The 121,896-nt window shown below is 39.6% G+C and overlaps 5 protein-coding genes, 1 long non-coding RNA gene and 3 other non-coding genes across 13 annotated transcripts; 1 reads left to right on the top strand and 8 right to left on the bottom strand.

Annotated features, from left to right (window-relative positions):
• Positions 1-36,324: 36,324 nt before the first annotated feature.
• nkx6.1 (NK6 homeobox 1) lies at positions 36,325-39,555 on the bottom strand. The gene is made up of 3 exons (XM_044144479.1): positions 38,449-39,555; positions 38,065-38,237; positions 36,325-37,551 (listed from the first exon to the last, which is right to left on the bottom strand). The coding sequence occupies exons 1-3, from the start codon at positions 39,011-39,013 to the stop codon at positions 37,306-37,308; spliced, it is 984 nt and encodes a 327-aa protein (XP_044000414.1). The 5' UTR covers positions 39,014-39,555; the 3' UTR covers positions 36,325-37,305.
• Positions 39,556-44,141: 4,586 nt separating this feature from the next.
• On the bottom strand, positions 44,142-49,021 carry rpl17 (ribosomal protein L17). Its single transcript, XM_044143890.1, has 7 exons — positions 48,945-49,021; positions 48,471-48,520; positions 48,252-48,292; positions 47,232-47,366; positions 46,961-47,059; positions 44,940-45,131; positions 44,142-44,219 (listed from the first exon to the last, which is right to left on the bottom strand). Exons 2-7 carry the CDS (start codon positions 48,508-48,510, stop codon positions 44,172-44,174), a joined length of 555 nt encoding a protein of 184 aa, XP_043999825.1. The 5' UTR covers positions 48,511-48,520; positions 48,945-49,021; the 3' UTR covers positions 44,142-44,171.
• Positions 44,285-44,352, bottom strand: LOC122819775. Its single transcript, XR_006368665.1, has one exon. It is a non-coding gene; the product is annotated as a small nucleolar RNA SNORD58 (small nucleolar RNA).
• LOC122819774 lies at positions 47,127-47,193 on the bottom strand. The gene has a single exon (XR_006368664.1). It is a non-coding gene; the product is annotated as a small nucleolar RNA SNORD58 (small nucleolar RNA).
• Positions 48,360-48,425, bottom strand: LOC122819777. Its single transcript, XR_006368667.1, has one exon. It is a non-coding gene; the product is annotated as a small nucleolar RNA SNORD58 (small nucleolar RNA).
• A 1,969-nt stretch (positions 49,022-50,990) lies between the features above and the next one.
• mfhas1 (multifunctional ROCO family signaling regulator 1) lies at positions 50,991-75,216 on the bottom strand. Its single transcript, XM_044144821.1, has 3 exons — positions 72,257-75,216; positions 53,720-54,015; positions 50,991-53,103 (listed from the first exon to the last, which is right to left on the bottom strand). The coding sequence occupies exons 1-2, from the start codon at positions 75,213-75,215 to the stop codon at positions 53,891-53,893; spliced, it is 3,084 nt and encodes a 1,027-aa protein (XP_044000756.1). The 5' UTR covers position 75,216; the 3' UTR covers positions 50,991-53,103; positions 53,720-53,890.
• A 1,537-nt stretch (positions 75,217-76,753) lies between these two features.
• nrg1 (neuregulin 1) lies at positions 76,754-99,331 on the bottom strand. 3 transcript variants are annotated; one of them, XR_006373296.1, is made up of 9 exons: positions 97,949-99,331; positions 96,911-97,866; positions 91,965-92,103; positions 85,888-85,955; positions 83,571-83,673; positions 82,338-82,491; positions 82,141-82,256; positions 77,756-78,829; positions 76,754-77,490 (listed from the first exon to the last, which is right to left on the bottom strand). XR_006373296.1 is itself a non-coding variant. In XM_044144230.1 (8 exons), exons 2-8 carry the CDS (start codon positions 97,602-97,604, stop codon positions 78,232-78,234), a joined length of 1,863 nt encoding a protein of 620 aa, XP_044000165.1. In that variant the 5' UTR covers positions 97,605-97,866; positions 97,949-99,331; the 3' UTR covers positions 76,754-78,231. The 3 variants fall into 3 exon arrangements, 2 of the variants coding, with proteins under 2 accessions (XP_044000165.1, XP_044000164.1); XM_044144230.1 differs by lacking the exon at positions 85,888-85,955 and adding an exon at positions 85,121-85,179 and having other exon boundaries at positions 76,754-78,829; XM_044144229.1 differs by having other exon boundaries at positions 76,754-78,829.
• Positions 99,332-104,276: 4,945 nt separating this feature from the next.
• slc38a9 (solute carrier family 38 member 9) lies at positions 104,277-119,661 on the bottom strand. 3 transcript variants are annotated; one of them, XM_044144231.1, is made up of 15 exons: positions 119,553-119,661; positions 116,794-116,933; positions 115,444-115,573; positions 115,096-115,214; positions 114,945-115,008; positions 114,727-114,820; positions 113,311-113,481; positions 112,569-112,628; positions 110,876-111,082; positions 109,745-109,852; positions 109,186-109,292; positions 108,337-108,450; positions 106,364-106,512; positions 105,686-105,775; positions 104,277-104,661 (listed from the first exon to the last, which is right to left on the bottom strand). In XM_044144231.1, the coding sequence occupies exons 2-15, from the start codon at positions 116,889-116,891 to the stop codon at positions 104,496-104,498; spliced, it is 1,677 nt and encodes a 558-aa protein (XP_044000166.1). In that variant the 5' UTR covers positions 116,892-116,933; positions 119,553-119,661; the 3' UTR covers positions 104,277-104,495. The 3 variants fall into 3 exon arrangements, with proteins under 3 accessions (XP_044000166.1, XP_044000167.1, XP_044000168.1); XM_044144232.1 differs by having other exon boundaries at positions 119,406-119,581; XM_044144233.1 differs by lacking the exon at positions 119,553-119,661 and adding an exon at positions 119,245-119,264.
• On the top strand, positions 115,661-116,844 carry LOC122846955. The gene is made up of 3 exons (XR_006373297.1): positions 115,661-115,881; positions 116,386-116,479; positions 116,776-116,844. It is a non-coding gene; the product is annotated as an uncharacterized LOC122846955 (long non-coding RNA).
• Positions 119,662-121,896: the final 2,235 nt, after the last annotated feature.

Here is a 121,896-nt window from a genome sequence, read left to right on the forward strand (position 1 = left end):
AGCACAGCTGCATACATTACAAAGATTAGTAAATTTAAATGTCTGAGTGGATCATGATGCAGTGTGGCTTCAGTTCTCCACCTCACCCTCTGGTCAAATTTAATTTAATGATGTTTTGTTTACCTCTTGCTTTCTGTGATTTTGAATAATTTACCTTTCTTATTGGTTTCTGTAACTTGTTGGAACTTTTTACATGTTCTGTTCCCAGAGGAAGATTAATTGTGGCACACCTCCTCCTACCTCAATTTCCCATCAGTATAAGTTTCTCTGAAAACAATTTCCTAGTATAAATGTGAAAATGCGTAAGGTTTTTAAAAGGCTTTTCACAGAATGTGTAGGATGTTGTGGAGTTGTTATTAGATGGGAGAAGTCTAATTTGGTCTTGGCTGCTCTTGGACAAGCTGCCACCTCTGGAAACATCAAATCTGTTTTCAATCTGGAGAAAGATGACAAGACATTCCTTAGCTGCAGGTAAGTTGCACTGCTTTTAAATTTTTTAAGACAATCCCACTTCAAAAATCCTGAAGAATCCCTTTAAAGTCACAGCGAGGTGCAGCAATGGCAGCTGTTGAAAGAAAAATTCCTTCATGCTCCTGAATGTAAACTGAATAGTTTTCCAACTAGATTGTGTTAGTTAGAGTTAGAGCTGGCTGCATGTCGTTTTGGTTCTTCACTGATCCACTAAAATGTTAAGTTGGCATTTCAAGGTCTAAATCTACCAACTACATAGGAATGTACAATACTTGACAAATACAACACAAATTTTAGGCAAATCTAGAAAAAATACAAATCGAATTTTTACAAACCCATAAAAGTTTGAAGAATTTTCAGTTAACCTTCTAAAACAAAGAGTAAAATAAAATGAGACCTTTTGATACATCATGAGAAACAATAAAAAGCACTTTCCTACTCTCATTTTGCAGTTTATGCATCTTTTATTCCACTCTTTCATCCTCTTTCTTAGCTTGTCACACTTGTGATACGAGGAAGAGATGAAGAAGACACAAGGAGAGAGGAGTCCAGGCAACAGGAATTTAATCAAACTGAGACTCTGTGACTTTGAATGGAATTCTGTTGGTTCCTCTGACCTCCGGCTGCATCTTTATTACTGCAATGAGAAAGTAACGCGTGTTTTTGTTCCTTTTCTGTTCTCCTCTTTAAGCTGCCAGGCTTTCTCACCTCATCTCTTCCTCCTCCTAGTGTCCAACTCGTCTCCCTCCACAGTTCTGCTGTGACCTGCCATAATTAAATATGTACTTCATTAATGTAAATTGGGTAGCTTTTAATACCCTTGTTGAAATTCTGAAGAAAGTGCAGTGGCCTCGCGAAATGCTCCAGCATCATTGCAAATTAGATTAGGGACCAAGAAAGGCAGTAAAATTAGAATGATAATGGTTGATATGGCTGCCTGACAGGCATGACTATTCAAGGATCAATGGGATGTTGAATGCTGTGGTGCAGCCCACTTCTCAAAGGCCGGGGGACAAACGTCAGCCTACAGATGTGCCTTGTGGAAGCACATGAAATTAGTTTAATTTGGTAAATGGCAGGGATTTAGAAGCTTTTAGCTTGACTGTAACAAGACAAGAATACATTGAAATGTTTTGCTCTTGTTTTATTAGCATAAAACCGGGTTGGGCCGATTTGCATTCCCAACAAGTCAGTTTTTTTTCTCCATCACATGCTTTTTCCCCTCTATTAGATTGCATTTGCATTCACTGCTTAGATCGAACAAGGTTTTTTAACCTAATCTAATCCTTTTAAAGGGGAGGCGGTGGCTTGATTTCATTCCAACTAATCTAATCACAGACACCAATTACCGGGCAATTTTGATTAAAGTCCAATAAGTCTAATAAAGATTAGAATATTCCTAATCCTGATAAGACCTGCCGTCTCAGATCCTGTCAGCTTTGGGTAAAATTATCATCACTGACAAGTTCAGAAGTCAAAATATGCAAATGTTTTGATTGCACATTTAGAGTAATAGCATGAGTGCAAGGCTAATGATCAAGCAGCTAAAGCAGATTATGGTGTTTAATTCAGCTTCTGACCATCTGACTTCATTGACTCAGTGGTTCTGTGGGTGGACAGTCAGGCCAGAGTGTGTCCTCTGTGAGGAGACATGAGAAATCATTAAGCAAAACCTTTACTAGCCTTAACTGTGCATTTGTATATTTCCAGTATGTCAAATATGTATACAGTTCAAAACAATACTAATAAATTATCACTGTTATCTCTGCTAACTGTAATTGCTGTTTCCTGAGAGCATTTCATATTTATTTGTACTGGAATTCTGCTCCTACATTTATGAACATGAAATCCTCATGAGACCTTCAGTCAGCAGGTAAAGAAACAAACACACATCAGGCACTGTTTTAATAATAATAATAATAATAATAATAATAATAATAATAATAATAATAATAATAATAATAATAATAATAATAATAATAATAATAATAATAATAATAATAATAAAAAGAAAAACTGAACAATTAAATTGTTTTCAATAACACAACTAATATTATCCTGGTTTAAACTTGAAAAAAATGTCAATAGACAAAGAGAGTTAAGGAAAGGTGAGCTTTATTATCCCCATTGGTGGTTCAATCTGTTCCTAGCTGAGCCCCCTTTTTTTCTTCTGCTTCACATTTTTATTCATTGTTCTTATTAGCTGATGTAATCAGTAACCACTGCCCTCATGTTTTCCTCTCCATCCCTCTAACTTCACCTTTTGCCTTTATGACTTTTGTGCTCAAAATCCCTTTTTTGTTGTTGTTTCTGATCTTCTGATGAATTATGGGATTTTTGTTTTAATTTAGCATGTAATAATTATTTTCCTGAAATGAATTAAATTCCACAAAGTGTGATCCTCTCTTACAAAGTGTTATCAAAAGTAGTTAGTTTCAAAAAGAAATTCACGAGGCTTCAAGCAAATTCATACAAGTGTAATTAAAGACCCTGTGTTGGAAGGAGAATCTTTCCTGTTTCTAATGGTTGTCCTTGGGTGGAGTAGTGACCCTCTCTCAGATGTAACCGTGGCTACCACAGATATGACGTTCACCTGATGCTTCTGTTCTTTAACCTGCCAGGAGGGGCAGAGGTTCATGGCAAAGTGGCAAATGGCAGCACCATAATTAATCAGCTTCCACTGTAATTAAAGTGTCCATCAACAAGCTTGGAAGGACGATGACCCCCCTCTCCTCCCTCCTTGGCCCCAGAGCTGCAGGAAATCAACCTGCAGGAATAATGAGTTCACTTTTAACTGTGCTTCAGGAAGATCAAAACAGCACAGTAGAAGCTGAGGACACCAGATGGATTTTCACATCTGGAGTGACACAAAACTATTTTTCTACATCATGACTCGCATTTTTGCTTTCACCTAATCAAAAAATCAGCCAGCATAAACCAACAAGGTGCTAAAACTAATATGCAATTAAAGTGCAAGTCAAAACACATCATAAGCACAAACATACTGTTTGGAGGCCATCGGAATACCAAATGAGCTCTTACATGTCTTCATTTGGTCTTTGTTTTAGATTTAGGCAGCATGGCTCAGTATTTGAACAGTCAAATCAAACCGGTGGGCTTCTTGTTCCCTTGGCTACAAAATTAGCATAACAGCAGCAAACAGAGAACAATTTGAAAATTGTCATTTCAAAGTAGAGTTACAAGATTGAGTTCATGTAGGCCTATGACTAAAAACAATAAAGCTGTTTCTGAATTGCAACAGTGATACTTAATCTTTTTGGAAACACTAAACAGTAACAGTCTCTGAGGTTGTGTCTTACCAAAAAACAGAAGAATTAGAGGCCAACTGATATTATCGACCTGTTGATAATTCAGCCAATTTTTACCTTCTTATCAGGATTGGTCTTAATCAAAACTACCAGTGTGTATGGTAAGAATTACCACTGTTTCTGTTTAAACCTATTTATATTTTCTTGTCAAATATTCAATGTTACTTTTAGAAGAAAAACTTGCATAATGTTCAGCTTCATAACGAAGCCTTCGTGCAGTTATAGTTTCCGATTTGAATCTTGTGACAGAACTAAATTATTATATAACCTTTGTGATAATTAGGTTTGTTATTTATGACCAAGTGTTTATTCCAGTGGGAGTTCCTGTCTTTAAAAGCATGAGGCGCAGTCATGATCAGTCATAATCAGTCATGATCAGTCATGATCAGTCATGATCAGTCATAATCAGTCATAATCAGTCATGATCAGTCATAATCAGTCATAATCAGTCATAATCAGTCATGATCAGTCATAATCAGTCATAATCAGTCATGATCAGTCATGATCAGTCATAATCAGTCATAATCAGTCATGATCAGTCATGATCATTCATGATCAGTCATAATCAGTCATGATCAGTCATGATCAGTCATGATCAGTCATGATCAGTCATGATCAGTCATGATCAGTCATAATCAGTCATAATCAGTCATGATCAGTCATAATCAGTCATAATCAGTCATGATCAGTCATAATCAGTCATAATCAGTCATGATCAGTCATGATCAGTCATAATCAGTCATAATCAGTCATAATCAGTCATGATCAGTCATAATCAGTCATAATCAGTCATGATCAGTCATGATCAGTCATAATCAGTCATAATCAGTCATGATCAGTCATGATCATTCATGATCAGTCATAATCAGTCATGATCAGTCATGATCAGTCATGATCAGTCATGATCAGTCATGATCAGTCATGATCAATCATGATCAGTCATGATCAGTCATGATCAGTCATGATCAGTCATGATCAGTCATGATCAGTCATGATCAGTCATGATCAGTCATAATCAGTCATAATCAGTCATGATCAGTCATGATCAGTCATGATCAGTCATGATCAGTCATAATCAGTCATAATCAGTCATGATCAGTCATAATCAGTCATGATCAGTCATAATCAGTCATGATCAGTCATGATCAGTCATAATCAGTCATAATCAGTCATAATCAGTCATAATCAGTCATGATCAGTCATGATCAGTCATGATCAGTCATGATCAGTCATAATCAGTCATAATCAGTCATGATCAGTCATAATCAGTCATGATCAGTCATAATCAGTCATGATCAGTCATGATCAGTCATAATCAGTCATGATCAGTCATGATCAGTCATGATCAGTCATGATCAGTTATGATCCAACCTGCTCACTCACTCCTCCTGCTTGAAGGGACAAATTACTAAGTTTATCCAACTCAAGACATTATGATCATCCAACTCATTTAAGTTTTTTTCAACTGAATTCATTAAGTGTGTTTAAAATGATGAATTTAAGTAATTCTTACTCAGAGCATTTAGTTTGCTTCAAATAAAGAAGCAAAGTTATAAAGGATCTTTTTGGGCTCAGACAGCGTTTTTTATTTGAGAGTAGTTAGACTGGAACGTGACAGAGAGGGAAAACATGTAGCTAAAGTCATCAGGCTGGAATCAAACCTGTGACAGGCAAGTCAAGGACTCAGGTCTCCTTATAGGAGTTGTGCTCTACCGCTGCTCCACCCTAGTTAGTACAGGATCTGTCCCTGGTGAAGCTTGCATCATGACGCATACAAATGTGGCATTGAACTTCCTTGTTTCAAATACACTTTGGAGAATGCACCCTAAGAAGTGTTCTCTAATTATTAAGAAAATATTTTTGGCTAAAAGTACTATTCAGTCTGGCTGAAGAAAGAGACTCAGATGTGGATGATCATTGGCCAAGTGAAACTGTCTTGAGGATGTTTAAAAAGCAAGAAAACCCATATGAGGTTAACACTAAAGACCATGCCTGAAGCATAAATACAATTTTTTTATTTCATTTAGTTAACCATTTGTGAATGGATCGTAGACAGCTGGTCCAGAAAAATAGCAGCAATAGACACTTGCTGGATCACAAATCGTCTCTCCTTTGTTCTTTTTTTTTTTTTTTTCAGATGGACACTGTTATTCTACACCAACCCCGTTCAGTAGTCTGTAACCTTGAGCAAATCTCTTTCTCATAGCTTAATGCTGGACATGCCCAGCTAGTAGCCTCTTAATGCAGCCATTCCTCAGTGAGGATGCTCAGCCTCCCACCACCTAGGATCAATGCTAAAAACTGGGATTAGTCATCCTAAATCATGCAGCTGTGGTCGAAGGAAGCTCCCCAAAAAATCATTAAACAATCATGTATTCCCATTGATTTATTCTAAATACCTGAGGAGAGAGCAGATTAAAGCAAGGGAAGAGGCAGCTAATGCAGATGAAGGAGCTGAAGCAATCGAGGGGTGGGGGGTCCGGAGGGACCGATTCTGTCTTAATCAGAAGGAAACAATACTGTTGCAATTACAAGCCTAAGCAGGTCTATTAAGGCTTCTTCACTTGACACATTTATGCATTTCAGATACTGCAGGACACATTAAATGGAGTTAACTCAAGAGCTAGTCCCTTTCCACTGTAAGCAGCAGAATTACTAGAAGCTACCAGCTCTTCCTATTGTTGTCAGCCTCACTACGGATCCAGGAAAGGTTTGCAACAACCACTGCTGCAACTCAGACAGGTTAATAAGTTCTGTTAGACTTCCACTACCTTCATGTTTCTAATCATGGCTGTACAACTAATATAATTTTGGTTTTATCAAAAAGCAATTTGACCACCCTTTCATTTTTTAAACTACTCATTTTGCTTTAAACAGTTTTGGTTGGTAAGCAGATGGTAGGGAAGTTTATGAATAAATGTTTTCATTTGCAGTTCAAGCTTAAAATAAAAATTGTGTGTCAGAGTTTCACTTCATCCTGTTGATTGTAGGTATTTTGAATTTTGTGGTTTACATGTGGTATGTGAGTGTAAGGTCTGACCCAATGAAGGATCTCTGATGAGAACGTGGTGCAGCTGCTGCTGCCTGCATACCTGAAGCTTCTCCTTGGCTCCCAGGTCAAAACTCTATGTGGGTTTCCTGCCTCCCTGGATGTTCTCACTAAACCTCAACACTTCACTCTTGAATTCATTTTATTTCACAGTCGTCCAGCAAAGATCCACAGCATCTCTGGCTGCTCACTCCTTCAGCTTCACCTCACAGAAACCATCCAGCCTCACACATCAAATGTGTCCGGGCAGACTTAGCTTTCTCTGCCCAGGAACAACCTCTTACTTGAATCATTCTTCTAAGTAGGAGGGTGTCGAATGGGTTAGTTGATTTTGTGCTGTGTTGACTGTCATCAACCTGTTTGATCTGTGAGTATCTCAGTCTATGTAACTCACTGTGGATCAAAATGAAATCTGGATCCATCTTTTATAGAACTTTACTGTTTAAAGCTAAAACTTACCAGCTATGTCTGCATTTACAGTACATCCCAAACATCCCAGCCCATAAATTGAGGTTTAAGGTTTCCAGTGTCATATTTTTCTCTGCTTTTGGCTTCCTAAATAATTGTATTAATTTGTGTTCATATCATGGTGAAATAATTGGATAATTGGAAGTTATACTTCCTGGAAGCTTTACATGACCTGAAACAATGCTGATTGTGAATCTTTAAAGAGTCTGTTGGGAAGCAGGAGACGTAACTTTGTTAGACTTTCTTTGTGTTTTGCTGAACAGTGACCGCTGAACATGCTTTGGCTGAAAACAATATATTCTTTCCCAGAAGACATAACAATGACATGTCCTTCATTTGCATGATTGATGTGATTGTTAGTGCATTTAAAAATTAAATGAGCTAATTACTCCATGAACACATTTAGATCTGATAATGTAACTTCAATCTTTCACTTTAGGAATGGAAACCCATGTCCCTGTGTGGAAAACAAAACATTTAGCTCATAATTTTATAACTTATTAAGAGTTTCCGTAGATCCCCTAAAGATATTCATGACACGAGCAATACCAATGTAATGTGATTAGTTTATTTAACGCAGCTACTGCTTCAAAAAATATAGATCTATTCAGAGACATGAACCGAAGGGAAGATTACACATTAAGAAGTAAAAATTGGAAAGATTTAAATAAGTGGAACAATTTGTTTCTCATGAGACTTTAAAGCTGTGTAACTTATTCACAGGCAAAAAATATTAATCAGAGTAGGCACATCTGTTTAATACCTCACAGAAAAAGCGGAGACACATATCTCAAGCTCGACGTCTCTACAAAGCTTTTCCATCTGAGCTTTACTCGAATTCTGCAGCAGAAATAATGAGTGCAGAAAGAGACACAAGACTGAGAGGATCCACAGAGATTAAACAAACTCAGAAGTTCAGAACTGTGGAAGACTACAGTAGTTCAATCCGAGAGCCTTTCTACAGCGGAGCAACAAGTCATTGCAACTCCTGGTCCTGTTTGATCAGCTGACTCATCTGTTCTGTTGAACAAAGCTACCACAGCTAGTGAGGATCCTCAGTCTGGGCACACAAGACTGCTAAGACCTCACATAACAAATGATTAAATCTGTTCTGGTTTGATGTCTGTCTGTCCTCTGCCCTGACACGCCCACCTCCTCTGCTGCTATCAGTGCAATTTCACTCACTTGTCATCTTTAGTACTTAACCCTCTCAAACCTTCCTGTTTCTGCCAGATTATTGACGCTTCCTGCTTGCAGATGTCCAGTATTTTCCTCTCCTTGTTCTCCACGGTTTTGTCCCTGAGCCTCTGATTCCAGGACATCAATTGTTTCTGTGCCCCAGTCTCCAGGTTTAGTCCAACCCTTATAAACTCTGATTCATGTTAGAAGTGTTTAATAGTGAGTATACACTCTGTCCTGGTGTTGATAATGACTTACTCCTGAATGGCCTCATCAGAAAATCACTTTTTGATGACATTTTGCTGAAGTAAATGATAGCATGTGAGGTTGTGTGTGAAACAAATCTTTCCCTGCATCTGTTTTAATAGTATCTTGATGTAACACAGGAGCACATTGACTGAGCTTGAAGCTGCTCAATATTTTTTTTAACACGAACCCAGAAAATAAAAGGCCGTTTAAAGGCTGTTCTGCCACAACAAGCTGCATCTGCATCCAATGCAGGATTGACTGCTCTGCCAGCTTTAGTATGTGACTAATCAATGAGGGTAGGGGTTGGGATGTAATGATTAACTCTATTTGGTGGTTCCTTAGCCTGGCTGTAGGCTGACTAAAGATCCATACTTATGCATTAGTCACCAGTGCATACATTAATATGTGAAAGTGGTTTGTCTGCAGGCATCCTGGGGAGAGAAGAGCTGCCTGAGTCACTTTTGATTAATCAGGTTAAGACCTCTGAAACAACTCATACAGTTTTTAGCCAAGCTTGTGCTTCTGCCTTGTAAAACATACAGAAATTTAGATATCCAAACTAGAGGTAAGTAATGGTCCACAGTAAATGATGTTTGTTTGGACATTGCATCATTTTAAATAGAAGTGCGTTAAAACAAAATAAAGGTTATGACTAAATAACAAAATATAGCTGTGGTTTCCAGAAATGAAACACAAAAATTACAGCAAACATGTAATTTTTAACAGAACATGTAACAGAACATGTTTCTGTAAAGTTTAGCATATTTTACAGTGTAGTTTTTTTCTTTTTGTTTTTTTTTTTTTGTAAAAGTGACACTTAAAGTCAGTAAATTTAGCAAAAATCCTTCTGATAAACTGGCATGGCTACGCTGTCAGGGTTCTGGTTTATTAGACATACAATCCCAATAAATATTTCTAAAATATTGGCACCACACATGATTTCACTTTTGACTATACGTTTCTGTAGATATGATAAAAACAAGCAAAAGTGTTTAATCTTTCACTATTACTCATTTAAAAAGTGCAGTTTTGAACTTTCAAAGCTGAAAATCTTGATATGCCTAAAGAGTATTTAACACTTACTCCTACTGGAACACAAGGAGGAATTCTTTGTTCAGAAATGATTAGTTATGACCCTAATATTGTTTGTCTTTAATTTCTCTTCTGGGACTCTTAAGGTCAAGAATCCACCTAAAACATGGAAGTCTTTTCATTTTTCTTTTTGTTTTTTGAAGTGAACTGTTTTGTGCGTGTTTTTTGTATCCAGGTTATTTTCAGTCTTCTAGGTTTTTTACAATTTGGCTTTAACTTTTTGAAAACATAATCAGGTAATGATGAAAATATGATATCTGTAGTGTATAGTTTTGTTTTCAGGCATTAGCTGAACACATTAAACTGGTTGTGCATGTTCAAAATAAAACATTCAATTATTCATTTCAAAAACTATTTTAAGTAGAAGATAAATTCTCATTTAAATCTGTAATGCTTTGCAAGTGGAAACTATGAATGTACTGTGACAAAAATGAAATATTCTCCTTGAAGTTGTAGATCAGATGATTGTTGTGTGTTTGATGATGGTGTTTAACTGTACGATGGCATCCCAGTGTCTGTCTGCCGTCAGATGTGGAGCATTAATGTGTCTCGTGTGACAGAGCTCAGCAGCGACAGAGCAGCAGACACGTCAGGCAGCAAACTGCAGGACAACAAAACACAGCTGACCCTGCTCAGATTGGATTTACCGCAAGGCTGGATCCAGCCACTACTAGACATGATGGATTATTGTAATGGCCACCTCCACGGCCTCTTTGTCATCTTTAAATGGCAATATATCTCAGGCGGAAGGAGGGGATTTAGAAATGGGAAGCTGAGGAGGCAAATGATGTGTTTGAGGTGTAAATAAAAATGGGCTGACGGAGCTGCAGGTGCCTCCGCTGCTCACAACCAACATGTTATCACTATTGATTGTCCTTCATAATGGGTAGCAATGAGCAGCTATTAAAACGTATCAAGCCAAATAAGACTGGAGGATCCAGGATTTGGCACTCAAGATCCAGCTTGGCACACACATACATACATACACACCCACACACCCACGCACACACACACATGCATTTAATGACTAACAAAAGTCATGGTTTTTTTTTTTTTTGGTGCTAAGATGTCTCTAAGTTTCTAAACCTGTGTGAGCAAATCAAATCCAATTCACTGTGATGTGAAATAAAGTTTAGCAACACAGTTTAGGAGCCACGTTTCACTGCTGAGAGCTGAGGGGTGTGAGCGATGTGAGCGTCAGTACATCAGGCCCTAACAGTTAGAATTCAACCAGTTATTTGTGAGGACTCAAGTTCTTCCACAATGTACGGATGGATGGATGTAGTATCAAGTGGTCATGTTAACAGGTGGTGCATCAGAAAACATCGTTATGATAAAGAGGAAATATTAACAAGGGAGCCGGCAGGGTAATAAATGACCATGGTGAGATAAAGGTGGTGAGAAACTCTGCAGTTGTTGCAGCTGGACAACATTAACACTCAGCGTTCCCCTGTAGAGTCTCACAAGTTTTCAGCTGCTTTATCTGCAACCTCTTCACACCAGCTAGTGATTAAGTGTTCGGCTCTTTAAACTAAAAAGCCCAATCATTCCACTCTTATCATCAACAACTCTGTGAGGGAAGGTGAGTTCCCACGAAACAACTTGTTCAAATCTAGAAGGACTGGAGTTTTTGTGTCCAGATATGTTTGTCATTCAGCAAAAAGTTTGTTGACTACAAACTTGAGTTTGTAAAAAGAACAAAAAAACCCTCTTGAAACAGTATCTTCATCTGCCATCACTTCCAAACCTCAACAATCAGTGTGATCACAGCATGGCTACAAAGAGCAGAGAGACGCAGTTACATGCCTTTTATTATCCTCTGGGGAAAAAATTAAATTAATGGGAAAAAAAAAAACAAGAAAATATCATGTTAATAATCAAATTACTAAGTAAATTAGAAGTTATAAATTAAATACATCTAATTAATAATAAAAACCCCAAATGAACCACAGAGTCCAGCTGAATCTGAACCAACGCAGCTCCAGGGAGAGAGAGGAAGCTCTGTCAGAAAGAGAAGAGATGAGACTTTGGTCCCTTCAGGTTTGCATCAAACAATCTTCTGTTTCACCTTAACTCAGGCCCTGGGGCTGGAATCAGCTGTTTCTATCTATGAATCTTTTTTCTACGCAGTGACTGTGTCAGAATGGCCCTTAGCGGCTGGATTAAGTAGGAGTCTTGAGGCAGAGAAATGGTGCAGACCCACTGGGTCACCAACATTTAACACACAGACAACCCTGCTTACAATGACCTAGAGTCTCAACAGCAACAAGTCACACTGCGGCCAACATTCAGCCTTTAATAGTCCCTGGCTTCTCCAATTAACAAACCCACCAAGAAACAAAATACATACAAACAAACTAACAAAAATAACAAAATCTTCAGAATAATATACATTAGCAAATATTATTCATTTTTAAGCACCTCTAAAAAGACATTTCTATAAATATAAATGTAACATTAAATTTCTAAAGTGCATAGTCTTATTGCTCCCCCTTCCATCTGCATTGGTCTCTTCCGGAACCTTTAAAAGGTGTTCAGGACCTGAACACCCTGCAGAGGGAGAGACAGAGGTAAGCCACAGCTACACAAAGCCTTCAAACATTTCAGTGCATTTCTAACAGTCACAATACTGATATTATCCATTTGTTTGTTTTATTTTAACAGGACACCATCAGTTCCAGCTGAGATGACGCTGCACAAAACCACACAATCAATAAAATACTTCAATTTGTTTGTACCTCTTTCATTTATCATTTAACACACATTTTAAGTGTTTCCAGCTAAATAATGAAGACATTCATTACAGACTGTGTAAATATGAAGTAATAATCTGAGATGACCTGTTCATAAGTAGCTTTATGGTTGGACATGACCCAATCACAGCCACAGCACAGGTATTTTATCACCTACAGGTTTGGTTCATCAGGGATTTATTCAGTCTGGAAAAGTTTGGAATTTGATTTCAATGTTTTCCAGGTTTGGAAGAGTGTGGAAAGAGAAAATAAGTCTGGAAAAATATTCACTTTCCCAGATTATATTCCATTGTCTAAAAGCTTCAATATTCTTTCCATTCTTCCTTCCTTTCTTCCTTCCTGGTGTCCTAACTTGAATTCAACATTCCTTGTTTCCTCTTTTATGTCCCTCCTTCCTTTTCTGTGTCCTGACTTATTTCACTCACTGCCTTCTTATTTCCTTCCTTTCTTTCTGTGATCCACCTCTCTGCTTTGTGTCCTATTAAAACAATTGCTTCTGACCTTCTTTCCTTTCCTTTTCCCTTCTTCCCTTCCTTCTTTGCACATTTTCATCCTTTTGTCCACCTTCCTTTCACTATTTTTGTCCTCCATACTAATCTTTTTTCATTTCTTCTGTCTTTGCTACAGTCCTAGCTCCCCTTGTTTTTTCTCTTTCTTTTCCACATCGATCACTCAATCCTGCCTGTCTTTCTTCTTTCCTTCCTTCAGTTAATTCTTGCCTGCTGTAAAAGAAAAATGTCCTAAACTTCACATCAGATGTTTGTTTATTCCATGTTATAAATTGACACAGAGCGCTGAAATCCAGCTACAGGCAGATGTTTGGAAGACTCATGATAATCAATTTTGGTTTATTCTAACAGGTTTTACAGGTTGTTGAGAACAGAAGCTAGCTTGTACTTTAACATGAGGGGAGCTCCTGTGAAAAACTGAAGAGTTTTCTTGACTGGATGACAGAGAAAAGGAGTGAGCAGGACAGGTTCATCTATTTGGAGACAGACACAGCTCCCACGCTGGAGCAAACAGTCCATAACAGAATGTAAATGAAGTAGCCTGTGCCAACAAACCAGTACTTTCTCTCTATCATGAATAAATATTGGTGGTTCTCAGTGTTCGGGCCTGGCTGCTTGTTCTCCCACAAAGCCGTCACATTCCTCTCCTCCTGTTGCTACACCGCGTCTTCATCATCCTCACAGTGGACACATGGAGGGAGGGGCCGGACGACGAGTCATCAAAGAGTCTGCTGGACGTTAAACACAAAGTCATTAACCTGCGACCCAAACTGCTGGGAGGGTGAAAGGGGCGGGGGTTCAGCTTCAACATGTCATGAGGAGATGGACCCATCAGAGCAGAATCACATCACTGTGATACTGAAGCTGGCTGAGAACATTCATACATTGGAGGAAGGAAGGAAGGAAGGAAGGAAGGAAGGAAGGAAGGAAGGAAGGAAGGAAGGAAGGAAGGAAGGAAGGAAGGAAGGAAGGAAGGAAGGAAGGAAGGAAGGAAGGAAGAAAAGAATCCTGCAGATCTCTCAGAAACCTAAAAATTTCTGATGAGATTCTTTTGTGTGTTTGTCAGAATTTAGCTTTGTTGCTACGATGCAACAGCCATTACTGACCTAAAACCACAAAGATTGGAGCATATTGTGATTTTGACAGAAAACACGGCTGCGTGTGTGAGAGGCACATTTGTACACAGCTGGCAGCTTGAGGCTGAGCGTGCTGATGTGAAGGCAGGAGGCGCAGCGGGCAGCAGCATGTGAAGAGTTGATTTGAGCGCTGTCTCTGGTGACAGACTGCTGTCTCCTCGGCAGCCAGCTTTAAATGGTTTCTCTGTCAGGCAGAATGGAGGGGATAAACTGCACTCTCCAATCCCCAGACCCATTTAGAGAGCAGATGAAAAGGCAGGAGGACAGCCTCTACATGTTCCTGCACTTTTATTCAGCGCCAGCCGGCTGATAAACAAAACAGCAAATATCCAGTGCATTTTTTGACAGCCACTTTTCGCCTGCCACTCCACATAAAGCGCAGCGTTTTCCCCCGCTGTCGCTGTCAGTCCAGCTCAGGCGGCTGATCGCTGCAGCATGTCTCCTCTCACTCTAATCTTCATCTGACAACACATTAATCCACATCAGCAGCTCAAAACTATTATGGCATTATGGGAACTGTAGTCATTACTAAGAACATGATTAAACATTTCATGTCTATTGACTCAGGCCTGTGTGATTTATGCATTTGTTTAGTCAATAGTGTAGCTGAAATGATGTCATTAATTATGAATGGAGATTCTTTCTCCTGCTCAACTTGCTGCTGCGGTTCACATCCTGACAGATGGAAGAGCAGGAATCATCAGCGTTTAGGGAACAATCCATCTCCAGCTCCATCTTTAGACTCTTTATCTCCTCTTCATGTTTCTACTTCTTTCTCTTTCTTTTTCCTACTTAAATAACTTTTCATCTTCTTTAGTTTTTGTTCCTCCCGAAGAAAACAACTTTTTCAGCTTCTCCGTCTCCATCAGCCATCAAAGCCATGTCTTTTCTTACGCCTTATCATCATAAGGCATGTTTTGATTTTGACCAGAAATGACTCATTTTTAAAGTGACCAAATTGCCTTCAACCAACGCAATTTTATTTGTGTTTCACATTTTCAGCAGTGAGACAATTCAAAGTGCTTTGTATGATTAATTAGAAAACAAAACCACAAACAAGCAAACAACATGACATTGCAGCGACAAAGTAAGCATTGATAGACAGACTGAACTTTTTGTGTTAGGATTTGTGTGTGTTGTGTGTGTTGTGTGTGTTGTGTGTGTTGTGTGTCTTCTCTGAACAGAGGCTCTGTAGAAGGATGTAATCCTCTGGAGGCAGCAACCACACCTGGCAACAATTTGGCCTTTTGTTGCTGTGGCATCTTAAGGAGCACCACCAATCAGATCCTGATTATTGCCATCTCAGGTTGAGTTAAACCACTGAAGCCTCTCCAGCTTGTCTTTGAGTCAGGTCTAATGATGGTAATGGTTTCCATAGCACACCAGTTCTCCAGTCTGGCTCCCTTTTGAGTCGCCTTAGCGCTCTAACCTCCTCCTCATCCTCGGCTCCTTTTCCCCCTGCCTGTCATCCCATGTTTCTGTTCAGAAGAAAAGACGTGATCCTCATCGGCTCACAAAACGCCTGCCTCCAGTAGTATAAGCAGTAACTTTTACTGGACTGACATAAGCATCTTTTTTGCTGTGACTACATTCAGAGTTCTGAGTCATTGCTCCCGACTGAAATGTCCTGGGATGTGAGTCTCAGCAAGAACAGAAACAAGAGAAGCAAAGGGACGAGTGGAAGAGGAACCGTACAGCAGCAGCAAGGATTCATCTCTGACTGTCAGCGGACAGAACGAATGAAGCCCTCGGGACGCAGGCTTACACCCTGTGTGTGCTGTCCTTCACAGGACTGATAGATGGAAGTGTGACATTAAAATGGTAATGACTCAGGGGAGACCTGACAAGAGAATGCTGGGTGACCTTTGGCCTTTGATAGACCACAGCGTTACTGAGGAGCTGACAGAGACGATGGAGGAAGAACTGCCCAGTGTTTTCCTGCAGGTCAAATATCATCCTGATTTAGAGGCAGAATACCTAAAAGTGTAAAAACAAAAATCCCAACCTGTCTTTTCACGTATGTCAAAGTTAAAATATAATTTTGACACTTAAAACACACTTATTTGATTTTTCTATTTCACACTGAAAAACAGCTGTATAATATGTCATTAATATATGTTTGTAACTGAAGCTAAGCCGCTACCTTAGACCCCAGATATAATAGGAAAAACATAAGAGGGTTTTCCTTTGTAGCTGGCAGCAAGAAGGTCTTGGGTTTAAATCCTGTGCATGTCTGGGTTCTCTCCAGGTTTTCCAGCTTCACTGATAAAACTACCTATTGCAAAACTGCTAAAATATAATAGCTTTGTCTGCATTCGACAACAAAGCTATTATATCTTCCCACATTGGTGTAATTTTGGACTAAAAAAGTGAAAATTGAGATAGTTTGACTAACACAATAACATTTAATTTAATATTATTTACTCTTATCTTGATGTTCTATTTCTGTGACTCTCTAAACTCTAATAGGCCCCAATAGTAACTATGGGTGGCCAGACCTGCAGACGGGTCTGAGTCTGACTCATTTGCATAACTGAAATCAGTTTTCACCTTATTGGTTGTTTTTGCAGCTTTATTTTGATTAAGTTGCCAAATTATCTTGATCATTATTGATTTGAAAATGCAATAAAAGATGAGGATGAATATTTTTCATAGCCTCTGTATTTATTGCAATTAGTCATCACCTGCAGAATAAAGAAGCTGAGCATAATGACGGTTGATTTGTTGATTTGGTGATATGTGGAAAGGTTCTGAAGGAGTTCCTGTTCAGAGGGCAGTAACTGGATCCCAGTCTGGTGACGAGGAGGAAGAAGAGGAGGAGGAGGAAAACCTGAGTGTGATGTTGATATTTTACAAACAAATGGAGGTTTTCATAATGTGAGAGATGGCTGGTTCCACTCACTGCCTCCCCCTCATGCCTGACTTGGGATATTAATGCGCTCCAGTAACTGTTAATTTCACTTTAGAAAGGTGATTTATGGGCAGACGGAGAGCAGAGGCAGAATCTAATTGAGATCAGAATGGCTGTTTCTCACACTGTGGCGCCTGCACCTTTCAGATGGGGCGCCATGATTAATGCATAATGAGCAAATAATCCATGAAATTAATAATAAAAAACACAATTCTTCTGCTCGTCATGGTGAGGAGAATAAACATAAATAAAAATCAGAGTGTTTTGGTCTGTTTTTCTCCCCCAGTGCGTTTCTCTTGTCTGCACACTTGACAGCAGAACCACATGCAGCACAATCAATGGAGAGGAGCAGCATAATCAATCTGAGATTGGACTGTGTGTCTGTGTTCAGGCTTCATAAAACAATAAGGAGCGGGGAGGAGGACAGTTTTGCACCATTAATGTCTTCATCAGTTTCTGCATCCCTCAGACTTTCTGACGGAGGAGAGTCTTTCACTCCCTCTGGGTCAAACAGCAGCAGCAGAAAGAAGCATTTGAGATGTTGAAGGTCCAAAAACTGGGATCCAGCACATGATGACTCTGAAAGCAGTTCAAAATCTTTTTTTTTATTTTACTCTGAAGTGCAGTAAATATTTCTCAAAACATGAACGAATCAATCAAACCTCTGACTGGAGCTACTTCTGGGCTGAAGCAGTTTCTGGATATTTTTTTATTTTTTTTCTTTCTGACTTTTCTGGTTCTAAACTTCTGAACTTAATTATCTTTTCAAAATCCCTGACATAAATTCAATTTCTGAACTGAGTCTACCTTATAAGTAGTCATATGGAATAAATCAGAATATTAATGAAGGTTATTTTATTTTAATGAGTAAATTTCCCTATATGGACAAATTCCACACAGACGAATGTTTCAAGCCTTTATTTGTGTTAATGAAAATTTTATGCTTACAGCTGATGGAAAAATACTATTACATCAAAACAATAAAAATACAATTTACTAATGTGAGCTTAACAAAAACTATACCTGTTTAATAACTGCTTATTATTAGTAACTTCTAATCTGACAAACTATCTTGATCAGAACACATATTTTATTTATGGACTATAAACTACATATAGCCTACATTCCAAGGTGCTATGGCAGGTTAGCAGATGCAGTGCTGCTGCAACATGAATGAAGAGCTGAACAAACGTCTCACCATCTGCAGATCATAAATCACAAACCTATTCAGTCTCTCACTCTGTTTTAAAAGATTCAGATTATCTTTATTGTCTTTCAACATAACATCAGGGATCACTGATGAACCAAATTATGATTGATATTAGGTCAGAAACAGTAACCAGCTGGATAAACAATAAAAGACTATAAAAAGAATAAATAAATAATATAGAATAAAACTGAATAAAACCCAGATCAAAAGAAGGATGACGCTGTAGAAATATAATTACAAACATAATTAACTTAATTGGGTGGCAGCACCTTGGAGTAGAGCTGTACTTTTGAATTTAAGCATTCTAAACTCGTGAGGATTATTTTTCCTTTGATAATGTGGTTTATGTCCTCAGTTCAGTCTTTCTAGAGTTTGGAAACAACGTCCAAAGATTTGGAGGATTCACTTTTTGTCATTATTTTCTATCAGATGGTTAAAAACGGTCGTCCTGTTTAAGAAAACCCAAACTCACTTGATCAGCATGAAAAGGATACCTGGGACTTAGAATAATGGCAAGGAAATCTTGGCCCTGATCATCAGTTATGGGAGTGTACTTGAGGAGATGGATGCTTCTTGAAGAGTGAAGATGGTGAAAGAAGTAGCTCGTTTATCGATTGACAAAACGATAACATTTTCAGCTTAAAGCTGCAGCCGCTTCTCTGTCAAAAAGATCCATAGCACTAAACGCTGACACCTTTCGGGAGAATATCCTTTATTGATTTTTACATAAGAATCTATCTTTCTGCATTAGAACACACTATGATGCACATTCAGAACAAAGACCAATCCGCTGCATTCATCATTCTTTGATTTATGCATCATCGCTGAGCCACATGGGGTTCAAGTGTCCATCTGAATAATGATATAATGAAGCATGTACCTCAGAATGAGCTGAGGCTGCAGGGGGTGGGGCTGTGTGTATTACATCACAGCTTTTTTTGTGACTGACTCTGCTGCTGCTGCACTGACCAGCAGGCTACAGGTCATCTGCACAGCTAGTGTTGTAGAGTTATCACATGTTCACCAGCATAACCCAACACAGGCCTTCTGCAGAGTGTTACATTAGCCCTGCAGCTCAGCAATCCCTCACCACATTGTCCCCTCATGTCCTGTTTGAATTGGAAGAACATAAAAGTCATTTGTGAGGAACAGAGCTGCAACAGGACACAACATCATTGATGGAATAAGAAGGAATAACATCATGAGTGATGCATAAATATGCTCATATCCCCTAGTGATTGCAACCCAACTCCCATTGCCCCTGAAGCTGGCCGCAGCTGAAATGACGTCCCACGGGAGGCGAGCAATTTCAATTTACTTAGTGGGAGGCTGTGCACTTCTCTGTCAATAAATACCTGCAGATTGGATTGGACACACTTAAAGTCATTGGCTGTAAATGTGAGAGGCTGAGGTCACCAGACTTTATAGAGCCATTAGAATGTGGCTGGGAGAGAGCGATGGGATCCAAATAGCTGGGAATGTGTGAAGATCAGCATTACTCTTAACCAAACTGAGTTATCCAAGCAGATTAGGAATCACATGATAGGAACCACATGGGTGTCTGTATCAGCAACTTTATCAGAAAAAAATTCAGCCTAAACAGAATTTACTATTTTGTAAGCTTTGGGAAAGTATTTTTCTTTAACAAATTATCTCACTTTTTTTTGCACTTAAAAGTTTCAGATCATCCAATAAGTTTTAATTAAAACAAAAGCTGTAATACTAAACCAAAATAAGCAGAATTTAAAATTTATAGTTTATTTTAAAAGAGCCCAGAGTTCTATCAGAACACACCTGGTTACTGCCTGAGCAGATGAATCAAGAACATCTTTCTGACAATATGAAGTTGGCTAAAAGAAAAATCAACACATCATGCCCTAAACTTAATGAAAAGGTGAAAAAGATTCTAACATTTCAGTCTCTAAATGTTTACAATATTTCTAAAGTTGTAGAATTAAGTTTACAGCTGCAACGCTTTACAATAAAGCTTGAGGATAATGTTCTGTCTACACTAAATGTTTCTGAGTAAAATTGAATGTGATCATTAATAAAATGTATTATCAGATCAGAAAATTTGTTCATGCATTTTCAAACAAGATCTTAAATTATTCTCAAGTAAAATAAGTAGTTATTTTAACTTGATACTGAGTAAAAATAATAGAGAAGTGTGTGCTCTTTAACTGGGTGAGGTCAGTGGTTTTATTCTTGCATATTGTGAAATAATTATTTGGTTTAAATTGCAGCATTAAGTTAAAAATAATGTTTAGACAGCTTGTCTCTTGTTGTTAAATCAAATATATGAACATTAATCTCTGAGTTAAAACCAAAACAATGTTCTTCTTGACTTAAATTCCATTTTCAAGTAACCCACCTTCAAATGTTTTACAGTGAAACATTCATCAATGATTTGTCACAAATGAACTCAGAACAACATCTGAAGCAGTGAAAGCCTCATCTGCCTCAGTTAAGGTCAGTGAGAAAAAGAGACTGGACAAAAACACATCCAGAAAAGGTAAAAACCTCAAATGACCAAAGCTTACATAAAGGCCTGTCTCATTTTCCCCAAAAACATTTGGAGAATCTCTAAAACTCTTGCAAAAAGAGCTGAAGAAACAACAAAGGGAGATTTTGTAAGACAGGTGTCTGATCAAATCTGATATAAAACCTACACAGCATTTTTGAAAACGAACATCATGCTAACAGTTAAAGACAGCGGTGGGCTGATGCTCTGGAGTATTATCAATTTACAGCAGTTATTTAAATGTCTTCAGAGAAATGTGTGCTAAATCTGCTATGTCAGACAAAAATAACTTAAATTATTAAGCTCAAAGGAATGTTTTACACCACTCTTTGGATGTGTTGTTAGGCAGGAAGGCAGGTTTATAGAGAATAATTCACAGGAAAACAAAATCAGACACATTAAAAACAACCTGAAAAGGCAACACAATAAAAGTCTGTGGCATCAGAAAGAAAAGTTTAAATGGAAATGTTCACAAATAAAAAAACTAAGACAATAAATCTAGAAGGTGAAATGGTGACAGTGTTTCTGCACATCTCAGGTTTTCAGTTACCTGGTGTTGTTGGTTCCAGAGACATTTTAGTGCAATGCAAAATTTAATAAGAAAAAAATGTAGGGAAAAAAAGAAATTATTCATTAACATGAAAGTAAAGTTAAAGCTCTCCATGATTTAGAAGATCAGTTTTTAGAAATAGAGAGATTTTTAATGTTTTAGTTCCTTTTCAATAAATTTCACATAATCTAGAAATGACACATCGAGGAAATGATAGCCTCGATAATTATTATATTCTTTCAGTTCAAGATGAACTATGCAGATTTTCACGCTAAATACAGAATTGTTTAATGGCTACATGATAACCAATAATCAGTTTTATGAATCGGCAGTAAATTATTTAGTCTGCAGAAAATTTGTGGAATTCAGTGAGACTGATAGATGTTTGGGGATTCTACTTTAAAATCCCAGACATGCTCATTAATAATATTTCCTTTTATCTATGGTTCCATGACAATACTTATTAGTAGTACTACACATTTACTTCCTTAAGAACTCATCAGTTAATCCTACATTAATGAAGCTGGCAGAAATCTGAATGATGCTGTTCCCCCGAACCGCCGACATACTGACATCTGACAATTTGAAATAGAAAGTTTTCTCTCAGTAAAATCAGCCATGAATGAATTAATATCTGCATAGTGTCAAACTTAAGCTTGACCCTCACAGGGAGGGTAGAACCATAACTGTCTCACTGCGGTTCCCATCTTATCCTCACCCAACAATCCAACTCTGTCACAAAACCCTGATCCCCCATGAAGTAGAAAACTGGTCATTTGTAACAGTTTGTCTCACAGCATTATGGTTCTTTACCCAGAATGCTTCACTCTCCTGCTGTCATGCTTCTTTAGACTCCTTCCAACAGTAATTCACAACTTCATGCTTTGAATTTTTTTTTTTTTTTTTTTTTATGAAAGTTAAATGATTTTTTTGTCACTTCTCATTTAGAGTGTTTTGTGTTTTGGTGGCCATTAAATTGGATTAGTGCAATGAAACACACCTGACTGGTATAATTTTATAACTTACACTTTTATTTCCTTAGATGTTTATACAAATAAGCAATTGTTTATTTGAAATACTATGAGGGAATTTGTAGCATGGATCTAAACTCTGTCCTTTATGATTAGACGTCTAATAGGAATAAATTGAGAATGTTATAACATCCTTTGTTGTTTATTTGCTGAATGAAGTGACTGTAAACAATCCAACAGATAACATGTATTACACCTGCAACAATGTTAGCCATCTGCAGGTAACCTGGATTGCTTGTGTTTCTTGGAGCTAAAAAAAAAAAAAAAAAAAAAAAAAAACTCCTCTGAAAGCAGAGCAGAACTACGCTGGCAGTAGATGTGACACCATTATTGTCCTAGTTGTTCACTGGTACCTTCATATCAGAGATTCTTGTCCCTGAGAGGTAAATGAACAGCCAGGATATTGTGTTGTTGCTGTTTAGATTCCCCAATGCAGAGGTCTGCATACTCCTCACTCCACTGCTGAGCTGGTGATTGGCTGTTTTAGAGTTAACATGAACTGATTTCTGTCTGAGAGTTGGTAAGTTTCAAATCCACCAGAATTATTGAGTGTTTTCAAACATTCCAGCCACACATGGAATGACGATGTTCTTCCATCTCTTGTTTTGTCCTTCAGTGGACTGAGATGAATGTTTCCTTGAAACCCTCAACATTGGCCAAGAAGGATTCCCTTCCATATCCATCCTTCAAACCTCGGAGTTGTCTGGTTATCCAGAGGTTTGAAGAGCTTTCTTGATGTGTTTGTGTTCCTGGACCTGTTTGGGTCAGTGCTGCAGAGTTCTGAAGACTGACTATTTGTGCTCCAGTGGGTGGTGAGACTCTGGTCCCTATTCAGGCTTCAGCACTGGGATGTTGAAAACTAGCTCTGCTAGAAAAGCCATTTCTGGTGGAATTCATGAAAAGTTAAAAACTGGAATGTGAATTCTTCATCTGTGGCTTAGGATGGAGCTGCTTCTCATCAGGTGGAAGTGATGGGGTTAGTAGAGAGCGTTCAGCTTCTGTGTGAGGAGACAGAGGTTCCTCCTCAGCAGCTCAGACTGACATAACTAAAGAGGCATTAACACCTACTTATGACTTCACTAAGCAAACACGGGGCCTTGGTGAGCATGGGAAAACAGCATTATAGTCCTGTGGTGAATTGAATGAGGAGAATAGGCACAATCTCTGCCTTGTGTGGAGCAGTCCATCTCTGCCTCTGTCTACACACAATTGACAACTTTCTCTCATGTATGCCAACTTTCCCAGGCAGGACAAGCACCATAAAAGGGCCTTTTCCTGTGTCTGGGCTCATAAATCAGAGCAGCAGGGTCATGTCTGTCCTGCACCTCACCGCTGGCAGCGACATAGTGTTGACACTGGTTCTGTTGTCACTGTCTTGATAGTCTGAGGAAGCATATCTGCCAGTGCAATTGATTACAGGGAAAGATCCACCAGATATGACAGAGAGGCTGAGGCGTGAGTTATGATAATTGTAAGTGTTTATTGAAGCTTTAACATTCTTTGAGTTGTCAGTTTGCTTCATGGGAAAATACTGTGGTTTGCTTCTAATCTTGCAAATCTAATCAAATTTCACCACAGAAGAAGACGACCTCTGAGAATCGACTGTGATCCGCAGTCTGGAGCAGGACTGGCCTGACCAGACTTTTTATGAATCTCTCAATGAAACCTTTTCATAAAAATAAAGGAGGGCGTTGCAGCTGTAAACGGACATTAAATGATTTAGAAACCCAATTTAAATGAATAATGTTGCTGTGGGAAGAACCCTGTTAAACAGAAACAAAGATTTTTGTATATGTGTAGTTAGAAGCAGTCTTCAAATAAACATTTACAAAAGATATTCTGCACATCAAATTATTTTACTCTTACACTAAAGCGCTAATAAGCACAATGAGAGATATTCTGCAAATATCTACTAGCATAACAAGCAGATAAAAGAAAAAAAAGAAAGCAAGGAATTATATTTTACTTAATATTACAGGCCCTGTAGATGTAAAGCGCCTATCAAAATAAAAATCACAGTTATTCACAATAAACAAAAAGATGAAAACCAAGGAATTGAAATGATGGCAGTGTGAGTTTCAGAAGAGGATGTTTGAGTCCCTGGCAGCAGCTCAGAGTTCACTGGTGGATGATGTTTCTGATTTCAGCCCAATAACTGATCTCAGGTGGACTGAGGGTAACACCCACACGTCTGAAATAACTGCAACATGTTGTCAGGTGCTGCGATGAACTGGCGACCTGTCCAGGGTGACCCCACCTCTCACCGGAGAAAGACGCCAGCACCCCTCTAGACCCACCCGGGACAAGGGTGTATGAAAATGGACGGACGGATGTTGTCATGTGTTCTGAGGAGACAATGTAACAACAAACTCATATAATCCAGATGTGAAGAAAAACATCCATGAATAACAATTTCTAGTTTTGAGTGTGACACATTAAGATGTAACTTTGTCATATTCATTTGGTAACACTAAAAGAAAAGTAACCGAGCATAAGCTGAATCAAACTTAAGACCAAAATTCACAACAACGTCATTGTATAAATGTGGCAAAGAAAGCAAGTATTTACAGTTCCTATGAAAGGTATCCACCCCCTGCATGTCTGATGCTTTTTATTGTGTTTAAAAATCAATCAAGATCAACAAAATGTGGCTTTTCTAACAAAAGAATGACAAATAATTCATTAAGATCAAAATGCAAACTGATTTCTACAAAACAATCACAGCTAAATACAATTATTCAATAAAAAAGTGACTGCAAAAAAATTCACCCCTTTAAAGTGTCTGAGTTTATTGAACACAGGTCAACCCAACTGGTGCTGGTTATTGTAGTATAGAAGGTCCAGTCATCAGGTGTACCAGATGGTCAACAGCTGTCCTGGATATTTTCTATCCTGATTTGTTTCCACACTGTGAGCAGGAAGAGTTGTCTTCCACATCCATCCTTCTGGATCGCTTTTAGTTTGTGATCTGCTGTGAGTCTTGTTCTCACTGCCAGTGGGGGTAAACTAATCACTGACATCAATTAAACAAAGCTGCTGGGAGTGTGTGGAAGAGCAGCGCTGCTGTTAACATCCCAGGTTCAGACAAAGTTATCAACATCTGGTGGAATTGATGAAGTGTCCAGAAAACATGTGAGCTCAGTTCTGGTGTGGCATCGCTCCTTAAGGCCCAGACTGAAGCGTGAACTCTGGTCAGCCTGGTTTCATCCACAGAAAGGAGGGATCGATCCGGCGATGGATGATTTGATGCGTCTGAGCCAAAACACAGGGAAAAGAGGGCCTTAAGTATGGGGGGCTATACCTCACTGTTACTTTTCTTATGACCAGACGCTCTGCTGGGTCAGAGGTCAGGGGTTATCTTCCCACCCAGAGTCACTCAGCATTAACATTGCACCAGAATTAATTCTGTTTTCAGACAACACATCTTTCTACACAAAAACGTAATCCTTTTAAACTGCAGCAGATCTTAAATGGTTTTAAGGAGAAGCTAAATGAGAGGCTGATTTAACTGCCAAACTATTTTCCTCTGCACATTCAACCAATGCTTAAGACTCATAATAGCCCAGGTCAGCGCCAGAGAGATTTCCATAATCAATGGGAAGAGGTTCTCAAGTTCATCAGGTTACTGTGCTTTCTCTCCTTCCTCATTTTTCATAGAGTTATTTATTGTCAGGGTGTCTGTCAGAGGGGGAAATAGTGGCGCTCAGCAGGGCAGCAGCAACGTTTTCCTGCTGAGGTCACCGTCTGATCACCGCACTGTGGACTACAGCTCTGACCCACACCTCTATTTCTTCTGGGGCTGAAACACCATCAGCATTTACATCAAGATTGTATTTAGACAGGAGAGACGGTCCTGCTGAGGACTGTGGTCCTTTCATAAAACCATAAATCTTCCTCATAATAATACAGATAATTGAACTAATAAGTTGTGCTTCCATCACAACACAATGGACGTAGAGCACAGTCCATATAAATAACACAATTTGTGATAGAACCTCTTAGAGTTTGGGTTTAGGTTTTATTTACGACACTGATTACACACATTCATTCTATTTTAAATTCCAGATTCTGCTCTTACATGATGGTTCTTTGTCTTTTTTTAAAGCAAGTTGAAATGGCAATATTTTTAAAACATAAAAAGAATTTGAAATAGAAATAGGATTTTATATGTTGCCGTTGTGATAACTATTTTATGTAGAAAACAAACAACATGCCAAGATTTTCATTGGTGTAGTCTTGTTCTGCCTCATGTCTGTTTCTCCCAAAGGAAGACTGGCCGAAAATATTTCTGATCTGATAAAAAATTTCCGTTGCAAACCATCAACCATTTCTGTTTATTCTTATGACAGTTTGTGTGTCATGACACACAAACTGGAATAAGTGCGTATATTCTGAGCAGCCTTCTGAAAACCATTATATGAAAAGTGAAATCTTGATTTAGAAATTCATACACATCTGTATTTTTATCAGATTTCATGTGAATAATCTATAAAATCTTTCTTTTGAATAAGTGGCTGATAGATTAGCTTCTTAAAACAAACACAAATTCAGTTTTCAGATGATGCTGTTACATACAGGAAGTGACATCAGTTAGTGAACATTTATCTGAAGTAAGGTGAATGTCTGCTTTGAGCTGAGCAGACTGCTGACTGTTCATCCAATATTACAACTAAAAAATAAAATAAAACCTCAGGAAAATAGAATGCAGGCAGTTTCCTCCATACCGTAGAGCTGCATCTAAACCAACTAATATTTACTTCTTTTGATTGTGGCCAGAGATTGAATTAGACTAGATGGTCTAATCAACCATCTAGTTGTCTCTTACTGATATTCACCAAATCATTTCACCAAAAGCTTTCCTTAATGCCCAACTTGTTTTAGCAGATCTCAGCCTCTGCATGTCTCTTCTTGGTGACTTCTCCAGAGCCAGACAACAAAGTTTGATACTTTGACTTTTAATAGTATAGAAAGCCTCAACAGGACAGCCATCATTACAGAGCTGCCAATAAAAAATGAAAACCTATTTAGGCTGATGCAGATGCAGCAGAGCATCAGTCAATAAACCAAACAACATGGTGGGCAGGTGGGATCAGCATGAGCAAGCATCCAGCCCAGACAGCAAGGTCAACTGTAGAAACGCCCCAGACACAAAGGACAAGCCAGGTTATCAATATCCTTCTTCTCACTGAGTTAAAACCTTTTATGTCCAACTCTGGACCCTTATGTCCAACTCTGGACCCACCAACAGCTTTTAAAACTTTGTATCAAAAAGGCAGTGGCTCAGATAAAAGTCACAAAGATCTAGACAGTAGCTAAGATATAATCATGTGTTTTCTTAAAGCTGGTAGTGATTAGGGGGGGGGGAGTTTGCTCAGTTGCCCTGTCCTTCTCAGTGAAGATTGTTGACATCATGTGTCATCCACTCGCTGTAGTGACTGAGCTCTCTCCTCTGTGATGGAGTGATGGACGCTCCCACAACACATCTGGGTCATGTGACGGGGGTCCCCCTGTTCACTCACAGGGCGAGGAGGAAGCACATTGTGTGCATAATTTACCAGCCGCATTTATCACAGAAAGAATCTATATGGCAACTAATGACCCACGAGAAATTAATGACTTAATAAAACAGAAAAATCTTCTGTTCACACAAGCATGGCAGGATGCTCTGACTTTGATAAACCATTAAATGACATAATCAGAATGGTGGGAGCTCATCCGTTGGAGAGGCAGCTGAAGGGTGAGCCCTCATGTGTGCCACATACATGAAGTGGAGATTCCCACTGCAAGACTTTTATCTTAAACGCAAGAGACAAAAAATAAAGAATAGCAGTAGTTGTATTTTTAGTTGTGTTTTTTTTTATGAAACTTTGATGTGTTGTCATCTGCTGTGTAAGTTCAAATGAGTTGATGGAGTCAGTAGGTTACATCAGAATGTGTGAGGGAATGGGAATGACTGAATTAATGTAAAGCATATTTGAGGGTCTTGAAAAGCGCTATACAAGTCTGATGTCATTTCATTCAGATTCTACATCAATCTACAGTTTCCATGAAACTGAAGCAGGGAGGGAGCAGCATTTATTAGCTCCTCTAAGTGATATAGATACTTCAAATATTAATATTGTAAATATTGATTCTTAATTTGTTTATCTGTGTCTCCTTCCTCAGTCTCCTTCCAAAAAAGGTTTATTTTGTTATATGCTAACAAGACTTTCTGCTTATCTTGATCACTATTTCTGTTTAAAGGGTCAGTGTGATGTGATATTTGATATTAAATAGCACAGTCAAGTAAATATGTTACCATTAGTTGTTACAAAAATGCTACATATGTATCTAGCATGATTTAAAAGAAATTTGACTTTGTAATTTCACCCCTTAAAATTGAGGCTCTGTTGCTTTAAAAAGCTCTGACACTTGGTCTTTAGCACGTCATCACAACAATGCACACCACATGGTGGCACGCTGCCGCTAGTCTGAAGGAGCTGAGTGGGGGAGTGAGGAGGAGGGTTGCTATGGGAGGTGGAAGCTCAGCTGGAGACTGCAGCTCCCAGGAGGAGCTCTGTGGGAGAAAGTGTTTAGGTAAGGAGATTGAAGGATTTCACTCCAGCAACACTCCAGGTGTGTTTGCAATGAGGGAATAAAATTATAACATGATGTAGAGCTCAAAAAAGTCTAATTATCCCCACCCCTCCACCCACCCTTTTAAGGAATGTATTAAGTATTAACAAACACTGCTATCTACAGCACAGATCTACTGTGTAAAGATATAAAATAGGGTTACAAGGGACTGAGTGTTGTAGACTTATACAACTCTTCCTCCCTCCAAATGAATGAATAACTAGAGTTTGATTTGCACGTCTGCATCAGCCTGATCCGGAACAATCTATTACTTTACTGCCATTTCCTAAGTGTTTGCTCCCCAGCCTGACCCTGCCACTTTATCTGTTGGTTTTTATTTTCACACTGCTTGCTGTCCATATGTTAGTCTAATAGTTGCCATAATTCTTGTGCAGCAGGGCTCGTGTTTTATTAGTCCTGAGCAGGAAGAAAGAGAAGCCAAATGCATTTTAATAAAACCCCTGTAGCAACCCGCTAATGGGCTGACACAGGAGTATTTGCATAGAGATGAGTTACGGCCGGCCGCCTTGACGTGACTTTTAAAATATGATTGAGGAGGTTATTATTGCTGCACTATGATACGTGTTAACAGGTTATTTTAGCGTGGCTAGTGCTAATAAAATTCAGAACAAAAGGCCCAGGTGATGAGGGCAGGGTTTTTCATTGTCAGAGTCTACTGAGGGCGCTCATTTTGTCATTACTTACCACAGCCAAGTCCCTCCTCCTTCTTCTCATCTCTTCATCTTCAGACCAGGAGTCTTTTCACTGCTGTCCATTCTTCAGGAGGCAACAACAGGCTTCGAACTGAATATAATGATTCCTCTCCTTTTTATTTTAAAGCTGTGTTCTGGTTCAGGCCGTACAAGGTGACTGGTCAGGTTAAAGGAAAGCAAACGAAAACCCCTCAGTACCATTACAACACTCTTCCAAATGTTCACTGACACAAACCAAACCAAAGATGTTTTACAGTGACCTTTCATGTGAATATTGTTCTCCAAATATTGAAAAACAATATTTGGGTTGTTTTTCAAATATTCTGTCTTTTAAAAGCAGAGAAATCTGAATTTAAGGAACATTTTGGTTTTCTAAAACATAAAGGATTACCTTCATTAAATTAACAAAAATTTAATTTATTCTGAAAATGAATTCAAAACGTGAAACTCATTAAATACATTCTTTATGTAAATTGCATACTGCATTGAGTGTGAATGAATGAGTGTGAATAAATTGCATGAACAACCCAGTCAAGTCAGACATTTTTATTACATTTTGAGTTTAAAATTCTTGAAGAAAATGTTACTTTAGTTTATACAGCAAAAACATGTTAAAAGAGTTTCAGTCAGTTTTCATCGTGGCGCTGAACCAGTCGCTCGTGTTCTCCCATAATGGACTCGTGTCTGGACTTGTCTTGTTAGATCTCAGTGCTGCATTTGCTCCAATCAGCTTCAAGTGTTCGTTAGGACGGCCTGAGCATGCTGTAGGGATCAAAGCACTTACACTTTGTTCTGTAAAGGATAAATCTGAACTCTAAAGACAGGATTACTGGATTAATGTGTTGTCACATGGGTCTATGTAGAGACACAGTGTTTTGTTTAAATATCTGCATATAAACTGAATCTGATATTCAAAATAGACTGAAACATATTACAGAGTTGAATCAAAAATACACAGCAGTAAGTATGCCAAGTTAAAATATTTAACCAAGTTAAAATATTCTGATGTTTCTGGCAGGGCAGAAACATCAGAAGTGTTGGATCATGTCTGCTGACTTATACGTGCAAACATGCTGCTTAAACTGAACACGGTGCTGCAGAGATAGAGAAGTGACTCCTCACTATGGAAGATTATCTGGGGATGAAAACATGGACAATGCTGCTGCCTGCTCAGAACTCCTGATCACACTCTGCTATCACACCTTATTCACATCAGCAAGCCAGCAGGTGAGTTCTTAAGGAGGACCTGATCACACACACAAACACAAACACAGAAACACATTCAGTTAATGTTTCACATAATCTGTCATTAGGTTGCTCAAGCAGACAGAACAATTAAAAGTGACTTCATTTCCATCTGGCCTGTGCCGCTTAGCAGCGTACTGCTGCAGAAACGACCGCCGTCCTCTGAAGACACAATGTTTTCACTCAACCATGAATGTATTGGTTAGAGAGCCGCTGCAGAGCGCCACCTTCTCATAATGCAGCATCCCCAGGCGCTCCTTATCACAGGAGCACAGGCAGCCTGGAACCAGATAAGACCGCCATTCATGTCTGTGGGACCTGGCGACTCCCATGACACATGTCCTTGTGTATAATCTCTTGTAGAACATGGTCAACTGAGAGAGCGTCAATAGGCTCTTTATAAAGGTTGACTGACACATTAGTCACACTGGCACACAGGGAAAGATTTAGTGGGAGTCAACAGGTAGAGCTGCTTACTGAATGGCTGCTAACAGGTTGGAGTCAGACTGTGCTAACTGCAGCGCCGGCGCAGATCTGCATGCTCCTACTGCTTCATGCTGCTCCTTTAAGTTCTTCAGCTGGTTGCCATTCTGATCGGAACTACTGTACATGTGAAACATGCAAATATTTTGTGTAGCTGAATATTTTACTGTATGTTCTGCAGATATTGTTAGATTTTCTATATTGTTAACATGAGTGCTGCTAAATCTCTAAATTAACAGAAACATTTAACCCAGTGCATGGGTTAAATGTTTAAACTGGAACGTTGTATTATAACATAAGGTTATGTAGCTCTTAGGGAGGAGAATGTATGTGCCAGTCCTGAGCTGCAGTCAGAACAGCAGGTAAGCTAGCAGAGGACGTGAGTGAACAGCTGCTGCAGAGGGTCTCTGAGGACCAGGGCCATGTTCACCACACCTGGACTCCATAAAGGCAGTGTTTCCCCACCGGGGGTCAACAGGGGGCTCATGGCCTCCTCCTGGATCTTTACAGTGCTGCTGCTGTCAAACATCTTACACCGTGTGGTGAAAAAAAATCTCTAATGAAACGCTGTGGCACATCTGTGGATAACAGTTGGCAGCTTTTCAGTCACCAGCAAAACAGGTAAAAATGATAAATCTGACATGGGTTTATTAGAAGAATAAGCATACTTAAGGATTGTGTGCATGAGTTGTTTTATTCTTACAACTTCTAATGCTGTCATTTTAATGCTAAGAAAAAAAATCATTGAAGCTGAATCATCTGACTGTATATCTGTTACATTAGCTGATTCGTGTTCTATAAATTTCCATGAAAAGTATCCTGGTGTATTTGTTGCTCTTTTTCTATCAGCTTATAAATATATATTACAGCTGCACAATATTGAGGACAAAGATAAGAAAGATTTGTAACATTTTGTTGATTATTGTGATTAGGTTGATTGTGATAACCCCCTCATGACCCTCCCACTCTCTGAGCTTTATCAGGTGGGGCATAAAATCCAGTGGAAGCCCATCTAGATGTCTAATTGACCACGTGTGTGTTTGAATGCAATGCACCTAAAACAACACAAGCTACCAAATATTACATTAAAGCAGCAGTTTGAGATTCCAACATGGCAGACCCTAAAAATGTGATAAGGACTGGAATCTCAAAGTACTTGATAGCTCAAACAAACACACACACACACACACACACACACGCGCGCACACACACACACACATGTTAAATCCACACACACATACTGAACATATGTTGGGGTGTTTTTTTATAACTGATCATTTTTCATCTGCAATACACCCCAGATCCTCTCCATAAAAACCAACAAACTCCCTGATAATTCTGATTTTTGCTCTGACGGTCTTTATATGAAATTCCAACATTCACACAGAGAGAAAATTAATAACCTGAAATGATCAGTCTGACCACATTTAGATAGTGTTTTATTCCTCCTATCGTAGTTCTACTTTTTATGTCTGTGTTCATGTTGTTCCACTCCACTGTTAAATTGTTCATAATTAATAATAAAATTATGATTAAGGCAAATTTCATCATCAGACACCTGCACGGAAATAAATATTTCAGATAAAAAGACGTGATGACCTGAAGGACAGATTTTTGCAGAAACAGAAACATGGCTATAAATATATCAAGAGATATTCCTTTTTCAAGATTTATCTAAATATTCCCCTCAAACCATCCATCACTGTGAATAGAAAAGCATCCAACCTGTCCAGGAATGTCTCAGCCCAGATTCACAGCCTCCCTTTTCTAACCGGTCCAACCAACTTTGTGCTCTCCTAGTTTAAAGGTTTTGTACCTCTTAGAAACCCAGTATGAGTTCCTAGCTTTTAGTAGCATTAGCAAGATATTAATGTGTTCAAGTTAATCTTTCATGAACTTGTATTCTACATTGAATCAGTCCACGAAGCGTCCTATTAACATTTAGACAACTGAGCTAAATTTCTTCATCTTTTGCCTTCATTGTTTGTCTAAATTCTATTGACTAAACAGACAGAAACCTTCATATCTCAGAAACTGGGAACACCAAATATTTAACAACACATTTTTGGAGTTACATTTTGTTTTTGATTTGTTTTATTGTATAATTTACACTTTATGGCATTTTCATATTAGCTTTCTATTTGGACCTGATTTGCCAGGTTTTCAGTGCAGTGGCTTTTGAAACCTTCCCCTCTCGGTGTTGCTGCTCTCTGTTGATGGACGCATTCCTTTCAAAGGGAATCAATAAAAATGTTTTATTACAATCTGAAAGTTCCTTTGGTAAAGCCAGAATCAGTCTGGCTTTTTTCTTAAATTTCAAACAGAAGGACAGAATGAACATCCTGAAAGTGTGGCATTCACCTGTCAGTTGAACAAAGACTGTTGATAAGATACATTTTGGGCCATAAAGCATTAAGATGAAGATGTAGGAGATGATTTTGTTCTGTTGGTCTAAAGAGCAGATAAATACCCAGCATAGCCAATGCTGCTAATATTTTTAATATTTAGGTGAGTGTCTTCATTTCAATAAATACGCAGAAGGATTCAAGCCTAAGAAAAAGATTAATTTTGCTCTTTTGTTTTTTCCAGGAAACCATTTTATTATATTATGTGGGGATTTATTATAATGTCTGCTGAAGAGGAATTAGTTACCTCCTGAAAAAACAGCAACAAATGTTTAAAATACAGCCAACCTACTTTCTGTTAAAATAAAATAACATCCTCCCCTTACTGTTGCGGAGGCTTATTTTTATTACTCATTCTTACTACTTTTATTCCTCATGCAGCACAAAGTTATTTTTTAGCAGCCGTGGAGGGAGTTGAGGAGAGGCTCTGAACGGATCATGAATGGGTGGAGAATTAAAATCAGGCCCAAACCAAGAAGCTGCAGTTTTAGCTCAGAACAATTATTCCCTCATATCGACCTGAACCCTTTTAATAAAACCTGAAGCTGAGTGGAGACCCGCAGGGCAGACCCACCTGTCACTGATCCACATGGAGACACAGGTGTTACCTCAGGTCGACCTCCATCCTGGCTGTGGGCACTGGTGCTGTGACGTCACGCGGGGCCGGTGCTGGCCCCAGCAGGATGGATGGTTCTGTCCCGGTTCCACACAGTCATCAGCTCTCTGTGATGTGGAGCTAATTCTGTTTAATGGTAAACCAGACACCAGCAGGGCGGGTTTAACACACACAGGCAAGCTAACAAAATGTTTAAATATCAAAAAGAATAAAACTGTTAGAGAGCAACATATAGAAACAGGGGTAAACGTTTCCTTAAAATTAAGGAATTAAGGAATTTTTTCTCCTGTTTGTTTCTTTCTCTGTTTCTCTCGTTGTTTTACTCGTTTTGTGATCCACAGCTCCTTCACGTTCTTGCAGTGAACATGATTTAAGTGAAGGATCAGTGAGATGACCGCCTCAGCCTCCGGAGCGGAACCCGGGGCTCAAAGCGGCAGGTGAGAGGCGCATTACGGGCAGAAGACCGGCTCGAAGTTTGGCCTCTGCGGAGTGTGAGCAGAGGCCCACACACTGCAGAAATAAAACATTTACTTAGTTTTTTAACATTCTCTCTTTATCCATTATGATCATAAATACAATATAGCATGAAGCTCAATCCACGTAAGATGCGTAAGGACATCTTGATGGAATAATCATTGGTGACTCTGGCCTTTGCTGCTTAAACACAAAATAATTGTTCAAAAGGAAGAAAAGCGAGAACCGCGACACAGTCCACAACTTAGCGTGGTCTGTCCAGCAGACGGGAGGAAGTCAGGTTGTGTCCCCGCGTGTTGTTCTGGGTCAGAGCAGACCCCACCGAACCAGGCCCGCTGCCACCAGCAGCTTTTGTTTCTCTGGAGCAGACTGACGAACAGCTTCAGTGTGAGGAAGAGGAAGATGGGAACCACAGGAGGAAGGCCAGCGGAGAGTGTGGAGTCAGGTCAAACTGACCAATGATTGGACCGGATTCCTCTTTCTGTTTATCATTCATTAAAACACTGAATTCACTACAAACAAAACCACGAGTCAAAACTCATATGTTCTCTAGCTGTAATAATAATAATAATAATAATAATAATAATAATAATAATAATAATAATAATAATAATAATAATAATAATAATAATAATAATAATAATAAAGCCCTTACAATTTTTTGTAAAGTACCTTGAGACGACGTGCTTTGTGAATTTCTCGCTAATATAATAAAATAATAATAATAATAATAATAATAATAATAATAATAATAATAATAATAATAATAATAATAATAATAATAATAATAGCTATTATTATTATTATTATTATTATTATTATTATTGTTGTTGTTGTTGTTGTTATTGTTGTTGTTGTTATATTTAACGCCCTGTTTAGAACGAAACCCATAACATCCAGTTAAAGCTAGAAAATAGATTTTGGGTTCTCAGAAAAACTAAATTTATGGATTGTTTCTCCATTTGGAAGATATCAAAAACTCGGGAAGAATTATATATATATATATATATATATATATATATATATACATATACATATATACATATATACATATACATATATATAGTTTCGGATCTACCTGACAGCAGTAACTCGCTTTGATTTGATTAAATAACCATAACTGCCACAAAGCAGTTATGGTTGAATAGACAAATAAGGGCCGCCACTTCAGTAGTGTAGGAATATTTTTGCACAAATATATTTAAAAGTTAGAAAAATTAAATAGATATTTAGCGTAAGTACTGATTACAATTAAGAATTTCGCACAGCATAAAAATCCAATTAATACGAGAGAATAGAGAATGTGTGGATTTTAATACACCAAACTAGGTGAAAAATAGCGCATTCCCAGGTAGCCTATATTTAGTTTAAAATATATATTTTATTAGGACACACTGTGCAGTGTGTCCTAATAAACCCCGCGGAGCATTTGAGTTTGAAGCCGACAGAGAGCAGCCCGCTGCCCGCTGAGGAGCCTCGGTTTTCCGGTCTGGACCTCAGCTTGACCTCGCCCGTTTTCAGGCCCTGATCAGCGCCTCCAGAGGGCAGTGGACCCGCACCGAATTAACCCCAATTCACTCTGCTCTTCAGGAAGGAATGGTCACCATTCGGAAGCATTTTTTAAGAATAAAAAAACTTTTTAAAATAGCCTTTCGTTTAATCTCAAACATATTTAAAAGGTCCTGATAATAACAACATTAATATAAATAATAAACAGGCTGTGTTAGGTTAAAATGGCGACAAATTTATAAAACTCCAGCTTTGATTGAATGCGTCGGTTGGAAACAACGAGCCAGCTTTAGAGTTTTTATTAAATAAAAGTGCTTTACATGAAGCTGCTGCAGGCCGCTTCCACAGCTTCACAGGGTTCACCAGTGTGTGTGGGTGTGTGTGTGTGTGTGTGTGTGTGTGTGTGTGCGTGCGCGTGTGTGTGGGGGGGTGTTAGCGACCTCAGGTGCAGCTGCGGTTTTATCTGATAGATCAAGAGGCGTTCAGGGACAGACAGAAAAAAAATACCTCTGCTGTCAGATCAAAACTAAAATGTGTTTACCGCTGATCTGGGAGAATCGCTTCTGTACAAAACAAATAAGAAAAAAAACTACACATAAATTATTCACAGCAATGATTCAATAGCAATTTCTATTCATACAACTCACGCTTCTATTTACAGCTAAAGTCTTCTCTGTGAACCGGAAGTGTGTATCCTCTTTCGCCTCGCAGAAAAACATTCACAAAGTGAACCGAATCCATGAGTTCGTCCCGCCAGATCCTCCTCGGAACAGGAAATAGAAGTGAATTAAGAGCTGTCGTTTTCAGATGTGTGCATCAGCAGCGCAGAGCCCGGTTTGTGTTTTTTCAGCAGTTGTGTGATCTTTTCATCGTCCGAGTTCGGGTCCAGAGGTTTGTTATAGTCGTCGTCCTCCTCTTCGTTGTCCGACGTTCCTTTGAGCCGCTCCGTCTCCGAGTCCTGCTTCTTCTTCGCGGAGGCCATTTCCGCTGCGTGCTTCTTCCTCCACTTGGTCCTTCTGTTCTGGAACCACACCTGGCCGGACATACACGCACACACGCGTGGGCACGCGCACACACACACACACACACACACACGTTTCAGCTCTTCCATGTGTTTTATATCTTATATGTTAGCACCGCCGCACAATCGGAATAATTGAGTGGAAAATATTACTATAAATTGCAGAAAATATCGAAGAGAGGACAGTTTCAGCTCCTTTAATGAATTCAGTCATTTTCTAAACCAAAGAAAAACAAAACCAGAAAATATTAATAACTAATTTAGGCAAAATCTTAGTCATCTGACATAATTTACATTGATTCAATTTTGGTCATCTGAAAGTGTCAAAAATAATTATTTAGATTCTTTTCAGCGTAGAGAATAAACCCGAGTGAGCCAGTGGGTGTGTGTGTGTGTGTGTGTGTGTGTGTGTGTGTGTGTGTGTGTGTGTGTGTGTGTGTGCGTGCGTGTGTGTGTGTATGCGTGTGTGTGTGTGTGTGTGTGTGTGTGTGTGCTGCCCGCTCTCCGGCTCTCTTTCTGAGTTACCTTCACTTGGCTCTCGGTCATCCCCAGAGAGTAGGCCAGCCGCGCTCTCTCTGGCCCCGCCAGATATTTGGTTTGTTCAAAAGTCTTTTCCAGCGCAAAGATCTGCTGCCCAGAGAAAGTGGGCCGAGTGTGCTTCCTTTTCCCATCTTTGTCCAGTAATACTGAGTTCTGATCTGCAACACAAACATGGAAACAATTTTGGGACTAATTATTTCATAGTTCTTAAGGAACACAAATTAGAAAATAATTCAGAACGAGTTATAAAATGCTGCAATATTAACTTTTCGATAACTTAATTTTATCCGTATATGTAAAGGAAAATCAAGTAGTGATATTGTAACATTATATATTTTTTATTCATGTATTTATTTATTTATCACTTACGGGGTGAACAAGCGAACCTGGCGTCTCTCCAGTGCGGACTTTGCATAACTCCTGGCCAAAAGATCGGCGTCCTTCCCGGGAGATCTGCCAGCGGCTTTGGGTACCGGGCCACGGCCACAGCCGCCGCGCTGGGGCTGAAGTAAAGTCCGGGAGGTGGCGGCGGGCTGAGGCTGCTGAACCTGGGCAGTCCAGACAGAATCCCAGCAGATGAGGAGGCGGCGGCGGCTGCAGCTGCTACGACCGCCGTGGTGCCAGCTGAGGAGACGACCGGACGGTTGAGGATGTCGTTAATTCCGTGCGGAGTTGCAGAGGAGCACTGCTGCGGGGAGCCGAGGCCCGAAGACAGCCCGGTGGAACTCTTGATCCCGGGGGAAGACACGGCCATGCCGCCTGGGTTGGGAGATGTGGTGGCGGGAGAGGTGGAGGAGTTGGGACAGGTGGAGAGGGGATAGGCCGGGTAGAGGGGGGTCTTCATCTCGGTCATGCTGTGCAGAGCTGCCAGAGGTGGAGTGCTGAGGAGGAAGGCGCTCTGTCGGGACCCGTCCATCTGACCCACCGCTAGCATTACCGCCTCTGAGAGAGGGAGGCCCGAGAGGACTGGGGATGGGGCTGCGGGGGCCAATCTCCAGAATCCAGACTTCAACTAAAACAGCTTCACTTTCTTTCTGGACTCAAAGCCCATCTCAGTCAACGGGCAGAATCCAAATCCCAAATGCTCCAGGAAAGCAGGACGAAGTTCCGTTTGTGTTCGGGTCCGGTTCAGGTCCGGGAACCGATCTGGTCTGTCCGGCAGGCTGGAGGAGACCATCAAAAAGGATCATCAGCTCAGCATCTTCATCAGCTGCGAACCAAACTTTGAGAGGAGACGAAGAGCCGAAGTGTGGGGTGGGGAGTGCGCGTGTGTGAATGGAGCTGGGGGTCTTTGTTTGGATTGGGTGACCCGGCCGTGATGCAGTCCACTAAGATTCACCGCGGCTTTTGATTGGTTCAGCGATGCTCTGATTTAATGAGCAGAAATCAAAGAGGGGACAAGAACCGCGACACGAGAGCAGGAAAAAAAAACTGAAGAGAAACATAATCACATTTGATGATAATGATTATAATGATTCAAAATATAAACAAGTTAAAAAGTGTATATTTCACCTGCAGATCGATGATTGCTGCAGGATGAGCAACAGGCTGCAATAAGGAGGCTGAGAGTAAAGAGGAACAGACAGCAGCTGATTCTCTTCCACCAGGAGTTACACTTGGTTTTAGGTTTTTACACAATAAAATGAGTCACTGAGAGCCTCTTGAAGCTGAAGGTTAATTATTACACATGTGGGAATTTTATTAAATGAAATATTTCAGTATTATTTTTATGTAGGCCTACTTGTACTTTTGTGATTTTCAGCATCATTTGACTAGATGGGCCTTAAAGTGTCTCCCGCAGGCTTCCGTAAGGTTTCTGTTCAAGTTGACTTTTTAATCACATACCGGTGACGAGCGGGGTTCCAGGTTAGTTCCCGAGAATGGTTCAGCCACAGAGGGGGCGGAGACCAAAGCACTTATATTCCGATTGGGAGATGTTCATGTGATCGGAACACACACACACACACACACACACACACACACACACACACACACACTATCAAAGCGTCTCCCCAAACTCTTCCGACTAGTAAATAAAATATTTATGTAGAGGTCTATAATCTATCACGTGCTCTAATAATTACTAAGAAAATAATTCATTTGATTAAATTGTGTTTATTTCCATGGCGCTGACCATGGAAATAAACAAATAAATGTGATCTCAAGGCGCTTTACAAAACAAAACAAAAAAAGTTAATCTTCAGTCACATTATGTGCAAGTTTTCAGATTCGTTTAGCTATTCCAATCTGATTTACCAAACAATTCAATTCAATTCTAGAACATATATGATCCCAAGACAAAACAAACAAAAAAATATTTCACTTCAATTCAAATTTATACTAATTATCAAAATTATTCAAAGATAAAAAAAAAAAGTTTAGGGTAAGGAAACCCTGCAGACTGCATCGACTTCACTATTAGTGCTATTCAGTTTTCGATTAAACTATAAAATACATCTACACGTGTTCCAGATCAATCCAGTTGTACAACGCAGCTCTTTGATTTGGTTGAATGGCATTTGGTGAGAATTAAAGTCCAGCTGATTCCATCAAGTTACTGACTGCAACAGTTTGACCTACTGATAAAGCATGTGGGGACAGAAAGAAGAAATAATTCCTCTAAATTAGGAAGAGAGCTCCAGCAGAGCCAGGCCTGCTGACAACCTTTAGCAGGAAGTTGGTGTGGAAAAATTGCAGCAGCTCCAGCTTTTCTCACAACGCATCCTCCAGGTTACTAAAGAGGAAATCGGTCCACACTGAATCAGCTAAATATGTGACTTTTATATCCTCAGACCAGACCTTTAATTTTTAACTTGAGGTGATAAAAGAGAAATGTTTCTATTTCAATTTGAGATAGTCATTAAGCGCCGGTGTTTACATGTGTTCCGTGAACGTGCCTTTTTGCGTCAGTGCGCTGCTTTGTTTTGCAGCACTAAGAGTGAGACAAGCTGAGGTATTTATGTTGAGCGGAAAAGATAAAGAGGAGTTTGGTTTGAACTGAGGATTCGATTTAATTCTGTTCTCTCTCTTTTTTTTTTCTTTTTTTTTACAAATTTAAAATAATCTTTCTAACCTGCAAATATTATTTTGGCATATTCAATGAAATATTCAAACAAATTTTAGATAATGACTATAGTATATTCAGAAAATATATCTTTATTTATTAAATTGACCTCTTTTATTTTTTACCTTTTATGCTCCTATCTTAATTGTGAATATTTAATTATTAGGTTTGGTTTGTGGTTCATTCTGTACAAATGAAAACAGATTCCTTAAATGTCAGATGTCATTAAAAAGTGAGTTAAGGATACAGTTCTGTATAATTTATCATATTGATATCATTGCACAACCAATACTGTTTTACTAATAATATTAATAATACAAAGACTCATAAGTATTGATCCAGTTTGTGGTCATTACTGTTTGGAATTTAAAAGTTTTACATAAAGGAACAGGCAGAAGATTAAAGGCTTTAAAATTGATCACATTCATAATTCATCCTATTAATTTTTAAAATCCCAGCCAGTTTTTGGAGATTCTACTTATCAAATTGATCAAGTGTAAAGATGATGTTCAAGAAAAATTCCCCATCGACTGATCCTCATCACAGTGACTATCTGTGTGTTAACAGAAAGCATAGCACAAATGTGCAGTAACCTTATAGAAGCAAATAAACGACTCAAAAATGATCCTCATTAACCAGTAGAAAGCTTTCATTCCACGAGTGGATGAGCCATAAGATCCATGCTGCTTAAAACTCGGAAAAATTAGGAAACTCTAGATCTCTGATTTCTCTGCACGTGTTGCCCACAGTGGCAGAAAAGGCTTCAACACATTTGTCTCGTATTGCCTGGATAGAAAGGATGTTCTGTAGTCCAATGAGACGTTTTGAGCTCACACTCCAGCTGGATCATCTGGGCATCGCCATTGCATCAGCCAGGAACTTTATGAGGTAATCTTGGATGAAATGTGAACATCCTGCAGCAGCTGCTGGCTGTTTTGCCTCAGCCTAAGGTTAATAATTTGATAGTTTGACCTAATTTGATAGTTTTTTACAATGTATATTACATTGTAAAAAAGAAGTTCTTTGCCTGTAAACATATTGAATAAAGTGAGTGGATCTGATTTTTTGTTCATGCAACCACTGGTGGATTATTAGAGGATTTGGACAGAAGGAATTAGAGCTCTCAGGATCTACAGTCACATGTTCATGTTAAGAGTTTCTCTTCCTACATGTTGAGGGGGAAATACGTACATTTCCACCGTGATACCTGTTCCCTACACACATCTTTACTCATGAAAAACTTGGCTCTAACGTTTAATTTCAGGCAGGACAGAAAGTTTCTTATTTTCACTGTGTCTATTGAATAAAAAAAATACTCCTAGTGTATTTTTTCTGGGAACCCAGTTAAACTCTTCTTTCTGGATGCAGATGAACCAGGTTAGCAGTCTGCAGCACAGGTGAAAATGGAAAAATTTAAGTCTTAGTAGCAAAGAACCATCTAGTGCAAACAGGACACCTGCTCTTTCAAACGCCTGACAGCTGACGATCCACTAGGGCCCCCGTGTGGACACCACCTGTAACAGCAAATACTTTTCTATGAAAATCTAGTATTTCTAAATAAAATCAAAGAACTATTACAAAAAATATGAAATCAGTCTTTAAGATCTAGGATTTTAATCTAAACTAGAATTCATTATTATTATTCAATATACTAAGACTTAGAAATGAATATGCTTATCAGGGATAAATTGAGCCACCCCTTGTTGGAAGGAAATGGTTAAAAACAACTCATAACGTGATACAATAAAAGCAATTGTACTAATTAGAAGGCATCATTCAGTGACGTTTGTAAAGGTAAGATGATTTGACTTTTCTTAAAAAATGTTTTTCATTCTTGAAAGTGAGCTTTTTGTTTAGACTAATCATTTTAAATTTGTTCTATATATGACTTGTGCTAGACCTGTCCAGGGTGGGCCGCAGCTCTCACCCGCTGGACATTGGCACCAGCCCCCTGGAGACCCGACAAGGAGAAACGTTGCATAATGGATAGATGGAGCTGGTATACAAGTGCTGAACAAGTAGGGGAGCCACCAGTGGAATTAGTCTGTTTGACCAGAAGCAAATCATGCAAAAATAGGCAGAATGACACAGTAGACACAGAGATCAAACAAAGTACTTTTGAGAAAGACAGGTTCTGATGGAGAAGCAGAGGCTAAAAGGAGTTTCTTAGTTTCCTTGGAGTCTCAACTTGCCAAACATATTAAACTATGATTCTACAAGGATTCAATTTTTAGATTTCTTTCCAAATGCTAACATTTGCTTCCCAAGGCCACTAAAAAGCAATCTGTAGGGCTTTTTCAGCCAAACACCTGTTTAGCAGAAATCTACTACAAAAAGTTGTTGTATCCCATGAATTGTGTATCACAAATAAAATGTGCTTGATAGGAAAGTGACATTTAGAGAAGGTGGTCAGTGAGGGATGGGGAGATGATGTGTTTTTAGATACGCGACTCAACTTGTCCCATTTTGGGGTAAGTTGAGCCGTGAGGTGTTTTTTCTATTTTTTAACTCTGACTCTTTGAAGGGATGAACATCATCCTGAAATATAAGCAGATATGTTGCAGCCAAACCAAGGTTGCATTGAAGTAGTAATCCTAAATATGAAAAACGCCTCAGTCTCCCCTACCCCCGCAGGATGACTCTAAATGATTTGAAACTAGAGAAAACTAGTTTTCTCTGCTCCAGGTTTACCATGTCCTGATCACTAAAACTCTTGGCAGTTTGTACAGTTCAATAAAACAAACTGGAACTAATATCTCAGTCAATTCAATTGGTAAACTAAGCTGTATAGTTTGGGAAGAGGCTATATTTTAACCATCTGCTGCATGTTTACAGCAGCTGATCAAACAGGAAGCGTTCATGTGACTAAAGCCACTTCTACTGTAAACAGAATTCCTCAACTTAGGCCCTGCAGGTAATCTCTCTGAATTAACAGCCTTTATGGGACAAACCTCAGGTATTCAGTAGATAAAGAAAAATAAAGACTCAGAGTCTGGACTCATATTATAAGACAGCTTTTTATTAGAATTTACTCGCGTGCCATCAGCTTCTGCTTCTTCAGCTTCTTCTGTGAAACCTGCAGACAGAGACACTCTGTTAATACAGACTCTGTAATGACAGGAAGGAAAACTTTACTGCTTAGTTGCTCAGAATGTTACCATTTATTTTCATGGGGAATCCAAAGGTGTCCTAAGTAGTCATCATTGCAACCATTAAAGAGTGCCTCAGTGAGTGGGTGTGTTCAGTCATACAGCTGGTTGGGTCTGAAGCCCCTTCTCCACTGTCCGGTTTCTCCCTAGCCGGGTATGTTCTGCTTTGGTTCTGGTCTGGTTGGGTGTGTTTCTCAGAATGTGTCCCCACTCTGGTGGGGTCACTCTGTCCCCTTGGGCAGCCAGCTTCTCTGAAATCTCTGTATATTTTGTCTGCTGCCCCGTCCAGTTAATGCTATAATTGATAAAAAGGTTTGGACCTAAAGATTTGACCATTTGGAATTACTGACTTGCAGCTCACCATCTACTGCAGTCTCACTGTGCATCCCACACTGTGCCTGGTCACCTCGACTGCCAGGTAACCAGGCAATCAAGACGTTTGCCTGGTTACCTGGTTAGTTCTAGTTAGTACCACCTCTACATTGGTACAGAAAAGAGGACGGAAGTGAAGGATCTGGTAATGACACGGGTGCGGGTGAGGCATTCTGGGTAAGAACCGGTTAAAACCTCGGCTGTGGAGAAGGGGCTTCAGGAGCCTGAGCTGTATCCTGCTGCTCTGAGCTCTTCACTCAACGTCTGTACTGCACCTTTTTCTTCTGGGCGACCTCCTCCTCTGGCTTGGGGACGATCTGCTCCTTCTCGGTGAGGATCATCTCGATGTGGCACGGTGAGCTCATGTAGGGGTTGATGCGGCCGTGGGCGCGGTATGTGCGTCTCCTCATCTTGGGGGCCTTGTTGACCTGGATGTGTTCGATGACCAGAGAGTCCACGTCCAGACCCTGAAACCACAGATTGGGTCAAATCTGAGAAGTTGTCACAAATCACAAATAAGATATGAAACCAGAGTGAATATGTGATGAAAATATGAAATTAGATGTCAAGGGACACCAAGGTTTTAAAAGAACACTGTCTCACAACTACTGACAGCAGAAAAATTAAACTGATATTTATGGAGTAAACACTGAAGTCCTACCAGAGCAGATAGCCTGACTAACCAGCTGATAGGAATATGTGATGTGTATGTATATGGTAGAAACAGTAGCGATTTGCTCTACGATAGAGTTCTGCAGTCTACCGGCTAACCGCAGTAACACTTGTTGATGTAATCAGCAGGCTGAGAAGGTAAGAGCTGGTTAAAAAGGCCGTGCAAAATGTTGACTATCTGGAGTTGGTTCATCTTCAGCGCTCTTAGCACAATGCCCAGGAGTGTTGCAGATATCACAGACAGCAAAGAATAAACCTTGTAAAAGAACACGAGGGGTCGGTGTGACCCCACCAGACTGCCCTGACTAAAAACCACTGAGGTCTAAATGACCAATGGAGGGTTAAACAGACCAGGAGAAGAAAAAGCTCATCTCCAAAGTGTGTGAGTGACACTTCCTGCAAAAATATGAGCAGTTTGTTTTACCACCTTAAAATGAAGCATGTGCTTGAATACCAGCATGCAGCTGGTATCGATTTCCAGTCACAACACTGGGAAGAAAAATCAGGATTTCATAAAGTTGCTGTGTTTCTATATAGATATATTTTTATTTAATTATTTAACCACAAAATCATACTCAAATTGAATATGAAACAATAAAACTTCCCTATATTTAGGTTATTATACCTCAACTCTTCATTTTTCAACTCAAGCCTACATGAAGCTGCCAGAAAACCATTTGATGTTTCTCAGTGTTTTCCCTACAATCCAACTCAGGCCTCAATTCTCTCACCACTTCAGGCTACTGACTGAAAAACATGTTCTCATCACTGATCCTCACACACCCTGAGCCAGGTGAGCTCACACGCCAGTGAACATGCGCTCTCTCCATCAGAGAGAGCCAACAGAAAAACAGTCACAAGTATATCAGTGCTAAAACTCTGGAGGAGCGAGGCAAATGTCACAGCAGGATAGCAGGAAAACAGGGGCTGGATGAGGGCGTTATCCTGGAAAACCGTCAGTTTCCGAAACCACACACACACAAAAACCTTGTAAATGTGCGACCCTGCTAGACCAAAAAACTTGTGGGATCCCAATGACCCAGTCTCTTAAGACTGAAGGAGGGTTAAACATGGTTGGTGGTGTTGTAATGGTGGCAGTTTGCTCTCCTGCAAGTAGCAGGAGAAACAGTTATTATTGTTGATATTAAAAGAAAGTGAGGGTGCACCGATTGCAATTTTCTGGCTGATCACAATACTTAAAAAGCCTGACTTATTTTGGCCTGTTGCGATTCATTTCTGTACTAAATATATCAAAAAGGCTGCAATGTTCAAGTCGAGATGGGAAACACTGGACAGGTTTCTTTACATATATAGATTTTTTTGAATATTCTGAGTTTCTGAGATAATAACAGAGTTGTACTCAGCCAGTTATTAAGATAATCAGAAAGCAATATAGAAAATAAATCACTGTAATAAATTGGTTTCAATTACTGGATTTATTTTTCAGTGGTATTATAATTTCAGTTGGCATCAAGATATGCAGCTAAATATAATTTTTAATGGAATTGGAGAAAAACATTCTCAGAAACTAACATTACAGGACAGAACTAATGGAGACATACTGATGTTTTGTACATCTGTGCCATGTGCTGTATGGCCCGTCTGATACTGGACCTGGACTCACCTTCAGCTCAGCGTTGCTCTCTGCATTCTTGAGCATGTGCAGCAGGAACTCTGCGCTTTTCTTGGGCCAGCGACCCTGAGTCCAACCGAACTGCTTGGCCTGGAAACAACAAACCAATTAGAAGAGGCACAATCCTTCCCATTCAGTCTCAAAGTTTCCCCCCATCGCTGCTCAGACTAAGAGTTTGTTTTCATCATTAATCCAAAGGTGTCCTAAGAAGGTCATCATGGCAGCCTGTACGCCCTCTCCAGGTGTTGGTGCTGGGTCTAACCTGAGCACAGCGGCCCACTCCACCATTGTAGCGACGGAAGGGAACACACTGGTGCTTGACGATGACGTCCCTCAGGTACTTGTTGGCTTTGCGGATGTGCATGCCCTTGATGGCCTGGGCTGTCTCACGGGTGTTCTGTTGGGGAAAACATAAAGCACAACAGTTGAGTAAAACTCATTTGTTTAGAGACTGGAGAAAAACCTGGTGATATTAAACAGAGTTGAAACAAGCAAAAGTTCAACAAGTTCAAAACCTTCCAACTTTGTACAGAGACGTGTCCGTTGGTCAGCCATGTAAATTTTAAAAAGTCTAAATTTAAACACTAAACCTGATATGATTCTAGAAAAAGATGCAGAATTAACACCTATAGGGTCCCTGGACCCTACAGGTTGAACTACATTTCCTAGGGTTGGTTTAAAAGACAGTTTAACTCAATGTAGAGCTCTGAACTGTAACAGCATCCAAGTACATTTGATCATCCTTTATTGTCATTATTCTTTTCATAATGAAAACAAAATTAAGATGGAGACAAAAAAATAATGCACTGAATGCCCCCCCACCAAACCAACAAATCCAAATGCCTCCAAAACACAGCAGCTAGAGCTAGACCTGTTTGACCATCACAGTATATAAAACTGTTTGACCATCACAGTATATAAAACTGCTTCACATGACCTCACTGCAGAAAAGCAACTTCTAATAACCTACTGCTACTTAGCATATCTAGGGCTGTGGCATTAGAACAAATCAGGAGGAAGACTAAGTCTGAAACACCTAAAACCAGAAACTCAGTGTCTATCAGGAATACTGAGTTTCTGGCAGACACTCAGAGGTTTAAAGTTTGATGAAGCATTTTGACAATTTCCACAACTTAAAGAAAAACCTACTGTTGTGTAACAGAATGTCATATTAAAAAGCTAACTACTTAAAAAGAGAGTAGGTCTCTTGCCTTCTCAGCAATTTTATAAAGACACATAAAATAAGGTAAAGCCAGTTTGAGCCAACATGTGGACAGCTTACCTTGAAGTGAACCCGGAGGTTGGAGCCCCTCGCCTTGCATGCTGAAACGAAAAATGAAGACATGTAACAACCCAGCAGCTAGTTCAACGCTCACTGCCTCAGTACTGTGTAGCTCAGGTTTAATAAGTTCTTTTCACGATTAATCCAAAGGTGTCCTAAGAGTCATCACAGCCACCGAACGAAGCCCAGAACCCAGACCCTGCTGCAGGTTTTACTCACATTTAGTAGGGTTCTCGGGGTCGAGAGAGTAGCGGACCATTTTCAGATACCTGCAACACAAACACGGTCAAGGTTTTCATTGAGCCCCCTCCTTCAGCTCAGCAAGAAAACACGCTAATCTTAGTTCCTACTCAATTTAGTAAAACAAATGGCACCAAAACCAACAAAAACGTAAATTCGGCACTGTCTTGAGAAAGAATATGTCGTTAATATTCTTTAAAAAAAAGAGTGTTTAAGTGTGTATCATCACATGTAGCCAACATGGCGGAGAGCTACAACAGCGACCTAACCCGGCGTCTTCACACTATTTAACATATAATCTATAATCTACGCCTTCCAACTCAGACATATGACGCCAGATTGGTTGTTTGTTATCAATAAATGAAACAGAGTGCGTTAAAACATTGGATGGAGAATATTTAAAAGAGATTAAGAGCAGATTCTGCTCCTTGAAATAAAATCTAAGATCCTCACCTCTGAGGCCGCAGTGGGAAGAGGAAGTACCGTAGCCTGTGCAACTCTTCTTCTGCGTCCTCTTAGTTTACCGTCCCCTGCTGGTCAGGCGGAGGCAATGATCAGAGGACTGTTTCACAAAACTAGGTAAATGGATTAAACCGGGGTTTTTCAAATTTCCTATCTTAATTAAGCATTTGGTTTCTTAAAAGCGGTAACACATAAACTATATCCTGTTCAGCTAGGCTCAGATAATCCTTATCTGTTCAGTCAGCGCTCACACCCTCAGAAACCAACACGTTTTGTCCGTTTTGTATTTTTTAATACTCTGCATTTGGATACCACTAATTTATCTTGGTTTCAGTCAAGTCGTGTTATTATTTAACGTTATAGTACTAGAAAATACCACAATCAATTTTAAAACAACCCACTCTGTTTCTGTTCGATTGTGTTTCTGAAGAACGTTGTTCTAGTTTGACAGAAAGGCCTTTAGTAGACTATTGCAGTGTTAGATACATGGATCATGAAGAAACAAAGATATTGTAATCAAGTGATGCCATATTAGATGCAGCATACTTTACAGATGAATTTTAACACAGCTTGACTTTTGTTTCTTACAACGTAAGTTAACTTTAGTTCTGATATTTTGATAAAGAAATGCGCAGTTTAAACTACAAATATTTAAAACAAGTACTTATTTACATCATAACTATACCTTTTGTCTTTATTATAGAGATTCATTTTATAAGCTCTGTTACAATTTATCTTTTGTCTTCTGATTGCCATTAATCTGCTTTGCCAGTAAAGCAGGAAATTGTCCCTTCAAAACAAAGGCATCACCACTCAAACAGGAAGTTAACAATAGTTACAACTAATTAAAGATGCAATAGCACTTATACCTTCTAAGTTATTAGTAAGTCATTTGCACATAGTCAACATCCACATACTGCAAAATGTCCTTACACTTAATCTTGATTTGTTGTGTTTGTTTATCAGTAAGATCTGGAACAAAACAGAGTAACATGCGAAATGTGTGTGAATCTACTGTCAGATTCACACACTTTATGACACTGACTTCCACTGTTCATTTATTAGGTTAAAGTTGCTTATTTGAGCAAATGTCAGATTTTAATAGGACAGTTTTTAGTTAAAAATGGTCTAGAAATGTATATTTTGGGCTAATTCTGCATTCAACAATCTGTTATTGCTATTGTAGCAGCAGTATCCCTCTGAGTTCTGGTCAGTCCATCATCTGAACATGGAGAAATTATGGAACAACACCAAAATATGAAGACAGTCTGTTATTGGTCAGTGACGGACTGACCAAGGAGAACATTAATCAGGGAAGCAGATAAGACTCCCTTGGGAGCTGTGGAGGAGCTGGGCTTTACGGAACAGAAGCAGGAAGAACGTTGCAGTTTGCTAGAAGTACTGTAGGACACGTGAAAAAGGTCGAAGGGGCTCCTGATCAAATGAGATCAAAATTAAACTTTCTGAGCTACAAGAAAAAAGGTAATAGTAGTAGAAATCTGACAGTGCATGGCCCCTGAACACAGCATCCCCACGTGAATCGTGGTCAATGGAGCTAAATACAGGATCAGGAAAGTCTGATAGCCTGTAAAATATGATACAGGAATGTGGATTTACTTTCCCTTGAAAGAGATGCCACAGCACAATGACTCTAAACTTAGAGCCTCAATTAGGAAAAGGTTTAAATTAAAGCATTATAATGTATAAGGATGGCCTATTCAAAGTCCAGACCCAAAATCCTTGTCAGAATCAGTGTTAAGACTTGAAAATTGAATTCTACAAATGTCCTTATCCAATTTGAATGCACTTGAGCTGCTGGACAAACCTTTTAGTCTCTAGATGTGTAAATCTACAGATACAGACCTGCAGCTGGAACTGCAGTGAAAGGAGGCACCACCTACTGACTCACAGGCTGTATACAAACACATATCCCACTTTAAAATGTTGGGAACAATGTATAATTTTCCTTCCAGATTAGAACTGGAAGAAAAATGCATAATTAATAGAAAGAAAGAACAACACACAGGGGAGCACACATTAAAGCCAGATATCGATTTATTTGGTATTCATATTGAAACCAGCTACATATAAAACCTTTTGTGCATGTCCTTCGAGTCATGCACAGCATTGCACTGTAAATATGCCACAGCTTGACATGTTGTGTCTAAGTAGAAAAATAAAGATATTATTTACATGAAAGAAAACAGTCTTTAGTTTAATCCTGCAGAAAAGCTGTTTAGAGTGGGAACAACCAGATCTCATCCTTTCAAAGCAGACACTGTTCTGAACGGTTCAGTTGTTCAGCCAGAGGTGGCAGTGGAGAGAAAAATGTGAACACTCTGCTCTGCTAACATGTGGCCTGTTGAAGGGCATGTAAGGAAGAGGAGATTAGTGGATCACTAGCCATCATTCAGGGTCTGATGAGCGGTGTCCAAGAAACTCTCTGCTTAGTGTTGAAACGTTCTTCAGCTGCTGAATGGTAGATTTTTTTTGTTTTGTTTCACATTCGGTCTGTTCCATTCTGCACTTCATGTTACTTCATGTCACATTTCCACAGCTCTGATGTATCCCGTTGGGCAGCAGCAGGGGTCTACATCCCGACGTCTCATCAGAACATAAAATGTCTTCTGATGTTCTAATGAGGCTCATTTGTAACATTAACACAAATAACCTTTAAACAGGTACTAAAAATATTTTTGCCTTAGGCTCACATTTCTGTGTGAATTGATTGCTGTAATGAATGAACTTTTCAATTATGTTCTAATTTAAGGTTGAATAACAATCAAGCTTTCTTTAGTAGTCATTGTTTGGGAAATCTGGATTTTGAGAGGAATGCTATGAGTGAATGAAGTGGATCCAGTCCCACAGCTAGACTGTCTTCTCCAAGATGTCCATCAGATCCAGATGTAGGAAATTCTGGCACATTAAAACTAACTGCATGTGGAGAGAAAAACATGAAGGTGACAAACAGGAAAGGTTCTTGCAAAGTTCTGTGGGAGCAGTTCCAGCTGCAACAATTACAACGAGGCACCTTTGCAAAAACCTTTTTATTATTGTTGTTTTTTTGCAGCGCCATCTAGTGGCCAGCCCTTCTGTCCTCAGGTGAACAACAAACCAGAGAACCGGAAACCTTCATTGTACTATTACATAAGACATAGCTGTAGTCATCCTTAAACCCTGATGCATTCACTGTCCTGGGAGGGGAAACTTATTTTTGTCATTACTTGTACATTATGCACAGGGTTGCTACAGATTTTTCATTTTCAAAATCATATTATTTTTCATTCTCTGATATCTTAGTAAAGCCGTTTACAATAAATTTCCAGCAGATATTTTAGCTATCTTTTAGAAAATTGGATTTGGGGAAAAAGTCTGGAAATGATTCACTGCATTCCATAAACAACATGTGTGATCGTAGCTGCAAATGGACAGCCCTTAAAGGGACAGTTGAAGAGTTTTAAAGTGAGGTACCGTCGAATGGTTGAGAGTAGTTAATATCTTACAGTTGTTTCAGAACCCATGGTGGCTCTCCTGCTGTCTAGTCCTCAGCTTCATGGATTGTGTGATGGTAAAATAAAATGTTTTCTAGATATTTCCTGAAGCCCCGCCCAGAAACAGCTTTGATTTGGGTGAGAAATGACATGAAGTGATTGGAACGTCCAGACCAGCTCAACCTTCTGGCTGCTTCTCTGATATCTAAATGATCCTCCTGTGTCTTTGGCTCCACCTGCTGGCCTGTCTTCTGCAGTTACATTTAGTTAGGACCTGACTGAGATGTCTGTGATGAATGACTGTGACTTGTGGTCTGCACTGAATAGCTGCATGTGAGGATAAAGACACCCTGCTCCTGCTCTCCTCCACGCTGCCCTGCAGGTCTGCAGCTTCAGGGTGGGAGCCTTTGTCACCTGGCTCACCCTGCTCACACCGCTCAACAGGTTCTCCTCAGGGGGAAGAGAACAGTCTCTCTGCTTCACAAGTTTCTGTTGATAAATGACCAAAGAAATGCACCATGAGTTTGAGATTCCGATTCACTGTTTCATCTCAGAATCCAGGGAGAAACGTCTGAAGCAGCGTTTGTGGTTGATGCTACAGAATGCTGAGACCCTCCAACGTCTGCACCAGGTTGACGCCAACAGGCAGAGCCACAAACCTACAACACACAGATATATTCAGGTAAAAACAGAAACGGCAAACAGCAGCTTCATGAAAACATGAACTTACTTGTTCCCAACCATTAGACATGAAACTTCAATTTGAAGGAAAAGTGAAAGAGTTGACAGTTAATCTGGAACATTTAAGATGTTAATTCCTTCATAATGAGTTTTGAAGGAGTCCTGATCTGGACAGACTTTAGTCCACACTGGTTGTGTGAGGTTTTTATTTCGGCTTTTCTTTATCGTTTTTGGTTGTGTTTGATTTTGGATACTCTGTATATCTCCCACTTTCTTGGTCTTTAAGAGAGTGAACTTGCATTATTAAGGCATTATCAAAATATTACTTGAAAAAGGTCTCAAAACAAAAATTTTTTATTTTTTTTTTGTAAAAATTACTGGAAAAATTTATCATCCAGCAAAATTAGTTCCGGTGACAGGCCCAAGCAAATTTGCAACTTAAACTTCTGGAATCGGATCTCAGCTCCGTTGGTATTTTGTGGACTGTTTCATAAAAGCCACAGACTTAAACGAGGCCTGCCAGTTCTGACCGGAAGCAGTCTGAGGTCCAGGCAGGATGAGGCAGATGAAGGAACAGCAGAAAATGTTTTCTACCTAAACGTTGATGTGAGCTCCAGTGTTGGCAGAAGCAGCGGTGATGATGATGGAGGAAGACAACAGGAGCGGTGGGGGACGTGGTGTCTGGAGACACGGTAAGACGAGCCGGGGCAGCCATGTTTTTGTGTAGATGGGTGTGAGGGTTGCAGTGAGGGAGGGGCAGTGGAGTCACTTGGGGCTCGTAGCTGTGGGAGTGGGGGGGTAAACCAGGGCCACGTCGACCCGCTCCGAGCCGTTCTTTGGACAGATGATCTCAGTCAGACCGTCGGGCCGCGGCTGGCTCAGCAGCTCACCTGGAACAGGACGACAGCACAGGTCAACACCAGTACACCCAGTACTCCCAGTACACAGAACATTTACACACAGTAGACCTGACTCTGAGTCAGGTTTACATTTTTCCAGCTCAGACTCCTGAAGAAATTAGAATGTTAAATCTATGATGTCATTCATTTTGTTGGCTCAAACTGGTAAGCAGTAGTGCAATTTCTCCACTAGGTGGCAGCAATATATCTCTGTGACTGTGCTGAGATGAAGGTCAGTCATGCATGTGTGTTTGTGACTGATGAACAGATCTAGATACGCTCCACAGAGCCTGAAGGCCTGAAGGCCTGAAGGCCTTCCCCCTGAGTCTTCCCCCGGCAGCTTAAAGAAGCTTCAACCTTCTCACTGATTCTCTTTTTCAGACGCCACTGGTGAACTTACAGGAAGTAAAGATTGTTGTAGAAAACAAAACCAGAGAAACCATTATTCTCAGTGTTGGAATGGTCCACTAAAGCAAAAATACAACAATAATACACAAAGTGATGACAAAATTACAGGAAATATGAAACACCTTTACTGTCTCATGACAGAGCATCCCATTGTTCTTCCTAGACATATTGATGCGAGGTCAAGCCATTTTCCTGCACCACCAACCATTGTTCCTGCTTGTGGCTATTTTTATGATCCCCTTGGCAATTTTGCGCTTGAAGAGATTACAATAAGGGAAAATTTTTATCCAAACACCCTCCCCCCCCACCACCACCACACACACACACACACACACACGCCCACGCACACACACACACACACACACACACACACACCCACACACACACACACACAGTACAGATGCACTGATCCCAAGCCCGTTTCTCCTACGGGCTAAAAACAAAAACAAGCTGCAGCCTGAGGGATCAACAGAGATCAGCACAATGTGACTGTTTCCAGTATTTTTCCTCCTTTTCTGATAATCAGCCCTGAGCAGATTAAAGTGGAGCAGAGGAATATCCCTTAAGCTTTCAAATCAAAGCACTTTTCCCACCCAAATGGAAGCAACAACTTCTATTAAAATGTAACCATTCAGCTGATTCACACCTGAATATAGCAGGAAGCATCAGGTACTTAGTGACATACAGTGTAATGTAATAACTGTATTCAAAGTCAAAGCGGTAAGAAAAACTGGATTTAATCTGAAGAATGATGTCTTCATCCTGACAGCATCTGGCAGATCATTGAGATTCTGCTAATCTTTATTTTGTTTGTTAAAAACACACAAAAAAACATTTCTAAAGACACATATAGACTGAGTTTGAAACACTATTTTGTATGTGAAAACAAGTTTTCTTTTCAAAAATATTATTGAAATGGATCTACTGTAATGTGTGCATGGCAGGACAACAGTGTTCCATCCATGAGCGAAACTGTTATTGGACCATTTCTATGAATACTGTCAGGTTTTGATAGAAATGTTCTTTCTGTCTTCTCTAGAAGGAGAAGAAAACAATTGAACAGGAATAGAACAGAGTTTAATGTTTTGCAGTTACTGAGTGCAGTTTCCATTTTAACCTGCTGAATGCAGAAGAAGCAGTTCTGAACAATAGACTTTAATATGAGTTGGCCATTAGGAGGAATATTTCTTCATATGTTCACATTTTAATCCAGGAGGGGCACACCGCCTTCACCCCCAACCCCTACAATTTCCTTTCTGTTGTTGGATTTCAACATCTCATTCAGTTCATTACCCTGAGGAGCAGAGTTTGATCCAACTGAGCTCTGAACAAGTTGAATGATAAGACAAGAATGTTCTGAAAAAGAAGTACAGCCAGCTCTGGGCTCACGTCGTCATGACAGCAGGCAGGAACAAACAAAACCACAGCATCACTCAAGATGGTGGAGGAGCAATGAAAACTATTCCTGCTGTTCCATGGTGGTTGACTAACAGCTTCATGGGCGCTGTGTCTCAGTCACCTGAAGATGTCTGCGTTATGTTCCAGAGCCTGGGTCTCCGCTCACATCCTGCAGTGATCCGATGATCTGGTTTATCTGGTAAATACCATATCCTGCCCCAGCAACATGCCAACTGGCTGGAGGACAGGACATCTCATGCCTTCATCAGAAACACTGACCAGATTCGCCACAGCTATAGAAGTTATGCAAGAGATATTCAAATGACTCAATAATCTCATATTTTGATGATATGCACAAACTGCTCTGGGGAGGATTCACTCACTTCTGCATGTCAAATGCTTATTTGGGATCCAACTGCCAGCAGTCCAGCTTAGCTTCTAACTAATTCAGTGAATAATTATTTGTCCACTTGCAGCCATTTACAGAGCATAGCTATGTCTTCCCTAGATGTAAATATGGAAATAAAATATAATGACACAATGATGTCAGAGCAAACAAAACAGATCCGGTCCTGAGGCAGCAAAATGCCAGTTCTTCATCCATCATCTCAGGCTGTCCTGCCATGTGATTCCTCACATTTAGAAATATATAATGTGTTCTAAATGGAAGGAAAAGATAGAAAACAGTAACCCAGCAGCTTAGGAAGCCCAGAGGGTCATAGTTAAACATTCCAGCAGGAAGGATCTAACACATGCTGCAGCATCTGATGACCTGCCAGATGTTGAGATAATCGATGCAGAAAACCCAGGATTGTCTGAATAATTCCTGGCAATCCTATTGAGATTATGAAAAGGATTCCAGCTCAGGAGCTCAGTCAGCTCTAACAGGGAACAGCAAACTTTCACAAGCTTTCACATTAGTGCTGTTCTCATACGGCATTAATAAACGTAAATAAGTCTGAATTACATTTTAATTTAATATTTTAAGATATGCAATTTATTTAAAGGCCATTCTGTGTTTTTCAGCCATTTTGACTTTGTATAAAGATACTAATAAGTTGAAAAGACAAGATGATCTGTTTGTTGTAGAGCCACCTTTAAGTTGACCTCATCTTATCAGGCAGCCTTCCAGATCAAACAGAAACAAGTTCCAGGTAAAAGGGCTGGATATGCAGTCAGCCGTTATCAGCACAGAGCTCTCAGTGGAAATCAATACGCTCTTGTTCATGCTAATGGAATATGCAGCTCTGCAAACTATTGACGGGTTTGGGCCGGACAGGCTGCTGCTCTGTTTGCTTTGTGCTAAGCTAACAAAGAGAAGGAAGTAAGCCCACATTGTTTACCAATGAAGCATCACACGCTCACCATCTCTGCTCAGAGTGTTGAGACTAAAATCAGGCTCACAGGCAGTACAAAATTACTTTTCATACGGATCAGGTCTGACTAATGACCTGCCGGTTGGAAACTCAGAAATCTGATCTTTTTCCAATCAGTAAAGGCAGCACACCTATGTACTACTCCAGTCTTCTTTGAGAACCATATCACTGAGAGAAAAAGTCAAAGTTTGTTGTTTTCAATATCAATGATGTGTTTAGAAAATAAAAGATCCCTACAACTGGAACCACGGTAGATTTCAGGGGTCATTAATACTCCAGTGTTGAAATTTACCACCCAAAACAAATTCTTATACAAAATTACTAGATTACATTATTAAAATGTTACAAAAAAACAAATACATTTCAGTATTTACTGTAGTAGATAAGCTGGTTTTTAACATATTTTTTTTAAAAATATAAAAACATACTTTTTTTTTATCTTGGAAATAACAATATCAATACCCTTCAGACATGTTGTGTCTATTTTATTTTCAGGGAATCTATAAATGTCTTTGTTCATGTTTGAAGGACAATCAGCCTCCAGTCGCCCTGCAAAAATGGCTGGATGTTGTTGTAATGTAGCTCTTAAAACTACAGTATGTAATCAACCATATACTCTACATATTTGTAGCCTAGCAGATATCAAGCAGGAGGGTGTGACTGACAAAGCTAAGACCCTCCCCCTGTCCCTGATTGGTTGTTTTTGATCACTGGGAGGAAACAGAGGAGCTTGATTGTTTTTCAGTTCATCTGTCTGTATTAAACTGTTGGGACATAGTGACAGTTTAAAAGTTATATATATAAAATGTCAACAATGTCTGACTTTGCCGAAGCTAGCTGTGGTAAAAAGGACAAGGGATCAGAAACTAGTGAATTGTTAGGCAAGATTTTAAAACACAAATTTTAGACGAAAAAAATCCTACAGTACTGTGAGCTCACAGCACCAACATTGATATCAGAGAATACATGAGATCGCATTATAGATATCAGATGTCTGCAGGTGTCAACAGGAGGAACAGAGGCAGAATGAGAGCAGCTGAGAGCCGGAGCCTCCAGCTGAATCAGCTCCTCCTCCACTTCCTCTGTCTGACTGAGAGGAGTCACACTGTGACCCTCACAGGCCTGATTTCAAAACACAGGAATGCTCACCCCGACTGCAAAATACACAATGCATCCACACACACACACACACACGCACACACTCACACACTCCTATACACACACCTCCCTCCACAAACACTGCAGGTAGAGGAATGACTTTCTTTGGCTCTTACTGTTCTCCCCCCCTCCACCCCCCCACCACCCTCCTTGGCTTCTCCTAAATGGTTTCCAATCGCAGCCATAAAAGGAAACGGACACTTCTGCCTGAGCAGCAAAAGTTTTCCTGTCTCCAGGAAACTCCCACTGGGATGTCATGGCGAGTTTCGAGGGTCTGCTTCATTCACAAGCTTCAGCACAACAACTCAGACTTCCTATTAAACTTCCTCTTCCATTGTGAGTGTGTGTTGTCAGGAAGAATGGCTGGACTTTCAGGATTTCTTTATCACCTGGTCCCATAGTAGCAGAGAACAATGAACAATGTGTTTTCTCTCAGACTAAAGTATACATGCTGAGATTCTGACACAGCCTGTCAGAGACCTCCACCAATATGATTCCAGAGCTATTTAGTACCAGAACCACTAAATACATCTTGCATTAAATAGTACTGTCAGTGATGTTGTTTTTGTTCTATATTATGTGTTTGTCTCTGGGGTTTCTTGGTTCTCCTTATTCTTCTCCTCTATTCTCTTCTCCCTCTCCACCTTTTTGCACCACCTCTCTCTCTTTCTTTTTTTCTTTTCTGTTTCTGTATCCATGACATTTGATGTAAGGCCTAAACCCAGAGCAATGAACCCGGCGCAGAACCAGTTGGTCTTCTGCTTCTCCATCCAGTAGAGGCACATTGAGGGACTCTGAGGGATGAGAGAATCACTCTGCTAAATCAGCAAAGTTCCTATTTCACTTTAACTAGTCCACTTCCACTAGCCGGTTTTTGTGTCTGCAGGGGACATAAATACTTCTGAGGAATGTTTATCTAAGGCAGTGAAGAATTATGTACATTTGTATGACTGTTCATTAAATAAGTACTATAACAATAACTGAGTGTCAAATGGCAGAAACCTCCTGGATGGAAACGGAACAGGCGGAGCCAATCACTGGCCACGTTTTCTCTTACATCACGGACAACAACTTTTTGCAGCAGTTTGTGTCAACACAGGAACAAACTACATTCTAGGCAGGGATCAGAGTTCAACAGACGACAATTTGATAGAGATTTTAGAAAACCCAGCCTGACTCCACAGAGCTGACTTCAGGATTCAGGCCCAACATGGAGCTCAGCCATCAGAACCCTCCTAAGCTTCAGGTGTGATGTGGCCTTTCCAGCAGAAACCAGAGCAGCGCCACCTCCCACAGCGACAGTTCAGGTTGCAAGGCTGCACAAGTCTGGAAGCTGGGCGGCATGACTGCCACTCATAATGAGGTCGCTGTGTGCAGAGGACGAATGGGTTCACAGGAGCTGCTGGGAGGCTGGCAGAGGCCACCGGCACAGACGGAGGATTAACACAGCAATGTGTTAAAAGCGTGGATCAACCAGACCTGCACACACACATGCACACAAAATTCTGAAGGTTGAAAAAGTACACTGTCTCAGGAAGTGATGTACCTTATTTCAGAAAAGTTCTCCTCATCCAAACATAAGAGAATACGTTGGAAAACTTTAACATCTGATATAAAAATGTGGAACTAAGGAAAGTGAGTCCGGCAGAAGCTGCCAGGCTGATGATGTCAGCTGTCACTGTAGCTTTTTATCTCTTTCGATCCTTTTTGATAAAATGAACAATAGCCTGGGCTGCCAGTAGTGACAGTTTTGGGCTCCATCAGAAACTATAACAGCTCTAAGGAGCTCTGCAAGCCTTCACTAACTGCACTGGATGAACGCATGATGTGTGAAATGGAGCAGAATGAGCGGGGAGGATGGGCTCAGAGAACCGGCCCACACTGGCAGTTCAGCGCCTTCTGGGGAACTCAGCATCATTTTCAGGAATGTTTGGCCCGGAAACATGACTGCAGATGCTGTTTACAGAAACCAAGCTGAAGTCTAATTCAGCTAGAATGGAGGAAAGTGTGTTCTGGGCTGGACAGATTGTTCCTCAGCATACAGCAGTGAGGCTCATCACTCCTCTACTATCCCTCCACTAAATCACTTTTTCTTTTAGTTGTTACACAATTATTCCTCTGAAATAATTATTGCCAAAGCAAACAGAAAGTCAGTTTTCCATCCATCCATCAAATCATTTCTAACCATGTTTCTATTTACAGAGTTGCAAGGGGCCAGATGCACCATGCTGCTCCCACTGCTGCTGAGGGGAATGTGGAGACCAGTTAGGCTAACCTGCATCGTTTTGGACTGTGGAAGGAAGATGGAGTACCAGGAGAGAACCCACCAAACGGCCTGCAGAACCCTTACAAAAAATCCCATGAAAATCACATGTGACTTTCACATGTGATCACATGTGGTTCACACAAATTTTTACATGTGAATGATGTGAATCACATGTGAAAGCACATGAATACGTGTGATTTTGGAACGTTTCGTGGTAAAATCACATGTGATTTTTTGGTGGATTATGTGATCCACATGTGATCACATGAAAATCACATGTGATCACATGTGATTTTCATGGGATTTTTAAGTAAGGGAAAGGCTCCAGACTAGGATCTGAACCCACAGTTCAGTCCTGGTTTAACTCCCTAACACATCCCATCTGCTTTTGCCACTTTTCAGGGACAAAAACAGATTATTTATCAAAAAGTAATATCCAAAGCTTCATACTTAAGGCTAATGTGGCTACAGAGAGTCTGCTTCAGATGAACTGACACTCGGTCAGGATGACACCCTGTGGATCTCTGTCAGCTGGAATGGGAAAACATGTCATCATAGAGCAGTTGTTAATGGCTGGTCTCTTTGTCTCTGTCTCTCTCTCACACACATGCCCACACATGCCCACACACACACACACACCCACACACACACGCATACACACACACACAGCTAGCAGAGCTGCATTTTTCAGAGGAATCAGAGCTTCTGTTAACCAGCTCTACAGGAGTAACTTCTGGTCATAAACTCTTTTATCTGTCAGAATTAATTACATGTCATTGATATATATATTCCAACATTATTTTAGAGACCAGATTTAGCAGATGAGTGGCAGTTATTTGCTTTTATAGGGTGATGATTTAAGGTCTTTTTTATAATGAAAACCGTTCAGCCTGCAGCTCCATGGCTGGCCCTCATCCCTGTTATTATGCCAACACTGTTGCCCTGTCTGGAGAGAAATCATTAAAGCAGATACATGCATGGTGGCTGGAACAGCTGCACTCAGTGTTGCAGGTGGATCTGAGCAGCACAGCAAGCTGCAGAGCAGCAGAGTGCAACGGCACAGACGGGGACGGAGAGAAGAGGGAATCCAGCTGAGCTGTCCAGTCCTCTGGGGTGGAAACTACCTTACATGTTGCTTGTTTTGAAATATTTTCTTTCAAGGTCAAATTGTGGACTTCAGATTGCTTGAAAATGAAATTTTATCCCTTTGCAGATTGATGGGAACCAACAATAACGTTTTTTCCCTTGGTGATGTATAAACACACACCAGAATGGCAAGACTTTGCTTTTCAGAGGCATTATCATCACAGTGAAGATAATGTAGATGAGTTCATAGAAACATTTCATTAACAAGACATGGCTACTGTGAACACCATGGGCTTAGAGGTGCACTGATCTATCATCTAGCTGATTTATCAGCACCGATTTCCTTGATTTTTGTAAATCAGTGATCGGCCGATACTTACATGGGAAGCCGATCTTATCCTCCGATTTTATCCTCCGATCTCAGCAAAGCCTACAAATCAACCACTGTCCTCTTTGCTCTTCAGAGAGAGGTTTGACTGACAGGCCAGCCCACCAGGTCATGTCTGCAGGTTTGCAGTTAACAACAGTCACCCCACTGTTGTTAACTCAGTGACTTTCTTGGTATATTTAGCCACATTTCAAATACAAATATTTGGTATCAACCAAAACTGGAATCAGCAGTTTTAAAGATCGGCTTTTTAAAGATCGGCTGGAAAACTTCAATCGGTGCAGCCCTGCTTGGGCTCATCTGGACTTATCTTTTAACTTTTATTTGACAGTACTAGTTGACGAGTGCTGCTTATCTGAGGCTCTGACCTGATTTAAGTCATGGTCAATGGAAACCTAAATAGAAATGAAATGAGGCAGAATCCTGCTTACCGCGACTAAATGACTGAATGACCTCAGAGTCTACTGAGCTTCTCTGTTGCTCACACTTTTAGTTTAATCATGCTCTTAGGCTATCTGCACAGTAAAGTGAAAGAGCTCATAATGAGTTCAGAGTCCTGGCTGAGAGCAAAGGTTCTGTTCTGAATCATAGCAGCAGAACCATGGAGGTTAAACAGTCTTTCCTGGGATCCAAATGAAAGAGCAGATTAAAACATTCAGCCCTAAAATAGCAGAGAGCAGAGAGCAGTGGTGGCCTGAGGATCTGTTAACGTTTGTGTTCTGACAAATTGGTGGTTGCTTGTGGTGAGCAGCAGCAGCCGCCATATTGGCTTTAGTTACTCTGCTGTTTAGCTGTGAAAACAAGCAGCCACAAAGAGCCTCATGTTAAATCCAAATTGGACTTTTCAGCCACAGCAGAGAGCAGTGAAGTAGTAAAGTGTTCTGATCCAACTGCATCCTGAATCTTTACTGCACGACCACAACTGACTGCTTCTGTGTTTTTACTCCATCTCTTCCTCTCCTCAAAGCCCCCGGATGACCTTTCACCCAGAGCCTGGCTCTGATCCTCTGATGGGCTCTACCTGCTAAATAAGAGTGCTTCCTCTCCACTGCCATCCCGTGCTTCCTCAGGGTGAGACAACACTATCCTGAGTAAATACAAAAACTGATTATGAGGATTTAACTTAAAAAGTTTCAAAACTATTTACATTTTATTTGTATTTATTGAGTATTTATTTAACCAGAAGTTTTCTTGAGGATTTGCTCTGTTGCTGCTGAAGAGATTATGCTCTCAACAGACTGATAGAAGATCTGGACCATCTTGCAGCAAGCCTTGAAGTCCAGTATGCTCTGTCCCTTCTTAAAGTCCAGACTGCTGTCCTTATGAACACTGAGGTATTTATATTCCTCAACCATCTCCACTTCACATTGTGGCTCTTTGCAGCCCCAAAGCTTTGAAACTCCTTTACAACCCTTCTCAGACTGAGACAGATCAGTGGCTAGTTTACAGCCACGAATGTCTGAATATTATGAGAATGAACTCAACTGATTTGAACTAAATTTGGACCAGTTTGTCTTGAGATGGCATCGTCTCGGTGACCGGAGTGGGTGAGAAGCTCTCCAGGTTTCCTAACTCATTCATGATCAAAGCTGTGTGTACTAAAGTTCACACACACCTGACTGAGTAAGCTGCAGCCTGACTCATGTGAGGAAAGAGCAGGATTACTGCAGGATGACGTAACAGGATCGTCTCTGTGCCGACACATTACTCACCAGCCAAGATATGAAACAAACCTCCTTTCATCAATTAACTCTGAAGGAAGAGTTAATTAATGAAATGAAGGAAAATGTAATAAATGGTATTTATGGTTGTTTTTTTACCTCACAAATTAATCAAATGAACTTTGTTGGAGCTCACGTTGGTTTGTTGACATGAATCATTTAAGGCATCAACTTACTTCAGCAGATGCTGAAATCTGCTTTAATCACGTTTAAAAATTGATCTCTGCAGGACGGAGAGTTAAAATGTTATTCTTGAATTCTTTCTTGGACTGAGGAACTCATCAACATCACCATGGTGCTGATCTTAATCTGTTGGAACCCACACTGAGCTCTACAGTCATGATTTGTCTGCAGATTCATTTCCTAAATAAAACATCCAAATGAAGACTATAGTTGGATGTGATACTATCCATTTACTCAGAGGTTGGTACATCCACCAGCAAACAAAGTGCTCTGCATCCACCGAACTAGTACAGAGCTCATATCTGATCCTGGAGTTCCAAACTGGAACAGACATGTTTTAGCACATCACTGTGACAAACATGAGGCAGATAGAATACTGGGGAATGTTCTCAAACAACACATAAGATGGAAGCAGTGTGAGGATTCTAGCTGATTAGCATGGCTGAAATAATGAAACCAGAAAGTCTTAGTCCACTCAGAAGTTCCTCCTTCAGTGACTCAGAGGGAGTAAAGGGATCTGTTCAGACCTGTTGCAGATTCTCCAACAATAACCATCCTCAGGTTTCTCAGCAGAGACCGTCACCCGTCACCCGTCCCCTCCCTCTCTGACACACCCATCCTGTGAGGAGCGTCTCCGGCACACAGAGAAACCACAGCAGGTTCTCCCCTCAGACTGCTGCTCACACACTTTGGGTTGTTTTTAAAAGAAGGAACTGCAGATGACTTGCAGCTCCCCTATGAGAGAGCATGGCTCAATTCACACCCAAAAAAAAACATCCAGCTCATCAAAAAGCCCAGAGCTGATACAATCCATCCAGTCACTTACTACACCAGTCTGCAATTCCCTATACAGAGCTGAGAGTGATATCTAATTAACATGACATGCACCTCTTCCTCACTATGGGTGGAAGCCAAAGCAGCTGGAAAAAGCTGGAACATCAGTACAGATGTTTCAGTTATGGCTTTTAGAGTTTATGGTTTCTTCATTTACAGGACAGAAAATATAGGAGTTAAACTGACTGGACCTACTTTTTGTGTATTAATGATACAATGACATTAAATTGATTTGAAAATAAATTACTTTTTTCCAGATCGAACTGTTTAAAATAACTAAATCTAATGGAAAAAAGGCTTTTCTTCCCATTTTTGGTCCAGATGGTGTTGCTACAACTCTTTAAAATTAGTCAAGAGGACATAATCTAATCTCTTTTAGCTTCAGACAAAATATCTTGCTTTACTTCAGGATCTGTGAGTTACTATGGCAACGACCTCAAGGCCAGCATGAAGATTTACAACCAAAGCAAGAAAACACTTACTGGCACTTTAAATGAAACAAATGATCTCATGTTATCTCTCTATTTTATCTAACAGATTACAAGATGTTCTGGTTCTGAAGGACACACAGATGGACCCACACAGGTGATGACATCAAGGTTCTGTCTCTGTCATGCTCCTTACCAGGAGAAGGCCTGCTGTTTTGGGTTATGGGTTAAGTTAAGAACTAAGGTGTGAATTAAGCTGAAGTTGACAAAATGACACTGTATCCATGGTAATCCATGTACTAGTCTGAAACCTGTCATCTGAACTGACCAATGAATGACTTCATGCCTCTTTGTGAATCAAATTCTCTGATCAGTTTGTGGGATTTCTGCTTTTGTTTTATTAGTTTTATTCATAATTAGCACCTCTTATACTTACACTTGTCTCATGTTAAATGTTTTATTTCAATATACACAGTTCATTTGGTTTTAGTCTCTTCCTCATTATTGACACTTTCAGACGATAAAATGAAGAACTACAAATGGAAAAGTCTACTTTGACGTTTTTCACATCTTCATACTATATTTGTAATTCAATAAAAGTGGTTTTGAAGCTAACAGCTAAAAGGTCTGCTTCCTCAAAATGAAAAGTTGGAGGTCAGTGGCAGTCTGAGGACTGAGCAGCAGGAATGTGGGAGCTAATCAGGATAAACAGCAGCTCTGCTTCATTCAACATTTCACTCTGTCACTGCCAATAGAAAGCTGCTGCTGATGGGAATATTTAGAAAAAATCATAATGTTGTGGAACTTACCCAGACTTGCATAATTATTTATTTGTTTTTTTTCTTCTAAAATCTCAGAAAAACAGTTAACACATGTGTTTGGTGTTGAAATGTAACAGTCCTACTACAGTAAATCTTCTATAAACGTCTAATAATCATACCAGAGTACAGCATTCTACTCAGGCTGCATGCAGTCACTTAAAGAAAAAATAAATAAATAAATTATGAAGTTGTTGGAAGTGACTGAAGTGTCTCAGTTCTAATGTTTAAAACAGAGAAAGGAAAACAACCATATAATTGTTCATGTTTTAGTAAAATGTGTTCCCAGGAGGATTTTGGCATGGGAATGATTTAATAAGTCATCCAAGTTGCTTCAGTTTGCTAAACTTAAGCTTGAGGCAGAAGCATGAGCCCTCAGCCTGAACATGTTCTAACTGCTGCCTGGCTCAGGTTCTTCACAAATATACATGTGAAACAAATGAGTGCCGGAGCAGCCTGCAGCTAAAGCCGCGCAGCTGAGAGGACAGGACTCCTCTGCTCCGCTCCGCTCTGCTCTCTGATGCACAGGCTGCCACTCCAGAGTCATTTAAATAAGATCGGCTGCGTCTGAGTGCCCTGCTGCTCAGAAACTCAGGATAATCCCAGCAGATCCTGTAACTGGATTAAGAGTCCGACCACGAGCTACAGCAAGAATGAAAGTCCTGTGACAAGCAGCTGCAGCCACACGTGTCTTCAGGGGTAGAAAACACACACACACACACACACACACACACACACACACACACACACATACACATTTTACCTCCAAATGTACATAGAGCAAACAACTTGTTAATCATTTAACAGAACTACTGAAGCCTTTTCTGCATCTCTCTCTATCTGGTTCAAGGGAAAAATTTTACAAGCTGAATCTAAATCATTTTACCACAAAAGATTTCTTGTTTACTTGCCCATTTAACATGATGATTATATTCAGATATATACATCTTTATGATATTTTAGATAATTAACATATTTAAAATTGTTACAGCAAAGGGAAACAGGATTTCACGTTTTATGACGCTGGACATAATAAAAATGGTCTAAACCAAGTTGTAAAATAACTGTTGTATTAGCAGATTTCTGGAACAGCAGTAAACCTGACGCACAAGAAACGTCGGCAAACAGCCATTGGTTAAAGCTCCAGTATGTGACTTTTATGAAAAATAAATTTTTTATTTATTTGTTAAAACTCTCACTATGTCATGGCAGTATTGTATGAAACAGATAATCTATGAAAAGATCAAACTTCTCCCTGACCAATTGGCATCTAGATAAATTAACTCTGGTCAGAATCAGCCCTTGTGTAGACGCTGCTCAACGTGCTAATAGTTTATCATTCCAGGAAAATAGATTATCCATCATCATCAGTGGCCACACTGAAGACCCTGAGCATTCATTGAGGGGAACAAGATGTAGCATAGCAGAGAGCAAGAGGGAGGGTGTGAGCAGCTCATACACTATGTGACTGACAGCCCTAAGACCCTTCTCCTGGATCTGATTGGTTGTTTCTGATGGAGCGGCATATCTGTGAGGTGGCAGCAGGTCTATAAGGAGAAGTCACTCGGCTTTTTCACTGATAATCTGTTTCATTTTGCACTGTGAAGAGAGTGGCAGTTTTAACAAATGTTTATACTGTATGTAAAAAAAAAAATATATAACAGATAAATACTAGTATTTTCATTTTGCTCCAAAAGACAAACTTGAAAGAACACTGTAAATAAAACTATTATTGTGTTCAAGTTGTGCTAAAATGAGTTAGCTTATCAGTGAAGCTATTCTAGCCTAAAATAGCATCTCAATGCTAAACATGTAGCAGCAGCTCAGACATCCCAATGCTAATGTCAGCATTTCATTTCATTCACATTTCTAAAGACGTTCCATAAATCATCATAGCTCCTGAAACTCTGGAAAGCTGAATGGCCAGAACAACTTTTGGCACCAATGTGAATAAAAACAATAAATATCTTTGTTATTGAGCTCATATGTTTAATAATTTGAAAACAAATTGTTTCTTATTTTGGTGCCATAAAGTTTTCAAATAAAATGTGATAAATTGTTATTAATTATAGACCCTGCACTTAACTCAATTAAAAATCTTGATCCAGTTCCACCCCTAAAAATTAATCAAATCTAAAAATAAAGGTAAAATAATATATACACCCGCTTGCTGTTTTTAACAACAAAGCGCGCCTCATCAAAACCATTCCATTCCCGGATGATCAGCCATGTGACCACCTGTAGAAAAGCAGTTTTTCTGGCAGTTAGCTCGTCTGGAGCATTCATGTATCTACAGCACAAATCCAAGAGAGCAAGCCGTCAGAAATGACCTGAACATGTTTGATCTGTTTGGAAAGGCTGCCCAGAAAGTCAAGAAGGTTTGTTCCCCATATAAAGTATATGATGGTCAGACTTTGGTGTGGAGAGCTGTATTAGACTGTACCACAAAGATACCGGAACAATGTTGTTTAGACAAAGGCCATGAATCCCAGCAGCATGTCTGGAGAAAACCAAACACAGTGTATGGAGTACAAACATCTCACACCAACAGTCAAGCACGGTGGTGGGAGGGGAGATTATTTAGGCTTGTTTTACAGCCACATGAGTTTATGATGAACTCCTGTTTACCAAAGTATTCTGGAGTTAAACATGAAACCACCTGTCTAACCGCTGAAGACTGGTACAAACTGGATCATCAACTGGACGATGACCCCAAACATTCCCGTTTGGTCACCATTTCTGGTTCCTTTCTACAACCGAAAGGTACAGCAATGGTCCAGTCAAAGTCTAGACCACAAGCTGAATGAAACAATGTGCTGGGGAATAAACAGAGCTGTAGAGAAGCACAAATCTGCATTACTGCAAATAAGAGATATGGAGAAACCAAGCACTGTAAGGGTTTACAGCCAAAGGTGCTACATCAAGCAAGGGGTGTGTTTACTTTTTACAGCTTGTAATTTCTGATTCTTTTTCATTTTTAAAAAATAAGGGGGTGTGGTCTCCTATGTGTATATGTATACTTCAGGTGTGATTGAAATAATGTTTGAACTTGGTAAAAAGATCATTTTTAACCAAAGACGTGAAAAAAAGTTTTGTGTTAGACCACAAATGCACAAACAGACACTGAGCCTGTCGCAATACGCAATAAATCAATTAATAGCTTGATACATTAAACTAAATTCAATAGTTTTTATTTGCATGATTTATCATTACTCTCAAAAACTGGATGATAAGTCTTCAGTCTGGTGCTTTGGTCTTATGACGGTGCCCTGCAGCAGCTAGCTCAGGATGCTCAACGATGAGTTCAGGAGCATCAGGGATTTCTATGCTATTGAAGACAACCATAGAGGATGAACAACCTCCCAGACACAGATAAAGGCGCTCATCATTTGGAACTAGTGATGACTGGTGTGTTTTTCTTCCAGTCACATGGTTTCCCTGTAGCCATGAGGAATCCTCTGCACTTCAAATAGTCCAGAGCTCCTGCTGCAACAGTAATCCTTCACTGTCAGCTCCTGGAGCTCTGATGAGTCTGAGCCTCCAGGTCAGGATGAACTCTGCTTCATCTATTTTTATGTTTGTCTAATTTTGAACCTTAAATTCCTTGTGAAGCTTAGCGAGGGTGTTCACCACAGATGGACTGCAGTCACCAGGCCTCGCCACTAAAGACTCACTGTCAGTTAGTATGAGCAGCTAATGAAGAGAAGAAGAACTTACAGGACCAGAGAATCCAGACATTCTTCCTTCCTGTTTATATTTAGGTTGTGTTTAGTATTTTTGCAGGGTGAGCAGCGGTGAAAACAATTCAGCAGATTTACACTAAATATGAACGCAACAAAAGAGAAGAGAGAAGACTTCGAGCCTTCAGACCTGTGACATGGATCACAGGATGAAGAAAAAGGAGAAGATGCTAACAGTCCAATACACTCAACCAACCCAGGCCTTTGGGGTTGGTTGAGTGAAGCCTTCAAACGGAGCGGATCATCTGAGGACAAAGTGTGTTTAGTCTCTGTGGGTCCAAACTGCATCAACACACTGCAGCCACGAGGATCATGTCCATAAAAGGCCAGATGAAGCAGATCTCCTTACACACCATAGCTATTATACCTACTCCTGTGTCTCTTTGAACTTCAGGCTTTCAATAATCACTCCTTCTGTTTTGAATGTTTTGATTTTTATGGAGTGTGCCTTGCTGTTTTCCTCTGACCAGATAGAAACGTCCCTTTCAATCCTGAAACGGTAAATCTTTCAGCCTCTGTCCACATGACTCTTTCCTCCCAGCAGACCTGCAGCCTGTTTCCTCTGAGCACAGCTGAACTTCACCCAAAAACTGATCCAGCTGCTTTTTCTAAATATAATAAGCAGGAGGAAATACCTGCACAGTTGCCAGCACACAATGTGCCATAAAAGTCTGAGCCTTTTCTATGTGTTCTGCCTCAAAGACAAAGTGAAAAGCTTGCTGGTGAGCAGGAGCAGAATGAGTCCTGCAGGAGGAATTTCTGTCTTTTATCAGGATGACTGCAGCAGAAAACAACTTGTTAAACATCAGCACTGTGATCACTCTGCTGTCACACTCAAGCTATTCGAATCAGACACACTGGCCAACATTTCACACCATGCCAGACATGAACACTGCAAAAAGCCAATTCCCAAGCCATGACCACTGAGGCAGAAAATGAATCATTGGTTCAAACAAAAATATGTTCAGTGGAAATGATTCTGTGCAGATCTGCAGGAACAGAGACTGGATGATCTCCCACTTCCAGTTTCTTCAGAATCTTTTTGTCCTCTGGCCACTGGGAGTGTAAAACTGTAAAACATTAAAAAATGTATCACAGACCTTCAAAATAAAATGTGCGTTTGCAGTTTGACATCCAAACACTCATTGAATACGATCAAAAAGATTCTGTACTTTAAATTCAGACAGTGAACAGCCCACAGAGAAGCCTTCATTTCAGAAAGCATCCCAGGCTCGTCGGCCTTGGAAACATGGCATATCAACATTTCAAGTCAAGATGGAAACCGTCACCACAATACCGCCTCCTGTTGCAATAACAGATGACTGGTTTATGTACAGTGTGAAGAAAGATGTGTGTCAGAGCTCCTCTGTAAAATGTGTCAAAGTACGTAAAGTTATTGGGAGCTAAAACTGATCATCTAATTAGATCAGTTTTAAGAGTCCTGAAAGCTTGAGAATATCCAGCATTACATTAGATCACATGACAGCAGCAGCTGACCAGTTCTACCCCATCCAGTCTGCAGCCAGCAGAACCAGAGCCCAGCATTAGAAGCAGGTCATGATGCAGCCGAAGCCTGACCAGCACTGAGGATTATTTCTGTCCCTGAGGAAGGGGGAAGAGGCAGCAGCTTTGTTCCACCTCCATCCATCCCCCACTGACGGAGGCTCCTGTCTCCATCTTCCATGGAGCTGCATTCAGAATCAGGGTGTGGTTGAATCTGATTACTGACAGCTGCAGTGGTTCAGCTCATATCAACACAAATCCTCCTCTCACAGCAGAGGCAGACAAAGACAAAGACAGAACGCCGTCTAATTTCACAGGTCAGCCTTCACTCAGACACCATCATCATCATCATCATCATCAACATCTGCTTGTGCCCATCTAGTAGCAACCTGTTCAGAACACCAAACTGCTAAGGATGGATAATCAAGTGTCCTGGGTGTTAAAACCACACATAATGACACCAAGCCTTAGATTATGCTGAATTATGATTTTTGTTATATTTTGCAGTAAAACAAGTTGAAGAAGAAAAAGTATCCATCATGATTCAAGCATCACCTTCAGTGTTAGATCAGATGGTTCCAGACTGTACTTCAACAGATCATTTATGTTCTGAAATCAACAGAAGAATTTCTTACAGGAAAAAGAAAATAATGAACCATGTTGGTGAACTCCAGTTAGCAACCAGAGTATTCTCCTGATAAGGAAGTAATATAATCTGCTGACAGCTCTTCCAGATTGTGTCCACTCAGGTCAAACACTATCTGTTAGCTCTGCTGGTAGCTTTCAGAAGTGTTCAACTTTGTAATGATGCTTTTTACTAAATAGACTGAATATTTCCTGCACTACTCCCAGTTCAGTGTGGTTCACGTCTGTTAATAAACCTGGATTAAAGACGCTCACCTGGATGAGCTCAAACAGGACTTACCCGGGAAGGCATGCGGGTTGGACGACCCTCTCTTGAGGCACTTGGAACAGATAATATGTACATTATAATGCAGGCCAGGCCACTCCTGCAGCAGCATGTTCAGCTCCTCCACCAGCGGAGTGACAGCCTGCCAGGCAGTCCAGATGTTAGGCAGTGAGGCGTGGCTAGCGATGGACAAAGTCTCCATGAACAGCTTCCCCTTAGAGGGCTGGTGGCTGATCACCACTGGGACCTTCCCCCGATAGGCAAATATCTGATGCCTGCCATCTGACCGCTGGACCACATGGTTGTTGATCTGCACACTGAAGCGTGCAAAAAGTCCAGGAGGAAACAGGAAAGGGAAGCTGTACTGGATATAGAGCTGCTCCACTGAGAACAAGGGGCTAAGATTCAGAGAGTTTCCTCCCACTGAGTCTTCTAACCGAGCCTCTTCACTACTGACATAGCTGGGAAACTTGTACCACACTGTGGCTCCATTCAAGGGCTTGGTACGAGGTTTGTTGATGCAGTAGCAGACACCCATCTTCTCTAGCAGCTCCATAATGAGGTGGAGGTCCTGCTGTGTCTCAATGTGTGGTCTGAGGAGCAGGCGGATGACATTGGAGGGCAGGAGGCCATCATGGAGGAAGCCCTCCAGGTGCTGCTGAAGATGAGTGACTCTGAGGTTCTCTCCCTTCTCATCCTCAATAACTAGACTCACTCTCCCCTTGTCACCCCTCTCCCCTTCAGACAGCAGCCGGTCCAATAGAGTGGACTTGTCCCTCTGAAAGAAGACATTAAGAATTGCAATAAAACGTGGAAGATTGTGGAAAACATACTCCTTCAGTGTGACGCTGTCCTCAAAGTAGAGCAGCTTCCCACTCTCATGCAGGTAGGACAAGGCGCTCTGCAGTCGGTCCTCTGTGAGTCCCGCCTGGAGGCCCAGACGGGCTGAGCTCCACCATGACAGCCACAGATCTTTGGATTTAAAGTGCAACTCCTCCAACATCTGCCAGGACTTCGGCAGCACGCGGTGAAGGTTGGGGAAAATCTCCCTGTGGTCTGCAACCGACATGAGTTTCTCCCTCAGCCGCTGGATGTTCTTCTGGGTCTCTGTGCAGCTAATGCTCAGGACCGGGGACAGGATCTGCAATCGCTGATTAAGCATGTACTGCAATTGAGCTTTCTTGCGCCTCAGGTTCTTGTCACTGACACCATAGAAGAGAACGTGTGGGCTGGAGGTGCGGACCTTGTAGCCTTGCTCCAGAGCGAGGTCTACCTGCTGGACCAGGCTTCTTAGACATTGGATGTCGCTCCTCTCCTGGAGGCCTATCTGTCTGTGTATGTCCAGAGTTTTCTCCTCCACCTCCATCTCTCCACACAGGTCTGCATGTGTCCCCACCAAGCACACAACAGCATGGGGGACTTTAGCGCACAGCAGGTGAAGGAAATACCCGATGTGGGCATAAAAGTTCTTGGGCGAGTAAGCTTTAAGATTGACAACGAGAACATAGAGAGCACCGGGGGAGAGAAAAAAGGGTTTGATGAGGTCATAGTTTAGGTTCCCTGACAAGTCGTACACTAAGAACATTAGATGGCGATCAGAGTCTGCCACCCAATTAGTGACTTCTATTCCTTTATTTCCCTGGGTTCCTCTGACGTCCTGCTCAGTTGGTACCAAGCTCTGTCTCAGTTTGGTCTTCCCAGCATTTTTTGTCCCCATCAGAACCAGTTTGAGCCATGGCTTCACAGCAAGCTGAGACTGTGCGAGTTCCTTCTGGTAGACAGCAATGTATGGGATTCCCTTCATGCACACCTCATATGGAGGCTGGATGAGAGGGTTATCTTTCACCTTCCAAATGTTAACCCTGGACAGCTTGCCAAAATGATCTGGAAGAATGGCTATTTGGTTACCCTGTAAAACAAGTTCCTCCAACTTCTCCAGCTCCACAATGGAATCAGGTAGATGAGTGATGTTGTTGTTGTCCAGCCAAAGATTTACCAGCTTCACCAGCTGAGCAATTCCCTCTGGAATATTAGTTAGTTTATTCCTGCTCAGGTACAGTTCCTCTAATCCCGTAATGCTTAAAACAGTCTGTGGAAATTCAGTAAACTCGTTAGAGGACAAATTTATCATTTTTAGTCTTTGCAGCTGAGCAAAGGATGAAGGCAGCACTGTGAGGTTGTTTCCATCCAGCATCAGGCTCTCCAAGTTGTGCAGGTGACAGAAAGTGTCAGGTAAGGAGGACATGTGCAGACTGCTGAGCCACAGGATCTTGGTGGACTTCAGTCTCAAAATGTCAGCTGGCAAAGCCTGAAACTTGTTCCCAGAGAGGTCAAGCTCCTCCAGCTCCCCCAGGGCCAAGATCTCAGCAGGGAACTGGTTCAGCTTGTTGTGATCTGCATCTAGAGTTCGCAGTTTGCAAAGGCTGGTGAAGGACCTGGGGAAATCGTGCAGGTCGTTAAAACTGATGTCAAGTTCCTCCAGAGTCTGAAGTGCTCCAATCTGAGCTGGAAGGTTCTGGAGTTTGTTGTGACTGATGCAGAGCTTCTTCAGTCCTCTCAGCTGCCCCACACCATCAGGCAGGCTTCTCACACAGTTGTGACTCATGTCAAGCTCTACCAACTGCCCCAGCTCAAGCACCACCCTGGGCACAGCGGAGAACCTGTTCCTGCGGAGGATGAGGATGCGCAGGTTGTTGAGGGTGGACTGCAGTCCGTCCGGCAGCTCCTGGAGGGAGTTGTTTCCCAGGTTGAGCACCTCTATGTCGGATATATCGTCGGGCAGGATGATCTGGTTGTTTTTGGAGCAGAGGGTCAGCTGGCGGAGGTTGCTCCGCAGCTTCCTGGAGCGGAGGGCGGCATCCCTCCACAACCTGGCCGTTTTCAGATTGTTCTCCGTTTCCTCCATGGCGTTACACCCAGATCCCTCCTTCTCCTTCTCCTCCTCCTCCTCGTTGTTTTCATTGAGAGTTTTCATGATTCCTGAGCGGGCAGCATGGTGGACAAAGTCCCTTAAAAACCAGCGCTCCTCCGATGAATAAGCCCTCGGTCAGAAGGGGGACAACAGCCCCTCGGTATCGGCTAATAATCAAGTGTTGTGGCAGGAATGGGAGGGGTTCCTGCGGCCGCGGAGACATCCTTTTCTCCTGCGCCACTCAGCACACAATGAGAGCAGACCTCCGCGATTACAGCTCCAGCTTCAACCCCGAGCCAGAGGCCCGGGGCTCCGCCTGCCCTCTGATCATCACAATCAACATCGTCGCGCACAGAAACCGTCCTGAGGCTTCCAGAGTCCGGGAGGAGCTGAGTGTTTGTGATGGCTGCAGAGCCGCCGTGGGTCCTCCGGGGAGTGGAGTGGAAGTGAGGCAGCAGCAGCAACAGCAGCGCACACTGCGTCAGATCTCTGCGCTCCTCCTCCCTTTCTCCTCTTTCCTGTAGTCCGGAGAGAGGAAGAGGGAAAGTGGTCATCCTCCTATCGTTTCCCTGCTGCAAAACTCACTACTGTACGAGACTCCGGAGAAGAAATGTTGTTATAATGCAAATAAAAACATGTAGGGTAAAGGTGGAGACTGTAGGTCCCGTTGATTGAAGTGAACGAAGATATTTTGCAGACAATCATGGCCAGGTTTAAATGTTCAGCTGATTTTTAATAGAACAAATATCAGTGAACAGCTGGTAGTTTCAGTCAGCCACCTTTTCAAGTTCTAATCATTTTTTCTTGGAATAATATGTAATAAATTACATTTAAAATTCGTTTGCCAAAAGAGACACAATAAGTCCCAACTCTGATATACACCATATTAAATGTAAATAATTTTCTTATAATTAATATAAGAACAAGTAGAATTTTTTAATGTCTTTTATGCTAATGGAGAAAACATAAAAACGCCTTCATGACTCTTCCTCCACCTAGTGGTCGGGGTGTAGAAGTTCTGCATTGACTGCAAAGTAAAGATGTAGGCGACTTAGCAACACTTTAGTCAAAAATCTTGAATACCTGATAAACGTATTTAAATATAAGAATACAATTTTTTTACTTCTAGCATTTCTCTTGTTTTATTCTTCATCTGCCCTTCACTGTTCCTTTAAGTCGGTTTGTCACATATAATTCCAATAAAATATTATAAAGTTTGTGTTTGTAACATGACAAAATGGGTAAAAGCTCTATGAATACTTGTAGAAAGCACTGCAAGAACTAAATATAGAACTAGAGTAAAATTGTACATTGAGGTACAAAGCAGAATATATTTAAATTCACAAAGTGTTTTCAATGAATAGGTACACAGTTGAAAAGTCAAGCCTACAGGGTAAAACTAAGCAAATTGGTGATCATCTGTGTTTGGGCCTTTTTTGGTTTATTTTTGTGCTAGAAGTATTACATAGTTTAATTATTGTGTAACTTTAGGAGATTATAATTGTTTACAACCTCCAAAAATAAAGTTTCTTTCTGTTTGTTCCACGGTGACTGAGTGTTCAGCAGATGACTCTGTTCAAATAATAGATTGGATGCTTAAACCATTTCAGGTTTTTGTTTATTCGTTTCTTTTAAATTACATTTACAATGACACCACACACATAAGTTACAAACCGAAACATATGAGAACAGAAGTGCAAACAAGTCTTTTGAAGTTTGTGAGTTGTTGAATTTAAAAGTTCAAACACACAAAAACACACTTACAACTCCATGTAAGAGTTAAAGCAGTTAACCACTATGTGTAGCTAAAGCATTATTTGTGGCCAGTCTGTACAACATGAAAGCCTTCATTAAAGGAACAACGCTCCATTTATTCTGTATTTCCATCATTGTCCTTCAACCCTGACTGGGTTTTTCTACAGCTTGTGAAACAAAGTAAACGGTTTCTTATAGAAATGAATGAAACGTTACTTTTTAAAACAATATCTTTGCCAGAAGATGTAACAACATATTTTGCTTGAATGAACATAAAGTCAGTGTATTTGACCACTGCTGTTTCCATTTTACCAGCCATTTTGTCTCCAGTGATTTGCTGGAAGATATCAAAAAACCAAAAACAAAAAAAAATGCAGAGAAGGCATCTCCATCTTTCTCTTCATGTCTTTGTTATAGATATTCATTATTTACTCACATTACGTCTCACAGGACAGCTTTTTAAATCCGCTTGGCAAACAGTTCAGAGTTTAGCTTGCAGACACTGGCCTTCTTATGCAGCCTTTCTGGAAAATCCCCAGTCTGAAGTGGGAATGTGTATCGGCTTTCTGGAGCCACAGCAGCACTGCCGGTAACAACATTAGAACTTTAATACAGAATAGAAGCCAATATAGAACTGAAAGGAATCTACATGGTTATGTTAGGTATAGATGTGACAGCATTAGCAACATCTACAAAGCAGGTTTTAGTGATTGCACATTTATCTCACAGTTATATTAATTCAGTGACAGGTTACTGGGACAGATAGTGACCAACAAAAATCAGATTTTTGCTAACATTTTCTCTATCTCTCGTAAAATGCAGATAATAAGCCATTTTAAAATGTTTACCGAGTATGAGTCCAGGTGTGCTAGTTCAGTGACACATTCCCTTAAGCCACTGAGTGGACCAATCAGACGAGGGTATGAAAGGAGTGACCTGTCAAAGGAAAACCCTGGAAATTAAACCACAACATGCTCACTATTTTATCAAAGCATGCGTCTGGACCCAACCAAGTGTTGGAACGGTGATCCATAGCTCAGTATGCAACGCACTCCAGCTCAGCCACACTAAACAGAAAGGCACCGTTGATATTTTTCTGCTCTGAAATCTACTGGGAACCTTTGCTACATACGAGCATATGGCACTTAACCTGCAGCACATGAACATCTTTATGCAGCTGTGTCTTCTTTTATAAAACTCTTTATTTGCTACTTCACTAAAATAGGTTTCTTTTTTCTTTTTTAAAAGTCTTTATACAGCAGTTAGCTTGTTGAAAGTTACATTTTAAGTGAATATGTCTCTGTAGAAGGTATTTCTGTTAATGTTACACAGCAATGGGATTGTAAGGTTTAACCAGCAGGACAGGGCTTGGTGATGCTGGGTTAGTCCTGCTGCTCTCCACGTCCCAAAGGGCTGTGCTGCTGTCTGCAGTACGGAGGGGCGCGTCTCCTCCACGAGGCTCGTCTGTTTCACTGAATAGCATGCTGTCACTGGACTCTGTGAAATGCAGTACATGACATGCAGCACTTTTGGTGCTGCAGTTCCGATTCATTAGTTTTTCTGGTAATTCTAAAAAGCTGTAGCTGGCAGCGTCTGTCCCACAGTCCCCCGTGACTCCGTACGCAACATTCTTTGCAGCAAGGGCTGGGCTGGGAGGTAAGCTGTGTGCTACCAGGCCGTGATTATAGTGGGAGAAGCTTCTCTTCTGATCGTTCAGTCTTGAGGACAGCTGCTGCTGGCTCTTCTTTGACAGCAGCAGTGGGCACTCCTCCTCAACAGAGGGACTTAGAGCCACTGAGGGGACAGAAAGGGCCAGGCTGGACAATGGAGCAGACATCTCTGATGGAGGAGACACAGGAGTGCTCAGAGCTGTCTTTGGGTCCGGAGACAGCTGGGACAGGCTTCTCATGGGAGAGGCAAATCTGCACAAACACAGACAGAACAGAGATATTAGAAACAACTTAGTTCAAAAATCTATACTGCAGGACTGACCTGAAAAATGAAAATAACACAAATATTTAAGATGCAACCATGATGTCTTTATTACAAACTCAAAGTAAAATAAAATTAATGAGCAAGCTCAGGATGAGATTTTTTTATTTCATCAGATGCAACAATAAAAATTAGCTGAAAAATCACATCAGTCATAAAGGCCCACATAACTTAAACCGAATGTTCACTAGGGGTGCTGTTTCCAGAAAACCTCCTTACAGCTAACAGAGAGACCTCTTTATTCCTGATATCACTAGGATAATGTTTTCAATTATTATATTTGTAACTAATTTCTATCAAATATCTCTGACATTAGCTGGTAAAGTCTTCTAATGTCTACCATAGCAGTGCAGCATTTACTAAGGTAATATTTCCTGTTAGGATTTCAGAAGCTTTCAAACAGAAACTATTGTGCCACACATCTGCAGAAACTCACATCATCAGTCAGCCCTCTGTTTGACTTCCAACACTTAAGATGAGTTTGAGTAATGAGTAACAACAACACAGGGTCAGCAGACAGACTCTCTTTACATCCGCATGTACAGCATTTCAAGTTCTTGCATTTTTCTTCTGTGTTTAAATTTGAAAAAAGATCAAATACCAAATCATTTTAGTCATAAGTGGAGAATTATGGCTTCATACACATCACCAATAAAAGAACACAGTGCAAGTCAAAACAGCCAGATATAATAAAGGTGACGTACTGCTGCTATTCTGGAAACAAGAGGTGCACCGATTTATCAGCCAGGAGATTTCCATTATTTTGGGAGTTCTGTGTGCTCTCTGATCATCCAATATTTGACATGTGAAGCCGATCTTATCCACATGTACCTCGTCAAAGGTTTACAAGTCAGTCACTGTCCTCTGCTGCTCTCCAGTGAGAGATGTTCGACTGGTAGACCGGTCCACCAGGTCATCTCTACATGATGCTGTTAACAATAGTCACCCCAATGTTACCAACTCAGCAACTTTCTTGCCGTATTTAGCAACTTTTCAGACAAAAACAAACGTATTGGCCAAAATCGGATAATAGATAAAAGAAGCCCGAGCTTCTTTTGAAAAGAAGCTCGGGCTTTCTCATATTTAGCTGAGTCTGGAAGATAGCTCAACACTATTAAACTTGAAAAAAACTGTTTTTGTTTGTTTCCCTTCCCAATATTTTGTGTTATTTCAATAAATGCAGTTTCTGAAAATAGGCTACAGCCATTTTGATGTGTTATAAGTTTGGGTAAATAAATCACCGCTGCACTCTGGGGAAAAAATGAAAGCTTTGCTTTCATCTGGAAGAATTTGTGTATACCATTAAAAGCTACATTATGTCTTATTTCTTCTTGGGCTGCATCTTTTGGCTTCAACCAAGCATTGTTATAAAATAAGAAATTAAAGGAAAATAAATACATCTATTGCCCAACTTTAAAGGACGTTCTATATTGGTGTAAGAATCAGCAGTTGACGGGTAGTTTAATAGGAAACATCAAATAATGGAAGTTGTTTCATGTTTAAAGTCAACATAAAGAGCTCAAAGTGCATGTCAACCTCTGAGGTCTAACCAATCATAGGGCATATTTCTCCTGTTCATCTTTTCCATTCAATGAAATTTTTTTTTTTTTTTAAATATGGACACGTTGCACTTCAGGGCAATTTATATGTTAAATAATTGCATTAATTATGCTCTAATTTAATTGATTAAAAAACTAATTCCATACTTACTAACTGATGGGGCGATAATAAAAGAAGCAGTCCACACATGTTCAAGCTTCTCTACTGGAAACTGAAATCTACACAATGAGCAGGGATTTCCAAATCCTACCATTAAAATAAGAAATGAAAATGATTGAATATCTAAATGTACCTTTGATAAATTTATTGCATGGCAAAATGAACCCTCTGACCCATTATTTGCAGATTAAGTGCTTCCTTCTGATTATTTTAATCTGATAGTTGTAGACGATTTTCCCCTAAAGTGTTGTCATTTTTCTGATCTTTATAGTTCTGTTCATTTGTCAAATTTAAGATTAATTTATCAGTTACCTGGAACTTTAAGGCAACTCCTGTTGGAGTTTGGTGTCTCGGCACTTTGCTGAATTAGAACTTAAGTCAGTGGTGCCACTTGTGGCATTCAGACGACCCCGGACGCCCTGTGTGGCACGCTGGCTATTCTCCGCCAATGACATCACAGAGTAAGACTCAGTATCAGACAGAACATTGTTGCTCCAGTCCTCACTCCAGCTGCAGAGACAGGGAGGGAGTTATTTACATGGGGACCATATATTGCCACGTCTTCTGTCCACAGTCTGTTCAACCCATGTCACATAGCAGGTGTTTAGACAGAGGCTGATCTACTAAATCACCTAAAATATGTATGTTTCTTTTTATTTTGGTATTTATTCTCAAAGCAACAAGTGGAATCAGAAAACAGGAATAGACTGTCAGATCAGAAAACATCCCAAAATGAGACTGGAGGATGCTGGAGCTCATCAAGACTGCACCTCACACTTGGATTTAGTTTTCATGTTTAATATCTGAGGTTTGAGTCAGGACATCACAAAACTCTGTATAATCAGTAAAAGTACACCTGAGTCCATGTTCTCAGTGTCGGGTCAAAGGTCGGAGTGTTCCCAACCCGGGTTTGTCCAGGACTTGAGAAAAGGCTTCTCCTCTTTACACTCAGGGACCAGAATACATGTACAGTTATCTAAGGGAGTGTTGTCATTTTAAATCCCAGTCTCTATACTGTTTTATTACTATTATCATTATCATTAAGTTGCTGGGGGGCGCTGTTGAGCTGTTTGTGCTGCAACTCTTAAAATACCTGCATGAAAAATGGACATGTGAAATATGGAGTGCTGAAGCCTCCAACATGGAACTTCATTTTGGTAAAGAAAATGATAACCTTTGAACTACAACAGGCCTTTACAGTGCTTTCACTGCTTGAGCAGCTAAATTAAAACAGTGGTGTGTTCATAATGTGTACACTATGTGAGCTTCGTCACCATCTGAAGCAGTTCTGAAGAAAGCACAACAACCCCAGAATGTCTGTCCTTGCTCTGTAAGGTACAAGAAGGTTCCAAGGAGACAGTCGAAGGCTCAGCTTGAAAAGGTTCACTGTCAGTACACATGGGGGTAAACTATTCTTTCACTTACGCCACCATATGCACATTTTCAATCTAATTAGTAACACATAAATTCCCATAAACAAAGTCAAACCAAAGAGAGTGTCTAACGAAATGTCTGTTTTTACCTTTGGCTGGAGATGTTGGTGAGTGTGGTGGGCTGATTAGCAGTCGCATATTTGCTTGTGGGAAAAGTTGTTTCTGTCTCCTCTGTTACAAGCTGCCTCATGGAACCATTACATGGCTGGAAGTAGGCAGAACCAGGATGAGAACTGATTCTACAGATATAAGTTCTCACACTTTTAATGTAAAACCGACAGCTTACGTTGACAATCTTCAAATCCTGCAAAGGCACAGCAGCACTGGGACGTCCTGCCGCAGAGCTTTCCGTACAGGAGCCAACAGCGGGATTTGAGTTGTTCTTTCTCTTCTTCTTCTGGCTCTGTCTCAGGCGTTCACGTAGTTTCTTCCTTTGCTTGCTGGTTGGCGAGAAAGAAAGGAGAGTCACAATATTTCCAGAGGCTGTTACAAATTTTCACAGGGAGTCAGAAACCACACCTGCTTCTCCTTTACAAGCATTTGCACAACTGACTGTATACAAAGAAGTAATCATTATTACAATATACTAGAAACATTAAAAACATCTAAATTGTAACAATTATAAAGTCTAACATTTTAGTTAAGATTTTTACAGGACTTGCATTGCATTCGCTACCAATTCGAAAATATCAGTGGTTAAATAAAAGATGATATCTGTACTGACATCCACTTTTTATATAGAGAACTGCAGTGAATGTTACGGTGGAAACTACAGTGAAAGCTGCAGTGAAAGTTGCAGTGAAAGTTGCAGTGAATGTCACAGTGAATGTTACTGTGAAAACAGCAGTGAAAATTGCAGTGAAAACCGCAGTATAGTTTTTAAGGATCCTTTAAATTTTTAAAGTGCATAATATGCTACCAATGTCGACTCCATACAGTTTTCACTGCTGAAAACAGCAGTGAAAACTGTAGTTGCAGTTGCAGTTGCAGTGAATGCAGCAGAATTAAAAGGGACGTTCTTTACATCGTATTTCTCTGCTGCGTCTGGTGCACAAAGACATGCTAGAACCTTGAAGCAGTTCCAAAGTGTTGCATGACAATAAGTAGTGCTATCATGGGATCATTGCTTAGATTGTGTGGTATTTTGTACATGTGTGGTTGAAATGGGGATAATCCGTAAATTTGCTAATCATATTAGTGTTTTCAGCATTCTGAAAACCATTACTTTTAAATACATATAAAACCCATCTGAATTTTACGAACGATTCAATTTTATTTATTCTTCTATTCTTTTGATCAGCACAAGACAGGATCAAAATAACACCTCAACCTCCTCAAACAGATCTCTTTTCTACAGGTCTGCTGAAGTGCTCAGCATGTCATTTTCAAGTTTAATTTAATAGATGAATCTGCAGTCTGTGATGAGACACTGGGATTCGCCCCATAGGAGAGATCTAGGGAGTTTGGTGTGAAAATTCAAAACATTTATGCTAAAAGAGAAAAAAATGGTAGAAATTACTTTGTTTTGCAGTAGGCAACCACGCACATGATTCCAACAACTAGGAGTGCTATGCAGATCCCTGTTATTGTTAAAATGCGCTTTTGATACAGCTCCTCGGCTTCTGAAAGAGAAGAGAAAATTCTTTATAGCATCAAAGTAACACTCAATGACAAAAACCATTAAAAGCAAACAGAAAGAGAGTATTGTGCATACAACACTGCATTATGCATAACACTGAGGAAAAGTTAGATGATCAAATCTTGCCATTGATAAAAACGCCAAACAATCCATTTGCATTGGTTTGCTCTGCTTTTAGCTCATCTTTATACAGTATTAGAAGAGATAAAATGGACAGATGAAATAAATATGAACGGACGCACTAAATGGAAGCAGGTGTGTTAGAAAACACAAACACTGAAATAAAACTGGAGGGACAAACACAATTCCTCCAGTCTCCACAGAAACATGCAGCATTAGCAGATGTAGAATATGTAGAGCTGACATTATGGCAACACACACGTAAACACATAATTATGAGAAGGAAATGTGCAAATGATAAATTTATCATTCAATTTCAACTTGGGCTCAAAAGAAATGAAAACACATTGTAACCATCATAAACAATGTTTTAATAACATTGTGCTTTTTGGCATATGCTGTTTTTCAAGGACGCCTTTTTAATAAGATTAATTTCAATTTATTGTTGGATACCAGAAAATGTTCTAATGTCATTTGATTATTTTCATATATTATTCAGAATTTTAATAAATATTTTAAGACATGAGTTATCACAGAGGTATCAGGGAAAATATCAGGTTTCATAGCAATTCTCTGTTCTTTAACTGCAATAATTGCACTGTGGTTTATTTTAACCAACTTAAAGAATAATCATAACAGTCAAAATTGTTGAAAAATTTAACAAAGGAGACTGAAATTAACTAATGTAAATCTCCACTATGTTGCACTATAAAATATTATACATATATGGGGTTTGAGTTCAGATGATAAAATCCACTTTTTATTCAAATACTGGCATCTGATACCATCTTGACTGTCCTCATTAGTCTCTTAATCAGCTGTCTACTGCAAGTAAGACACTGCCTACTCTGAAGTACATTACAAAACCCTACTTAACCAAACCAATGTTTCAGTACAAACCAAGGGAAAGGCATCAGTGAATGGAAATATTGTGTGCAAATGTTAAGGTTAGTGATGGGTGGTAATGGTCAGAAATCCAGTGGGAGTGCATGTAGATGACAGGTCATGCATATGCCAACTGTGCATGCAGCCTGATGTGGTTTCTAATGGTCATCTTTTACTTTTTTATTTTTCCAACTTTCAAGAAACAACTATGCAAATTCTATTCTATTTTATTGTAACTCCTCTAGATAACAGTAAAAGCATTCATTCAAGTTAAACGCTAAGAACAAATTTCAAATCATGCCAGAGAGATTTGCTAGCATGCAAAAAAAAAGTGACAACATTATTGACATGAAGGAAGAATGTGAGTAATTGTCAGTGATGCATGCTTTAATCTGAATGGAAGGAGAGAAGAACAGGACACATACTGTAAAAGCTGGCCATTACATAGTTTTGGCAGCGATCACCAGTAAATTCACTTGGACACCTAAGCATGAAAGACAAGAAACAAAGAAGAACGAGAGGCTGTTAGTTACCAAAGGTCTGTGTAAAACCCACAACAGTCATCACTGGTGTTAGGAGGACAGGTCCAACAAGACCAAAAGATCTAGCTGTCACTTTTTTACATCTGAGAATCTGATATGTGATTTTTCTCAGACCTTCCTGTGTGTTTTAGTTTGTCTGTAGTCATACAGAGATTACATGACACACTGTTGGGGTTTGCATCGCCAGCAAGCCAGTTTAACTTGTCTCTTTGCAACAAACTGGAATTTGCATGTACTTCTGTGGCTACTGAGTCCAGACTGTCACTAGTATAATAGTATAGATTGGGAGTCACAGGGGAAGAATGTTAGTGTGAATGGAGACAACATTAAGTCATACACGTATCACTGCCTCTTGGAAAACAACTCAGCCCTTTGACGTGATGGGTTACAACACAGATGACATGTGATGAGATGTGAAGTACATGCAAAATTCAGCGCAGTGCTCTGCAGAGGAGAGTGGGCAGAACTCTAAAGATGCTTCCCCTTTTGGCTGCGTCCGATTTTACTTTTTAAAAGACCATTGCATCTCATGATTTTAGTTAGAGGTTACCAGGAAAATGTGGATTTCTCCATCATGTCTTGAAGAAAACATGACAGGGGTGAGACACCAGTAATGACATGTGGGACTGAAGACAGCTGTGTTGACATACGTTTTGGGTCTGAGACTTTCTTAAGCACAGCCTGTTCACATCGGTGCCCAGTGAATCCGGCCAAGCACCTGGGTGATGATAGAAGGGAGAGGAGAAACACAACGGCTATGTGTTACACACTAACACACACTGATTGACAGCACAGTGAGCACCAATAAAAACACGGAGATCCAGGAGAATCGTTGAATGGCCAAACGAAAGTCCAATAATTTAAGAATTCAAGTTACAGAGCATTACTTTCACTGAGACCTGGCAGTTTTATTTTGGTGGCCATAATAGATCCCCATTATATGTATTACTTTACTGTTAGTCTCTTGAAATTCATTAGACCAGTTGATCTTTTTAATTCTGAAAAAATGACCTCACATTTCTGAGAACACAATAAAACCAAATAATTACTTTATTCAATGCAGTTTACAATAAAATAGATTTTATACATAACCAATAAAGATTGTAAAGATTATTAAGGTAAGTTTTCCTGAGGACATATATTACCAAAAACCAAACAAGCATCTGATGAGCTTGATGTTGTGAAGGCTGAAGTCAGTAAATGAAGTAGCAACCAGTTCTGGTTGGTTAAAACAGGTGAATGAGTCGTTATGCAGTCAGGGTGCATAACAGAAAGCTCAGGATACCTTCAAAGCTTTCACTCTGTAGAACGATCCTCTGCTCACAACAAACAATAACACTAAATGCTTCAATTTCAGCTGGACCTTTTCAGCTGGTCACCATTCTTTGTCTGAAAAAGGTCATTCTGGGATGGATGAAACTGAATTAGAAGCAAGTGAAGCTGAGAAACCACTACCAGTCCAAAAAAAGTGTCTCACTGTAACATTTACCTGGACCAATACAGAATACATTACCTCAGGCATCATTTCAATAAGCTTTGCAATGTCAAAATCTTTATTTCCATCCAGTGTTGTATTGATTTGTGCCATGATCTTGCAGAGATGATGGGAGAGTCCCAGCGCTGTGCATAGTTTGAACTCTGGACTCTGTGGTGGCCAATCCATGATGACTCGTGATCACTGATGCACTTTTGGACAGCTTGAGCCTGATGAATCCTGGCATTGTCATTTTGGGTTGTGGTCATGCCACCAGCAAAGAGGAAATTCACAGATGGACTAACCTGATCTTCAGTGTTTAAATCTGGACTCATCAGACCACCTGACCTTCCACTGCTCCAGAGTCCAGTCTGATGCTCCCCAGCAGATTAGATATCTGTGGAAGCTGTTCAGTCATGTTCCTTTTGAGGTCCCCTCACATTGTGGAGTGGAAATGCTCACTTTCACTTTTAAACACATCTGAGTTCTGCTGATGTTTTCTATGACTTTATTTCACCAGATGTTTACGTGATTGCTGATCACAACCATTCAACACATCACATAGTGATAGTGACTCCCAAATTTCTTCTAGTTTTTAAAAACAAATTGGAAAGTTCTCAACCTAATCTTGATAGTTTCAACAATCCCATCAGATGTTTTCTCTGCTTGATGAATGCTAATAACGTGGCTCTTCTAAAACAGATGAACATCTTTTCCACAACTGGGTAAAGGTAAGCTTTCTGAGACAAGTTGGGTTTTTTTATTCTGAAAAAATGACCTCATATTTCTTTATTCAGTATATATAATCAAAAACCAAACAGAAAGGAAAGGCTGCTTACTGCATTTATTATGGTGAATATTCTTGTTGCCAGCTAAAACATAATCATTTGTGCAGTAAAGGTCTGTGATATATATATATATATATATATATATATCACAGACATAACCATGTTACATATGTTCAGAGGAGCATCTGATTGTTTCAACCCAATAGATAGAAACTAAAGACTGGAGTCCTGAAATGTTTGTGATTTTACAAAAAGGTGGCATTTGAGATTGATTGAATATGCGAGTTAAGGAAGACAGTGAAATCTAGAGTAAAGTGAAGGTTCTAAACCTTGCAGGGTTCAGATCTTGATATTCGGCAGGCAGCAGCTAAAGTGCTCAATGGGAACCCAACAACATGTCAACTCTGAGGTTAGGTGCACGACTAGGAAACCTCTGAGCCAGCTGCTCAGTGGGAAGAGGTGGGAAAATGACTCTGAATGGATAAACTGCCAGTTGAGGGGAAGCAGATGGAGTCAGAATGCTGACCACTGGAGGCAGAGTCCATATTACATCACATAGACTTTAACTAGAAAACGTTTGATCACTGACACTGGGTTGGAAATGAGCCACTGCTTCATTTAAAGAAGAGACAAACATTTTGAAGAGACAAACTGTCATATCACACATACCAGTGAAAATATTGTTTTCTAATTCAATTTCTACTTCTTTCTTATATTGAATTCAGGATCTCTCAATTTCCCTTCTGAGTTGAGAACATATGCTGTAATAGACTATAGAAAAAAATGAATAGTAGCTTGCTATAGGTCATGCTAAGATGACCTATAGTCCCATTCCTTTTGAAGTCCCTTCACATTGTGGAGTGGAAATATTCACTTTTACTCATGGGTCCATGATCTACATCAGGGGTCCCCAAGGTCGGTCCTGGAGGGCCGGCCTCCTGCATGTTTTAGTTCTCTCCCTGATTTAACACACCTGGGTCAAATTATGGCTCATTAGATGGCCTAAGAAGAACATTGACCTGCTGAAAAGGTTATTACTACCACCAGGGAGGGAACTAAAACATGCAGGATGCTGGCCCTCCAGGACTGACTTTGGGGACCCCTGATCTGCATGCACACTTTATGACTCTCCATCAGCTGGAAAGTTCTGAGGATAGAATTTATATCACACGTCTGCTTTGATTCCTGCTGCAGTTCATCACAGAGCTGCAGACGCATGAGCTGCAAGACTAAGACAGGATTGGAGAACAGATATCACAGAGCTATGACACAAAGCAAAAGTATTAGCCGTAATGCTACAATGTGCTACTGCAAACAGAGCAGAACCAACAGCTCATCCTCCAGCGTTCTTTAAATCTCACAAGTACTTTATTCAGTAGAACCTCTTGCAGATAAAATGGCTGATCAACAGCTTTGCTTCTTAAAGCATTCGAGTCATGTAGACTGCCTGCAGGAGGAATGTGACAGAGTTCAACCGCATCAGCTCAGGGGAATTTTGCTGAGTAATAGGCCACACCCCTTTGATTCTGCAATCCCAGCTGTATGTTCAAAAACATCAAAATGCCATATTGCAGAAGCTACGCTTCTCCATTCTTACTCTTTGTGTACAAAATTAACCCCATTTTGGTCTGGCATATTTAAAACTTTATCAGATATGCTCCATATAGAGTTAAGGCTGGACCCACTTCTGATTGTACTCGGAGTTTCTGTTCAGCTTTCTCAATTTAATAAATACCAACGACAATTATTATCTTATGCCTTTATCATAGGAAAAAAGCTAGTGTTGATGTTCTGGAAAAAACCAGAGGCTCCATCGGTTAAATTGTGGCTGGAGGAACTGTTAAGGCTTTCTCATTTGGAAAGAGTACGGTTCTCATAAGCAAATAACTTAAAGTGATTCAACAGAACTTGGCAACCCCTTCAGCAATATATTAATAACCCTATTTGAAGATGATTTGTTTTGATTATCGGTGTGATCCGATGTAAGTCCCAGGAAAAGGGGAGGAGGGTGGGTTGGGGGAGGTGATTGGGTCTTGAGAATGTCCTTATTTATGTCACTTTTGTTTTGTTTTAATTTTGTATTGTCTTTATGTTTTATGTTCACATAAAAAAGAGAACAAACATGTATTGTTGAGGTTGTAATTCTCATGTCTGATTTCTCAATAAAACAGTTTGACAACAAAAACATGACACTTTTAAAGTAATCTGTAAAGTTGTGTTTATGCAGATTTATGATCTCTGAAAGGAATCGCAAATTCATGAAAGCAGACAGTGTGACTGGTCTCTAATAGGTTGTTTGCTTTTCTTTTTCACCACACTTCAGATCATCAAACACATTTTAATAACAGACAAAACAAATGTGAATAAATGCAAAAATGCAGATTTCAAATTATTATTTTCTAATGATGTATTAAGAAGTTATCCAAACCAACCTGGTCTTGTGTGAAAATGTAATTCCACTCTCATTAAACCATCTACTAACTGGGATTAAAGGCAAAATGAGATTTTTTAGGGTAACTTTCTTCTCATCCATCATAAACAGTCCCTCCATTTTAAACACCTTCACAGGAGGCAACCATCAGGATGAGAACACAACACAGTACTTTAACTTTTTTGTTTGCTGATGTCCATGGATTATTTTATGGAATAATCCACAAACACCTCGTGGTCTCTAAACAGCCCCCTGTATGTTTACCCATAATAAGCAGCTGGAGCATAAATTTCATTTTCCTCAGTGTCTGAGTCAGATGACAGAGTGACGGTATATCAGTAAAACACAGACCAATTTATGTGCAATAAATTGTAACTTTTATCCTGACTGTTGTTATGCTACACAATAAAAGCACATCAAAGTATACTGGTGACACAATTCTTCATAGAAAAGCATTGTCTGACAAAATCCTGAGTGGAAATTACTTCAACTATACTCATTCCACAGATTCCTGAGCACCAACGTGAGCCAGGCAGCCTGCACTTCTCATTGATTTGTTAAATCCTGCAAGCATGGTGAGGTGAGCACCATCGATGTAGTTTACTGGATTGGAGAGCGCCACCAAGTCGCCATAGTTAGTGGCACGCACCTGCAGGCGACATCATGTCCACAAAACCATACTGTTCCAATGCAGGAATCTGTCACAAGAATGATCGTAGCACCCTTACTTCTTATCAGATTTCTATAAAATATGACTCAAATTAAGGAGAAGAAAATTGCATGTAAAGAAATTCTGTCAGTTGTGTCAAGAAGCAAGAGAGGACTAAGCAAATTTATTCTTTCTACTGGACAGTCTATTTAATTTTACATACCAGTAATTGCTGCTGTAGGAGATATAGTTTGTTAAATACTTTATGATATTCTGTATCCTATTTGACAACCGTTATTTTGCAATGGTCTCCAAAGGAGGAAGTCCAGTTTTTGGCGCTTGTTCAACTTTCAGCTGCAGTGCGCCATGGCAAAAGGAAAAAATGCTGAAAAACAGGTGAAGAACTCAAAACCACTTGTATTCTTCCTTTGTCTCGCTTTACTCCACCTGCACGTGGTTGCCATGGCAACTAACACTTTTTGGTTTTATTACTACTTTTTCTAGAACTGTGAAATAAGATACCCTTGGAGACGTTATCTAATTGTCATATGGTTGACAATTAGTGGTAAAACAATGCATACTTTTTCAAATTACTGTCATTTTCCTGATCACCGATATTATTGATTAGTGCAAAACAAAGCTGCACATGACACACGGTAGTCACGTGATGTCCAGTCCAGTAACAGGCCTATCAACGGTGAGCACCCACCAGCAGAAACAGAAATCAGTGTGTCTGCATCAAACACGATGCCACCAGATTTCTTGCTTTCCAATTTCCTGATTTTGTCACCGGGGGTCAGCTCCCTCTGTAGATCATCACAGACCACTTTTAAAACCCCCAGAAAGGAGCCTGTCTGTAAGATCTCCAACTTGCTGCTCTCAGACAGCAATCCTCAAGACTTCCTTCTCTTCATTGGACAAATCACTGTACAATTCTTTTAGTATTTAGTTAACATTCAAGATGAGAACTTTACTATTCCTACTTTTGTATTTAGTAGGCACTGCGTTGTGTACAGTTGATTCAGTGTTACTTACCTATTGTCATCACTCTTTGGTAACATTTGGCTGTGTTTTAGTCTAACCGGTGCTTTCTTTCATTTATTGATTGATTGATCAATCAATTGATTGATTGATCAATCAATTGGTTCATCAGACTCTATCAGTGTTTCAACATAAAAATTAATTTCCTTCTTCTACTCCTTTTTAGAGTTATTGACATAGAGACGATATTATGAATTACAAGACCAAACCAAACTAAAAGGAAAAGTTGTACACATAGTAATGAAAGCCCTTTAACTCCGGTAACTAATTATAACCGGAGGTTAGAAGTTCTCCTCTAGCAGTTCCAACACATTTGGTGACATAAGCAGAAGTCTGTCTCATACCTGCATAGAAACTTTGTACTGCCAGGCATAATTTCAAGTGTGAAGCATTCTCCTCCATTAACACAGTAGTTCTTCTGCCTGTCACTGCAACGCATGATGTGGCTGGAAGTCTTGGTTGGAGTGGAGGTGCTGGTGGTAGCTGCAGGATGACAACCAGGGTTATTGTTTGAAGGACAATAACTAAAATCAATTACAGTCAGTTTTCGTACTGCAAATAATAAATAAATACACAATGTACAAAAAAACCCTAAAAATATTAACTTTTTTTTATTTTACTGCCTGTCTTTATTGAAAGACTGTGTAGAAAACTTTAGGATTTTACTCAAAGTATATCTCACTAAGCTTAATTTATATGCATGTTAAACATCACATTGCCTCTAGGTAAACCTTTTCTTCTGCATGTTTGTTACTAAAGCACAATATTACCCCACAGACTTATCAGAATTTTCGGCTTGGCAAAACTTAATTTGTCAAGAATGTTATCTTGGTCCTGAAAAAAAAAACATTTTTGATAGTCGGTCCTCCCAGTTTATCAGTGTTTCAATACAAAACGTTTATTTTTTTTTTTAACAAAGATTGCACAGAGGAAAAGGCAGTTGCCTCACAATCTGAAAGTTATGGGTTTGATTCCACCTTCCTCCTGCCACATGCTGCTGTGCCCCTGGACAAAGGCACTTAATCCAAAGTTTTGCACAGATCTGTATATTGGAAAGGGATGTCAGTAACATGTTACTTAGAAACCCGCAATTCTAATCTCATCCCTTTTTTTTATTAACAAGTAATCTAATGTGTTACTATTTCCAATCCAGTAATCCGATTAAAGTTACTCATAGTTGTGATGGGTGTGACAGGCTAGAGGCAGGGTGCACTGTGGGAAAGCAGCTAAGTTCCACACTGCTAAATGACAAGCAAAACCCCCACCACTAAATATATATATAAAAAAAAAAATTAGCATTTCACCATCAGCTGCTACCGAGCGCTTCACTCACTACTGCACTGACTGCAGAGTCTGTCTGCCCACAAATCCTGAAAACAACAGTGAGCCAGAGAATAGATCACTGGAGACAAGTCTCCTTGAAACAGACAATATTTCATTTGCAATTTGTCCTCGGCGACGCTCCAAGCTCATGCTTTTAATTCACCCAAGGGTCCCCATTCTCCATAGCAATCAGAAATGGTTAAGATGTCTTCGTCCTTTCTCCATACTTGACTGCAATCCTTTACCTACAACAGCTGTCGTTTTACTCATTGGCATATTGATTTAGAGTAGAACGGGGTTTTAGTTTTTAATGTGGATCAAACTCTTCTCACACATCCACAACGCTCTAGTTCCAATTATAGCAAAACCCAGACAAACATTGTTAAATACAAAGATATGAAAAACAATCAAAGCTGTTTTAGTATTAATCATAAAACCAGATTATAAGGTTGTCTGAGGGCACTGGTCAGCCTTCAGATGACGTTTTGCTTAGACAGCCTTGCAGACAGTTTCTTTTCTAACATGGTGTCATCGGTTGTTTTGCTATGGGTTCCTGCTTTTACTGGCTTTTGACTGTATGCAATATTGCCAACCTTTGTAGTTTAGAACCTCACCTGAGTCATCTCTGATTTCTTTATGTTGCTTTTCAGAAACCAGACCTTTGGTAAGCCCTTAACCCTCCTGTTATGTTGCGGGTCAAATTGACCTGTTATAAAGTTTAAAATTTTTTTTTAAATAGTTGGAAGTATTTTTTTGCTTGAAACTTTTTCTATTTGTCTTAATAGATGCACTCTACATATAAGTTGAAAATGTATTCCTTTTTCACATTCACAGCTCCCCCTGCATCTACTTTTTACATACATACTGTTTGGGTCAATTTGACCCAGCAGTGACGTTAAAGTGCAAAAAAAAGATTAAAAAATGTCCAAATCTATATGTTTTCTTGCAGCTAGGAGCCATATTTCACCACACACACACACACACAATGCACCACACACTTAAATTTACATGTGCATGCACACAAGCCCACTTTCTGACTATTCTCTTTACTTCATGAGGAAACTACGAGAAAGCAGGTGTTCATACCTCTTTTGACAGGAACCTTTTCTGTTCCAGTGGGCAAACTCCGCCCACTCTGAGTGACACTCAGCAGAAGTGGAGGAAATCATAAATACTCTCTGCATTTATCTTGATTTTAATCAGCGGATCAATTTGACCCAGAGCAGTATATGTGTCTCAAGTTCAATTATAAAGATCACCCATTGAAAAAAAAAAAGGTTGTCATTTTTAATAGGACAACCTTACATATTCCCAGATCAAATTTCAAACAAAAATATTTCTGGCATGTTTCCTTCCTGTCAAACCGATACGTTTTCACCTTGATTGAGTCATAAAGAAAATACCTCTGCCATCACCAGTGGAGATGATCTAACACACTCACAGGGCAATAAATCTGAAAGTGAGGTGATCACAACAGAAGCATCATGGTGGCGAGCCACAGGCAGACAGACAGTAATACTGTGCTGGTTTTTCTGGCGGCAGCATCAATTAGCTTCCAGCAGGCTCTGACCTTGAAATGGAGCACAGGCAGAAAACAGGAAGTGTCTCCATGTCAGAGCCCAGGGCTTCAGTTAGTGTCATGCATCATTTATTGATTTTTACTTATTCATAAGACTAGAACTATTCATCCACACATTTCAGGGAGTTGCACATTGCTTACAGTTGTGCTTGACTTTTTCAGCTCCCACATCTTCAGTGCAGATAGAATAAGGTTTGTGGTGCTTTTAGTCTTATAGTGGAGCTACCAAGCACACATGCACATGCATATGAATATATATATATATATATATATATATATATATATATATATATATATATATATATATATATATATATATATGTAAATAATTATAGATACAATTGTAGTTAGTATAATTCTTATTACATGATAATTGTTCAAATTACAGACATGCCAACAGGCGAAAGGGATTGTTCAAATTGATAAAGTTTATAGTTTATTTTATAGGTATGACAAATTTAATCTGCATGATCAAATTTTAAAACATTGGAAGCAATGCTGAGCATCTCTGCTTGATTTGGAGTCATTTGTGCAGGAAACACCTCATGTTGACACAATGCTGGAGCAAAAGCCACAAGATTTCACTTCTTATCTAGCATTAAACATACTGATTACAACATATTTTATTTAGAGAAAATCATCACTGTCACCATATTATTAGTTACCTTATGAAAACATTGCATAGTCATACATATCACATTTTTAGCAGGTTTATATCCTAGCACTGCTAAACATTGCTCTCTTTAAAAATGAAAGCTTATTGTTGCTGCTGTTTTTTTTTTTGTTTGGTTTTTTTTTTCAAAAGGAACAGCTCAGATATTTATGTTAACATCAGAACAAAGAACAATTTGAATGTGGATAAGAAAACATATCAAATTAAGATTTGAGGTAGTTTGAATGCATAAGTCAAAACTATAAAAAGTGGACCAATGTGTCTACACTTTATGAGGAAAAAGACAGATCAATCAGGAATACTGTGGAGCAGCACACCATAAGGTGGTCTTTATTCACTGCCAATGTTTTTACTGTTCAATCTTTGACTTTTGAAATGTTGACAGTAATAACCCATTTTCTCATATATCTTTCTGATGAATATCTAGAAAAATACACAATGGCTTTAAAAATGGCAGCTCAGCTACTGGAACCCAGCTAACACTAAGCTGTGATGAGCATAAACAAACAAGAAACTTATTGTAATTTTAATCACATGTCCTTTCAAATATCCTCCTCTACATTTCTCAAATTAATTTGAAATATCATAGAAAATCAATAAAAAGGAAAAACTTGTGTTCTGTTCGTAGCTGTAACTATCAAGTGCTGAAGTTGATATTCTGATTGGAAAGTAAGCGGTTTTCACCAGACTAGTACAGCTGAGACATACAAACCCTGCTGAAAATTATCCTTCTATACATGGTTTGTGTTTTGGATGTTTGCTAAATCTATTAGAACTACAAACTGAAAACAGTGTCTTTATCTATTTTATTCATTCAAGTGTAAAAAAGATTGTTGGATATATATTGTACAGTACCATGTACAATATGGTAGTAGGTCAGGGTTTCTTTATGTCTTTATCTGCTTTTAATATTTAACACATGTTGATCTTGGATTTTGAGGTTGAGGTTGAGAAGCCTCTGACTTTCCAAGCCAGATTTGTGATAAGAGAAAATCTTTAGCTAATTTGTTTGACTTGGAGAAGAAATGATGTGAAGAAATCTCCCTTCCCTTCATAAAGTCTTCTCCTGTGCTGATTGAGTTCAGAAATAAAACACACAATTCTTTTCTTTGTGTTCTGGAAATCCTGACCCACTCTGTGGATTCTTCCACCTCATTTCTCTGAACTAGTATTTTCTCTAGTATTTTTGATAACATTTGCTTCCAGAAATTGACCTGAATCACGGGTGGAATAAAAGATTGGAGCAGAATTTGGAACATGTTCATTTGTTGCTTCCGACACGCCTACCTGTGTAGCAACAGTTAGCAAAGTGGGCGATTGCTACACTCTGCATGTCACAGCATGTTATCATTCAGAGGAAATGCTGTAAACAACTGACAGAACACGTCCACAGAACAAGGAGCTGAGTTTGAAAGAATCCTCTTTGGTCTGGACCAGGAGCCACAGATCCCAGGTCCAGACCAAATTCAGCAACCCTACAATAACCAACCTGCCATTTAAAGAGAAAATCAGGTGTTCCAAGAACAAATACAAGGATTAAAACTTTTTAAAAGAGTGCTGTGCTTACACTGCTGTAAATGAAATTTCTTTTTCACCTTACACTGTGTCACCAAGCTCCATTAATACAATCCTAAACCTTAGTTTTAAAGACCTATTTTTTATAGAGAAAACAATGAGAGGAGAGAACCTGTTGATGAGAATGTTGGGATACTTACATATAGTTTGAAAGAGTTTTTCTAAGTCCTGGGTTGTCTGTTGGTTGGAGTTTTGCTTTGGAAGAGTAGAACGTTCAGCATTGTACTTCAGGGTCACAGAAGGATATGTCACTTGTGGAGACTGAGGCACAAATGGCCCGACTGTAGATTTCTCTTTCCCAAAAACTTCTGGGTGTCCAGGTGTAATGGCGATGGTAGTGGTCAGGGAGACAGTGGAGGGAGCAGAATGAGGAATAGAGACGGTGATTCCAAGCGTGGGGTTAACCGATATAATGATGGGATCCTGGCCAATGGGTTTAGGATCTAAGTGGGTGAGCGGTTCATATTCAAAGATCTTATCCACAAAGACCCATTTAAGTCCAGCAGTGCAAAGAGCTAAACTAAGAAGGCAGGCCAGGATGGGCAGAATGCAGATTTTTTCAGAGTGGAGGCAACGGTTAATCTGTTCCATCTCTATGCACACACAGCAGGTCGCAGGCAAAGGCACAATTCCCAAAGCACCGTCATGCTCCCCATCACCTCGGCCTTCCTCTGTAATTCCCTTTACACCCTCATCCCCACTCTCACCAGCTGCCTCAGTCTCCTCTGGTTTCTCCTCTGGGACTGGCCCACTATCAGGAGGCGGGCCAGTGGGGGAGGCCGTTTCAGGAGATGGAGCCGGTCCTGCAGAGTAGTCCTCCATTCCCTCAGTCATCCTTTTAAACTGCTGGAGGAAGAGTCTCTGAATGCTTCAACCATTAAAACAGGGCATCACACAAGTGTGGTCTGCCACGAGAGTCCATGAGAAGGCTTCCCAACATGAGGCTGTAGAGTCAGAGGACGAAAAAGCAAAATGCCCTTCAGAGACTGAAAGCTTGACAGTGGTCCACGAGGTAGCAGGACGACCTGCATCCAAGGATAGCCAGCTCTTTACACATGCTTTAAACAGTCAGGGAGTTGTACTGCAGTCAATTTATCTGCAGGCAAAATACATACACACATATTAATGTTGTATCTGGTTGAGTCGTGAGCGACGGTAGAAAAGTAGTTGTGACTCACCTGAACACTTTGGCAGGGGAAAGACAAGGGGCGGTGTCGATGTGATGGGCCGGCTGCAGTAACTGGATCGTCAAGGACATGCTGGCCGGGCACTGCAGTGGCAGGACGGACATGCTGCCTTGTCTAAAGTGCTCCAAGCAGCTGAAAGGCTGAATCATCAGGGAGCGGCAGGTGTCCTTCCTCTCAGTGCAGCCAAAGAAACAGATGAGTAAGGAGAAAAGGGAAAGAAAGAGAATCCTAGAGAGGGAGGGGGGCTGCAGTAGCACAGTGGGTCAGAGGAGGATGGATACTCCCCTTCTCCTTCTCTCCTCTCTCACTCCTCCTCTTGCTGTCGTTTCTCTCCAACTGGTGTGCACAGCAGCCTCTGGCCTCCTCCCTCTCTGCCTCACTTCCTCTGTCTTTGCAGGCTGCTCCCAATCCAAGCACAAAGCATCCAGCTAAGCAAGTTCCTACATGATCCAATTAGAGTGCATGTCAGCGAATCACAGACAGCCGAACTGCTGTAGCCAGCCCTCCCAGCACCACTCCCCAATGACTCTACTGCAAGGCTGGGGGACGAACAGCCAAGCAGACATAAGATACACATGGAGAAATGAATGGGATAAAACTTTAGTTAATAAATTATTGCATCTGAAATATATTGAAGTAAAAAAAAAAATCAAGATCTTAACATATTCAATGTACACAATCGTTAGAGAACAACTTTCCAGGTCTTATTTTTAAAATGTTGTTTAATATTCAAACATCAGCAGAACTTTCTTTGACTGGAAACAGAAATCACTGGTTGATCACTGCATCCAGTTTTATCTTAGCAATCTACTAGCTGCTAATGCGTCAGAAACTAAAACAAACAAATAACTTCATGGGAAATAAATTATTGATGCTCATCAACATACAACTTTAGAATGTTTCCCACAGTTACCACGGGAAACAGTTGGATAAATGTTTCAGGAAATGGTTCCTAATATTACCCATGTGCTCACTGTTCTCAAGAAAATAAGCTGCAAGAGTGATTTAAAGCCACCGGATCCTCATTGAGCCAATTAATGCCCAAGCCCCTCCCCCCACTAGCACTGCAGACTTATAAATAGGATAAAAGAAAAAACCAAGGTGGAGTTTGGGAGGGGGAGAAGACCTCAACAAGATGAGGAGCATCTAAAAGGTCAGTTTATCACCATACTGAGCACTGACACTCCTGTGACCCTATCCCATCCTCAGACAGAGTTAATACCAGTAATGGTATCTGTGGGGGAGCACTTCCTGTCAGGCCTCTGAATTAGTGACCTGAATATTGATTAACTTCTCAGGATACATAATCTGACACAGGAAGTGCAGAATAATAAATATCTGTGGAGTTTAGGTCTATTACTACCACAGTGTTTAGTCTCTTTAGACCATGAGACAATAAGACCTAAGCTTGCAAATGTTTCATTAGATAAATGATCAACTCCATACGGCATAAGAATTAAAAATGATACTTTTAACAGGTAATTATAAATGTTTTTAATGTTATTTTCACAGTCTTGGTTTGTATATTTGCATTTACAAATAAAAACTCATAACTCATTCCCACAATAAAATAAAGAAAAAACTTTGGTTGTAGCATAAGAATTTGATAAAGTCACGGTAAATTAAAAGCTGTGTCAGACTTCCTTCAAACATTTACTCCTTGTCCCTGTTAACACTTACTGGTCAAAACTGGAGTAACACTTTTGTTAAGTGATTTCTGCATTAAACTTTTCCAAGAACTCAATGCCAAAATTAAGATACTTAGTGAAGGAGATTTAAAAAAGCCTATTAAATTATTATCTGAATTGTTTACAGGTTACAGAGGGGCTCATCTATCAACTGCCACAAAAAGCTCAGAAGACTTCAGGTAATGTTTTCATTTCTGCTGAACATAATTTTAGTTTTAAAAACTAAGATTAGTTTTTTAAACTAAAATCAGCCACACTGATGTTTAAACCTCTGCCTGCTGGTCAATCAGCTTGTCTTAGATTCAGATAAATATAAAGGACACTTTTTGCAGTGGCTGCTTCACATCTATAGAACAGTTTATCCCTCCAGTCAAAAAAAAAGAAAATAAAACCAAACTTAAAGCTCATGAATATTGTATTCTAGTTTATTCATTCCCACTTGGATCTTGGGAAGCAAGGCAATAGAATCTAAAGTCCAGTAAATTCAAACCGCAAAGGATAAAATCAACAAGAAGTTTAATAAAAGTTAACAAACATATACAGATCCTACATCTTCACACAAGTACGTATTCCCTTTGTCCATCATTACTGGGCCAATACAATCTGCTGGGTACAGACATCATCTTAACATGTCAAATACCAGTCAGTCGCTTAGTACAGCTTTAAATGCTACTGAAGTTCTTACAAAAATGTCAACACATTGTACCTTTTGTAAGAACTAAGTTTTCAGAACTGTAAAGTTCATAATATGTTTAACTTGAATTAAACCTGACAGTAAACATCCTGGACTTAAACCGACAGAGGAGGAAAAGCAACTCTGCTCTTTGTTCAGACTGCTCCAAATGTTATTGTCTGATTAAAACCAATCCCTGAGAGCACTGTCTGACTGCTGAGTGCTGCTGTGTTTTCTCTGCTGAGCAGCCATTTTAAGAGCTCTGCCATTGAAATCAGCTGCAACCCAAAAAGTGGGACCAGGCTGTAAAACTGAAGGATGCAGAAGAACTGTTCTACAGAGACAGCAAACCACAATACTTCATGAAGATGAGGCCAGGAAACATTTGGTTTCACTTTGGTCAGTATTAACAACAATCATACATTGCTTGACAAAATACTTTTTCATAAATAGAATTTTTACATTTCATGGTTGGAAAAAATCCAACAGTGAATCAAGAAATACAAAATATAAAATCTTCTGGGAAAGACATAATGAGGAAAATCAGAAAGAAAAAAATCAGCAAATAAAATACCACAATTTCCAGAATTAGATCATTTACAGTCAAGCAAGTGAACTATTCATATTTATTCAAATTAATATCTGATACTAAAAATAATCAAATAATCTTGTTCTCAGTTTTTGACAGACTAACCAAACCAGTCCTCCCCAGTGTCCACCAGTAACTCCACAATTACAAAGTGTGGAGATTTCGCAGCCTACTTCAGAGGAAACATAAAAACATAAAAGATATTTGTATCTCAATGCCAGCATAAAAATATCACCTCATTGTTAAATGGTGGGGAAACACTGGAGAATGGTTGATGAACTGCTAAGCAGAATCATTTCTCACTTAAAACAAAAAAATATATTGAGACCCTTTAGAACCATCTTTTTCAAAATTATGCTCTTAATATTAACTATTCTTTTTATATGGAGCGGGACAGTGGGCTTTGCAACCGTCTTTAAGTCTGCTGTTGTGAAGCCTCGTGGGAAGAGAACGAAACTCAATGTCTCTATTCTAATCTGATGTGTTTTTATCAAAATATGGAGAAGCTTTTCCTTAATGAACTAAACTAGCAGCATCCCGGTTTTACACAAGTAATGTGTCCACCAAGGTTCAGCATCGAGTCCCAATATTTTGAATCCTTATATGCCACCCACCAACTGTTGACATACATCATTATACATGGCATAAACTTTCATAATTATGCTGATCACAAACAGCTCCATTTATTAGTGCGTCCTCATGAACCCACATCCATCCAGGCACTTTGAAGCGGTTTGGTTTTTTTTTTACATATTAAATTATGAGAATTTCCTTCATCAAAATTTAAAAACATATTTGATTAAAACTATGGTTTCAGAAACCATATCAAGAATGTCTCCAGAAACACATTTTTATCATCTGAGGAACATTGCAAGACTGTAACCTTTTCTCTAATAGTCCAATACAGAAACTTTGATTCACACTTTTACAACTAGTACAATCAATTATAATAATACTCTGCTTCCTGATCTTGCTGGAAAAAGAATAGCTCTATTACAGCTAATTCAGAACTCTGCTAGCAGAGGACCAGAAGCTGAGCTCACATCACAACAACTTTAAAGTCTACAATAAAGTTGGTGAGCATTTTGGAATTGATTTTAAGATGTTCTTAGTGGTATTTAAAACGTAATAATGGCCGCAATGTTGTAGCCCTCCCCATTTATGAGAACTGCTCCCGTCTTCTGGAAATGGTGGTCTGCTGGTACCTACAGTGAGAACTAAATCACAAGGTGAGGCATCGTTATGGCCGCCTACCATGGGACAAGCCTGAAGACCAGAGGCCAGCTGAGAGCTTGGACGTCTTGAAGAGAACGCTAAAGACATCTATTCAGTTTGGTAGTTTTGGTTTACACCTATTTGTCATCTCTTAAAGTTTATTATTTTTAATTATTGCTAATACATTAAAGTATCTATATGTTCTTTGTCATTTCTATACAAGTTAACATTTTTGCAGTTATTGTAATGTTTTTGTCTATACTGGTATTTTTTCAAATCAGTTTACGATTATATTGTGTATATTTATACATTTTCTTTTCCTGCTAATCTACACAACTGCTTCCTCACAGGTCCATATTTCCCTGAGTCTTTATCTTTATTATATCTGTCTGATTAGTTTGATATTTTCTAATGTACAAGTCTCTTGTGCCTTCATGTCCATCTGTCTGTTTTTAATCTCCGTAGAGCACTTTGTGTGGCACTTTGCTGTATGAAGATTGCTCTACAAAGTGTTTGGTGACAGTCAGAATCAGCTGACACATAACAAATCTCATTCCAATGTCACCATAAGCAAAGTCAAATAAACAAAGGTTGGCCTGAATTAAAATGAGGCAGGTAAAATTAGTATTAAACATGTCAATATTTTTATCAGCTTAAATGTTCTAATGGGGACACTGAGATAAAATTAATACCAGATCACCATCAGCAACGACCCAAGCAATCCACCAACATGATCAAAGCAAGTAAATCCACCAGTGTATTTATGACAAAAAAAAAATAAAAAATAGAATGAAACATGGAATAAAACCTATTGTCTCAGACAAAATGTCTCCAAATCTTAAAGGTTTTCAGGGTTCCTTTAATTGTACATTCAGCTCTTTCCATATATTTTTCATTTAAGATTGGTGACTGAGCCATCCCAACAGTTTTATTTTATTTCCCAGAAATGCACTAAGAGTTTCCTTGGCTGTGTGTTTGGAACTTGCTTCAAATTAACATGTTTCATTCTCACATTCTTATCAAAGATTTCCCAGTAAATCTATCTATCTTTCCTTGCATCATATGAAGCCTCCCAGGGCCAGGTGCTGCAACACTGTGATGTTTCCACCTGCTAATGTCACCTTTTGCATGGTGTTTCCAGAGTGATGTACAGAACCATTCTTTCTTTAAATTTGATGTGAGCAATTGTCCTGGTTAGACCAGACTGTCTTCTCTCAGAATCTCGCACGCTTGTCCAAGTCTTCTGCAGCAGATGTTATTCCGGGGTGACGTCTTGTGCAGTCACTGTGCATAGAAGCCATTGCTATTAAAGGCATTATTTATTGCTTACCTGGAGAAAATGCACCTGCTATTTCCACAACTTTTTGCAAATGGTTCTTGGCTCTTGGATAATTTTTCTAGTTATTCTTTTCACTCCTCTTTCAGAAATCTTACAAGGCTGATTTGTGGTGAAGTCTTGTTTGTTCCACTTTTGGATAATAGTTTCAACAGCGCTCACTAGGAAGTTTAATAAGTTTAAAAATACAGCTATGGGATGCTGAGATGGCGCAGGGGTTAACACAACCCACATATAGAGGCCTTGGCCCTCGACGTGGCTGTCACAGGTTCGATTCCTGGCCTGGCGACCTTTGCTGCATGTCTTCCCCCTTCTTTAATTACCCAATTTACTGTCAAATACAGGTCACTAGAGCCAATAAAACCTTTGGGGGGGAAGGCAGCTGTAACCACTGACTGCCATGAGTACGTTTAGGAACAGTATGCTTTTTGTTGTGTGGTGGAGCAGTTGGTATCATTGCTGCCTTGTTGACCACTGGAGATAGTAACTGTGAAATATTTTCATTATAAATAAATTTTTTGAAGGCTACCAATTAATCATCTGATATGAATTTGTACATAGCAGCAGAAATTTTTCCTAAACATTCACAGATTTGAGCTACTTTCTTGGCTTTCTTCATCTTTCTGTAGAAGAGAGATATCTGTAGAATAGATATGTAGAAGATGCTTTTCTTCACATGTTCCCCGTTTCAATCCATTTGTTTACTCATAACTGACTTTGTGGACTAATTTGCTTGATTTCTTCATATGTGTGGATTACTTGGGTTATTCCTAAACTCTGCCAATGGCCATTTTTGAAATATTTAAACAGAGAAAATATTGACATGTTCAAAACTTTCTTTACTCAATTTAAGTACAAACAACTAACAGTTATAAATTTATTTGACTATGAAGTACATATTGAAATAAATATGTATGTAAATGCTTGCATGTGTTTGGAGCCTGTTGGCCAGATATTTAAACCACACCACAGTTAGGTGGTGGCAGCCAAACCTTCCATTACATTTTCTCATCTTTAAATTATTGCCTAGTTGTTTTCTACATAAAAAACTGAGCCATCAGGTTGGCCACACCCAGAACGATGAGGAAACTGTGGAAAAGGACCGACTGCCAGGTGAGTCTCCCCTGCTCTCTCAGGGAGAACATGTGGACTAAAGAAGGAAGTAGAAACACTAAGGCCAGTCCACATATTGCTCCAGAAAATCTGCAGAGAGAAATAGATTTACGATCAGTGAATGAGAAAGCAGATATGGGCCACAGAGGAAAATTTACTATATTTTAATAATTCAAGAAAACAGAACAAGACTTTGGCTGTCTTTCCCTTTTTGGAGATATGTAGAGAAGAGACTGCTACTCAGTAGGTTCAGGTTTCTATTTTTTTTCTTCCACTTCACAATCTTTCTGTTGGTTTGGACAGACCAAAAGTTTGGACACACAGTTGTGTCCAAACTTTTGGTCTGCACTGTACTTCACGGGTTCAGAGTAACACAAAGGGCTACTTGTTTGATACAGATATAAATTTTCTTAGCCCAGCCTTTGTAACAATAATACGTTTACATACTCCCTGATCATATTAATGTTAGTTAAATTGTTTAACCCACAGTTTGAGACACTCGACCAGGATCCAAGCATCCTCTTAGAACTACGGGAGGTTTAAACTCTGCTCATTCATTTTTAGCTTGCAGAAAAAGGGCCAAGCCACCAAATAAACAAAAGCAAACTGACCAATAAGCTTTAGGCTTCGGCATGCTCACCCATACAGAAACGTGTGCACAACGAAGAAGATTTTTTGACACAGAAGATTTTTGTTTTTCTCCACTAGTATGTCTCCACTGACATACTTGTTGGCAGAGGTTGGCTTTAAACCAAACATACTATAGGACTGAACAATCAAATTCATTATGCTACAATGATACAATTGCTGGCCCAAACTTTGCACATCTGTTCTTCTTAAAATGACATTCATTTAAATTAAAACATTTGAATTAAGGTCCCTACATTCAACCTCTGTAGGGACACTAAATGGCTCTCTGAAGCAAAGTTCCAGGATGAGTAAAATCAGTGTGCTACTTATTAATAGAACAATGTTTCTACAAAAAAAGATAATCATTCCCTAACAGTAGTTGAAGAATTAATAGCTTTAAACAAGTTTATTGAAGAAGCAACTCCAAGCTAACATTACTGGATATTTTTTTCATTAACAGTCAACAACATAACTCTATACATACCGAATTATAGATCCAATGTTGGGGTAAAACATGGCCATTAGAACTCCAGCTCCAACAATGAGAATATTCAGCACAAGAATGTGAATGAAACTGAGTAGAGACAAAGGGACAAACAGCATTCCGTTAGAAACATTGTTCAAGAGTTTCCAAGAAATGATCAAGTTCTGATGCCTGGGTGATCCAGTAAGACTTGAAATGTGTAAACTGCTGTGTCATGAGCCTGACCAGGCAAGTTCAACACTGACAGCAACAGGAGGAAAAACTGATCTGATGCTCCACTGAACTGGTTCAGCTTTATCAGATCAGTCACTGTACCAAGCACTCAGTGAAATGCATTAATAATGGAATATCATCAAATAGATTGAATAGCTATTTAAATTGAACATTTCTGATGCAGGAAATTAATGTTGACAAAGCTCAAAAGATACAATCTAAAAACTGGAAAATATTAACAAGTCATGGTTGGTAAACTAAACAGTTTGTACGAATTAGAATTTAAAGTTATTAACTAGATTTGAGTTAACCAGTCATACTGTATCTAATAAAATTTATTATATTGCATTGAAAGTAAACAAAACTGATATTGACTTTACATTTTCATGGCTATAAATGAAAAAAATAAAAATAAATAACAAAATTTCTAAATATGAACTATAAATAAAATTTGTATTCTCCTACCCGGGATAATGATTTCCAAACAGCTGACCCATAATTTGGACTCGTACCAAATAACCCAGCAGAGGATAGACAGTAATCATTTGGAACAGCAAGCACATTCGAGCCACAAACACCATCACATCACTGCTGGGGAAGTTATCTAAAAAGTTCTGGAAAAAGGGAAGAGCAGAGTTGCAACTTCAAGCAGAGTGTAAATACAATTAAAAACTAGTGCAATACCAACCTGCATTTTTTCTCAAAAGCCTATTACTTATCACTAAACTTCATTTATATAGCTGAGATCAATCATTCTCACCTCCACGTCCAATTGAAAACTCCTAATGACATAAACTGCAAAAAAAGCTAACTGTAAGCAGAAAATGAACAGTCGAATATATGCAGTACCTTGCTAACCACTAGGAGGCGCCTGCTGACTGCCGGTAGTTGAGGGACCACAATTTTACGATATTAGTTGAAGGATGTATTTTTTTACACTTTAATAAAACAGTTTATCAAAAAAAAAAATAATTCTAAGTGAGGAAGAAAGTTCTTAAATAAGGACAATAAAATTTACAGTAAAATTCCAAAGTTACAAACACTTGAAATGATGTCCTGACTTCAAACATTCAATCTATAATACTGTAGATGAGCAAAAATACTGGGTAGTCACACCTTGCAACATCTAGTCCAAAGCTACAAAAATATTTTTGTTCCTGAGGAGATCCAATGGGAGATGGAAATATTTTGATGACTTGATAGATTAAATTTGTGTAATTTGTGTACTCCTTGTTTGGTCCTTCGTTTAGGACCAAACAAAGAGTCAATAATACAGAAAATGTTTTAGGCCATTTGCATTTTTCAGACTAAGACAGCAATAACATATATTTCCTCCATTTTCACCCATCCCAGAACTCATCTACTTTTAAGACAAGACTTGAAACTTTCCTTTTTGATAAAGCTTGTAGTTTGACTAGCTTGGATTATCTTGATGTATTTCTGTACTTATGATGTTATAGACTTAGGCTGCTAGAGGATAAATGTTCACTTTCTCACTTTTTCCTACTCTCCAATTTGTATTATTTGCTGGTTTTTCAACTGTTACATTTATTTTATCTGTTATTTTCTCTCCACTGAAGCTACAATTGGTCTGGTGAACTGATTGGCTGTGATTCCTTCCTGGAGGAGGATATCTGCTGACATAATGCTGCCATCACCTGCCCTCCTTTACACTTTTTACTTTCAAGAACATCAAAATAATCCTACATCAGTTTATCAGTTTCTTCTTGTTCATTCTGCTCTGTCTTCTCAAACCCTAAGTCAGTCTTGGCAGATGGCCACTTGTACAGAGTCTGGTTCTGGTTCTGGTTCTGCTAGAGGAGTTTTTCCTCTCAACTGTCGCTACATGCTCAGTATGAGGGATTGCTGTAAAGATACAACGCAAACGATTGTCTCTACGTGTTCATCCAGGAGGAGTGAATGGTGTCAGGTAACGATTTGATGCAACCTGATGGGATTCCTTAGAAACTTTTTAATCTACTTTCAATAATTAATTGAATTTACCGTACTGTTAGATTACAAATATCAATTGGAATGTATATATGACTGAATTGAAATTATGTTTTGGTAAAAAGCCTTAAGATCACATTTGTTGTGATTTGGTGCTATATAAATAAACTGAATTGAATTTCATCTGACCCATTATAACCTCATGTCTTCTAAATGCATAACAATGAATACATTTAATACAGTAATGAACAGTACCTTGATTGGCATTTAAAGAAATATTACTAATGGAGAAACACATGAGAATAACTAAATGCATATCTGGATGTTGGCAAGATGAGATAAAACAGTACTATGTTTATGATGTGGTGATTTAGCTTTAACGCTACAGTATAAAGAAAAGTGACCTTTCTGTCAATAATGTCTAAAGTTTGGAAAAAGAATTAAAAAGATATATATAAAAAAAATAGGCAAACAAGTTTACATCTTACTGGTTCAATGCAGTCTTTGGAGAGAGGAGGTGAAGGAAAGGCAGCAAAGATCAACACGCCCACATACATATATGTCCCTCCAACAAGGAGATAAGCCACGGACAGGTCCCTTACCTGCACAGAAGAAAAAATGTAAAGGATCTATGTGGCATATTTGAGCCTGAACTCAGTTTGAACCAAAACTTTGTTCAGACGAAAAGTAGTTGACCTGGTGGGTGAACTACTGTTTTCCACCATGAACAGATTCTACTGGAGGACAGTTTCTACACAACTTTATGTAATTTATGGAGTTGATTCAAATAGATTGCAAAGATGTAAAACGTTCTTCACTATTGGGCCAATATATTTGAATTCCAGAAGGAAGATTCAAAACCTTTGCACTGTTGCACTGAAGTGTATTAGGATTAATGGAATACTGCCTGAGCAACAGCTTCCAGCAGCAGTATGGTCTATTTAAAATGGAATCCACTAAACATCTGGAGCTAGACGGTCATTCATATTTTTAAAGGAATTGTCTCAGTCTAAAAGGCAATATTACCATATGTGGTAGTATCCTAACCAAACATTCTGTTATAATTTAGATATTTAATAAAATGAATTGTAATAAAATCAGTGGGCCCAGGATGTAAGGACCTAAAATATTTAACAAACCAATTTCTTCACTACTTCTTCCATCTGCATTTGTTGAAATAGTAAGGCAAATAAAGGAAATAAAGACAGAAAATTAAGTCTAATCAATTTCAAGGTCATTCTCCTCCAAATTCCTGATTAACCTATTGGTCCGGCCAGAACCACTGAAAAGCTTGTCCTTCTAATTTTGTGAGCAACAGTAACTGAGCACAGACTCACGTTATTTTCTTGGTTTTTGTTGCTCTTCATCAATGTGATGATGCAGTTGTGAATGAAGAAGGCCAGGGTGAGCACACCAGTCAGCTGAGGAAACAACAGCCTGAACTCTGAAAGAAGAGGAAAACCACAAGTCATAGAAGAAATACAAACATCACAGCCAAGATCTTTATATATGAGACAGATTTCACCAAAACAAAGATCAGTGTGTTGGTATGGTCATATATTTAGTGCTCTACCCAGTCTTAGTAAACACTACATCTAAAACATTTGAACGACTTGTTTTTACTTTTAGGTTAAAAAGAACAAAAGATCAAAGTGATATCAAAGCTGCTCCCAGATAGATCTTTTAGATTTTTTATTTTAATTTGTAAAAGTATTAAAAAAAAAAAAAAAAAAAAGCATTCTCTAATTTCCCCTGCCCATGTTCACCTAAAAGACCCCCAAAAAATTTCATACAAACGGTTACCAGGTACATGGGACATTTTTAATACAGTGTTGATAAAAATGTGAACATTTCTCAGGGTTGCGGCGGAACAGGACAAAGGACCGGCAGATCTACCTGGAACGTAGAACTGGGACGGACCAAACCAGTGGAACTCTAGATGGAAGCCAAGGCGGGAAGCTTTGATTGTGACCAGCACAATCAGATAGATGACTGATATAGTGCCTATAAGAAACAAAAACATTCTTTGGAATGTATGACGAACAAGTAGATTGCATAAACCATTAATTACACTGAATACAACTACTAATTACTATGCAATTATAGAAATGCTACAGAAGTGAAGAATAAACTGACAGTAAGCTAGTAGCTATTGATAAAGCCATGGAGTCCACCAATGGACTTGGATGATGCACATTAAGGTACCTGATGAAATCAACATCAGCAGCTGTGACAAATATGTAAAAGCATAGTTTGCTTCACATCAATCTGCAAGGTGCAATAAGATCCTTTCTAAACAGTTAGAAGTTTGTTATTTAACAGAAACAGCTGGAAACATTTGGGAAGGCTGCCAACTTTCCCAGGAGTGGTTGTTCCAGAGGTTTACGTCAATGTCAGGTCATGCCATGCTGAGAGAAATAGTCATTTTAAAACGACTGTCTCGCACGATTTTTATGCTGTTTATCAAATTACATCTCAATTGTTCTCCCTCTCACATCAATGCACAACTTTTCCATGACGCTGTTCAGTGGGAGGCTGATTATGCGGGTGATACCATGCCTGTGGTATGCAGTTCCTTCTTCTGAGTCATTCATCCAGACTCACAAGTTACTGAGGCTCTGTGCTGGTGTCTGCCTAAAAGAGCAAGCAGTCACCACATAACCAGCTAATTGCTCAACAGCCATATTGTCACAGACAAGCCAACAGAGGCCTCAGACTGATGCTACAACACAATATTATATTCTGTACTTTAAGTCCCATTTCTCATTTATTATCATAAGAGGAAGAGGGTGGCTTTGTCAACACTACAGCATACAAGTCAGTGACACATCTGGTCTCCGACTTCTGGTCACTGACTCAAGGACCAAAGAATGTGCTGATCACTTCCCATGTGGTAAAATGCTGAGTTCTAATCTTTCTAATGAAAGTCTATTCTAGGTAGCTGAAGAACAAACTATTCGCTCACTGAGTCCCACATTTTTGGAAAAATGCCAATACTTGCATTCCAGCAGCTTGGGCTCCACTTACCAAGGAAAGTGAACCTGGCAAAGAAAGAGGCAGAGCGAAAGCAGAGCAGTGGCAGCAGCAGGATGATGAGGTAGAGAGGGATGGTGCTGGTTTTACTCCAGTAGAGATCAAAGCTGCTGCCAGACGAGTCATTCCCATAGGATCTGCCACACAGACTGGTCATGGAGTCATTCCTTCCAGGGTGAGTTTTAGGGTATGGGCAGATAACTGGCGAACACATCAACAAGACATCACCTCACACATAATTAAAAACAATTACACTATTAACAATACACAATTAGAAAGATTCAGATACCTACAATTTAATTTGGGTTTTACTTTTCACCTCACAGCACAAACCTCACATATTTTACATTTAGTCGAGTCACCCGCATTTCAGATAACATCTATTTCATTCCTGAAGCATGGGTTAGGGTCAGTGGTGGAACTAGGCTGTTATACCAGGAGTGGCCAGAGGGTGGCCACAGTTTTATTTGTGAGTCCATATTCATAAATATTCTTTCTCTAAGATGGTGCCTAAAAAAAAAAAACACAGATAAGAGACATACAGTCCTACTCTCTACATGCTCTACCCACAGACTCGGCCCCGCCTGCCTTGGGATGGAGGCAGTTTATTTTACTTGACTGTGATTGTTCTGTTTTTTTTACCTCATACCTCTATTATTCTCATCTTGATTTGATAAAATATTCACTCCCACACCGCAGCTGTGTCCTCTATCCCCCACACATTTTTCAGCTCTTACCACTATTTAATCTATTAATATGTCGGAAAGTAGTTTTTCAAGTCACCTTATTATATAGCATGAGCGTGGTGGTTTTACAGATGAGACATGCTGCTGTGCCAACTTGCACATCGTGCGTGTTAGAATCTTGGCGCAACAACATTTAATACATTTATAATCCATGTTCAGAGGTGGGTAGTTCTCAATCAACCAACCAAATCAATCAATTAATTAAATTTTATTTGACTGATCAAGTTCTGGTTCTGTTACTTTAGTAACGTTTTGGAAAAAAAGGTACTTAGAGTAGTTTTACTGCATTGTGCTTTTTACTTGGGTAATCTTATGAACTAGTGGAGATTGGAAACATTTGAATGAATAAATGAATGAATGAGGTACCATCTGACATCACCATGTGGTGATGCCATATTTAAGGTGACCACCAGATTCATTATACATCCAGATGTGTGAATTATTTATAAATATTTTGCTCTTAAGATGCTAAAATCTGCAAACTATTTCAGATTTAATTTCGCACAATTATTTTATCATGCATTTTGACTAGATAGTGAAGAATAACCTTTTGTGATAAGCTAAACCTGTTAATAAATAGAACTTTGGGGTCTAAAACATTACATCAAATCTAATGTAATGTGATGTAACCAGACTCCAGTTTGATTGTAAAAAACAAATCCAAAATGAAAAATATAAAGTTTTTTCTTAATGTTCTCAGATTCATCACTTTTGCCAGGTTTAGGAATTTCTTGTAACACACCAAAATTATATATAATAAGAAAGAGAAATAGAGATAGCATAAATAAAAATTGTTTTCTTTTCTTATCTGCATTCATAGAAATGAATGGTAATCAACTCTTTTTAAAACTAATTGAAAGAATATGATTGTTGGTGTAGAACAGTCTTTAAAACTTCTCAGAAATGTTACAAGTAAAGGTTTCCTGATGCAGGTTCCTCACCTCTATCAGAGCCGTTGGTTCCATACTCTGAATCGGATGTGCTGACGTTGTGAGCATGGTCTGAAGACATGAAGAAATAAGAATTTAAAACACTCATTTATGAATTCACTTTCACAATGAACAACTATTTATAAATTATTTCAAAGCACTGCTGGACAGTTAACTAAATGCATATTTACACAAGACCAGGGTGTTTGAGTTCAAACACCTAGACATCCCCAATGAATAAATCTTTTGAAATGTTTTAATGAGTGAATGTGTGAACACCTCCAACTTCTGAGTACAGACATGCCCAAGATAACATTTTTATGCATTGATAAAAATGGTCGCATGACCTTAATGTGACTTGATAGCTGCATGATCAAAGCAACAACCAACCTACAGCTTCAAATACAATAAAGAGTCAGCCCTTAAAGACGTTTCTGGCTCCAGTTTAAATGAATGAGCCACTTCCAACAGGATGTATGAGCTGAACAATCAGAGCTGAGTCAGCATTTTAGATTTGCTGAAGCAAGCGTTGAGGCAAAAATGGAAACAAGCAATCTGAAGTGGACATGGCCCACATGACTTCACGAACAACCCCGTAAAGAAAAACTGCTGTCAGACTTTGGAATTACATGTTTATGAGCAGCAATGTTGCACTTTGGTAGATCATTTGAAAACTTGCACACAACAGCAAATACCAGACAAGATTCAAGACAGCAGAGTAAACATGGAACATTACGGTCATATTTAAACTTACTGTAGATGAACTGCCCAGTGTTGTAGAGGAAGTTGGACATTAGGACCCAGTATACCACCATGGCTCCAACAAGAGAGACCATGGAGAAGACCAAGCTGGACCACTGGCCAAGCTTTCCAAAGTAGAACCTGCAAACATCAGGGAATTCCCAGCTGGATGTGTCCACACCCCCTGAGCAGAACAGAACGGTATTTTAGAGAATATCAGTTCATTTTCCTGTCCAGAGGAATATTCCCTTGTTGGTTATGATCCCTGACATATACCTCATTGCTGGACATTAAAAACCCAAATAATGTGTTGAACTTACACACAAGGAAAAACTTAGCAAACAAGGAATTTTAAAATGAATCTCAAGACCAGTATGTCTGAACAGTACAGAATAGTAGGTTGGGAAAATCTCAAAGTAGGACATAGTCACAAACAGGTGGCAGCGGTGGATGAAGAGTTTCCTGGAAAGACCTGCACTCATCTTCAATAAAGTTCATAAGAAATGTTAGAAATGGAAGGATGGTGATTAAAAAAAAAAAAAAAAAAAAGTTTGGTGAAAACCACACCAGACGTCTATTTACCTAGCAAATCTATAGAGATGTGGCTCTCTCTAGATCCTGCACCGTTTTGTTATAACCAAGTAGTAGATAAAATCATCAACCTGAGAAATACTCTGTCAGAAAAAATGATGTGAGAATGTGAAGAGAAAGAATGACTTGGACCAGATAATTCTTCACGCTTTTGTTTGTTCTCATCATTGACTGCACTCTTCGGACCATTAAGAAACTTAATGGTCTTTATCATTCAGCTTCCATAACATGAATTTATTAATATCAGTAGAACTGCATGATGTGAAGAAATTGTGCAGCTGATATCAAGTATAGTATTTTTTTCCCCTCTATAAATCATGTCTTCCATCACTCTGTGACCTTTAACATTTTGGACAAGGTCATTTGTGTCTGATTGAACATCTGCTGCCCTGACACACTGTCCAGGGCAGAGTGTCAGTGAAATATTATATCCATCTGGCACAGATATGATGTGCTAGTTGGACATAATGTCTGTCCAAATGGCTAAATATTATGCTGGCATGAAAAACACAAGTCAACAAAACCTGGAATATATTGGCCAACTCCAAGCAGTCCTTTTGATGTGAATGTTGCACACACTGATATTTCCATAATTTATTGTGTAGCCTTTCATATCAATGATAGCATAATGGCCCAGGGTCTTGTCACATCATATGTGGAAACTAGTAAAACCAGAACCAGAACCTGTGAAACTACCACAGCACGACATAAGATGAAGGCAGCAACAGATAACCGGCCTCCTGGTTTTACTCACCATCCATAGTTCTCACAGAATGTCAAGACTGGACTTCAATCATGCTTCAAAAAACACTAGCAGAGGAGATGCTGCTGGACTTACTAATTGCCTTTGGTGATTTGATGACAATGTAACAGCAGTACAGCATTAGCAGGCCAGTGAAGATGAGGATGATGATTCCCAGAGTGAAACCAGCCTTAAGAAATTAGGTGAATAAAATAAGAACATTCAATTTTCAGGAAAAAATCTATGTCCAGCAACAGCTGACTTAATGTTAGCATAAAGCCATAAACTGAGGAAAACAGTAAAAGGTAGGCGACCTGCTTAATACCCCACGGTATGCTGAGTATGGACGTCCCCATCATGGTGTTCCATATGGCAAAGCTGGAAGGAAATGCAGAAAAGGGAATCAAAGCCCTGAAGACGATGGCTCCACGTTCCGTGATGCTGACTGAAGCAGTGAGGCCTTACATGGTGACAATGCTGGGGTTCTTAGCAGCCTGCTCGCTGTCTGGAACCTTGAAAGCTGTACCTAGAGGGCTGTAGATGTACATCTCCTCTGGTGTGGGGATCACATGGTTTGGAGGACTCTGGAGGAGCAAAATAAACAACACTTTTCAATCAATGACATCTTCAGAGAAATAAAGACAAACATTCACAAGGCTTTAATTCACAGCTGGATGCAATGATGACAAAATGAAAAACATAAAACAACCATTTTATTATCATTTCTCCAATTTTATTGGCATACAGTAAGCCAGAAAATTTTATGTAAATTAAAATCATTCTTTGCTATAGCAACAAAGTGACTTGACCTACCAACGTTGTGTCAGAGGACCCTGTCAGTCTGCTGTAGTAATGAACTCTACTGTTCAGGATGGCAGCCTCAGCAGAGATCCTCTCCTGAGGGTCATCACTTACAATGTTCCTGGGCTCCACATAGAAAGGCCTGCAACACCACACAACATTGCCATGTTTACTTTTAATTTAAATTCCCCAAAACAACTTGGTGTTAGTTCAGAATGTTCATCAAGTCCAAAGTCAGCAAAGAATATGCTAGAACATCTTAAAGCACCTCATGCTGACTTCATTTTCCAGCAGGACTTGGTGCCTGTTGCTACAAGTACCAGTACCTGCTTTAACCACCCTGGATCCCAATCCTGGATGTGCAGGTGAACTGGTCTGACCAGAACCACACAGAGTCTATGCATCAAGAAGAAAAGAAGAGACAGGAGGCCCAGCAAGGCCACTATTAAGGTAACCTGGGCTGCCTAACAACTCTGCTTCTTGCAGTCAGAACAGTGAATAGAGTCCAACTGATCACATTCATACCACACTGTGCTGTTTGTGAACTGTGAAAGGGAGTGTTTGTAATCTTTAATGTGCTAGAAACTTGTTGGTCCATGTGAAATACCCAACTGGATTAAAACTGACACAAACTGCTAACAGAGAGGGGAATTATGCCAAGGTGGTGCCAAACTCACAAGTCCATCATAGAGTTAGCTTCCTAGAAAAGCACCATGTTTGTTTATTATTATTATGCAATACCCTCGAGGAAAAAAACAAAACAAAACACGTGCACTAAAAGCATTCCAAAACTGAACTAGTGGCTTTTATACTGAAAATCCTAAATGCCTCTGAATTTCCAGATGTTGACATTTAAAATTTTATTTTATTTCATTTTACACAAGACAGAAAAAATATGCTAAAATAGAAAAGTAACTGAGTTTATGAACAGTTGTGACTAAATCCTTATTTCAGGTACGTCTACCAGATGACCACACAGGATACCTGGCTAAGGGTCGGGCCAGGAGCCTTACACTCCTCACCTTGGTGGAAAGTCACAGCTGAACAGGTTATGGTCCCCAATGTTCCAATTAGTTTCATTAGAAATAATTGGACTTGAATATTAACATGAATTATATAACTCAAAGAAATTTATTGTCCATTCTAAACTTCGCAGAGAAAGTTTCTAAAAAAAACAAATTCATATGGAAAGCAAAACTATCCCCTCATCTCAGAATGGACCACTGTTTGCTCCAGTACATACAGCCATTTTAACAAACTTGTGAAGTCTTTGATATTTCACCACTAATAGCCAATTTTGGTATTCAGAGCTTCTACAGCACACCATCTGTTTGTGATGTACAGAGGTCCTGGGGTCTCTACCGTTTAGTTCTGATGTCCAGTGATCCAGCTGAGCCTCTGTGGGAGGGGCTCTCCCCAGTGGGATCTGGGCCCAGCAGAGGCCTGCAGTCATCCTCCATGATCCCTAACAATCAGCCTTCAGCCTTCAACTCATCACCTGTCTGGAAAGACAGAGGAAGATTCACGTTAAGAAGAACCACTACTTCAACAACAGAATGTCAAAGAAATTAGATTTTGAAGCATAACAATACAATGTTATTGCTGAAAACTGCACAGAAGTTATTGACTGCAATTTACCAGAATTTCTTTCCCCCATCATAGTAAAGTTCATTCAGTTCTCTCTGGTTGATGTGGGACACACGTTCATGTGAAACTACAGAACTGATGCTGCTTTTACACCTGAATTTTCCCTCTGTGGGGCAGCAAAGGACATTTCTATTCTAGTTTATTTCTAGGTTTATGCTGGGAAGAGAAAGGCAAAATTAGGTCAAAAATAATATTCCCTGGCTAGTACTCAGTTTGTTTCACTGACACATCTTCCACTCATGTGGCTCTAAAGAGCTTAAAGGAAGAGCTTAAACAAACTCTAAAACTGGATGAAAAAAGTGTAACTTCATATTTAAAATTAGCTTTGTCTACCTCCACCAAGGCAATATTTCATTGTTATCCTAACTATGATATCTGCAACACATGTAAACTAAGTGGACTAAATGATTCAGATAAAGGTAGATGAATTCCTTTTGGATTCTATAAAATAAGCATGAGATAGCAAGGCTTAAGGAATTAAGGGAACATTATTTAATGATAAAGAACAGAGCCAAAAAAACATCGTCATCAGATCAGTGCCTTAACAGCATGGTCACAATTATTTCCCTTGTATTGTGTCTGCAGTAAACCCAAGTTACAGCAAACATATTTTGGAGAGATGAGATGAAATGGTCATGCACCAGCTGACCAAATGAGGCTCTTCAGCACAAATCGCAGTCGACGGAAACAGCTCCACTGAAAACATGTTCCACCAATGAAAGAGAGTGTTTTATCAGCAAACTGTACACCTCCATATTTCTTGGGACAAATTTTCTTAACCAAACAATGAGGATGTGCAAAAAGGAATGTCTGTACTCACACTGCTAGTTTTAGTGAGATTTCATGTTGAAAACTGCCAGAGGCCATGTTTGTAAGGCTGCATCGATTGCAGTTTTTTGGCTGATTGCAGATCTTTAAAAAGCCTGACCTTCGGATTCCAATTTTGGCCCATAATGATTTTGGTTTTTTTGTCTGAATGTTGATAAATATAGCAAGAAAGTCATTGAATTGGTAACAGTGAAGTGACCATTGATAACTGTAAATGTGTAGACATGCCCTGGTGGGCCAGTCTGGCAGTCAAACCTCTCACAGCAGAGTAAAAGAGGACAGTGGCTGATTAATAGACCTTCGCTGAGGCAGATGAGATGGAGGACCGATCTCTCAAAAGGAGAAAATCTGGGCTGATTTGTAAGCTGGCTGATTTATGGATGCATCTAATGGACCTAATGCTTTTATTCCATTAAGGTAGAAACTAAAGTACATCACAGCTTTTATGCTAAAAACGCACTTATTGTGCCATCTAAGTATTGAATAATTTTCTTTAAACATGGCTTGATCTACACAGTAGCCTGATTTGATTAAATGAGTTGGACTCCACATAATTTCTGGTAAGGCTAATCAGGTTAAAGTTAAAAAAAAAAAAAAAAACATTTTTCAGTGTCTACAACCACACTGAAACTGTCTTACGCAGAGTTTAAAATAAGGAAGTCCAAAAAAAAAAAAAAAAAAAAGAGAGGGAACTACAGAACACCCCATTCAAATTTTGAGATAATTAGTCATCCAATTAGCCAACATCAGCATTTAACATGAAGCTCTGAAGCTGTGATGGTAATCTTTTGTGCATAATTAGATCATTAACCATAAAATATCAAACAGAAAAGGCGTTAAAGTAAAAATCCAAAGAGTCACAATCAGTGATCTTTAGTGAAAGCATTGTGAAAGGTTTCCATTTCTCTATAAATATTAATCCATTATACAGTGACTGTTGTGAAACAGAGCAATTTCTCACTGTAAGATGAAGCAACAACAACAAAGGTTTGGTCATTTCTGTGTGCTGATATGATCAGAGCAGTTTAGAAACCCTCAGTGATCGTCCCTGTCTGAGCTTGATTACAACTGTGCATTAAAAATTACTTTTAAATGTTTTTATCTAAAACTTACACAACAAAATCTAACTCTTTTATTTTAGATCTAAAATAATAATTAGAATCAACTACCAATCCTAGTTTAGAATAATTCACAAGATATTGATTTACTTAAACAACTATCTGCAATCTGAATGAAATCAGCTGGATACAATCAGCTGGATGAGCGCGCCCCCAGGCAGCAGTGTCTGGAACCAGATGTTCTCTTGTTATCATCTCAGGCACCAAATCGCCCCCTTACCGAACCGCAGAAACAGTTTGCAAGAACTGAGGTGGCCTGGACCTGCGTCTTATCGCTATTCCTCCCTGCGAATATTAGCACAGTTCCTGTCGCTGCGCTCTGAAGTGCCAAGAACATTGGTATGTATGGGTAACACACACTGCAGCTCCCCATGTTTTTACCTGACTTCGACTCTACTGCCACAGCTAAAGCTTCCAATTGAAAGTTTTCTTGCTAGTGAAACGTCGAAGGTGCCGCGACCTCCGGTCTCCGGAAGTGTATACAAAGCGAAATGTTCCGGAAAAGGCCAACCTTATAACGTTACTAACCTGTAGGACAGCGTAGAGGAAATAAAGCCGCGTTAGCTCCACAGCTACACAACACTCCTAAAATGCTGAGCTCTTTTCCGCGTCATCCAATCAAATTCACTGTCAAGCACGTGCAATGACGTCACACGCAGGGCCGCGTAAGTAAATATTGCAGACTCCCGAGTCAAATATAAAGGCACAAATCTAGGTATTTCCATTACGAAAGAAGAAATAAAAATTTAAACCCCGTTGTTGCTTTAGTCCAGAAGAAATTTAATATGTGGATACAGAAAGATTTATCCATCTCAGGTCGTTTCTTACTTTCTAAAGCCGAGTGTCTTTCCAGTTTGGTACAGCTCCACACTAGAGGCTTCCAATGAGAACAGCTCCAAAATAGATAAAATATTACTTTTATTTGGAGGGAAAAGAGTCATCTTATTCGGAAAAATATAATGATAAATAAGTTGTGCTCTGGATATACATATATATATATATATATATATATATATATATATATATATATATATATATATATATATATATATTTAGATGCTCCTCAGCCTCCTGTCTGAGGGGAGTGGGTGAAACTGTCTGTGTACAGGATGAGTGGAGTCCTTTATGATGTGGAGCGCCCCTCTCCTGCATTGTGATGTGTAGAGGTTGTTGAGGAAATATAACTATTTTGAGTGTTTAATATAGTTAATCTCACAGCAATGTGCATTTAGGTAGATTGAACATTCTTATCTGGACAAATGCTAAACAGATGTAAGCCAGGAGACAGCCAGGAGGTAAGAGATAAACATTCTCTTGGAGGAGTTTAACCAAAACACTATTCTCTTGAAAGGTTCTAAATTAGGTGGGCCATAAACCATATCTCCCCGGCTCAGAGGTCGAAGGTCGGGGGTTTCTCAGAGAAGAGGGCTGCATCTGGAGTTGGTTACAGCCTGGTACTAACGTCTAATTTTAACACATCTTTAAATACTAATCGCATGTTTTTGATTAAAGTTTATTACCCAAGTTAGAAGTATTAATCTAGTAGATGATGAATGTATTTGAAAAGTGTATTATCAGGGATAATTTCAGAATCAAAGGAAAATTGTGTGAATTACAAAAAGGAATTCTACCTCATTTTGTTCTGTGACAAGACAAAGATTTAAAGTTTTTGGAGATGCTGAAATCAGAAAAGCAGAAAACTAAGTTTGATGAAAATAACTTAGAATTTTAACAAGTAGTAAACGACTTTTGATTTCTGCCGTAAACTTAGGGGAAGGTCTAAGTGTTTCCAAGGTAGCTTTTGGTTGGTCAAAACAGGGGACGCCCTATTTGCATATATTAACAAAAAGAAACGCCTTCACTAGAAAAGTGAATGCTCAATAATAAGAATTCAGATGGCTGTTCGATTCTGCTTTTTGCATCAGCTTTCTCCAAAGACGCGTCTTTGTCCTTCTTTCTGTCTGTTCTTTTCTTTTAATTCTCTGACTCAGGTAAAAAATGTATGTCTCTGTATCTCTGCAGTTTCCTTGTTAATTCATATGGTGTTTTCCTACTGGATTAAAACTCTGTAACACTGTGACGTCACCACGCCTCGCTGTTTCCTTCCAGCCGTGAAGTCATCCGCTCAGGGACCCGGGAAATAGGAAGAAAAAGAGAGCCAACTTTTTTTTCAAAATTAAGCTAAATTAGTAATTTCTTCCTCAATAAGGTTCATGGTGGAGGGAAGACTATTCCCCACAGTCCTCCATGCCATCCTCTCAGGAGCAGTGCAGCTGCCGTGCCACACAGTGATAGAAACTCACTGTGTGGCACAGTGAGTCCTCAGTCCAGCTCTCTGCAGTTTCCTGAGAAAATAGAGACGCTGGTGGGTTTTGTTGACCAAACAGGAAGTGTTGGCACTCCAGCTGAGGTCACTGGATATATACACACTCCAGCTACAGATTCCTGTAGCTGGAGACCAACTCCACAGCTGATGCTCCAATATATAGGGGAGGAAGAGGATCTTTGTCCCTTCTAAAGTCCACCACCATCTCCTTGGTGATGGTGGTGGACCAAGGAGATGGTCCTCGGTCCATCTCCTTGGTCTTCTTCCACATTGATGTCTTACCTGCCTAACCTACGATTTCATCAAACATTACTGGTTGTTAGAACAGGGGAATCCAGGTGCTGCTTCTGGATGTCCATTTGTCAACAGTAACACAGCACCAGCAGGCCTTCTGGGAGCCATTTTACTGGGTTGATCTGATGAACATCAGTGATACTCAGTCCTATTCATGCTGCCAATACACATCAGATGATTTGCCGCACCACAGTGTTTCCAGTGCTTCCTTGTTTTAAAGCAATATGAAATTAAGTGCAACATTCATTTGAA

Source organism: Gambusia affinis, linkage group LG17 (assembly GCF_019740435.1).
Source record: "Gambusia affinis linkage group LG17, SWU_Gaff_1.0, whole genome shotgun sequence".
Taxonomy (NCBI): domain Eukaryota; kingdom Metazoa; phylum Chordata; class Actinopteri; order Cyprinodontiformes; family Poeciliidae; genus Gambusia; species Gambusia affinis.

Excerpts from the sequence above, each read along its gene's own strand:
- nkx6.1 (XM_044144479.1), bottom strand. The coding sequence starts at position 39,013 with ATGCTAGCGGTGGGTCAGATGGACGGGTCCCGACAGAGCGCCTTCCTC. Across the intron at positions 38,238-38,448 it reads CAGGTTCGCTTGTTCACCCC|ATCAGAACTCAGTATTACTG; the intron begins GTAAGTGATAAA and ends TTTGTGTTGCAG. Across the intron at positions 37,552-38,064 it reads TGACCGAGAGCCAAGTGAAG|GTGTGGTTCCAGAACAGAAG; the intron begins GTAACTCAGAAA and ends ATGTCCGGCCAG.
- rpl17 (XM_044143890.1), bottom strand. The coding sequence starts at position 48,510 with ATGGTCCGCTACTCTCTCGACCCCGAGAACCCTACTAAAT. Across the intron at positions 48,293-48,470 it reads CCCCGAGAACCCTACTAAAT|CATGCAAGGCGAGGGGCTCC; the intron begins GTGAGTAAAACC and ends TTTTCGTTTCAG. Across the intron at positions 47,367-48,251 it reads ACCTCCGGGTTCACTTCAAG|AACACCCGTGAGACAGCCCA; the intron begins GTAAGCTGTCCA and ends TTTCCCCAACAG.
- slc38a9 (XM_044144231.1), bottom strand. The coding sequence starts at position 116,891 with ATGGAGGATGACTGCAGGCCTCTGCTGGGCCCAGATCCCACTGGGGAG. Across the intron at positions 112,629-113,310 it reads CACTGGGCAGTTCATCTACA|ACCATGCTCACAACGTCAGC; the intron begins GTAAGTTTAAAT and ends TCATGTCTTCAG. Across the intron at positions 106,513-108,336 it reads CCAAAGACTGCATTGAACCA|AACTTTTTAGATAACTTCCC; the intron begins GTAAGATGTAAA and ends CCCTTTTTCCAG.
- nrg1 (XM_044144229.1), bottom strand. The coding sequence starts at position 97,604 with ATGACTGAGGGAATGGAGGACTACTCTGCAGGACCGGCTCCATCTCCT. Across the intron at positions 83,674-85,887 it reads GAAAGTCTCAGACCCAAAAC|AAGCCGAGGAGCTGTATCAA; the intron begins GTATGTCAACAC and ends CTTCTCTTTCAG. Across the intron at positions 82,492-83,570 it reads GTTGCCTACTGCAAAACAAA|CAAGCAAAGGAAGAAACTAC; the intron begins GTAATTTCTACC and ends CTCGCCAACCAG.
- mfhas1 (XM_044144821.1), bottom strand. The coding sequence starts at position 75,215 with ATGAAAACTCTCAATGAAAACAACGAGGAGGAGGAGGAGAAGGAGAAG. Across the intron at positions 54,016-72,256 it reads CAACCCGCATGCCTTCCCGG|GTGAGCTGCTGAGCCAGCCG; the intron begins GTAAGTCCTGTT and ends GTCCTGTTCCAG.